Source organism: Salmo salar, chromosome ssa04, assembly GCF_905237065.1.
Source record: "Salmo salar chromosome ssa04, Ssal_v3.1, whole genome shotgun sequence".
Lineage (NCBI taxonomy): Eukaryota > Metazoa > Chordata > Actinopteri > Salmoniformes > Salmonidae > Salmo > Salmo salar.
In genome coordinates, this window is record NC_059445.1 from 29,300,097 (window position 1) to 29,433,353 (window position 133,257).

At 42.7% G+C, this 133,257-nt stretch overlaps 4 protein-coding genes across 17 annotated transcripts in view; 1 reads left to right on the forward strand and 3 right to left on the reverse strand.

Moving 5' to 3' along the window:
- Window positions 1-2,806: 2,806 nt before the first annotated feature.
- LOC106602720 (storkhead-box protein 2) lies at window positions 2,807-66,616 on the reverse strand. 4 transcript variants are annotated; one of them, XM_014195533.2, is made up of 4 exons: window positions 65,519-66,616; window positions 23,766-23,918; window positions 12,809-15,326; window positions 2,807-4,891 (listed from the first exon to the last, which is right to left on the reverse strand). In XM_014195533.2, exons 1-4 carry the CDS (start codon window positions 65,838-65,840, stop codon window positions 4,687-4,689), a joined length of 3,198 nt encoding a protein of 1,065 aa, XP_014051008.1. In that variant the 5' UTR covers window positions 65,841-66,616; the 3' UTR covers window positions 2,807-4,686. The 4 variants fall into 4 exon arrangements, with proteins under 4 accessions (XP_014051008.1, XP_014051009.1, XP_045572744.1 ...); XM_014195534.2 differs by lacking the exon at window positions 65,519-66,616 and adding an exon at window positions 47,138-48,552; XM_045716788.1 differs by lacking the exons at window positions 23,766-23,918; window positions 65,519-66,616 and adding an exon at window positions 15,547-15,635.
- A 31,293-nt stretch (window positions 66,617-97,909) lies between these two features.
- LOC106602719 (pre-mRNA-splicing factor ATP-dependent RNA helicase DHX15) lies at window positions 97,910-113,622 on the reverse strand. 5 transcript variants are annotated; one of them, XM_045716791.1, is made up of 14 exons: window positions 113,604-113,622; window positions 110,195-110,543; window positions 109,277-109,470; window positions 108,518-108,677; window positions 107,253-107,471; window positions 106,844-107,011; window positions 106,512-106,598; window positions 102,534-102,683; window positions 102,131-102,239; window positions 101,712-101,903; window positions 99,896-100,018; window positions 98,906-99,096; window positions 98,602-98,771; window positions 97,910-98,393 (listed from the first exon to the last, which is right to left on the reverse strand). In XM_045716791.1, the coding sequence occupies exons 2-14, from the start codon at window positions 110,411-110,413 to the stop codon at window positions 98,276-98,278; spliced, it is 2,100 nt and encodes a 699-aa protein (XP_045572747.1). In that variant the 5' UTR covers window positions 110,414-110,543; window positions 113,604-113,622; the 3' UTR covers window positions 97,910-98,275. The 5 variants fall into 5 exon arrangements, with proteins under 5 accessions (XP_045572747.1, XP_014051005.1, XP_045572746.1 ...); XM_014195530.2 differs by lacking the exon at window positions 113,604-113,622 and adding an exon at window positions 113,025-113,115; XM_045716790.1 differs by lacking the exon at window positions 113,604-113,622 and adding an exon at window positions 113,083-113,101.
- A 9,981-nt stretch (window positions 113,623-123,603) lies between these two features.
- On the forward strand, window positions 123,604-126,423 carry sod3 (superoxide dismutase 3). Its single transcript, NM_001140762.2, has 2 exons — window positions 123,604-123,698; window positions 125,546-126,423. Exon 2 carries the CDS (start codon window positions 125,568-125,570, stop codon window positions 126,213-126,215), a length of 648 nt encoding a protein of 215 aa, NP_001134234.1. The 5' UTR covers window positions 123,604-123,698; window positions 125,546-125,567; the 3' UTR covers window positions 126,216-126,423.
- A 3,647-nt stretch (window positions 126,424-130,070) lies between these two features.
- Window positions 130,071-133,257, reverse strand: part of LOC106602718 (coiled-coil domain-containing protein 149) — a 43,971-nt gene continuing 40,784 nt past the window's right edge. For 4 of the 7 annotated variants that reach the window (XM_045716794.1, XM_045716792.1, XM_045716793.1 and 1 more), the window contains 2 exons: window positions 132,279-132,506; window positions 130,071-131,987 (listed from right to left, as the gene is read on the reverse strand). In XM_045716794.1, coding sequence (XP_045572750.1) covers window positions 131,917-131,987; window positions 132,279-132,506 — 299 coding nt within the window. In that variant the 3' untranslated portion in view covers window positions 130,071-131,916. Of the gene's footprint in view, window positions 131,993-132,257; window positions 132,507-133,257 lie in introns of all 7 variants that reach the window. The other 3 variants (XM_014195527.2, XM_045716795.1, XM_014195526.2) reach the window with 2 other exon arrangements.

Below are 133,257 nucleotides of genomic sequence, written 5' to 3' on the forward strand. Positions count from 1 at the left end.
CACTGCATTTCAGCCCTGCCACAAAAGGACCAGCTGACATCATGTCAGTGATTCTCTTGTTAACACAAGTGTGAGTGTTGACGAGGACAGGGCTGGAGATCACTCTGTCATGCTGATTGAGTTCAAATAACAGACTGGAAGCTTCAAAAGGAGGGTGGTGCTTGGAATCATTGTTCTTCCTCTGTCAACCATGGTTACCTGCAAGGAAACGTGCCGTCAACATTGCTTTGCACAAAAAGGGCTTCACAGGCAAGGATATTGCTGCCAGTAAGATTGCACCTAAATCAACCATTTATCGGATCATCAAGAACTTCAAGGAGAGCGGTTCAATTGTTGTGAAGAAGGCTTCAGGGCGCCCAAGAAAGTCCAGCAAGTGCCAGGACCGTCTCCTGTGGGATTGGGGCACCACCAGTACAGAGCTTGCTCAGGAATGGCAGCAGGCAGGTGAGTGCGCATCTGCACGCACAGTGAGGCGAAGACTTTTAGAGGATGGCCTGGTGTCAAAAAGGGCAGCAAAGAAGCCACTTCTCTCCAGGAAGAACATCAGGGACAGACCGATATTCTCCAAAAGGTACAGGGATTGGACTGCTGAGGACTGGGGTAAAGTCATTTTCTCTGATGAATCCCCTTTCCGATTGTTTGGGGCATCCGGAAAAAAGATTGTCCGGAGAAGACAAGGTGAGCGCTACCATCAGTCCTGTGTCATGCCAACAGTAAAGCATCCTGAGACCATTCATGTGTGGGGTTGCTTCTCAGCCAAGGGAGTGGGCTCACTCACAATTTTGCCTAATAACACAGCCATGAATAAAGAATGGTACCAACACATCCTCCGAGAGAAACTTCTCCCAACCATCCAGGAACAGTTTGGTGACGGACAATGCCTTTTCCAGCATGAAAAAAGTGGCTCGGGGAACAAAACATTGATATTTTGGGTCCATGGCCAGGAAACTCCCCAGACCTTAATCCCATTGAGAACTTGTGGTCAATCCTCAAGAGGCAGGTGGACAAACAAAAACCCACAAATTCTGACAAACTCCAAGCATTGATTATGCAAGAATGGGCTGCCATCAGTCAGGATGTGGCCCAGAAGTTAATTGACAGCATGCCAGGGTGGATTGCAGAGGTCTTGAAAATGAAGGATCAACACTGCAAATATTGACTCTTTGCATCAACTTCATGTAATTGTCAATAAAAGCCTTTGACACTTATGAAATGCTTGTAATTATACTTCAGTATTCCATAGTAACATCTGACAAAAATATCTAAAGACACTGAAGCAGCAAACTTTGTGGAAATTAATATTTGTGTCATTCTCAAAACTTTTGACCACGACTGTAGCTCTCTAATATGCCTTGGCCAAAAACATAGCTTACCCCAAAATGGAGTACAGTAACATTTCCCGGAACCTTTGTCAATCGGCTATAGTCAAATCACTCGAGGCACACATTCACTGAAAGAAATAACCCAATAATCATGAGGTCCAGGTTCTTCAAACCTAGGTTAAAAATAATTTCAAATAACTTAGTTGTGCTTGATTGAGTTTGCCTGTTGCAAAAGTCCCAAAAGTGCAAACGGCACCCTCCTGGCACACCAGGCAGGCAAACGCAAAACCTCAAAGTATTTGAGAGATTTCAAAATGTATTTAAACCCAGATCTGGTTCTTACTGACTTCAAAGATTTTCAACAATCAAAAAGTATCACTTGTTGATGTTCTCTAGTATAGGCTATTGTAAATGTATTTTCATTGCTAAATGTTTAACTTTGAACATGGCATTGCATTCCCTTCTTTAAAAATAATTTAAATAAAAGGACATACAGTATAATTCTCTCATGAACTTTGGCTAGTATAGCTTATATGCCATGAAATAAATATCTTTAAACAAGTTACCAGGAGTTACACCTTAATGTTTTAGTTAGATAAGATGCCCACTAGACCTTCAGGGCTAATCATCCTAAACTATGTTGGTAACGTTTACACACTGTGGATTTTCTGATGATTGTTGCTCCCCTCACAACATTTATCTGTAAGCAGTTAGAAACAACTTTTACAAACAACCCTCATTATCTATAACTTTCTAAATGTTGCATCCCACCTTTGGTGAGCAAGACTATCAATAAATGAGTATACACTTAAGGAAGACTCCTGTCAATCAAATAGGCTACCAAAAGGCCAGAAATTATTCCCGCACCATCTCTGATAGCAGATATCATGCTAAAGACATGTTAGGAAAACAAAACTAACTACGGCCTCAGCAACTGGCTTGAATAGCAAGCTAGTTTTGTATGGAGGCTGCGAACAAAATCTATGCTTATATTGATTAATCTACATTATCCATTATTTAATCTTTCCCTTTGTCTCCACTCCGACTCACTGTTACTAACTTGATAATAATCTAGGATTTCACAGAATCTTTACTCAAGTGTGATCCTGATCATCCATTGGCCTATAGTTACCAGACATTGATTAGTGATTGACATAGCCTTTGTGATATATGACATTCACGAGCATGTTGATATGTCACTTGTTTTATAATGAACACCACTGTTTGTGTCATGACAAAAATGGAATCTTCTTGCCTTTACAATCATCCCAGCGGGCAAAACCGGTTGTAGTGCCATCAGGTTCACATTTTGTGATGTCATGGTCATATTTTGTTAGGTCATTAGCTAATGACTGTAAAATAATGTTTTTATATATTTTTTAACTACCATAAAAAGATGCCTTTACCTCGTTGTATTCCGGTTATGCAGTCTTTCGCAAGCATCTTGATGTTGTTATGAAAAAGGTATCTTTAACTGGTTGTAGTCAGGTTATATGACATAACTTTAATCACATTTCAACCAACATTTTTGCCCACTGGGAAGAGACTGTTGATAACTTAAAAAAAAGAGTTTCAAAGTAAAAGTGAATACAATTGTACAATTGGATGTGTAATTCATTAATTGATCACTATCATGCAAGATTGATAAACTTACTGTGTTTTATGGGCATCATAAATATATCAATTCCTTCAATAATGCACATTGCAATTCTGCATGTGGGAGGTCATTAACTTAACCCCTAATGTAGCTTTGATGCATGGACTTGTTTCAGGACAATTTACAATAAAGTAAAGTCCTTTCAAACCATTGCCTTTATTTGTCAATCGCGCTATAAAGCAGATATCCAGCGTTACGGATTGAATAGAGCGTTTCATATAGAAATCTTAGGACCTGTACAAGAAAAACTAATTTCCAAACAATATTGTGAATCAAGAGGCAAGACTGCAATAACTCTTCACTATTCTCTTGCAAGGTAGCCATCACTAGTCCGCATGCTCTAATATTTGGAGAGATTTTGCAATTTGCAAGACAATTTAGGTGCTGGTCAATTTCATAAAACACTTCATTTCGGGGAAACACCGCAGACATAAGTTGTATAAATGCCTTGATGGCTCTGGCAATGATAGTGATAAACATGTTAAGGGAAACAAGGTGTTTGTCTGTCCTATACCCCTGGGATATATAGTTACAATTTGCACCCGCTGCAACCATTTATTTTATGGTCTATCTATGCACACTCTGGCAAACATGTTGTGAAAAGGCAAACACATCTGAAACAAACATAAAAGTAAAGTCCTGTCAAACCAATTACAACACTCAGCAAGCCACTAATCAGCGAGGCCAACTCCTCACACACCTCCAACAAGATTACAGACAGAGTGTGTGTGCGTGTGTTCAAGAAAATAAATTCTTATGACCTGAGATTATATGTTGGATAAAGAAATGATTTAAAAAAAAAATAATAATGTAGTCATAAATACCACAGAAAAGGCACATTAGTGCTTCAGGATGGAAACTTAATAATTCAACTAACAATGTAAAACAACTGTTTTCCCTTACTAAATTGTCATTATTTGTTTTAACGATTTCATTTTGGGAATTTAAATATAAAAAAAAGATTTGAGTATACATTATTGTACTTATGAATAAATTATACTGTATCGATAGAACTACAATAGCCTATTTTGCTTTGCGCTTCACAAATCGGAACCTCTGACATTTTGCCTTTCCACCTTCTCATCTCTTATCTCTTCCTTCATTATTTTTAATACTGTGCATCAACATACAAATAAGATAATTCTCCTGATAAATTTTTTCTAATTCTTGATAGAAAACATTTCATTGGACAAGGATGGGAAATAACATGTAAAAGTATAGATTTTCCCAAATGTGACTCCAATCCTAAATGTATCAACATTTCTCTAATACCAACAATGAGGAATCTGGAAATCCGTCCCTCACAAAAAAAAATCAAAGTCGATATAATCCAAATCAAGATAATTCCTGATCGGCTCTCTTGCATTGGGAGACAAAATTAATCTGGTCAGGATAGTTTTTGTTATTTCGCGGTTGTCATTTTGTTTGTTTGTTTTTTGCAGTGAAGTTTTTGAAGCTGTGGGAACAGTCTCTGGAAGCCATGCCTGTGTGGTTAACAGTCCCAGTAGTAGTTGGATTTTCTGGGGGTTGGGTGAGGGAGGGTGGACATGTGTGTGTGGATGGGTGAGGAGAAGGTGGGGGCACAACGAGACCCAACTTCTGCCTTCTCCACCCCCCCCGCCCATTACCCCCAACAGTCCCTACCATAACCTTAATAATCCACCTCCTCCATCTCAGGCCTTGATGTCTGTCTGTCTGTATGTCAGGTCAGACGCTGGTGATGGACGCCAGGCAGGTTGAAGACTTCTGCAGTTTCTCAGGCTGTGCGGTACGGGGGGGTTCAGGAATGGCGCGAAAGCTGAACGGCGGACCGTTGCTGGTGGTGCCCATGTGGCCCGGACTCAATGCTGGATTCTGTCGTCTATTGCTCTCCATGATGCTCGACGTGTTGGAAGCCAGGCTTTCACGTGTCCTGCCACGACAGTAAGAGGGAGACACGTCCGTGCAGTAAAGAGAAGGAGAGGAGAGAAAGAGAATTAGAGGATGGGGACAACAGAGACTTGCAATAGTGGGAAGCAAACTAGCCACTGCCACCAACAGCTTTTCATTTTCAAACCAAAAATTGGATTGTGTAGCTCTATGACTTAGTTGAAAGTTACTTTGGGAGGATTTGGGCATGCAATTTACACCATACAAACTTGGGGACATTGTGTTTTGGTTAGAATAATATTAGCGGTTGGTGGCAAAGGCTAGTTTAAATAAACCAAAGCATAGATTGCAGTCTCTCCTTGTCCAAAGACTTCTTTCAAGGTAATGTGTAAAATTGTAATTTGGCTTTCCCAAACCCCATGTGTCAAACACAAGGCCCACGGGCCGGATCCGGCCTGTGACACATTTCTATCTGGCCTGGGCAATGATTTGGGTTGTCAATTCATTTTGCTGTGAAGCATGCACAGCCAACGTGCTGTGCCCCAAAGGCAGTGCATTGCCACACACTTCTCCTCCCAGACCCACACACACACCTCCTCCCAGACCCACAGACACCCACGAGCCAGCCAGTGCGCTGTATCATATCATCACTAAACATTTGCAGCATCCTCAATTGTTCTCCTTAATGGCACTGATTGAATCTTCTACCGGACCGAAAGTTTAAGCATGTTATAGAAACTACGCTATTGCTGTACTACAGAAAGTGTTGTCAAAAAGTTGCACACGTGAGTATAAATTAGGACACACGCAAGTATGATGAGTCAACAGTTTATGTCAACAGAAATTACAACCTGATACGCTCCCAAATTGTGCTGGTTACAGTTGAAGTCAGAAGTTTACATACACTTAGGTTGGATTCATTAAAAGTCATTTTTCAACCACTCCACAAATGTATTTTTAACAAACTATAGTTTTGGCAAGTTGGTTAGGACATCTACTTTGTACATGACACAAGTCATTTTTCCAACAATTGTTTACAGACAGATTATTTCACTTATAATTCACTGTATCACAATTCCAGTGGGTCTGAAGTTCACATACACTAAGTTCACTGTGCCTTTAAACAGCTTGGAAAATTCCAGAAAATGATGTCATGGCTGTAGAAGCTTCTGATGGGCTAATTGACATAATTTGAGCCAATTGGAGGTGTACCTGTGGATGTATTTCAAGGCCTACCTTCAAACTTAGTGCCTTTTTGCTTGACATCATGGGAAAATCAAAAGAAATCAGCCAAGACCTCAGAAAAAAAATTGTAGACCTCCACAAGTCTGGTTCATCCTTGGGAGGAATTCCCAAACGCCTGAAGGTACCACGTTCATCTGTACAATCAATAGTACGCAAGTATAAACACCAACGGACCACGCAGCCGTCATACCGCTCAGGAAGGAGACGTGTTCTGTCTCCTAGAGATGAACGTACTTGTGCGAAAAGTGCAAATCAATCCCAGATCAACAGCAAAGGACCTTGTAAAGATGCTTGAGGAAACTGGTACAAAAGTATCTATATCCACAGTAAAATGAGTCCTATCTCGACATAACCTGACAGGCCGCTCAGCAAGGAAAATGCCACTGCTCCAAAACTGTCATAAAAAAAGCCAGACTACAGTTTGCAACTGCACATGGGGACAAAGATCGTACTTTTTTAGGAAATGTCCTCTGGTCTGAGGAAACAAAAATTGAACTGTTTGGCCATAATGACCATTATTTTTGGAGGAAAAAGGAGGAGGCTTGCAAGCCAAAGAACACCATCCCAACCGTGAAGCACGGGGGTGGCAGCATCATGTTGTGGGGGTGCTTTGCTGCAGGAGAGACTGGTCCACTTCACAAAATAGATGGCATCATGAGGGAGGAAAATTATGTGGACATCAGTCACGAAGTTAAAGCTTGGTCGCAAATGGGTCTTCCAAATGGACAATGACCCCAAGCATACTTCCAAAGTTGTGGCAAAATGGCTTAAGGACAACAAAGTCAAGGTATTGGAGTGGCCATCACACATCCCTGACCTCAATCCCTTAGAACATTTGTGGGCAGAACTGAAAAAGCATGTGCGAGCAAGGAGGCCTACAAACCTGACTCAGTTACACCAGCTGTGTCAGGAGGAATGGGCCAAAATTCACCCAACTTATGGTGGGAAGCTTGTGGAAGGCTACCCGAAATGTTTGACCGAAGTTCAACAATTTAAAGGCAATGCTACCAAATACTAATTGAGTGCATGTAAACTTCTGACCAACTGGGAATGTGATGAAAGAAATAAAAGTTGAAATAAATCATTCACTCTATTATTATTCTGATTTCACAATCTTAAAATAAAGTGGTGATCTTAACTGACCTAAAACAGGGAATTTTTATTAGGATTAAATGTCAGGAATTGTGAAAAACTGAATTTAAATGTATTTGGCTATGTATGTACATTTCCGACTTCAACTGTCTGTCTATCCCTGTTCTCTCCTCTCTGCACAGGCCATACAAACGCTTCACACCGCGTGGCCGCTGCCACTCTAACCTGGTGGTCCCAGCGCGCACGACCCACGTGGAGTTCCAGGTCTCCGGCAGCCTCTGGAACTGCCGGTCTGCAGCCAACAAGGCTGAGTTCATCTCAACCTATGCTACCCTCCAGTCCCTAGACTTCCTGGCGCTGACGGAAACATGGATTACCACAGATAACACTGCTACTCCTACTGCTCTCTCTTCGTCTGCCCACGTGTTCTCGCATACCCCTAGAGCATCGAGCCAGCGGGGTGGTGGCACTGGAATCCTCATCTCTCCCAAGTGGACATTCTCTCTTTCTCCCCTGACCCATCTGTCTATCTCCTCATTTGAATTCCATGCTGTCACAGTTACCAGCCCTTTCAAGCTTAACATCCTTATCATTTATCGCCCTCCAGGTTCCCTTGGAGAGTTCATCAATGAGCTTGACGCCTTGATAAGTTCCTTTCCTGAGGATGGCTCACCTCTCACAGTTCTGGGTGACTTTAACCTCCCCACGTCTACCTTTGACTCATTCCTCTCTGCCTCCTTCTTTCCACTCCTCTCCTCTTTTGACCTCACCCTCTCACCTTCCCCCCCCTACTCACAAGGCAGGCAATACGCTTGACCTCATCTTTACTAGATGCTGTTCTTCCACTAATCTCATTGCAACTCCCCTCCAAATCTCCGACCACTACCTTGTATCCTTTTCCCTCTTGCTCTCATCCAACACTTCTCACTCTGCCCCTACTCGGATGGTATTGCGCCGTCCCAACCTTCGCTCTCTCTCTCCCGCTACTCTCTCCTCTTCCATCCTATCATCTCTTCCCTCTGCTCAAACCTTCTCCAACCTATCTCCTGATTCTGCCTCCTCAACCCTCCTCTCCTCCCTTTCTGCATCCTTTGATTTTCTCTGTCCCCTATCCTCCAGGCCGGCTCGGTCCTCCCCTCCTGCTCCGTGGCTCGACGACTCACTACGAGCTCACAGAACAAGGCTCCGGGCAGCCGAGCGGAAATGGAGGAAAACTCGCCTCCCCTGCGGACCTGGCATCCTTTCACTCACTCCTCTCTACATTCTCCTCTTCTGTCTCTGCTGCTAAAGCCACTTTCTACCACTCTAAATTCCAAGCATCTGCCTCTAACCCTAGGAAGCTCTTTGCTACCTTCTCCTCCCTCCTGAATCCTCCTCCCCCCCCCCCCTCCTCCCTCTCTGCGGATGACTTCGTCAACCATTTTGAAAAGAAGGTTGACGATATCCGATCCTCGTTTGCTAAGTCAAACGACACCGCTGGTCCTGCTCACACTGCCCTACCCTGTGCTTTGACCTCTTTCTCCCCTCTCTCTCCAGATGAAATCTCGCGTCTTGTGACGGCCGGCCGCCCAACAACCTGCCCACTTGACCCTATCCCCTCCTCTCTTCTCCAGACCATTTCTGGAGACCTTCTCCCCTTCCTCACCTCGCTCATCAACTCATCCTTGACCGCTGGCTACGTCCCTTCCGTCTTCAAGAGAGCGAGAGTTGCACCCCTTCTGAAAAAACCTACACTCGATCCCTCCGATGTCAACAACTACAGACCAGTATCCCTTCTTTCTTTTCTCTCCAAAACTCTTGAACGTGCCGTCCTTGGCCAGCTCTCCTGCTATCTCTCTCAGAATGACCTTCTTGATCCTAATCAGTCAGGTTTCAAGACTGGGCATTCAACTGAGACTGCTCTTCTCTGTGTCACGGAGGCTCTCCGCACTGCTAAAGCTAACTCTCTCTCCTCTGCTCTCATCCTTCTAGACCTATCTGCTGCCTTTGATACTGTGAACCATCAGATCCTCCTCTCCACCCTCTCCGAGTTGGGCATCTCCGGCGCGGCCCACGCTTGGATTGCGTCCTACCTGACAGGTCGCTCCTACCAGGTGGCGTGGCGAGAATCTGTCTCCGCACCATGCGCTCTCACCACTGGTGTCCCCCAGGGCTCTGTTCTAGGCCCTCTCCTATTCTCGCTATACACCAAGTCACTTGGCTCTGTCATATCCTCACATGGTCTCTCCTATCATTGCTACGCAGACGACACACAATTAATCTTCTCCTTTCCCCCTTCTGATAACCAGGCGGCGAATCGCATCTCTGCATGTCTGTCAGACATATCAGTGTGGATGACGGATCACCAGCTCAAGCTGAACCTCGGCAAGACGGAGCTGCTCTTCCTCCCGGGGAAGGACTGCCCGTTCCATGATCTCGCCATCACGGTTGACAACTCCCTTGTGTCCTCCTCCCAGAGTGCTAAGAACCTTGGCGTGATCCTGGACAACACCCTGTCGTTCTCCACTAACATCAAGGCGGTGACCCGATCCTGTAGGTTCATGCTCTACAACATTCGCAGAGTACGACCCTGCCTCACACAGGAAGCGGCGCAGGTCCTAATCCAGGCACTTGTCATCTCCCGTCTGGATTACTGCAACTCGCTGTTGGCTGGGCTCCCTGCCTGTGCCATTAAACCCCTACAACTCATCCAGAACGCCGCAGCCCGTCTGGTGTTCAACCTTCCCAAGTTCTCTCACGTCACCCCGCTCCTCCGCTCTCTCCACTGGCTTCCAGTTGAAGCTCGCATCCGCTACAAGACCATGGTGATTGCCTACGGAGCTGTGAAGGGAACGGCACCTCCATACCTTCAGGCTCTGATCAGGCCCTACACCCAAACAAGGGCACTGCGTTCATCCACCACTGGCCTGCTGGCCCCCTACCTCTGAGGAAGCACAGTTCCCGCTCAGCCCAGTCAAAACTGTTCGCTGCTCTGGCACCCCAATGGTGGAACAAGCTCCCTCACGACGCCAGGACAGCGGAGTCAATCACCACCTTCCGGAGACACCTGAAACCCCACCTCTTTAAGGAATACCTAGGATAGGATAAAGTAATCCTTCTAACCCCCCCCTTAAAAGATTTAGATGCACTATTGTAAAGTGGTTGTTCCACTGGATATCATAAGGTGAATGCACCATTTTGTAAGTCGCTCTGGATAAGAGCGTCTGCTAAATGACTTAAATGTAAATGTAAACTGTAAGCGTTTCCCATTTATAGAGTGCAGTGGAGGAAAAGTGCACAGACACAAGCCACATCATAGCCTACTAAAATGTTGCAGTCTGGCTTCGGTTTTAAAGCTTGACAATGAATAACCAAAAAACGAAACCTGTAACAAAACACCATACAAAGGGTAAACGTAGGCCTATTACGGCAACATTTGAGCAGTAGCCTAGGCTGGCTACTCAACTACAATACATTTCCAGGGCACCATACAGTAGTGGTGTGAAGTACTTAAGTAAAAATACTTTAAAGTCCTACTAATAAAACTTAAATGCATTTAATAAATAAAGATCTTTAGGGTTACGGTATACTTAAATGCATTTAATAAATAAAGATCTTTAGGGTTACGGTATATTTTGGAGTGTTATACATTTTCATAAACAATGTTTAATAAAGATGTTTTTTGGGGTATCTGCACTTTACCATTTAGATTTTTGTCAACTTTTACTTTACTACATTCCTAAATAAAATAATGTACAAAAGTACATTATTTTCTTAACATTATTTACATTATTACAAAAATACATTATTTTCTTTTGGTTAGTCCATACATTTTCCCTGATACCCAAAAGTACTCGTTACATTTAGACAGATTTTTATTCCTTTGCTTCTATTGGTATGTAATTGACATTTAGTGGTAGTTGCAGACGGAAATGCAACTACCACTAAATGTCAATTACATGCCAATAGAAGCAAAGGAATAAAAATCAACAAGAGTAAAACATACGTTTTAAAATGCTGATCAACACTGCTAGTTAGCATTTGTACTGCTAATTAGCATTTTCACCGCAACTAATAGGTCCGGCTTAATTACGATTAGTTCGTGTTCACAAGGTTGACAACAATAGCAAAAAAAAAATCTAAACATCCTTGCAACTGAAGTTTTGGGGTTTATGACAAAGTAAGAAACACTACTAAGCCATTTTATGCGTCCTTCAAAAAAACAGGGACCTTACAGATAATTGTATGTGTGGGGTACATACTGTAGATGAGGTAGTCATTCAAAATTCATACAACTTATTTTGTGACTTGTTAAGCAAATTTTTACTCCTGAACTTATTTAGACTTGCCATACCAAAGGGGTTGAATACTTATTGACTCAAGACATTTCCGCTTTTTTTTTTATTTTTTACTAATTTGTCAAAATGTCAAAAAACAATTCCACTTTGACATTATGGTGTATTGTGTGTAAGCCAGTGACAAAGAAAATCTTAATTTTTACATCTCTGTGTGCTAGCAAGATACCTATAGACCTCCAGTCATTGTGCTAACGCTAGTTAGCTTACTTCATACTGGACTTACAGACATAAACATGGTATCCATGAGTTTATCTGACTCCAGGGAAGTACAGAAAGGGCCTCATTGGCAAAATCTCGAAGTATCACTTTAATACCATTCTAAAGACAGCTGCTCTAAGCAAGTGTGTGTGGTAACATGATGCATGGATAGGATGGCCAAGCCACTGGCATGCTACTACTGTGTACATTGCTTGGAATTGTAATGTCTGTTCTACTAATGCTAATACACTTGGAAAGCGGACACATCACAAACATCAAAATAAAACCTTAGTGGGGCCACCTTATCCCTTTGGGAGGCAGCATTACATTTGCTAGAAAATAGCGGTACCCTACCTGGCTAACTGTAAGTAAGTGAAATGTTTTGCCCCGCAGTTAGCGAAGATAGTTCTCTACAGTTAGTTAGAAACTGCTCCTACACTGTTTTGCTAGATAGGCCATCATTGTAAATAATAATTTGTTCTTAACCGACTTTCCTTAAAGGTTAAATAAATATTTTTTTGTAAGATACCGTAACAATGTTGTGCCAAAAACATACGTATTTATTTGGACAGTGATGCTAAAACTTTTAATTTGTCTCTATCCTCCAGCATTTTGGATTTGAGATCAACAAACTGCATATGCATCCAATACGTTTGTAGAATTGCAAGCTTAATGTAGTCATTGCATGCTATGAATATGGGACCAAATACTAAACTTTTGACAAAAATGAATATAAATGAATTTGTCCAAATGACACCTTTAAACGGAGGGACTAGATACATAAAGTGCATTCATTATCTAAACAGTAAAACAGGCATGAAAATACCCTCAAATAAAGGTGACATTTTGTACTGTCGCCACATATAAAATATTTGATCTCAAATCCAAAATGCTGGTGTAAAGAGCCAAATTAAAATATTTAGTGTCACTGTGCAAATAAATACATAGTGGAGTGTACAAAACATACCTCCAAAAGTTGTCTCCAGTTGTGTTTACATTTTACAGATTGTGATGATATCCACTTTCTATGTGTATTCTTTTGTCATAACCCTCTGGTTGCTGTAGTGGACAGACTAGGTTCAGCTTACCTTGGGGAGTTGAATCCACTGTCTACAGTCACGCTGCTGCTGTCCATGCTATCCAGACGTGCTGAATGCGCTGACTTCTGGCTGCTACTGTTTTCTGTCTCCTTGGGGCTGAGCAGCGTGAGGTTAGTCTCAAACTTGCGCTGCAGATCATGCTCCTTCTCCCGCTCCAGAAGCCACTGCATGGTTCCAACTCCACCCCCACCCTCCCCGTGCCCTTTGCCCTCTGCCACCACTAACTCCTTCCGTGAGGTGTCCACCACCACCTCCTCGTCATCATCCGACACATTGTAGTAGTCAAAGGCGGCCTCGGAGGCTGACGGGACCACTGGCTCGGAGCCCTGGGGGACCAGGGCGGAAGCGGGGGAAGCTGCTGAATTCGAAGGCTGCTGGGCCTCTAGATTGTCAAGGACCTCGGCTGATTTGATGTGTGGGGTCTTTCGCAGGGTGCCCGACTTGGTGTAGGTGCCCTCCACGTAGCCTGCAGTCAATGTGTTGTGTGGAGGCTTGAACAAAGTGTCCTTGCTGAAGATCTCCTTCCTCTTGTCTACCCCGACACCACCGCCTCCCCCTCCAGGGTCTACGTTGTGTTGGTGTTGTGTCAAACGTCCGTTAGGCATGGGCTCGGGGGTCTGGCTTGGTGTTGATCGGTTTGAGCCGTTTTGCCCCTTTGCCAAAGAGTCCTCTTTGTATTCCATCGTGAGGGGAGAGGTAAGGTGAGGGGTGTGGCGATCGGCTGGAGTGCCCTTCCGGATTCCCTCAGACGAGGTTAACGTGTTGTGGTCTGCTTTTGACAGAGGTGAAGGGGCGGTAAGGATTGTTTCGTTTGACGTATTGCACTGGAAGTAGTCGTCCGCCGAGGGCTTGGGCGAGAGTCCCTTCAGATCACTGTAGGCCGGCAAGCTGTCTCTACTCTTATTCCTTTCCAGTGGGCTTCGGATCCTAGACTCGTCCAAGCTCCCCTTCCCTAAGCTCCCCTTCCCTAAGCTCCCCTTCCCTAAGCTTCCCTTCCCTAAGCTCCCCTTCCCTAAGCTCCCCTTCCCTAAGCTCCCCTTCCCTAAGCTCCCCTTCCCCACATCAGGCACACACATTTCAGAATTGAACTTAGCAGCCGAGAACATGATCCTTGAGTAGTGGGACGACTTCTGGGAGGCCCGCAAAGTCCCATCGTCTGTGTAGTAACGACTCCGTTCGTCGGGACTCCGCTCATAGTCCTCTGACATCCCCAAAGAGGAGGAGCCCTTTCCGTCCAAAGGGCTCAAAGCGTTATCCATGGAGCGGGACCTTTCCTTAGCCTGGTCGGGCAGCTCGTCGCGCGACTTCCTTCCTTCTTGAGTGTGACTGTGGCTTCGGTGCACTCTCCCGCTGGAAGTCCCGCGCGAGGGCTCGGGGAAAGGCATCTCTGTCCTCCTTTTCGCCAACTCCCCGGACACGTCCCACTCTGGGGTGATGGGGAAGTGGGACTCTGTGATGTTGGGGTTGCTGTGGACTATGTAAGTCCCACCACTTCTTTTGCGCTCCAAGGTGTACATGGCCTCACGCGGGGAGCGCACCAGTGAGTGGCTGAAGAAGCGGCTGTAATCCCTGTCCACCATGGCCATGTCCAGGTTGGAACTCTCGGAAGGGTCGCCCCGGGAGGCGCGCGTCTTGCTGTGTGAACGGGACTTGCCGTGCGGCACCCGACGGTGACCACGACTCCTCCGGCTGCGTGCACTGTGCTCAGCCGAGCTGCCTGTTTTTCTCCTCTGGGCACGCTCCTCCTCCAGCCTTTTCATCACGGCCGTGTGGCGTGCCACATTCTCCACCGTCAGGTCCGGGTTGATCCGCCGGATGATCTCCATCTCCACAGTGCGGGGGATGGTGATGGCGGGCGCGTCTTCATCGCGGAGGGGCCATTCCTCGGGGGGGAACTGGGCCGAGAACGTGGCCAGCTGCCTCAGCTTGTCCTTCTTGAAGCTCAACCTGAACAGCTTCAGCCCAAACTTCTTTGACTGCTTCTCGGCACTGCTGCCGCCACCACTGCCCTCCTTTTTTTTGGTCAGTGTGTCAGTCTTGTAGGGGAAGGGGGCATTACTCTTGCTCTTGTCCGTCAGAGGATCTTGCAACTGTGACGTTGGCATCTGAACGGGAGCCGGAGGGGGCTGAGGGTAGGAGGGGGGGTCTCCCCGAGGCTCCTTGGGAGACTTCCTCTGGTAAGTGGGGGCTTGAGGGATGGGTGTATCATCGCGGTACGTGTTGTAGGAGTCCCCGTGGTTCTTCTGGTTGGGCCTCTCCCTCACGCAGCCCGGGGTGGAGGGCGTGATGGTGCCCGACTGTGGGGAGGTACACTGCTGCTGCTGTTGTTGTTGCTGCCGGTCGTCCAGGTGGTACCACTTGCTGTTGGATCGAATGAGGTTGGGGGTGATAAAGTAGGTCTGGGGAGTGACAATGAAGTAGCCCTCAGGTGTTGGGTAGATTTTCCTCTCTCGCACCAGCATGTTTAGGGTGTGTCGCAGAATCTCCGAGCTCGGTGTTGGAACACCTGAGGGAAATACAGATGGGGGAAAGACAACAGTTTTACAGTCAGCAGTTCAAAACCAGAGTTCTAGAACTTACATTTTAAGAGTGAAGTATTTTTAGGTGGGACTTGCAAAGCAAAAGTTTTATTATTATTATTATTTAGGTCGCTACTCCTCTTACACCGTTTAAGCTAGAAATGCCGTTCAAACTTTGAGTAGACTGGTCAGGACCAGTGTGCTTACCTACAACTTCTTGATATCTTTTATACTTTAAGTCCTCCAAACACTTTCATGGCATTTCCTCATAATTCTAAAGGCCCCATTGTGACATCATCACTTCCAACATTCCATTCACTGTAAATGCAACAATGTAACTTTTGACCCACATCCTCTACTTTGACCAATTGGCCAACAAGTTAGAGGGTATGACTTCTTTGTCTACTTCCCTGCTATTCTGAAAGCAGATAAGGAATAGCTTCTACCAATCAATAGATAGAGCTGTAACCCATCAACCTCTCTCTCTTTGTAGATGCAGTAAGTAATGTCAGAAGCTAGCAGATTCATTGCTTACCAACAACAGCTGCAAATTCCAATAACAATACATAGCATTTTAAAGTTCACTTTCCTTGCTTTGTCTAACAACACTATCATGAATCTAGCAAATACGTTTTGTGGGTCAGAGTGCAGTATTTACTTAGTTTCAAAGCACAAATGTTTGTTCGCATGTTTCTCATACTGGCTTTAGCCAAGGCAACTGTTGCCTAGCTAAAAACTGCCTTGGACAACAATTGCCAAGTTTACTCTAGATATTTCACCCGATCACTTCTCATTGCACTTCTTTCAGTTTTCAAACACAACAATTGTAGTTTAGACACTGACCACAACCACACAACTATTGACCACAACCACACAACTATTGACCACAACCACACAACTATTGACCACAACCACACAACTACTGACCACAACCACACAACTACTGACCACAACTGCTGACCACAAATCACACAACTTCTGACCACAACTACTGACCAAAACGACTGACTGCAACCAACTACTACTCACAACCCACAACCACAACTGACCACAACCACTACAGACCACAACCACTAGAGACCACAACAACACAGCTACAGACCTCGACTAATGCCCACAACCACTGATCTCAACTAATAACCACAACTACTGACCACGACTCCTGACCACGACTAATGCCCACAACCACTGATCTCAACTAATAACCACAACTACTGACCACAATCACTAAACTACTGACCCAAACAATGACTGACCACAACCACAAAACGACTGACCACAACTACTGACCACAACCACGGACAATAACTACTGAACACAATTAATGCCCAGAACTACTGACCACAACACAACCACAGACCATAACTCCTGACCTCAACTACTGACCACAACCACACAACTACTGACCACAACCACACAACTACTGACCACAACCACACAACTACTGACCATAACGACTGACCATAACCGCACAACTACTGACCACAACCACACAACTACTGACCAAAAGTGTACATTCAGATTAAATTTTTTTAGGCTGCTTGTTTTGTTTTGACTGAACCACACAACTATTGACCACAATCACACTACTGACCAAAACTACTGACCACAACCACACATCTACTGAACCACAACCACAGACCACAACCACAACTACAGACCATAACTCCTGACCACACAAATACTGACCACAACCACAAAACTACTGACCTAAACGAATGACTACAACCACACAACTACTGACCACAACCACACAACTACTGGCCACAACCACTGACCACACAACTACTGAACCAAACAACTAATGACCACAACCACAAAACGACTGACCATAATTACTGAACACAACCACACAAGTACTGACCACAACCACACAACTATTGACCACAACCACACAACTACAGAACAACACAACTACTGACCAAAATTACAGACCACACAACTAGTGACCAAATCTACAGACCACACAACTATTGACCACAACTACTGACCATAACCACACAACTATTGACCACAACACAACTACTGACCAACATTCATATGTTCAGGCTATTCTATCTTTTCATCTACCTACTTTTTCCAACTATAATCAGTCACCATCATTACTACTGAAGACACTACCACTACTATAACGTATTTCAAAACCATACATACTTTAAAACAAGCTAGCACCACACACCACATTTTCTTCAGGAAATGTACTTTTAGCCTAAAGCTAGCTATCAGTAGGTCTACATACAGTTAATTCAGAAAGTATTCAGACCCCTTGACTTCTTCCACATTTTGTTACTTTACAGACTTATTCTAAAATGTATTAAATGTTTTCTTATCAATCGACACACAATATCTCATAATTACAAAGCAAAAAGAGGTTGACATTTTTGCAAATGTACAAATGTAAAAAACATACCTTATTTACATAAGTATTCAGACCCTTTGCTATTAGACTTGAAATTGAGCTCAGGTGCACCCTGTTTCCGTTGATCACCTTTGAGATGTTTCTAGAACTTGATTGGAGTCCACCTGTGGTAAATTCAATTGATTGGACATGATTTGGAAAGGCACACACACCTGTCTATATAAGGTCCCACGGTTGACAGTGCATGTCAGAGAAAAAACCAAGCCATGAGGTAGAAGGAATCATCCGTAGAGCCCCACGAAACAGGATTGTGTCGAGGAACAGATCTGGGGAAGTGTCCCAAAAAATGTCTGCAGCATTGAAGGTTACCAAGAACACAGTGGCCTCCATTCTTAAATGGAAGAAGTTTGGAACCACCAAGACTCTTCTAGAGCTGGCTGCCCGGCCAAACTGAGCAATCGGGGGAGAAGGGCCTTGGTCAGGGAGGTGACCAAGAACCCGATGGTCACTCTAACAGTGCTCCAGTGTTCCTCTGTAGAGATGGGAGAACCTTCCAGAAGGACAACCATCTCTGCAGCACTCCACCAATCAGGCCTTTATGGTAGAGTGGTCAGACGGAAGCCACTCCTCAGTATAAGGCACATGACAGCCTGCTTGGAGTTTTCCAAAAGGCACCTAAAGGACTCTCAGACTATGAGAAACAAGATTCTCTGGTCTGATGAAACCAAGATTGAACTCCTTGGCCTGAATGCCAAGCGTCACACCTGGAGGAAACCTGGCTTCAGATGGTGGCAGCATCATGCTGTGGGGATGTTTTTCAGCGGGAGGGACTGGGAGACTAGTCAGTATCGAGGGAAAGATGAACAGAGCAAAGTAGAGAGAGATCCTTGATGAAAACCTGCTCCAGAACGCTCAGGACCTCAGACTGGGGACAACAGGACAACGATCCGAAGCACACAGTCAAGACAGCACAGGAGTGGCTTCGGGACAAGTCTCTGAATGTCCTTGAGTGGCCCATCCAGAGCCCGGACATGAACCCGATCGAACATCTCTGAACAGACCTGAAAATATCTGTGCAGCGACCCTCCCCATCCAACCTGACAGAGTTTGAGAGGATCTGCAAAGAAGAATTGGAGAAACTCCCCAAATACAGGTGTTCCAAGCTTGTAGCATCATACCTGCAACCGCTGCCAAAGGTGCTTCAACAAAGTACTGAGTAAAAAGGTCTGAATACTTATGTAAATGTGATATTTCCGTTTCTTTACATTTGCAAACATTTCTGAAAACCTGTTTTTGCTTTTTCAGTATGGGTTATTGTGTGTAGATTGCTGAGGGGAAAAAAACAACTTAATCCATTTTAGAATAAGTCAAGAGGTCTGAAAACTTTCCGACTGTATTCTGCACTGTATTCTACATAATTCCTAAAATATTTTTAGAGAGCTATCATCACTAGAGCTGTCATATTTCTCTACCCAAATAATAGCCTACAACTTTCTAATCATTACATCATCATTCAACTCAAATCAAACTCAAATCATTCACACTGAAAGTTTTACTAATGTAAATCGTGCATCTATTTACCTGAAACCCACAGCATGATTGATTCAGAGTTGCTTTGCTTTCCTAAGAGTCTTGTCCACATGATCCTGCTTTTTATTCCCATCTTCTGACAGAAGATCGCTTTGTCCTATGTCTTTCTTATTTTACCCTGCTGGTCATCTATGAACATTTGAAAATCTTGAAGAACAATCTGGCCTTAATGGCCATGTACTCTTATAATCTCCATTTATAATCTCCACAGCAGAAGAGGACTGGGCCACCCCTCAGAGCCTGGTTCCTCACTAGGTTTCTTCCTAGGTTCCTGCCTTTCTTCTACATCTGAATTGCTTGTTTGGGGTTTTAGGCTGGCTTTCTGTATAAGCACTTTGTGAAATATGCTGACGTAAAAAGGGCTATATAAATAAATGTGATTGACTTATTCTTTTAGTTTTCACATGCAACAACTGTAGTTTAGACATCATCTAAATGCCTCACAATCCAAATTAATATGGTTGATATAAACTCCGCAAAAAAAGAAAAACTTCCCATTTTCAGGACCCTGTCTTTCAAAGATAATTCGTAAAAATCCAAATAACTTCACAGATCTTCATTGTAAAGGGTTTAAACACTGTTTCCCATGCTTATTCAATGAACCATAAACAGTTAATGAACATGCACCTGTGGAATGGTCGTTAAGACACTAACAGCTTACAGACGGTAGGCAATTAAGGTCACAGTTATGAAAACTTAGGACACTAAAGAGGCCTTTCTACTGACTCTGAAAACACCAAAAGAAAGATGCCCAGGGTCCCTGCTTATCTGCGTGAACGTCCCTTATGCATGCTGCAAGGAGGCATGAGGACTGCAGATGTGGCCAGGGCAATAAATTGCAATGTCCCTACTGTGAGACACATAAGTCAGCGCTACAGGAAGACAGGACGGACAGCTGATCATCTTCGCAGTGACCACGTATAACAACACCTGCACAGGATCGGTACATCCGAACCTCACACCTGCGGGACAGGTACAGAATGGCAAAAACAACTGCCCGAGTTACACCAGGAAGGCACAATCCCTCCATCAGTGCTCAGACTGTCCACAATAGGCTGAGAGAGGCTGGACTGAGGGCTTGTAGGCCTGTTGTAAGGCAGGTCCTCATCAGACATCACCGGCAACAACGTCTCTTATGGGAACAATCCCACTGTCGCTGGACCAGACAGGACTGGCAAAAAGTGCTCTTCACTGACGAGTCACGGTTGTGTCTCACCAGGGGTGATGGTCGGATTTGCGTTTATCGTCTAAGGAATGAGCGTTACACTGAGGTCTGTACTCTAGAGCGGGATCAATTTGGAGGTGGAGGGTCCGTCATGGTCTGGGGCGGTGTGTCACAGCATCATCAGACTGAGCTTGTCGTCATTGTTGGCAATCTCAACGCTGTGCATTACAGGGAAGACATCCTCCTCCCTCATGTGGTACCCTTCCTGCAGGCTCATCCTGACATGACCCTCCAGCATGACAATGCCACCAGCCATACTGCTCGTTCTGTGCGTGATTTCCTGCAAGACAGGAATGTAAGTGTTCTGCCATGGCCAGCGAAGAGCCCAGATCTCAATCCCATTGAGCACGTCTGGGACCTGTTTGATCGGAGGGTGAGGGCTAGGGCCATTCCCCCCAGAAATGTCTGGGAACTTGCAGGTGCCTTGGTGGAAGAGTGGGGTAACATCTCAAAGCAAGAATTGGCAAATCTGGTGCAGCCCATGAGGAGATGCACTGCAGTACTTAATGCAGCTGGTGGCCGCACCGGATACTGACTGTTACTTTAGAGTTTGACCCCCCCTTTGTTCAGGGACACATTATTCAATTTCTGTTAGTCACATGTCTGTGGAACTTGTTCAGTTTATGTCTCAGTTGTTGAATCTTATGTTCATACAAATATTTACACATGTTAAGTTTGCTGAAAATAAACGCAGTTGACAGTGAGAGGACGTTTCTATTTTTTGCTGAGTTTAGTACTCTGTATGTAACTGCTTTGCTTTAAATAATATAGTTAAACTTTTAAACTTCTACCACAAAAATAATTTTAAAGAGTTAAAGCAAGTCCCACCAATTGTACTTCATGTACCAAAACCATCTAGTTAATCCTATATAAACATTTTTTTTGTTGTTGTATGAATTCAAGTTTAAATTCTCACTTTTTTCCCCCATCCAAAATGTAATCTATCCCTGCCAAGGTTAAACATCTTCCATACATTTTCACAAAAGTCCATATTCAGCAAGAACAGTTAAGATTCTACGGTAGCTTTATTTCTAGTACTTATTATAGTATTTCAGTCCTACAGATGGAAACGGTTGCATAGCACTAATGAACTGAGCCTTGCCTTTATGAGAAGCAATTCCTCTCAGTAAACTGAGTAAGTCAATAAATCTGTAAATAAGATAGGATACAACTCTACAGCAAATTATATAACGATTTATAATTTTTTGAAATAGATTCATCAGATTCATGAATCTGCCTCAGAATAACAGTTCATATTTGAATGCAGTTAGTGTTGCATCCTTCTCCATTATGACTATCGCCTCTTATTGCCTCCCCAATAACTGGTGTCATACAGACTAGAGCCGCCAGACCGAGACAGAGCCAAAGGTTGGCTACTCTGTATCCCTCCTCCATCCACCCCATGTCCTTAGCTAACCCTACAATCACAATCACAAACACAAAAGTAGGCCCCCTGGATAAATCTGTACATAAGCGTTTACTAGTAAGAGTTTACTGTTGCATGACATTACATCACACTTTGTTAATTGCCATACCAACATGATGCAATTAGAGATTAAACTCAGTTTTAAGACATCTACATGGAGGGAAGTGATGCTGAATTTAAAAGAAAGTTGACCTACCTGGAAAGGAGCCATATGGAAAGTGACAGGGTAGTCTTATGTAAGCCCAGTACAGAAAATAAACGAAAGGCTACATTGAACAAAACATTTACTCCAATTACACTGAACCAAAATATAAACGCAACATCTAAAGCTTAGTCCCATGTTTCATGACCTGAAATAAAAGATCCCAGAAATGTTCCATATGCAGAAAAAGCGTATTTCTTCATATTTTGTGCACACATTTGTTTATGTGCCTGTTAGTGAGAATTTCTCCTCTGCCAAGATAATCCATCCACCTGACAGGTGTGGCATATCAAGAAGCTGATTAAACAGCATGATCATTACACAGGTGCACCTTGTGCTGGGGACAATGAAAGGCCACTCTAAAATGTGCAGTTTTGTCAAACAACACAAAGCCACAGATGTCTCAAGCTTTGAGTGTGCAATTGGCAATTGTTGATGTCAACTTTGGGAACAGAGTACCCTGCCAATACCATAACAGGGTTATGGTATGGACAGGCATAAGCTACAGACAACGAACACGATGGCAATTTCAATTCACAGAGATACCGTGACGAGATCCCGAGGCCCATTGTTGTGCCATTCATCCGCCGCCATCACCTCGTGTTTCAGTATGATAATGCGCAGCCCCAAGTCGCAAGGATCTGTACATAATTCCTGGAAATTGAAAATGTCCCAGTTCTTCCATGGCCTGCATACTCACCAGACATGTCACCCATTGAGCATGTTTGAGATGCTCTGGATCGACGTGCACAACAGTTCCCACCAATATCCAGAAACTTTACACAGCCATTGAAGAGGAGTGGGCCACAATCAACAGCCTGATCAACTCTATGTGAAGGAGATGTGTCACACCAGATTATGACTGGTTTTCTGATCCACACCTCTACTTTTTTTTTCTTTAAGGTATCTGTATTCTCAGTCATGTGAAATCCATATTTTAGGGCCTAATTAATTCATTTAAATTAACTGATTTCCTTATATGAACTGTAACTCAGTAAAACCTTTAAAATTGTTGCATGTTGCGTTTATATTTTTGTTCAGCATATAAAACATGCTGCTGCAGTGTGGTATTATGGTCTGTTTTCAGAACCCTGGAATGACTGAAGGGGACAGGGATTTTGAATGCCTTAAACAAACTGCCTCTATATATATATATATATATATATATATATCATCAATATCAATATATATCATCAATGGGCCATGAATGCATACATTACCATAAGAACATTGTGTGTGTGTGTGTGTGTGTGTGTGTGTGTGTGTGTGTGTGTGTGTGTGTGTGTGTGTGTGTGTGTGTGTGTGTGTGTGTGTGTGTTGGGGGTTACAGGGGTTGTGTTAATTAGGGCGCGCAACAGGAAGTGTTTACAAATGTTTCAATGGAAAATGAAAAATAACGTTTCTTATTGGAGAAGGCAAGGTAGTTCCTCCTTATTTCAGTCTGTTTCTTCCATTTTTCATGCCTAATGAACACAGTCTTGGGGTGTATTATAGGCCAACTGTATAGGGTGAAGAAGTTGCACTTAGACATTGTTCTTGGGTTAGTTTTGCATTTCCCCCACTGACTGCAGATACCCACAGTCATTGAGCTAATGCTAGAAATGTCACCCTGTAGCTACTGTACCTGGGAAGCATGTGGCGAGGTGTTCCATCAGGGCCTCCTGGTTGACGGGCTTGCGAGCGGAGTTCATGGCTGAGATAGCCAGACACAGGATCTCCCCCAGTGGGATGAACTGGGACTGGCTGATAGGAGACATGCTGATGGGAGACACATCACCTGCAGTAGGGAGAAATAGACAACAGTCAGCGAATGAACTGTAGGAGAGAAAAGAAGAACCTGGGCCCATATCTATCAAGAGTCTCAGAGTAGGAGTGCTGATCTAGAAATCAGGTCCCTCCTGCCCATAATAATCTTATAATTACTATGATCTAAAGGGCAAAACTGATCCTAGATCAGCACTCCTACATAATACAGCCCCGGGACTCAGTAACTGACCAAATCTGAATGGTATCAAAGCTCAACTGATGATGTGGGCGGTCTGTCCCGTTCCACCAGTTGGCTGTCAACTGATGACTGAGTCTCCTCCCAGAACTAATACTGCTCCATATGGTCATTTTCAAGTCTTGTCAATTAAGTGTTTTATTTCAATTTTTCGGGGGCCCATCCACCCCCATAAACATTGTTTAAACAGCTTTTTCTTTTGTTGTTACATGTACATTCTACATACATGGCAGTTTTTTATTTTGTATTTTTTACAATAGTTACATAGCAGCAATAAAGTAATTGGATATTTTGATATATAATAGTTATGACTAGATGTAATGTATAACATGAGCTTTTAAACCCACCCCACTCTCAGTCCATCCCACCCATCTCTGTAAACCGCCCTTTAATGATTTCCATGTGCCATATATTTTTCAACTGTGCTGTGATGTTTCACATAAATTCTGAACCTGTCAAATCACATAGTATCTACAGATTGAGAAAAAAAAACTATTTTGCAACCTCTATGGCGCCATGTTCAACATTTTGGTCCTCAAGTGAAACTGATATTTTTTCTTTTTACATTTTTTTGTTGCCAATTTTGGTCTTTATTAAAGGGTAAACAAACAAATTCCCTACCTTCTTCCCCTTCCACTTGCCTCCTCCATTTTTGTGGTAATGCTGCAATCAGTTTGTTGTAATTTTGGATAGAATTTGTTAACTGCACATGTGACATAACTCCACCTTTCTTATTCATAATATAATTGACAAGATAATTCACTTTTTATATATAAATATATATTTTTATCTATTAGCATTATTTGAATTTAACAATATTATTTGTTGTAATATTTGTTCTGTCTTTTCTGGAGGATGAAACTGGAATTAGAACCGGCTGTGTATTGCTTGTTTTAGAAAGGGCGGTATTTTGAAAAAGGTTCCATTTTCAATTAACGGAAAGTGAGAGGTTGTAATCTGGATAAAGGTAAAAAGGGGTGAGTCTTTCTTACTAATCTACTGGAGAACTAGTTAAGGTTTAAGTATAACTTCTGTATGACTGATGATTCTAGTGGGAGGTTTAATGCCTTAATATACAGTCCCAGTCAAAAGTTTGGACACACCTTCTCATACAAGGGTTTTTATTTTTACTATTTTCTACATTGTAGAATAATAGTGAAGACATTAAAACTATGAAATAACACATACGGAATCATATAGTAACCAAAAAAGTGTAGAAAAATCTAAATATATTTTAGATTTCAGATTCTTCAAAGTAGCCACCCTTTGCCTTGATGACAGCTTTGCACACTCTTGGCATTCTCTCAACCAGCTTCATGAGGAATGCTTTTCCAAAAGTCTTGAAGGAGTTCACACATATGCTGAGCACTTTTTGGCTGCTTTTCCTTCACTCTGCGGTCCAACTCATCCCAAACCATCTCAATGTGGAGGCCAGGTCATCTGATGCAGCACTCCATCACTCTACTTCTTGGTCAAATAGCCCTTACACAGCCTGGAGGTGTGTTGGATCACTGTCCTGTTGAAAAACAAATTATATTCCCACTAAGCGCAAAACAGATGGGATGGCGTATCGCTGCAGAATTCTGTGGTAACCATGCTGGTTAAGTGTGCCTTGAATTCTAAATAAATCACTGACAGTGTCACCAGCAAAGCACCCCCACACCACCTCCTCCATGCTTCACAGTGGGAACCATACATGCAGAGGTCATCCGTTCGCCTACTCTGCGTCTCGTGTTTATTGGCCCAAGCAAGTCTCTTCTTATTGGTGTCCTTTAGTAGTGCTTTATTTGCAGCAATTCGACCATGAAAGCCTGATTCACGCAGTTGATGTTGAGATGTGTCTGTTACTTGAACTCTGTGAAGCATTTATTTGGGCTGCAATTTCTGAGGCTGGTAACTCTAATGAACTTATCCTCTGCAGCAGAGGTAACTCTGGGTCTTCTTTTCCTGTGGCGGTCCTCATGAGAGCTAGTTTCATCATAGTGCTTTTTGTTTTTTTGCGACTGCACTTGAAGAAACTTTCCGGATTGAATGACCTTCATGTCTTAAAGTAAAGGTGGACTGTTGTTTCTCTTTGCTTATTTTAGATGTTCTTGCCATAATATGGACTTGGTCTTTTACCAAATAGGGCTATCTTCTGTATACCATCACTACCTTGTCACAGCACAACTGATTGGCTCAAACTCATTAAGGAAAGAAATTCCACAAATTAACTGTTAACCAGGCACACCTGTTAATTTAAATGCATTCCAGGTGACTACCTCATTAAGCTGGTTGAGAGAATGCAAAGAGTGTGCAAAGCTGTCATCAAGGCAAAGGGTGGCTACTTTAAAGCATCTCAAATATATTTTGATTTGTTGAACACTTTTTTGGTTACTACATCACCCCATATGAGTTATTTCATAGTTTTGATGTCTTCACTATTATTCTACATTGTAGAAAATAGTAAAAAATTTAAAAACCTTGAATGAGTAGGTGTGTCCAAACTTTTGACTGGTACTGTATATTTAAAAAAATGCCCCTCGAACACATAAGTAAATGGGATATGACTAAATAATTAATCAGGGTGATTTCCCCACAAATAGACAGGTATTTACCTTTCCATAGTAGAAAGATATTTTTTTGCTAACTTTTAGTTGAAATTTGTTGTAGTAAATTCCTTTATTTCTTTAGGGATATGAATACCGGGTATGTCCACTTCACGATCAGACCATTTTACTGGTAAACTACATGGTAAAGTTGTATTTTTTAGCAATCCAATACGTAAAATGGTACAATTATCATAGTTCGGTTGTAATCCAGAGATGTTAGAAAAATGATCTAGATCCTCTATGAGGCTGTGCAGGGATCCAGATTGCAGATGTAAGAGGAAATTTCAGTTGTCAGCGTGAAATGACACCTTTGATTTTAAACTCTGGATTTCTAGCCCCTTGATTTTATTGTTGGATCCGATTTTAATAGCTAACATTTCAATGGCCATGATATAGATATACCGACAGCGGACAACCTTGTTTTACTCCTCTTGACAGTTTAATACTTTGAGAAGTAGACATTATTTATTATTTTACACTTGGGGTAACTATACATAACTTTAACCCAGAGATTCGCCAAAATTAAAATAGTCCAGGCATTTATATATAAATTCTAGTCAAACTTTATCAAAAGCCTTTTCAAAATCTTCTATGATTACCAGACTTGGTTCCCTAGATTTTTCATAGTGTTCTATTGTTTCAATGAATTTTCTTACATTATCTCCAATGTATCGTCCATGTAAAAAAGCTGGGATGATCATGATGACTAACATCCGACAACACCTTTTTAATTCTATGTGCTATGCATTTAGCTAGGATTTCTGAATCACAACACCAGTCTAAGGGGCCTCCAGTTTTTTTAAATGGACAGGATCTTTATACTTACTGTTTCAGTAATAGTGAAATCAAACCTTCTTGCTGCGTACCTGATAGTTTACCATTTAGGAGTGGTTAAACATGCCAATAGTGGATCTTTGAGTAGATAAAAAAAGGTTTCATATACCTCAACTGGTATGCCATCCAGCCCTGGAGTTTTCCCTGGTCTAAAGACTTTAATTGCATCAAGAAGTTCCCACTCTGCAATTTGGACTTCACACAAGTCTTTCTGTACAGCTGTTAATTTTGCACTATTATGAAAAAAATCCTTACAGTTAACTTCAGTTAGTGGAAATGGAGGAGACTGAAAAGAGAAGTACTTTGCTTACGCTTTCAAAATATAATTTAGTGAATCATAGATCATTTGTTTCTGTAAATTATTTTTGGTAGCATTTCTATGTTGAAGATTCTAAAATAATTTGGTGATATTTTATTTATTTTCCATCCAATTCACTTTATTTTTTATAATACATTATACTTGATTGTCCCGGAATAAGATCCTCCATTTCTGTTTGTTTTTCCTCTCATTTATTCTGTGCCTTTATGGTACAGTTTTTATTGCTATCCATCTGTACTGTTATTTCTTCTATTTCCTTTGTTAATATGAACTCCTTTGACCGAAATTGTTTTTGTTTTAAAGATGAGTATTGAATTGCATGACCTCTAAAGGTTCATTTAAAAGTGTCCCATACAATAAGTGTTATACAATTGCCTTCCTCCGAATGTAACTATATAAATGATGCACAAAGGTGATCATCTATAGGGGAGAATGGGGTAAATTGAGCTCTACTCTCCCCTTATATAATATCCCGGCCTTCACTCACCACACATTTAGCCAGATCCCACCATATTAGAAAGCAGAAGCCTTCAGAAACCCAAGCGTGAATACTTTGAGCCCGGTTCTAAGTTAACAAGTTCTCGCAAAGACAAGGGAGGTGTAACCAATCACAATCAAGTTCGGCATTCACAAGTTTTCAAAGCTCCCCACCAGTAATGCACACACATTCTCTCAAGCAGTTGATATGGCAAAGCATCCCATTTGAGCTCTTTTTCCTTGGTTGCTTTTTGGGCATCACCATAATCTCAGATTAAATGTGTCTGACGTCAACTGAGGTTTGCTGTAATGTAAACAAGTACTTGTCTATTGTGGTTCTACTCGTGTCATTCAGATATTATGAAGATTATTTATTTTCGGTCATTGATATCAATCACAAATTAATTGCATCAAATGCCATTTTTCCTGAAGATCTCTAGGGTAAATTGGGTTAATCGATAACAATAGAATATTTTAAAATGCTCATCTGACACTCTTTGAATGTGGTCAAACCAAATCAGACTTGATTTGAAAAAGCAACAACATTAAAACAGACAAAACAAAGGACAGAATTAAGAAAAAAAGAGGGGAAAACAAAGTGAAAAGAGTATAACAAGACAAAATAAGAAAAAAAGTGACATTATACACCTTCTTATACAAAGAGTGTTTGATGTTCATTCTGGGTTTTTGTAACCCTTTGTAACATGCCAGTTTCAAAAGTGGTGTAACACAGACCCATGCACTTGAATGACATGTGGATGAAATATAGAACAATTTTACATTTTAGTCATTTTAGCAGACACTCTTAACCAGAGTGACTTACCGTAGTGAATGCATACATTTCATACATTATATTTCTGTGCTGGCCCCCCGAGGGAATCGAACCCACAACCCTGGCGTTGCAAACACCATGCTCTACCAACTGAGCTACAGGGAAGGCTCTGTTTGATATCTGAGCCTTCCCTGTAGCCCATCAATCTTTGAATGCTTCATGAGCTATGGAAGTTCTGATAGCTAACGCTTCAGGACTCAACCTGGGTGATTATCAGGGAAGGGACTCGCAACAGTTGAGTTCTGTGTGACTCAGTTGGGGCTCAGTTGGTAGAGCATGGTGCTTGCAATGCCAGGATAGTGGGTTCGATTCCTGCTGGAGCCACCCATTCGACAATGTAAGCACGCATGGACGTGAGTCACTTAGGATAAAAGCATCTAATTAACGGCATATTATATATATGTGTGTATATTTATACAAACCAGTCAGTGGAGGCTCCTCAGAGGAGGAAGGGGAGAAAAATGTAAATAGTTAAACACTAAAAAAAGTATCCTTTTTAGATAAAACTATACCAAATCATTTATTAAAAACACACTATTTTGCAATGAAGGTCTACAGTAGCCTCAACAGCACTCTGTAGGGTAGTACCATGGTGTAGCCGGAGGACAGGTAGTTTCCATCCTCCACTTTTACTTATTTAGCTAGCAAATGCAGCAAGCTAGTTTAGCCTACTCAAACGTCCGGTTCAAACTGAGAAGGATGCTATGTTACCTAGCTGGCTATGGCTATTCAACACTGTAACTCTTCCAAGTTAAGGTAACCTTTTAGTTGGATTAATTTATTGCCAACGGGGCCTGCAGGTGTAACTGCTTGCTAACTGTACACTGTACTGCATGATTGTAGCGGGTTTACTAAGGCATCAGTTTTAGTAGCTATGTTGACTTTAAGTTAGCTAATAATGGTGACAACAATGTAGGATGTGGGTAGCAATTAGTGGTTATGCTATGAAGGTTTGGCTTGGAAAGGTTTTTTCACCTGGTGACAGACAGCTGATGTGTTGTGTATTCAAGTCCAGAAGCAAAGGGAAAAGGTGAGAGGAGGTGAGCGCGTAGATGTGAGAAATAATTATCCAATGATCAAAGGGATCATGCTGTTTGTATGTGGCGGCTATGAAAGTGAACTGTGTCTGCGTGTGATCAGCGGCGTATTCACTCCGCCGATTCTGTTAAATTTATTTTTGTTAAACGGAAGCAAACGTAACGAAACGTGGATAAACATAGCTGAATTTGTTCAATAGAAACTCTTGTTTGCAACTGTTGGACTAATGGTTACACCCTAGATCAGCTAGATGCAGGCAAGAGTGTGCGAGGTGCTATTGAATGTGTTGATGTCTGTCACCTTGATTACTAAAATTTCTCTCGACCTGTGCACCTACATTGTAAACTTTCATTCATAGGCTGGGTTGTATCAAACTCATGATGGGTATAGGGAAAATTTGAGTATCATGTAGTAGCCTAAACCTATCAATGTTACATTGAGCTGGGTGAATGGAATATGAATGTCATCCAATGTGCTGTAATAGAAATAAGGCCATGCTCATAAAAAAAATTATCGTCCTCCTTCATCTTAAACTGAACCGACTTCCACTGATACACACTGAGTGTAACCAACTTCATATAGCCACACAGAAGACACAGACATCCACACTTCAGATTGACTTTTTATCTGCAGTAAAATATATCAAACAGTGATGACAGGCATTGACAGTACGGTCACAGCCACATGTTCACTGCTCTCAGAATATCTCTATCAGACTGAATGCACAAAGTGATCGCATAGTATAAATGTGTTGTGTTTAGAAAATAACAAAAATACAGTAAGACATAACTGCAGTAAAAGATATCAAACAGTGATGACAGGCTGGTCACAGCCACATGTTCACTGGTTACGTAGGACACGATATATCTTTTAGATAGGAGCAACAGTAATGATACATGCCCTCAATCTGAAGTGAAATAAATCCATAAATACAGAGCACAAGTACAACCCTTTTTATATAAACCTCTTAAGGTAGTAAGAAAATAAACATTCACTTAATATTTCAATAAATACGTCTTTAATTACCAATAAATCATCTGCTAGGAATAGCTAGCGAGACATTACAGTGCACTGACTGACGGTGCTAGTTAGCTCGTCATTAACATGGCTAGCTCCTGAGTGGCGCAGCAGTCCCGAGTGTGCTCCCGAGTGGCGCCGCGGTCTACGGCACTGCATCTCAGTGCTAGAGGCGTCACTACAGTTCTGGTTCGATTCCAGGCTGTATCACAACCGGCTGTGATTGGGAGTCTCATAGGGCGGCGCACAAATGGCCCAGTGTCGTTAGGGTTTGGCCAGGGTAGGCTGTCATTGTAAATAAGAATTTGTTCTTAACTGACTTGCCTAGTTAAATAAAGGTTAAAAAATATATATATTGCTAAGCCAGCAAACACTTGGTTAACTTGCCGAAATAGGCTTTAAATACATTAACGGCAACATAAATATATGCATAGTCACATTCGCTATTGACCTTGGGATATATGAACCAGTTTTCAAAAGACACTATTGTGTTATACAGTTTTAAACAGTTTTTATGTAGAGCGGGAGACACAAACCTGCTCTCAGAATATCTCTATCAAACTGAAGAGCAGGCAGACCAACTTTCCAAATAGGGGAGAAGCACTCAAAACCCACTAGTTGTTCTTTCAAGGAAAATAATACAAAAAGGTCTGAAGACCCCTAGTGTTGCCCACCTTACTACAGTGGCAGTAAATATTTGTATGAATTCGACAACACATAATAAAAGGAAACTTGATTAATATCACACCTTTTTCTGAAGTGAATGGTTTCACCCACTACTCTGCCGCGAACGGTGGTGTTCTTTAATATTTACATTGCTCGCAGCGCGAGCGAGGTTGATGGAAACTCTACATTTTCACGAGTATACAAAACATTGAGGACACCTGCTCTTTCCATGACATAGACTGACCAGGATAATCCAGTTCAAAGCTATGATCACTTATTGATGTAATTTGTTAAATCCACTTGAGTCAGTGTAGATGAAGGGGAGGAGACAGGTTAAAGAAGGATTAATACGCCTTGAGACAATGGAGACACAGATTGTGTATGTGTGCCATTCAGAGGGTGAATGGGCAAAACAAAAGATTTAAGTACCTTTGAACGGGGTATGGAAGTAGGTGCCAGGCGCACCGGTTTGTGTCGAACTGCAACGCTCTGGGTTTTTCACGCTCAGTTTCCCGTGTGTATCAAGAATGGTCCACCACCAAAAGGACATACAGACAACTTGACAACTACTAGCACAACACGGAGGCATGACTACATGGAACTCTATTCCACATCATGTAACTGATGCAAGAAGTAGAATCCAATTTAAAAACAGATAGAAATACACATTATGGAACAGCAGGTACTGTGAAGAGACACACACACACACACGTACAGACACAGGCGTACGCTCACAAATGCTAGCACATGCACTCTACACACATGTACATTGTAATATTGTTGTATGGTGGTATTATATATTTTGTATTGTAGATATGTAGTGGTGTAATAATGTTTTATTATGTACTGTTTTATATTTTGTTTTATGTGTAAGTGCCTTAATGTGTTTGGACGCCAGGAAGAATAGTTGCTACATTGGTAGCAGCTAATGGGGATCCCTAATAAATACAAATAAATACAACTGTGGGAAGCATTGAAGTCAAAATGGGTCAGCATCCCTGTGGAACGGTTTTGACAATTTGTAGAGTCCATGACCCAACGAATTGAGCCTGTTCTGAGGGCAAAAGGGACGGATGCAACTCAATATTAGGAAGGTGTTCCTAATGTTTGGTATACTCCATGTATAGTCCAACAATAAATACTATTTATCCTTGGTGTCGCACTGTAACGGCTGTCTTTGGAAGAAGAGGACCAAGGTGTGCAGCGTGGAATTTGTTCATCTTTTATTTTGGATGAAAAAGGCACATCACAAAGAAAAAACAAACAGCCAAACAGTCCTGTCTGGTATCCTAACACACTAAACAGAAATTAACTACCCACAAACCCCAAAGGAAAACAGGCTGCCTAAGTATGACTCCCAATCAGCGACAACGATGTACAGCTGTCCCTGATTGAGAGCCATACCAGGCCAAAACAAAGAAATACAAAGCATAGAAAAAAGGACATAGAATGCCCACCCAAATCACACCCTGACCAAACCTAAATAGAGAAATAAAAAAGGCTCTCTCAGGTCAGGGCGTGACAGTACCCCCCCCAAATGTGCGGACTCCGGCCACAAAACCTGAACCTATAGGGGAGGGTCTGGGTGGGCATTCTCCGCGGTGGCGGCTCTGGAGCGGGACGCAGACCCCGCTCCACCACTGGCTCACCCAACTTTGGTGGCGCCTCTAGAGCGGGGTCCCTTGCCGCGGGCCCCGGAGGACCGGCGGGCGACTCTGGCTGCGCCGGAGTCGCAGGATGGGGAGACCCGCTGGAGGCCTGGTCCGCGGGGAGACTTGCAGGAGGCCTGGCTCTGGGCGCAGGCACAGGACTCACCAGGCTGGGGAGACTTGCAGGAGGCCTGGCTCTGGGCGCAGGCACAGGACTCACCAGGCTGGGGAGACATGCAGGAGGCCTGGCTCTGGGCGCAGGCACAGGACTCACCAGGCTGGGGAGACATGCAGGAGGCCTGGCTCTGGGCGCAGGCACAGGACTCACCAGGCTGGGGAGACATGCAGGAGGCCTGACTCTGGGAGCAGGCACAGGACTTACCAGGCTGGGGAGACATGCAGGAGGCCTGGCTCTGGGAGCAGGCACAAGACGTGCAGGGCTGGGGAGGTGCACACGAGGCCTGGTGCGTGGGGCTGGCACAGTCTTACCAGATGGCTAGCACGCACCTCAGGACGAGTATGGAGAGCTGACTCAGGTGACATCAATTCGAGGACACGCACCGTAGGGTGAATGTCGTGCCTCATGCACCAACACAGCAGCTCTCTCATATCTCTCTCCTCCAATCTCCCCATCAACTCCTTCACTGTCTCTGCTTCGCTCACCTCCAACTTCACCCCGACTGGCTCTGGTTCCATCCTCGGCACCGCCGACCTTCCCGTGTGCCCCCCCCCCCAAAAAAAATCTTGGGGCTGCCTCTCCTCCTCTTGCCGTGCCAGCCGATCCTCCCAGAAACACTGTTCTGCCTTCGCTGTCTCTATCTCCACCAGCGGGCGGCGGTATTCTCCAGCCTGTCTCCAGGGTCCCTTTCCGTCCAGTATCTCTTCCCAAGTCCAGGAGTCCTGAACCCTCTGCTCCTCCTTACCATGCTGCTTGGTCCATTGTAGGTGGGTAGTTCTGTAACGGTTGTCTTTGGAAGAAGAGGACCAAGGTGCAGCGTGGAATTTATTCATCTTTTATTTTGGATGAAAAAGGCACTTCACAAAGAAAAAACAAACAACAGCCAAACAGTCCTGTCAGGTATCCTAACACACTAAACAGAAATTAACTACCCACAAACCCCAAAGGAAAACAGGCTGCCTAAGAATGACTCCCAATCAGCGACAACAATGTACAGCTGTCCCTGATTGAGAGCCATACCAGGCCAAAACAAAGAAATACAAAGCGTCGAAAAAAGGACATAGAATGCCCACCCAAATCACACCCTGACCAAACCTAAATAGAGACATAAAAAAGGCTCTCTCAGGTCAGGGCGTGACACGCACATACAGTATCAGCAGCCCAATTATATAGTGGAAATGGACCAAATGCTTGTGGGGCTGTAACCATGTTTCCATCCAACCATTTTTATGCGAGTCAAGTACGTGTTGGAAAAAAAAAGGCCTGGTGGAAACAAGTTGTCTGTAAACTTCCCTAAATGTCAACAAAACAATAAAACATTCAACAGGGAGGAACAATTGTTTTGGTCAGTGAAATAGATCATGCGACAATGGCAGTGGAAAAGCTTTTTTGCGAAATTGTTGATATAATAACTAGAGGTCGGCCGATTATGCTTTTTCAACGCCGATACTGATACTGATTATTGGAGGGCCAAAACCCGCCGATACCGATTAATCGGGCGGTTTTTTACATTTATTTGTAATAATGACAATTACAACAATACTGAATGAACACTTATTTTAACTTAATATAATACATCAATAAAATCAAGTTAGCCTCAAATAAATAATGAAACATGTTCAATTTGGTTTAAATAATGCAAAAACAAAGTGTTGGAGAAGAAAGTAAAAGTGCAATATGTGCCATGTAAGAAAGCTAACGTTGTAGTTCCTTGCTCAGAACATGAGAACATATGAAAACTGGTGGTTCCTTTTAACATGAGTCTTCAATATTCCCAGGTAAGAAGTTTTATGTTGTAGTTATTATAGGAATTATAGGACTATTTCTCTCTATACGATTTGTATTTCATATACCTTTGACTATTGGATGTTCTTATAGGCACTTTAGTAATGCCAGTGTAACAGTATAGCTTCCGTCCCTCTCCTCGCTCCTACTGGGCTCGAACCAGGAACACATTGACAACAGCCACCCTCGAAGCAGCGTTACCCATGCAGAGCAAGGGGAACAACTACTCCAAGTCTCAGAGCGAGTGACGTTTGAAACGCTATTAGCGCGCAACCCGATAACTAGCTAGCCATTTCACATTTCACACCAGCCTAATCTTGGGAGTTGATAGGCTTGAAGTCATAAACAGCGCAATGCTTGAAGCACAGCGAAGAGCTGCTGGCAAAACGCACGAAAGTGCTGTTTGAATGAATGCTTATGAGCCTGCTGCTGCCTACCACTGCTCAGTCAGACTGCTCTATCAAATCATAGACTTAATTATAATATAATAAACACACAGAAATACGAGCCTTAGGTCATTAATATGGTCGAATCAGAAAACTATCATCTCGAAAACAAAACGTTTTTCCTTTCAGTGAAATTCGGAACCGTTCCGTATTTTATCTAACGGGTGGCATCCCTAAGTCTAAATATTCCTGTTACATTGCACAACCTTCAATGTTATGTCATAATTACGTAAAATTCTGGCAAATTAGTTCGCAACGAGCCAGGCAGCCCAAACTGTTGCATATACCCTGACTCTGCGTGCAATGAATGCAAGAGAAGTGACACAATTTCATCTGGTTAATATTGCCTGCTAACCTGGATTTCTTTTAGCTAAATATGCAGGTTTAAAAATATATACTTCTGTGTATTGATTTTAAGAAAGGGATTGATGTTTATGGTTAGGTACAGTCGTGCAACGATTGTGCTTTTTTCGCAAATGCGCTTTTGTTAAATCATCCCCCGTTTGGCGAAGTCGGCTGTCTTTGTTAGGAAGAAATAGTCTTCACAGTTCGCAACGAGCCAGGCGGCCCAAACTGCTGCATATACCCTGACTCTGTTGCAAGAGAAGTGACACATTTTCCCTAGTTAAAAGAAATTCATGTTAGCAGGCAATATTAACTAAATATGCAGGTTTAAAAATATATACTTGTGTATTGATTTTAAGAAAGGTATTGATGTTTATGGTTGGAGCAACGTGTACCAAAGCGATTATATGCAACGAAGGACAGGCTAGATAAACTAGTAATATCATCAACCATGTGTAGTTAACTAGTGATTATGATTGATTGATTGTTTTTTTATAAGATAAGTTTAATGCTAGCTACCAACTTACCTTGGCTTCTTACTGCATTCGCGTAACAGGCAGGCTCCTCGTGGAGTGCAATGTAAAGCAGGTGGTTAGAGCGTTGGACTAGTTAACCGTAAGGTTGCAAGATTGAATCCCCGAGCTGACAAGGTAAAAATCTGTCTTTCTGCCCCTGAACAAGGCAGTTAACCCACCGTTAACTGCCTTGTTAACGGTGGCCGTCATTGAAAATAAGAATGTGTTCTTAACTGACTTGCCTAGGTAAAAAAAGGAAAAAAAGAAAAACGGCCAAGTCGGCGTACAAAAATACCAATTTCCGATTGTTATGAAAACTTGAAATCGGCCCTAATTAATCACCCATTCCGATTAATCAGTTGACCTCTAATAATAACTGTCAAGTAAACTACAGTCATGTGATGCTAAGTGGTCCTCTGACTACTTGGAAAAGAATGCACAGTTTATTAGGCTACAGATTAAATAAATGATGATGAACTTCCCATGGTGGTGAAAGTGCACAGTGATTAGCTTGATGCTCATTTCCAATAAATATGAAGGGTCTTAGTTTGTATGCTTAATTTGTTTTTAGCTGCCAATTGAAAAATCAATATTATGTTGATCTTATCAATAATATCATCATGTACCCTCTGCAATATATCTGTGAGCTGTTGGTAAGAGTGCAAGTGCCAAGACCAGGGTGGGCAAATTTGCCATTTATTGCAAGGCTTTTTGTGGCAAAACCATTGACAGAATAAAACAAAGAAATTATGTTTTTTATTTGATCAATTAAAAGTTATAGGACAAAGTATATAAGTCATTACACACAGCTTGCTATTCGCAACAAGACAGTTTGATGGAAACACACCACTGCTGGTAAATGCACATATATTTTTGTGGATGGAAACCAAGCTATTGATGAAAACTGGTAGAACAAAAATATATTCATATTAGCTACACTTCCATCCACGTACCAAAAAGACCCCACCATGTCGAACGAACAAATTCTGTCGACATTTATACAATTGTACCGGCATTTCCTGTTGTTTTCATCAGCCCATCGTGACTTTTTTCACGTGTCAGGTAATTCATCCACATGAAATGGTTGGATGGAAACCTGGTTATTGAGGCTAACACATGTCCAATGACGAAAACAGGGCAGTTAAGCTTTGCATTCATTCATTTATTCTTGCCGGACAGGACACCAGTGTTACTATTACTCACCTGTCACATTTGACCAAATTTCCTTCATTTTTCTGATGCCATCTACAACTTACAGCTTCTCATAAAAGCAAAGTAACTTAATTTGTACAGTAACACCTGGGTTCTTGCATTGTCATTAAGAACATCAACAATGACAACTCCGCTGCCTGTATACAGTCCATGTTTGAAGAATGCAGAGAAGAGAGAGCTATAAGTGCTTCCATCTCTCAAGTTTCTCTCTGCTACCCTTAATACAATCATCCTGGGGAAATCCTACAGAGGTTAGTCAGTGATGTCAGCATCTGGGATGGCCAGAATGAGGGTGATTATTTTTATCCTCGTTCAGTATATGAATGTGGAGCGAGACAACGAGATGAGTAGCTCAAACTGTCACACGAATCCTTCATTGATATACTGTATATTGAATATTTGAATGAATGTTCGAGTTGCACGTAACTGTAATTAGGATTTGGCCCGAAGTGAGTAACAGAGAGAGAGAGAGAGTACCAGTTCCAGAGGCTTAAGAGGCGTCATCTTAGTGGCTGACTGATTTTCTACAACTCAAACAGCTGACTGGAGGCAGGGAACAAGGGCTTACTCATGCGCAGCCTCCTCCCTCTCCTCTATACGTATTACTACATAGAGGGCTGGCTAACACCGTAGCACTACCGTGGCCTGATTTCTCTACCCACGCCTCAACTGCAGCTGGGGCCCAGGTCCACACGGTCCTAGCCAAGAATTGAGTCAGAAATAACATTTAGCCTTCAGATGCTTTTGGGAAACCAGGCCCAGCTCTACTTCACAAAGACAAACAGACAGTCAAATGTTAGAATGTGTTTGCTAGATTACAAGTACATCTGCTTCTGCAGTGCTTACAGTGCATTCAGAAAATATTCATACCCATTGACTTGTGTTACAGCCTGAATTCAAAATTGATTAAATAGACTTTTTTGAAATGTTTGCATATGTATAAAAAAATATATATACAGAAACATCTCATTTACATGTTATATTCAATACATGTTATATTCACCTTTGGCAGCAATTATAGCTGTGAGTCTTTCTGGGTAAGTCTAAGAGCTTTGCACACCTGGATTGTACAATATATGCAGATTATTATTTACAAAATTCTACAAGATGTGTTAAGTTGGTTGTTGATCATTGCTAGACAGCCATTTTCAAGTCTTGCCATTTAAGTCAAAACTGTAACTAGGCCACTCAGGAACAGTCAATGTCGTCTTAGTAAGCAACTTCAGTGTATATTTGGCCTTGTGTTTTAGGTTATTGTCCTGCTGAAAGGTGAATTTGTCTCCCAGTGTCTGTTGGAAAGCAGAATGAACCAGGTTTTCCTTTAGGATTTTGCCTGTGCTTAGCTCTATTTCCTTTATTTTTATCCTAAAGAACTACCCTAATCCCTGCCGATGACAAGCATACCCATAACATGATGCAGCCACCACCATGCTTGAAAAATGAAGAGTGGTACTCAGTGATGTGTTATGTTAGATTTGCCCCAAACATAACGCTTTGTATTCAGGACATAAAGTTCCTTTCTTAGCAATTGTTTTAGCAGTTTTACTTTAATGCCTTATTGCAAACATGATGCATGTTTTGGATTTTTTTTAAATTCTGTACAGGCTTCCTTCTTTTCACTCTGTCATTTAGGTTAGTATTGTTGTATTGTTGATCCACCCTCAGTTTTCTCCATTAAACTCTGTAACTGTTTTAAAGTCACCATTAGCCTCATCGTGAAATCCCTGAACGGTTTCCTTCCGCTCTGGCAACTGAGTGACTGGGTGTATTGATACACCATCCAAAGTGTAATTAATAATTTCACTATGCTCAAAGGGATATTCAATGTCAGTTTTTTTTACCCATCTACCAACCAACAAGTGCCGTTCTATGTGAGGCGTTGGAAAACCTTCATGGTCTTTGTGGTTGAATCTGTGTTCAAAATTCACTGGTCGACTGAGGGACCTTAATATAATTGTATGTGTGGGGTACAGAGATGAGGTAGTCATTCAAAAGAATCTTGTCAAACACTATTATTGCACACAGAGTAAGTTCATGCAACTTAATGTGACTTGTTAACCTCTTATGGCTAGGGGGCAGTATTTTCACGGCTGGATAAAAAACGTACCCGATTTAATCTGGTTACTAATCCTACCCAGTAACTAGAATATGCATATACTTATTATATATGGATAGAAAACACCCTAAAGTTTCTAAAACTGTTTGAATGGTGTCTGTGAGTATAACAGAACTCAAATGGCAGGTCAAAACCTGAGAGATTCCTTTACAGGAAGTGGCCTGTCTGACCATTTCTGGAACTTCTTTGCCATCTCTATCTTTTACTAAGGATCTCTGCTCTAACGTGACACTTCCTACGTCGTCCATAGGCGCTCAGAGCCCGGGAAAAACCTGAATGTCGTCATCCCAGCCCCAGGCTGAAACACATTATCGCCTTTCTCAAGTGGCCGATCAAGGGACTGTGGGCTTAGGCGCGTGACCTGCCCGCCCCCGTCTTTGTGATTTTTTCCTCTGTTTGCCGAAAAGGAGATTCCCGGTCGGAATATTATCGCTTTTCTACGAGAAAAATGGCATAAAAATTGATTTTAAATAGCGGTTGACATGCTTCGAAGTACGGTAATGGAATATTTAGAATTTTTTTGTCACGAATTGCGCCATGCGCACGACCCTTCTTTACCATTTCGGATAGTGTCTGGAACGCACGAACAAAACGCCGCTATTCTGATATAACGATGGATTATTTTGGACCAAACCAACATTTGTTATTGAAGTAGCAGTCCTGGGAGTGCATTCTGACGAAGACAACAAAGGTAATGAAACTTTTGTAATAGTAAATCGGAGTTTGATCAGGGCTAAACTTGGTCGGTGTCTAAATGGCTAGCCGTGATGGCTGGGCTATCTACTGAGAATATTGCAAAATGTGCTTTCACCGAAAAGCTATTTTAAAATCGGACATATCGAGTGCATAGAGGAGTTCTGTATCTATAATTCTTAAAATAATTGTTATGTTTTTTGTGAACGTTTATCGTGAGTAATTTAGTAAATTCCCCGGAAGTTTGCGGGGGGTATGCTAGTTCTGAACGTCACATGCTAATGTAAAAAGCTGGTTTTTGATATAAATATGAACTTGATTGAACAAAACATGCATGCATTGTATAACATAATGTCCTAGGGTTGTCATCTGATGAAGATCATCAAAGGTTAGTGCTGCATTTAGCTGTGGTTTTGTTTTTTGTGACATTATATGCTAGCTTGAAAAATGGGTGTCTGATTATTTCTGGCTTGGTGTTCTGCTGACATAATCTAATGTTTTGCTTTCGCTGTAAAGCCTTTTTGAAATCGGACAGTGTGGTTAGATAAAGGAGAGTCTTGTCTTTAAAATGCTGTGAAATAGTCATATGTTTGAAAAATTGAAGTTTTTGTATTTTTGAGGAATTTGTCATTCCTATCATTGGATATTGGAGCAGGTGTTCCGCTAGCGGAACGTCTAGATGTAAGAGGTTAACACAGGGGCCCCCCAGGGGAGTGTCCTCAGCCCTCTGCTGTACTCCCTGTTCACCCACAACTGCGTGGCTTTGCACGACACCAACTCCATCATCAAGTTTGCTGATGACACCACGGTTGTAGGCCTGATAGCCAACAACCACAAGTCAGCCTATAAGGAGGTGGTAAGTGAACTGGCATTGTGGTGCCAGGACAACAACCTCTCCCTCAACATCATAAAAAAAGGAGTTGATTGTTGACCTCAGGAAGCAGGGACCATGGGCCGATCCACATCAACGGGACTGTAGTAGATAGAGTCATCAGTTTTAAGTTCCTCTGTGTCCACATCACAGAGGACTTGACATGGACCAACAACACCACCACTCTTGTCAAGAGGGCGCAACAGCGCCTCTACTTCCTAAGGAGGCTGAATAAATTTGGCATGCCACTCCCGGTCTACTACCAATACTACCACTGCACCACCGAGAGCATCCTGAACGGTTGCATCAAGTTCTGGTACGGGAATTGCTTTGTCTATGACTGCAAGGCCCTCCAGCGGGTGGTGAAGATGGCCATGTACATCAATGGGACCGTGCTTCCACCCATCCAGGACATCTACTCGAAGCGGTGCCTGAGAAAGTCCCGCAGCATCAAGGACCCCACACACCCCAGCTACGAGCTGTTCACTCCCTTACCGTCGGGTAAACGGTATCGGAGCATGAGGTCTGACACCAACAAGCTCAGAGACAGTTTCTATCTACAAGCCATCAGACTGCTGAACACTTGAACTGGACTGACCACCTGCACTGACTCGCCGCACCTTAGCACACATGCACTCACCCACCCACCCCCCCACACACACACATTCATGCTATACACACATCACAACTGCTGCTACCAGACTGGTATTATTATTGCTAAATACTGCAAACTTTTAGCACTTGTCCCCTAATCCCCAAAACACGTGTAAATATTGTGCTATAAATTGTGCCTTCCTGTACTATACTTCTACTTAAAATGTTTTCCATTCTCCTGAGCCATTTACTTTACGTTTGTATTCTTATCTTTTATTATTGTTGTTGCATTGATGAGAAAGAACCTGCTAGTAAGCATTCCGTTGGACGGTGTATACCATGTGAATCCTGTACATAAGACTAATTGAGTGTGTGAAAATATCAAGCCAAATGTATTCGCAAATGAAACTCACCAATCCACAAATAATAAATCACTTTCCACAAATGTAAATCACTTTGATCCCATAGAAAATGGGACTAGTATAGTTCTTATTTCCTCTATGATTTTGTGTACTTTTCAAATTCTGAATCAGCTAACAACAATCAGATGATGGGTGGAGAAACCCTGTCAAAGTTATGATTCTCTAAAAATGTAAGTCTTACGAAATTTCTGTGAGTAAAGACTGATTATCATATGTCACTTATTCAAATTCATCCTGTTACATGTCATTAATTATTCAAGTACAATCCAATGAGATTCATAGTTTATCCCTAAAAATGACTTATTTTCGCCTACCTAATTTCTGGTTTGGCTTTCTGTTTCTACAGATCACCCATCTACACCAACCAAGTGAATACAGACTGACGCAGGACGTCCATGGAAATTGATAAATGGTTGAAACTAAGTTGGTCCACCCTGGCCTTTATTGGGCCGTTGATTTTTGGGTTGGCCTTGATTTGGACCAAAAATAGTTATCAATGCTTGGTCCATTTAGTCCCAAATGGACTGGCCTTGATTTGACCCATTGAACATAATTACTGCCAGTTCAGAATCTTTTAAAATGCTAACAGAAGTGCAATAATAAATATTCCATACTTCAATAAAGTTGACATTTTTAAATGTTCACTTACATAGGAAGTCCGGCAGAGTCGTCGTTATAACGTCCGCAAAATATGTACAGTTGAAGTCGGAAGTTTACCAACACTTAGGTTGGCGTCATTAAAACTCGTTTTTCAACCACTCCACAAATATCTTGTTAACAAACTATAGTTTGGCAAGTCGGTTAGGACATCTACTTTGTGCATGACACAAGTAATTTTTCCAACAATTGTTTACAGACAGATTATTTCACTTATAATTCACTGTATCACAATTCGAGTGGGTCAGAAGTTTACATACACTAAGTTCACTGTGCCTTTAAACAGCTTGGAAAATTCCAGAAGATGATGTCATGGCTTTAGAAGCTTCTGATAGGCTAATTGACATCATTTGAGTCAATTGGAGGTGTACCTGTGGATGTATTTCAAGGCCTACCATCAAACTCAGTGCCTCTTCGCTTGACATCATGGGAAAATCAAAAGAAATCAGCCAAGACCTCAGAAAAAAAATTGTTGACCTCCACAAGTCTGGTTCATCCTTGGGAGCAATTTCCAAACGCCTGAAGGTACCACGTTCATCTGTACAAACAATAGTACGCAAGTATAAACACCATGGGACCACGCATGGGGACAAAGATCGTACTTTTGGAGAAATGTCCTCTGGTCTGATGAAACAAAAATAGAACTGTTTGGCCATAATAATAATAATAATAATCGTTATGTTTGGAGGAAAAAGGGAGACGCTTGCAAGCCGAAGAACATCATCCCAACCGTGAAGCACGGGGGTGGCAGCATCATGTTGTGGGGGTGCTTGCTGCAGGAGGGACTGGTGCACTTCACAAAATAGATGGCATCATGAGGATGGCATCATGAGGAGGTCAAATTATGTGGATATATTGAAGCAACATCTCAAGACATCAGTCACGAAGTTAAAGCTTGGTCGCAAATGGGTCTATAAAATGGACAATGACCCCAAGTATACTTCCAAAGTTGTGGCAAAATGGCTTAAGGACAACAACGTCAAGGTATTGGAGTGGCCATCACAAAGCCCTGACCTCAAATCCTATAGAAAATTTGTGGGCAGAACAGAAAGAGCGTGTGCGAGCAAGGAGGCCTACAAACCTGACTCAGTTACACCAGCTCTGTCAGGAGGAATGGGCCAAAATTCACCCAACTTATTGTGGGAAGCTTGTGGAAGGCTACCGGAAATGTTTGACCCAAGTTAAACAATTTAAAGAAAATGCTACCAAATACTAAATGAGTGCATGTAAACTTCTGACCAACTGGGAATGTGATGAAAGAAATAAAATATGAAATTATCTCTACTATTATTCTGACATTTCACATTCTTAAAATAAAGTGGTGATGCTAACTGACCTAAGACAGGGAATTTTTACTAGGATTAAATGTCAGGAATTGTGAAAAACTGAGTTTAAATGTATTTGGCTAAGGTGTATGTAAACTTCCGACTTCAACTGTATTTTAAACTATTTCACATAGAACTGAAAATGAACGTGGCTTAAATGACAGACAAAGACGCCTTTTTATTGTATTGTCAACTATATTTTGCTTAGTGGACAGGAACCACCAGGAACTTGTTTGAATACTTTAGAAATGCATCCTTCCTTCCTTGTTTTCTGGAGATACACACAAATGTAGCTGTAAGCAAGGTACCATCCTATTACTTTCACAGATCCAACCAATTCACGTCTGTGATTACTTCAAGGAAGGTAAGAACGAAGTATTCATATAGGGTACAGTTGTAATCTATCCAGAGCATCCCAAACGTGCTCAATGGGTGACATGTCTGGTGAGTATACTGTACAGACCATGGAAGAAGTGGGACATTTTCAGCTTCCAGGAATTGTGTACAGATCCTTGCAACATGGGGCTGTAAATTATCATGCTGAAACATGAGGTGATGGTGGCGGATGAATGGCACGACAATGGGCCTCAGGATCTCGTTATGGTATCTCTGTGCATTCAAATTGACATCGATAAAATGCAATTGTGTTCATTGTTCATAGTTTATGCCTGCCCATACCATAATCCCACAGCAACACAGGGCACTCTATTCGCAACGCTGACATCAGCGAACTGCTCGCCCACACGATGCCATACATGCTGTCTGCCATCTCCCCAGTACAGTTGAAACCAGGATTCATCCGTGAAGAATACACTTCTCCAGCGTGCCAGTGGCCATCGAAGGTGAGCATTTTCCCACTGAAGTCAGTTACAACGCCAAACTGCAGTTAGGTCAAGACCCTGGTGAGGATGATGAGCATGCAGATGAGCTTCCCTTAGAAATCCCTGCAGAAATTATTTGGTTGTGCAAACCCACAGTTTCATCAGTTGTGCAGGTGAAGAAGCCAGATGTGGAGTTCTTGGGCTGGCATGGTTACATGTGGTCTGCGGTTGTGGGGCTGGTTGGACATACTGCCAAATTCTCTAAAACAACCTTGGATGCAGCTTATGGTAGAGAAATTAGCATTCAATTCTCTGGCAAAAGCTCTGGTGGACATTCATGTACTCAGCATGCCAATTGCATGCTTCCTCAAAACTTGAGACATCTGTGGCATTGTGTTGTGTGACAAAACTGCACATTTATTGTCCCCAGCACAAGGTGCACCTGTGTAACGATCATGCTGTTTAATCAGCTTCTTGATATTCCCCACCTGTCAGGTGGATGGATTATCTTGGCAAAGGAGAAATGGTCACTAACAGGGATGTAAACAAATTTGTGCACAACATATGAAAGAAATAAGCTTTTTGGAACATTTCTGGGATCTTTTATTTAAGCTCATGAAACATGGTAGCAACACTTTACATGTTGCGTTTATATTTTTGTTCAGTATCGGTCGCTGATGTTGGCTAATAAATTAGCTAGCTTGTCAAGCAGTCATGTAGCTAGTTAGTCTGTGATGAAACATCACAACTTAAACAAGTCACACCAATGAAAGTCAAACTCCAAGGTTAGAATGTGTTTATATTTCATGCCCAAAACATCTCTATAATGAATTGTATTGCACAACAATGATTTGGTTTCAAATTATTTTGAGATGACTTCTACATTAAATTTAAAATATGCTAAACGGGGGAGATTTATTTCATCTGAAAATGTTTTTTTTTAGATTGGCTGTTTAAACAAAAGCAACGTGAAATATCCCTTTAAAACATACCATGGTGTCATTAAAAACATAGACCATGAACTACATTATTGATTATACCCCATTTCACAGTCCTATCTGACACTTCACACAACAATACCAGATGGACAAGCATCTCACAGAAATGTGCATGCCATATGGATATGCAGATCACTCACACCTCAACCCATGATTCAAGGGGAAAGAAAAATCTGTGATGGGAGGGTTTCAAAGATTTAGCTCCAACAACATCCCATTGCTTACCATTTCAGCCCTTGGTTGTACTAAAATCCTAATATTACTGTTTTAATTAATAAATAACCAACCGCCATGATGCAATATCCTTGCCTGGGACCATTCAATTCCAATATTGTCTTTACCCTTTTACTATGTCACTTAAACTTTTTTATTTCACAAGCATTACAGAACACAGACACTCACAAACTCAACCCTTTGTCATCACATATTCCATATCCATAGAAACCCAATAGTAGCCTTGGAAAAATGTGATCTTGGAAGAAACCAAAACCTTAATAACCCTCACGTACAATGTCACACATGCTTGCCAACATCTGACAAGATGGTGAATTAGGGATGGTAGTGGTTGTGGTGGGGGGTGCTGTCAGACTCACCTGGCATTTGGTAGCCCCGGGGGGGACCTGGTGAGATGTGGGGTGGAGGAGGGGGAGTGTGGTGGTGTTTCTCCTGGAGACGGAAGTCCTTCTCGCTCCGGGAGCGGGTGCGCTCCGGAAGCCGCTCGGACAGGTCCGAACTGGGCCAGGCCCGCCGCAAATTGGTGCTGCGGGTCTTTTTCATAGTGACCCCAGGGGCAAGCGGCTTGCCACGGGGCTACTACTGTGTTCGGGGGGAGGCCGACCTGAGGCTTAGTGCCTCCCCCACACCAGGCTGCATCACATCCGGCCGTGATTGGGAGTCCCATATGGCGACGCACAACTGGCCCAGCGTCGCCCGGATTTGGCCGGGGTAGGCCGTCATTGTAAATAAGAATTTGTTCTTAACTGACTTGCCTAGTTAAATAAACCTTAAATAAAAAAAATCATCAGGGATGCCCGGTGCAAGGGATCAGGCGAGAGACATGATGGAGGACCAGCGTGCACGCTTGCACACACACACACACACACGCACTTTTTCTCATTCACAGGCAAACTACTACAGCCGCCCCTCAATCCAGACTGCGGTGGATCGGCATCTGCTGCGTTTTCCCAGGCTGATCCATTGCGGCGGAGGCGGTGATGGTTGCGCGAGGCATCACCCTTTTTTTATGTCAGCGATCAGTCCAAACCACCATTTGTAGCATCCCTGTTCGCATGCGTCGGGAGGCACATTACGTAGCCGCTATGCTGCGGGAGGGGAGGGGATGGCAGGGGTAAGGATGAAGGAAATGGGGCATGGGAGGCAAGGAGAGAGGATGGCGAGGAGAGATGGAGGTGTGGGAAAGGAAGGTTGGAAGGGGGTTGGTTCAGGTGAATGGAGTTTTTTTTGGTGGAGGAGGGGGAAGAGAGGGGCAGAGAATCGGCAGCTTAGCTGTCGAGGCTCTTCTCCACAATAGCTCAATTCACCATGGTAGCTATAGGGCTCGCTCGGCCGAGCCCCGGAAAACAAAAGAGCCCCCTCTTTGAGGAAAAAAGGAGAAAGAATAGCGCCCTTTACCCTGACCTCCACAGAAAAACTATAGATTGCAGAGTGTAGCGGAGGCCAAATCCACCGCGCAAGACCCGCTTGTCCTCGACGACACCACACCAAGAAAGGGTGGGGAGAGAAAAAAAAATGGAGCGCATAGAAATAAAACAAATCCCAGAATAGATATCCTCCTCCTCTCTCGTGAAAATCCAATACGAGAATCCAATCCTAAAAGGCTCGTTGGAGCATCCATTCATTCAACCGACAGGGCTGCAGCTAACTCCAGTCAACGGCCAATGTCTTTCAACGCTAACCACCGCAGCTGCCACTGCTCCCAGAACCTCAAGAAAGGGTGTGTGTGTGTGCGTGCCTGCCCACTGTGCGAGATTCTGCGTGAGCATGCGTGTGTCTGTGTCTGGGTGACTGAGACAAGGGGAGGGGTAGGGGAAGCGAGAGAGCGAGGGAGAGAGAGACCGAGGACACAAGTATAGTGGAGAAGAAAGAAAATAACATCCACACACACAAAAATGCAGCAGCCACATGTGTCCTGCAAGCAATTTATTAAGGGACTAATGATGAGAGCCTCTGGCTGAGTGTTTTTTTTAACCAACCCCCTCTCTCTTTCTCTCCATCACTCTCTATCTCTCAGCTGTGCAGTGCCACTGCAGGAAAGGGGGCAGGATAAGCATGATGAGACCATCTCCCTCTCTACCCTCTTGAGACATGTCCCATGCTAATTGGGGAACTGTCCTGCATTACATGCAACAGAACAACCCCCAAAGCTTGGCCCCGCCCCTAGCTTCTGTCCCAGCCTATGAAAGCTCTGCTGTTAGATGAAATGGTTAAAATGATTAGCCCCTCTATATAACCACTGTATAACAATGTTGTATTAAATAATACAACAGAAACACCATCAAGGATTTGCTTCATCAATATTATTTTAATTTAACCTTTATTTAACTAGGCAAGTCAGTTAAGAACAAATTCTTATTTTACAATGCCAGCCTACCCCAGACTACACTGGGCCAATTGTGCACCACCCTATGGGACTCTCAATCACAGCTGGTTGTGATACCGCCTGAAATCAAACCAGGGTCTATAGTGATGCTTCTAGCACTGAGATGCAGTGCCTTAGACCGCTGCGCCACTCGGGAGCCCCTACTTACATTGATTTCACATTTCTTATTTCTATTCAAAACCGCATATAGTTTTACTTGGCTTACAACTGTTAGATGGGCTCCTGAGTGGTGCAGTGGTCTAAGACACTGCATCTCAATGCAAGAGGAGTCACTGCAGTGCCTGGTTCAAATCCCGGCTGCATCACATCTGGCTGTGATTGGGAGTCCCATAGGGCAGTGCACAATTGGCCCAGCGTTGCTGGGGTAGGCCGTCATTGTAAATAACAATTTGTTCTTAACTGACTTTCCTAGTTAAATAAACAAAATGTTTTAAACACAACAGGGATTCTTCCTTCAAATGTCATGCTTAGGACTTCTTTCCCCTATTCCCACTTGTGAGTGACACCACTAAAGACAACTTAAAGGTGTCCCATCACGATCATACCTCATCTACATTTATGTAGCCTACAGAAGCCAATTTCTTTGTATTTAATAAATGTTGTAGTTCAACAACGTTTGGTAGACCAGTCAGTCCTTAGCTCTGAGGGTTTGAGGTTCTACTGTAGCTTAAATAATCATAGACCAAAAGGCAAGGATTTAAAGGTAATACTTGGGGTCGGGAGTTCCCCTGAAGTCTACATGAGTTTTCCAGATGTAATAAAATTTCAGGGAAGATGAGAGGGATTAGAGGCATGATGATATGCAGCTTCCCCCAACCCACACGGACCCCATACACACTCCGGTTGAACAACTGATGTAAAACTTACTTGATGCAAAGCTTTTGATACAACTGATATTGTTGTGATACAATGGAGAGTTTGTCTGCACACAAAATGTTCACACAACAATTGTGCAGTGTCTCCACAACACTTGTGTAATTCGTTTTATGCAGACAAACTCTGTTGTATCACAAAAGTTGTGCCAGATGTGTTGTACATTTAACATTTTAGTCATTTAGCAGACGCTCTTATCCAGAACGACTTACAGTAGTGAATACATACATTTCATTTTCATTTCATGCATTTTATTTTTTATTGTACTGGACACCGTGGGAATCAAACCCACAACCCTGGCGTTGCAAACACCATGCTCTACCAACTGAGCCACAGGGAAGGTGTACAACTTGTACAACTTGAGTATGTACAGAGCCAAAGGTGTTAAATCCTTTTCCCCTCAAAATTGACATTTTTTTGTATTTCAAGGATGTTAATAATTAATACGGGCCATGGCAGAGACAAATTAATGAGATCAGAGAGGCTTCTACACACACACACGCGCGCACACACATACACACACCTAATTAGATTAAACTTTTTGGGGGGCGAATTCAATGTAACGTTGCTATTATCAGGCATCATCCTCCATGAGTCATGGCGTGACCTCTTGACTATTCTTGACTACTTCTGCAACATGATTCCATTTAATCACAGTTGAAAAACCAATATCATGTTATTTATGCAAAAAAATAAAAAATAACAAACTCAAAATTACATGCATGAATTTGGTTTTAACTTTCTAAATGTCAGGGGCACATAAGGCATTCAGACGTTTTTATCTCAATATCAAATCATTTCTGGGTAACAATTAAGTGCCTTACTGTAATATTTTTCCATTAACATTGTCAAAAATAAATTGACAAAAAACACAAAAAAACAATTTCTCAAGCAAGAATTTAGCTTGGACTGTCTAGGAGTGGTCCTTACAGTGAGTGACCTAATTGGAGGGGCTAAATTGGAGGGATATGTAACCTGAAAACTAGCTTTTATTGGCAGATAGGTTTGGAAATATTTTTGTTATTGGTCTATTAACTTACACCGCCTGGTGATGTCACTAGGCAGGCCATAACTCCACCCATGCAAAACCTGTTGTAGATTGTATTTTCAACCAGCAACAATCAGGAAATAACACTGATAAAATGTTCCACACTTGTGCAGTGTTAGTTTCAGGAAAACTGAATTTTGGCTGCATTGGGCCTTTAATGTAGATTCAGCAAGATGACATAACTTTTCCACCATTTTTTTCCTTTCCTTTCTACTATGTTAAATCCCATCTAGGGACCGATGGGATTTAAATTAGTGCAAGTTAAAGCATGATGGTACAATGCATCTGAATGTTAATGATTCAATGTGTTAATGTTTTAATTTTATCTGTCCCTTAACAAAAATATATTGTTATTATTATAAACAACAAGACCATATCTGTCCGAAACAGATATCAACAGTAACCAAATCTGCCAAGCTTGCCGTTTTTGGCTCTTGCCAATTTGCATCCTCCCGCATGTCCACAGCATAGGATACCCTCAAAGGAAAAAAGCTGAATCTTTAGCAACGATGCTTATTCTGTGGGTAAGTAAACTAAACCATATTTAGGCTAGTTATACAGTAGCTAAAAGGCACACTATATATGATATTTATCTTGTGCCCCCAACTATAAACACACTTTTGGATATCAAATCAATTTTTATTTGTCACATGCGCCAAACACAACAGGTGTAGACCTTACAGTAAAATGCTTACTTACAAGCCCTTAACCAACAATGCAGTTTAGAAAAATACCTTAAAAATGTAAGAAATAAAAGTAACAAATAATTAAAGAGCAGCAGTAAAATAACAATAGTGAGGCTATATACATGGGGTACTGGTGCAGAGTCAATGTGCGGGGACACCGGTTAGTCGAGGTAGTATGTACATGTAGGTAGAATTATTAACGTGACTATGCATAGATAATAACAGAGAGTAGCAGCAGTATGTAAGGGGGGGGGGGCAATGGAAATAGTCTTGGGTAGCCATTTGATTAGCTGTTCAGGAGTCTTATGGCTTGAGGGTAGAAGCTGTTTAAGAAGCCTCTTGGACCTAGACTCGGCTCTCCGGTACCGCTTGCCATACGGTAGCAGAGAGAACAGTCTATGACTAGGGTGGCTGGAGACTTTGATCATTTTTAGGGCCTTCCTCTGACACCGCCTGGTATAGAGGTCCTGGATGGCAGGAAACTTGGCCCCAGTGATGTACTGGGCCGTACACACAACCCTCTGTAGTACCTTGTGGTCGGAGGCCGAGCAGTTGCCATACCAGGCAGTGAAGCAACCCATCAGGATGCTTTCGATGGTGCAGCTGTATAACTTTGAGGATCTGAGGACCCATGCCAAATCTTTTTAGTCTCCTGAGAGGGAATAGGCGTTGTCGTGCCCTCTTCACGACTGTCTTGGTGTGTTTGGACCATGTTAGTTTGTTGGTGATGTGGACGCCAAGGAACTTGAAGCTCTCAACCTGCTCCATTACAGCCCCGTCGATGAGAATGGGGGTGTACTCGGCCCTCCTTTACCTGTAGTCCACAATCATTTCCTTTGTCTTGATCACGTTGAGGGAGAGGTTGCTGTCCTTGCACCACACGGCCAGGTCTTTGACCTCCTCCCTATAGGCTGTCTCGTCATTGTCGGTGATCAGGCCTACCACTGTTGTGTCATTGGAAAACTTTGTGAGGGTGTTAGAGGTGTGCCTGGCTGTGCAGTCATGAGTGAGCAGGGAGTACAGGAGGGGATTGAGCACGCACCCCTGAGGGGCTCTGTGTTGAGGATCAGCATGATGGTTGTGTTGTTACCTACCCTTACCACCTGGGGGCGGCCCATCAGGAAGACCAGGATACAATTGTAGCGGGAGGTGTTAGTGATGAGCTTTGAGGGCACTAGGGTGTTGAAAACTGAGCTGTAGTCAATCAATAGCATTCTCACATAGGTGTTCATTTTGTCCAGGTGGGAAAGGGCAGTGTGGAGTGCAATAGAGATTGCATCATCTATGGATCTGTTGGGGCAGTATACACATTGGAGTGGGTCTAGGGCTTCTGGGATAATGGTGTTGATGTGATACATGACCAGCCTTTCAAAGCACGTCATGGCTACAGACATGAGTGCTACGGGTCAGTAGTCATTTCGGCAGGTTACCTTAGTCCCTGTGCCCAAGAACACGATGGTGGTCTGCTTGAAACATGTTGGTATTACAGACTCAGTCAGGGACAGGTTGAAAATGTCAGTGAAGACCCTTGCCAGTTGGTCAGCGCATGCTCGGAGTACACGTCCTGATAATCCGTCTGGCCCTGCGGCCTTGTGAATGTTGACCCGTTTAAAGGTCTTACTCACATCGGCTGCAGAGAGCGTGATCACACAGTCATCCAGAACAGCTGGTGCTCTCACATGCATGTTTCATTGTTACTTGCCTCGAATCCATGGCTTCTGGTTGGGGTATGTACGTACAGTCACTGTGAGGACGATGTCATCAATGCACTTATTGATGAAGCCAGTGACTGATGTGGTGTACTCCTCAATGCCATTGGAATAATCCCGGAACATATTCCAGTCTGTGCTAGCAAAACAGTCTTTTAGCTTAGCATCTGCTTCATCTGACCACTTCTTTATTGACCGAGTCACTGGTGCTTCCTGCTTTAGTTTTTGCAGCAGGAATCAGGAGGATAGAATTATGGTCAGATTTGCCAAATGGAGGGTGAGGGAGAGCATTGTACGCGTCTCTGTGTGTGGAGTAACAGTGGTCGCAAGTTTTTTTTCCTCTGGTTGCACATTTAACATGCTGGTAGAAATTAGGAAAAGCGGATTTAAGTTTCACTGCATTAAAGCCCCCGGCCACTAGGAGCGCCGCCTCTGGATGAGCGTTTTCCTGTTTTCTTATGGCGGTATACAGCTCATTGAGTGTGGTGGTATGTAAGACAGCTAAGTAAAATACATATGAAAACTCACTAGGTAGATAGTGTGGTCTACAGCTTATAATGAGATACTGTACCTCAGGCAAGTAAAAACCTCGAGACTCCCTCACCCTCCATGACTTTATTTTTTACTTAACTTATTTTTCTTAAAACTGCATTGTTGGTTATGGGCGTGTAAGAAAGAAAGGTCTACACCTGTTGTATTCGGCACATGTGACAAATACAATTTGATCCTGTTTTCTGCTAACAAAGCCTGCAGTACCGCGGTCGGCCTTGAACTCCGTGGCTTCAATGAGAGCGGCAGTAGTTCTCTCATGGTATGGCCACACTGAGATGCTGAGCCTGCAAATTCTGATTAAACCAATGTTTTTTAATGTGAGTTGTCTGTTGCCAGATGAAAGTCAACAGAGATGATTGTCCATGAAATAGTCGCACAATATGTTTGCCTTAAAGTATGCAACTGGTCCCCAAAAAGTAGAGATGGACTGACAGACAAAAACGGACAACAATGTACATCATATACAATTTCATCCGTGTTCATGCATCTCAATGTGGTCGTACCTGTAGGCCATCGGCACACTGGGACTTTGTGTCTGACAGTCCGTTGCCAAATAGTTGATTTGAGTTGTACTTTTGATGAACAAAAACGGACAATGATGTACGTCAAATACGATTTTATCCGTGTTCATGCGTTTGAGTGTGGTCATAGCCTTCTCTCAGTAGCTTACTTTGCCCTCTAATGATAGTACATGACTTTACGTGGTTCCTGCCATCACAGCAGACTATAACATGTGGCGACACCATGTCAACAGAAAAAACCCTATGACTGACTGTACAGTATGCCTAAAAGGCACAGCTATTGACACTTTTGTCACACTTTCAAACGTGTTTTGGGTTAGACAAATTGATCAGTCACAGCTTAACATTCCACCTACAATACCAATCAAAAGTTTGGACGCACCTACTCATTCAAGGATTCTTCTTTATTTTTACTAATTTCTACATTGTAGAATAATAGTGAAGACATCAAACTATGAAATAACACACATGGGATCATGTAGTAACCAAAAAAGTGTTAAATCAAAATATATTTTAGATTCTTCAAAGCAGCACACTCTTGGCATTCTCTCAACCAGCTTCACCCAGAATGCTTTTCCAACAGTCTTGAAGGAGTTGTTGTTGACTGCTTTTCCTTCACTCTGCGGTCCAACTCATCCCAAACCATCTCAATTGGGTTGAGGTCGGGTGATTGTGGAGGCCAGGTCATCTGATGCAGCACTTTTTTAAAAACCTTTATTTAACTTGGCAAGTCAGTTAAGAACAAATTCTTATTTACAATGACAGCCTACTCCGGCAAACCCCGACAACACTGGGCCAATTGTATGCTGCCCTATGGGACTCCCAATCACAGCTAGACATGATACAGCCTGGATTCGAACCAGGTACTATAGTGAAGCCTCTTGCACTGAGACGCAGTGCCTTAGATCGCTGCGCCACTCGGGAACCCATCACTCGCCTTCTTGGTCAAATAGCCCTTACACAGCCTGGAGGTGTGTTGGGTCATTGTCCTGTTGAAAAACAAATGATAGTCCACTAAGAGCAAACCAGATGGGATTGCATATCGCTGCAGAATGCTGTGGTAGCCATGGTGGTTAAATGTGCCTTCAATTCAAAATAGATCACAGACATGTCACCAGCAAAACACCCCTACACCATCACACCTTCATGCTTCACGGTGGGAACTGCACATGCAAAGATCATCCGTTCACCTACTCTGCGTCTCACAAAGACACTGCTTTTGGAACCAAAAATCTCACATTTAGACTCATCAAACCAAAGGACAGATTTCCACCAGTCTAATGTCCATTCCTCGTGTTTATTGGCCCAAGCAAGTCTCTTCTTCTTATTGGTGTTCTTTAGTAGTGGTTTCTTTGAAGCAACTAGACCATGAAGGCCTGATTCACGCAGTCTCCTCTGAACAGTTGATGTTGAGATGTGTCCGTTACTTGAACTCTGTGAAGCATTTATTTGGGCTGCAATTTCTGAGGATGGTAACTCTAATGAACTTATCCTCTGCAGCAGAGGTAACTGGGTCTTCCTTTCCTGTGGCGGTCCTCATGAGAGCCAGTTTCATCATAGCGCTTGATGGTTTTTGTGACTGCACTTAAAGAAACTTTCCGGATTGAGTGACCTTTATGTCTTAAAGTAATGGTGGACTGTTGTTTCTCTTTGCTTATTTTAGATGTTCTTGCCATAATATGGACTTGGTCTTTTACCAAATAGGGCTGCTATCTTCTATATACCACCCCTACCTTGTCACAACACAACTGATCAGCTCAAACGCATTAAGAAGGAAGGAAATTCCACAAATTAACTTTTAACAAGGCACACCTGTTAATTGAAATGCATTCCAGGTGACTACCTCATGAAGCTGGTTGAGGGAATGCCAAGAGTGTGCAAAACTGTCATTAAGGCAGTTTAACACTTTTTTGTTACTACATGATTCCGCGTGTGTTATTTCATAGTTTTGATGTCTTCACTATTATTCTACAATGTAGAAAATAGTAAAAAATAAAGAAAAACCCTTGAATGAGTAGGTGTGTCCAAACCTTTGACTGGTACTGTATACTTATTCACACCCAGTTCTTGTAGGAAATGCAAACTTGTAGTATATTTGAGTTTTTAAAAGGCTTTTAAAGTTTTTAATTTCCACTTTGTGACATTTCAGACTTGATTTGCCATAACGAAAAATGTATAAACCCCTACAATAATCCACATAATAATTCACATTTCCTGTTGCTTCAGGATTATTTTCCTGCTTTAGCAAACTGTCTTAAAGTAAGATCCTACATCTGTATGGCCCGCAACAATAAGTTTCCACAAACTGACACTGCGACTGTGCATTGGCCAGAAAGAACTTGGCCAACCACTCCAGAAACTGAGCCTTCCTTAAAGCACGTTTGTTTTTGTTGAAGACCATCAAAGGGCTCTTTTGAGTGTGAACGCAGCCCCCAGCTCACAATGGAGCCCCCAGTCATTGTCTCTCTAGCGTGGCAGCCATTGCTTGCTGCAGAGCCTGCTGACTCATAATTATAAATGGAGGAATGAGGGAGGGATGAAAGAGGAGGTGTGGGAGGGAGGGGGATGGAGGGGACGGTGTAAAATTTGCTGAAGTTCATTCATACCAAAGAGAAAATAGGAGAGGAAGAGAGGAGGAGGAGGGAGACGCAACACACCAGCCATCTTATTTCTCAATCGCGCTGCAACAGCGCTCGTAGCCATGACAACCCAGTCCGATGATCTCATAGCTGCTACCGAGTGCCATCCCTTAAAAGAGCCAAGAGTTGTTGTTGGAGCTATAGACACAGAACAGACTACCGACAAACAGACAGAGCCAGGCACAGGCAGACAGCAGACGCAAGGAAAAGCAATACAAAAGACTGACACTTTGAAGCGGCTGTATGAGAAATGGGCATTGTAGAGTACAACAATGTTCAAATGTATTTATAAAGCCACTTTTACATCAGCCGAAGTCACAAAGTGCTGTACAGAAACCCAGCCTAAAACCCCAAACAGCAAGCAATGCAGATGTCAAAGCACGGTGGCTAAGAAAACCTCCCTAGAAAGGCAGGAACCTAGGAAGAAACCTAGAGAGGAACCAGGCTCGGAGGGGTTGACAGTCCTCTTCTGGCTGTGCCGGGTGGAGATTATAACAGTACATGGCCAAGATGTTCAAACGTTCATAGATGACCAACAGGGTCAAATAATAATAATCACAGTGGTTGTAGAGGGTGCAACAGGTCAGCACCTCAGGAGTAAATGTCAGTTGGCTTTTCATAGCCGATCATTCAGAGTTAGAGACAGCAGGTGTGGTAGAGAGAGCGAATCGAAAACAGCAGGTCCGGGACAAGTTCAGATCAATTCAGTTCCACACCAGTGAGCCAGATATGGGTCAAATACATATCTGCTGTATTTGAATTACATGTAATTACTCATTTGAAACAGCATTTGTTGAGTATTTGGAATGTACTTTCAAACATTATTAAATACATGAAATACATAGTTTGCAAGCATTTGGGATTTCTTTATATTGGTGTGTGTGTGTGTGTGTGTGTGTGTGTGTGTGTGTGTGTGTGTGTGTGTGTGTGTGTGTGTGTGTGTGTGTGTGTGTAAAGCCATAGTCTGTAAAATGTCCAGTAATTTCAATTGAGGAAACACTGTAAACCTCTACAGTTGTTTAAAGAATATGACTTAATAAATTAGTACAGCTCTCTTACCTGGTGATAACCAAAGTTGTTTTTGTTGTCTTATGGCACTTGGACAGTTTGTAAACAGATGATGACTATTAAATTACAACAAAAAGTTATATTTCTATGAACTGTCTGGGGCTCAAGTGGCGCAGCGGTTTAAGGAACAGCATCTCAGAGCTAGAGGCGTCACGACAGACCCTGGTTTGTTCATGGGCTGTATCACAAACGGCTTTGATTGGGAGTCCCATAGGGCAGTGCACAATTGGTCCGGGTTAGGGGAGGGTTTGGCCGGGGTAGGCCGTCATTGTAAAATAAGAATTTGGTCTTAACTGACTTGGCTGGTTAAAAAAACGAATATCATTAAATGAGCACAGATCAGGCACTATTTGCAAGTGAAAATGTAGTGTGATGCATTTGCAATGTTTACATTTTGATTGGTGGTAAGGCCCACTCTTTAATAGTTGGTCCACCTTACATGGTGTGCCTTTAGTATTTGCTCTTAAATGTGCATCTGGTCATGCAGAACTGAAAAGATGGGCCACTGGTCATATCCAACCAGGTGTTGTGCCCCCTGGTGGCTGCTATCCAAACCCAAAGGGGTGTATTCATTAGTGCACACCGTAGCAAAACATTTTGCAACGAAAATGTGTTTCTTAATGGACAAATTCAGCTAGGTCCCTCCCCATTTTGGCTTCCGTTTGGTTCCTAGTGCATATATACATCCCGGGCGGTGTTCAATAGGCACAAAACAAGGGGGGGGGGGGGGTGAAACATGAAGGTACTACCTGAACTTCTCCCATATAAGAAACTCTTGTTGCAGGGCTTTGCCTTAATGAACATGACCCGGGCAGGAATGCCCTTAGTTGAGTCATCCCCTTAGGTGGCGAATCGGAAGTACAGTGTTAGAAGAGGTCTTAAAAGAAACATTGTGCACTGGGCCTTTATTCCTCGCCTTTCTTTTTCTACAGCAATAGAGACCAAAAGCCCACAGCAAGAGGCATGTTAATTAAAAATAAAATCTAAAAATTCACTAACAAGATAGAGTTCTCCTTGGTTAATAAACCAAGTGGACAGACGGTTAAAGATACATGCATGAATAATTATATTATATGCCTAATTACAAATCAGCTCCTAATACTGCTAAACCAATTATGTATAATAAATAGTAACAAGACAAGAAAACTCGCCATTCGGCTGGGGTAATTCATCAATAATTATCTTCAGGTTTTACGCAAGGTGACTGCAGCGACAAAATGCAATACTAGCAATCTCACCCTGCTAAATGAAAAGCCTAAGGGGCCGGTTTCCCAGACAGAGATTCTCCATTCAGAATGCTTTTTAGTCCTGGACTAAACTTAATCTGTCCAGTTGACGAGACACAGATTAAACCTTGTCCTGGACTAAGAAGCATGTACAATGGAGAATTTCTAGACTTCTATGGAACCGGTGTATGGGAAACATGCACTATAGGTCAAAATATGGTCAGCATTAGGCTAGGGACCAACTTCCCGTTTGGGCCAAAATTGAAAAGAGTAAGTACGTGTGTGTGAGAAAACAAATACTATTTATTATGCTTAATTCAATGTGCAACCACATCTGCAGAGCTACTGCTACTTGATATCGGCCAATGAGGTCAGTGCAGCTGCAGTATGAACTTCCCTCTATGGCTTTGTCAATGTAGGCTGCCTGGGCAGGCAACAATTACAATTCAACACATTTTGGTGCCACGACAAGTGCAGAAACTTTTGCCAAAGTTTATATTCCAAACAAACATCCACACAAAAAACGCTTTAAACATGTACTAAAAAACATTTCCAAATGCAGTACTTTTAGTTTTCTGAGTATCCCCATTTGCTGGCATAATCATAGTGAAGGAAGTGTTCTAATGAGGGTAAATACAGAAAACTTTCCATCACACATCAGAGACATCCAGGATGTGGACTATTATTTACAGGTCTGTAATTTTGTATTTCAAATCTACAGTGAACGTTCAAGTAGAAACAGGTTAGGGGATTGAGAAAGCCTTACGAATTAAAAGCATAATTCCAACAGCTTTATTTAAAAATAATTCTCACAGTTTCCACATTGACCTCAGGGGGCAAGCCGACATGTCATGAAGCATAAGGTACTACATCTCTGAGAAACTAAGCCTACTCCAAGATGTCACACATCACTACTGTATAGATCGCTATAGATTTGGTGTGGGCAATTCTGTGGGTGCAGGTTTTTGGTCTACCCTGCAGTAACACACCTGATTCTACAAATCCTCCAATGAATCACTGAATTCCAAGAAGGCTCATCGTCTTCCATTAAAACTTAGATTAGTAGAATCAGGTGCTATTGCTTGGCTGGAGCAAAAGCCTGCCCACACATCGGCCCCTCACAGGGTAAGATTGCCCACACTTTCTCCAAACCTTGTGTTTATTTTCACGTTGTTGTGTCTCAATAGGACACTAGGCTCTAAATAGGAGTTGAGTGCAAGTGTTGGGTCACTCTGAGGAAGACATCAGCTTGACATCAAAATGTATGTCACCTGTAACCTGCTCATCATAACAATGGATTAAAGCAGAGAAAAATGTATTCATCTCTGTCTTTTTTGTTGAGTACTTTCTCCAGATATTTTAGAAACCCATTGTCAACACTAGTGTTCAATTGACTTTAAATGTCTGTTTAAAAACCCAATTTGTTGATATTATTTAAAAAATTGCATGCACAAATAATTTCAAAGTAACTTCAAATTAAGTTATGTGGTTATGAGTGCTGCCCTTGTGAGGTAACTAAGGGACCTGGGAGTGATGTCTACTGTATTTACCACCATGAAAGCCATGATGCATACCCCACAAGACATGCCACCAGAGTTCTCTTCACAATCCCCAAGCCATGACTACATTGAACTCTATTCCACATCTGGTAACTGATGCAAGCAGTAGAATCAGATAGAAATACCAGTGGTGTAAAGTACTTAAGTAAAAAATACTTTAAAGTAATACTTAAGTAGTTTTGGGGGGTATGTGTACTTTACTATTTATATTTTGGACTACTTTTACTTCACTACATTCCATACATTTTCCCTGACACCCAAAAGTACTCGTTACATTTTGAATGTTTAGCAGGACAGAAAAAGGTTCCAATTCACACAATTATCATCTCTACTGCCTCTGATCTGGCGGACACACTAAACACAAATGCTTCATTTATAAATTATGTCTGAGAGTTGGAGTGTGCCACTGGCTTTCCATAAATAAATAAAAAACAAGAAAATGGCACCATCTGGTTTGCTTAATATAAGGAATTTGAAGTGATTTGAGTATAATAAAACTTACGTATAATTAAAACCAAATAGACTTTTACTCAAGAAGTATTTTACTGGGTGACTTTCACTTTTACTTGAGTCATTTTCTACTAAGGTAACTTTATTTTTACTCAAATATGACAATTGCTTACTTTTTCCACCACTGAAAAAATAGACCTTATGGAACAGCGAAGGAACTGTGAAGAGACACACACAAAGGTAAAGACACACGCATACATTGTAATATTGGTGTATGGTGGTATTATACATTTTGTATTGTAGATATGTATGTAGTGGTGTAATAATGTACTGTTTTATCTTTTGTTTTATATGTAATGTAAGTGCTTTAATGTGTTCGCAGCAGCTAATGGGGATCCCTAATAAATATGAATACAAATGATAGAGTAATGAGAAGCAGGCGACAAAAAGCTTGGCATTGTGTGACCCATCCAAAGGTTTTGTTATATTATTGTGACCCACCAAGTAAACACAAATCTGTAGAAAAAGACAGTGCTAAATAAAGTATCCTACTTAAAAAATATATTTCAAAAGTTTTTTCCTCCATCACGACCGCCAAGTAATTAAACATGTTTCTGGCCGGTATCCAGTCTTAAGTTGCAACCATAGAGAGGAATTACTCTCAACGCATCAGTGGGGCCCCGACCCACCACTTGGGAAACACAGTCAGAGTTATTCCTGTCACCCTTTTGGAAATACAGTCAGAGTCATTCCTGTTACCATCTGGGATATACTGCCAGAATAATTTCTGTGACGTCTATCGTTTCCCCCAATTCTCTCTTCCAGGCCCCTCCTCTTCCTTCCATCGGGGAGAGTGATTCAGTGTTTAGCATGGTTCCTTTCCTGAACAGACCCTCTACTTTCCTTCCTGCATGGGACACTTCTCGTAGCCCCTTTGTTAAAAGCCCGCAAATGGAAACAAAGGGCTTTCATTCAATTAAACTAGTAACCAGGTTTCCGGTACAAGTAAAAAAACAGCCTTTTCCGCATAGCGAGAAAAAGCATGTTCCAATCCACTTGCAATAGTTTTATTTTGGTTTCAATGCGAAAACATTGTTTCGTTGAGTACAGGAATGGACATTTTGTTTTGGATGTTGTTTTTGAATTAACCGGTTAGAGTTTAAACGAATAGACCCCACAGTCACAGCTGCTATGGGCTTTCCTGCTGAGGTGGGATGCGCCTTTCCTTCCTCAATTCAATGGGTGTGTGTGGGTTTTAACCTTGAGAAAACCAAGGACAACATTCTTCCACTACCTCTGTCAAATTGGGCCAGATAAATAGTCGGTGAATGAAGGGTACCTACCCACTGGGCACACACTAGTTGAATCAACGTGGTTTCCAAGTCGTTTCAATGAAATAACGTTGAACCAACGTGGAATTGACATCTGTGCCCAGTGGGTATGCACATGGAGCAGCTGCCTCCAATACCCCCCTCGTTACTCAGTGACTACCACAATGACATGATGGGGAAGAAGGGGCTACTGTCAACGGATGCACACACCTAATAGCAAAAAACTTTGCTGCCGGATGCTGCAATTCACAAATCCGATTACATGCAAGAGCTTTGATATTCAAAGAAACACAACATCCCCTTGGGTGGTATTTAGTTGTTCAGTAATCAGTAGCTTACCAATTCCGGACATTGTTCAGGACTGAAGACATCCCAACCCTACAGCAAGTTATAATAAGCCAAATACCATATGACAAACACAATTGTCTGTTGGCATCAAATATACATTTAAAGTTTTGTCTCGTTAAAGCGAAAATGTAAGAACAATAATTTATGTGATTTTCCATCTTCTACAAATGGCAAAGCCCACCCCACATGGCTTGATCAACCTAAGCCCTTTGGTCTTCAGACCTTCAAATGTCGAGTGCATGGACATCTAGCCACATCGCCGGACAATTTATCCTTGATCTGCAGTGAATTATTAATGGCCTATTAGATTTATTTGATGTCTGACATGACTATTGTTCACAATTGCACCTAACAAAAACAGACAAAAACAAAAACAGACTCTGGCAAGTGAGAAAACCCTCGTTAAAGGGATATTTCAGGATTTTGGCAATGATTAAAAATGATCTACTTCCCAAGAGTCTTGTGGATACCATTTTTAAATCTCTGTGCCCAGTATGAAGGAAGTTAGAGGGAGTTTTGCGAGCCAATGCTAACTAGCGTCAGCGCAGTGACTGGAAGTCTGTGGGTATCTACTAGCATGCTGTACGTGTTCAGAATGGAAAGGAACAAGCAGACCTCAGATATACATTATAATATTACATAATGTAATGTAATGTAAATGTAATATACATGTATCCCAAGTAAACAGAAACAACTTTCCTAAACTTCTAGCTAGTCTAAGTAACCATGGCCATCCCACACATCTATGGGAGAGGTTTATGCAGAAGAAAGTACTGACTGTGATACGGATTGCGGGCTGAAGTATAGCCCACCCACACAACATTATCAGAAAATGTCCAACAGAGCCACATACAGAATAGAATGGCCTAACATTGGAATTAGAAATATGTGGAAAATTCTGGAATCTGCCAGTGATTCTAAGCCCCACCTTAGTTTCTCTAGACATGGGAGTATCAGACCAGCTTTCTCCAACCAAACAAACTTAATAGGTTTGACCAACTTGTGACTCTGAACTTTGCTATCCAGAGCCAACCATTGTTTTCAATTTCAAAAGCTCTATTTCCTCACCTTTTAGTCAAGTCAATGTGCATGTGATTATTGACTGTTGTGAATATGAATTCAACTTCCAGCACTCAGTAAGACATGAACCTGATACAGTATGACTGTGTTTTGTCAGATGAAAGATGGGTCAGCAGACAGAGTTTTCCACATATGTTGTATGTTCAGCACTGTGCTGGCCAAGCAAGACTAGTAGCACTAGCAGCTTGCATGAGCATTAATATAGAGCCCTCATTAGATTAGAGACTGTATTCATCTGTGGTTATTTATTAGCTATCAGGGAAACATACCAAATCTTATCAGTGCTGGCTACTTTGGTGGTAGGGTCAAGGAGGGCATGGTACCCCTCTCCATGGACAAATTAGCACAGAATCTCCCCTTGTTAGAAACTTTTTCTCAATAAATATTTGACTGTTTTGCAACTTTCCCATCCTTTTGAAATTGTTGATGTGGCAGAAAGAGAGAGAGAGATAGAGAGATGTTTACATGGTCCTGAACTTGGTCTCTTCACAAAGCAATGGTGTTTCTCAATAGGTATGTGATTTCTTGCTTACAGTACATTTAAAAAAAACACACAAATAGTCTACTCTCCCTGAAAGCAGATTTTGTTAAAACTTTCAAAGCAGTTATGAGTGAGCGACCCTGAAGTTTTCTGCACTAGACAACCACCTCGGTTCAACTTCACATGTCCCCAAACTTCATGGCATACACATACACACACCACTCGCTCTAGCCACACTTGCATCTCTACTGCTCTGATTGTTTACCTGAAAAACAAACAGATCCCACTAATTTCAAGAGAAACTCCAAAGTCCCACACATATTTCCCTTACTAGCAGAACAATGGTGAGGAAAGTGGGAATTAAGGAAACCACAGGAAGGGCTATAAATTAACATGTATTTTTACTCTTCTGCTGGCCTCAGGGTTCTCCCATTACTCCTCCTGGGCGCCATGAGTCTCACACATTCCATTTGATCACAACCCAATGCGCACAGATGTCAATTCGACGCCTATTCTACGTTGGTTCACTGTGATTACATTGAAATTACGTGGTAACAACGTTGATTCAACCAGTGTGTGCCCAGTGGGAAAGGCCTACTGTTATTCATTAAAGTTGCGGCACACTATCCTATTGTGCAGAGTGGACCACCACAGTGTTCAGATGACCTGAAACGTACCTTAGGCTACTCAATAAACAAAACAAACAAGTGACAACAACCTGCCTGGATGGCATTATGATGATAATCACAGATAGCCTATAGGATTGATTGAGTACAGTCTTACCGATGCACTTGATCTCGAAACCTCCGGGCGGTTTGAGGGCCCGCCTCGTCCATCCCGCTCTGAGCACCTCGAGGTGGTGTTCCTTCCCTTGGATCAGCAGGACATCCTCGTCAATCCAGCCTAGGAAAAAAGTCTCCGATATCGCATCGGTCACTTTCTTATTCCAGAAGTGCTGCATGTTGACAGCTTTGAAGTCTGCAAATATCTCGTAGCCCGTGTGATGTTGCTGGAGCTTGTCGGTTATCGCGGGGGACTCCTCGGCGCCAACCCGAGACAGCACTATGGCCAGGGAGTGAGGCGCGATCTGCAGAAACTTATCCATGTCTCAGTGCTTCGCTCTCCGCGACACCATGAATGATACCAACGTCCAATTTCTCAGAGCAGCATGTTTTACAGTATGTTTTATTCCGTACTTTGATATATTTCCAAAAAGAGCACATCTTCTTGATGTTTCAATCTTGATTTAGGCCTATTGAAAACTGTAGGCTACGACACAATAAACCTGACAGCACACATTTGATCTGCATCACGCAAAATGGAAATGTAGGCTATAGCCTATTACTACAATAAATGTTCCCGCTATCTGTATCCAAAAACGAATCTTAACATGTCAAACGTTTTTATCAGGCGACAGTAGCATACCAATTTAACAGACAAATGAACTCTCGAAACCAAGCTTTCACATATAGCCTTTAGAAGAAAATAGGTGAACCGATTATTCCATGGCCCACTTCCCAAGGAAGGCTATCCGTATTACTTTCGCAAACGGTGAGAACCCCTCAGCTGTGTGTGTACGTCGATCGATCAGTGCATAGGGAATATAGCTGCAAGTGCAGGCGATGACATCATCGTTCTGCTGTTCATGACTTCATTTGGTGCGCAAAGGCAGCCTCCCTTTCAATGAGGGCGCACCATGTCTCCGCATTCATCCAAAAAGGAAGAAATAATCCAAACTGGGTTACATTTTCTTCTGTGTGTAAAACGCCTGACATATAGCCTACTGTATACCATTCACAGTCAAACCCTCAGTTCTTTGAGAAGATAGAAGCCTAATCGAAGAGGAACAAGACCACCCAATATTTGACCGTAACTCCACCTACAGCCAACCCTCTGAACATCACGAGCTCCATACCGGGTATTGCAACAGGTGAAAATAAAAATATTTGACAGTCAAATGACAGGCGATGGAACTATAGACTACCTGTGTAGGCAGACTGGTCTCAGACTAGACGTAACATAGTATATGTAAATCCAGGACGGACACTCAAATTAGTATGATATGTTACGTTTCGTATGGTTACATAAAATAGAAGCAACGATTTTTATAACTAACCCAAGAAAGACCAGAGCCTGTCGTTTTCAAATGGGAGTAAATTAATCATAGTGGGCAGAACAAGCAAGAAGGTGGGTACAACCAAAAATGAGCTAGTGAGATCCTATTAATGCATTCTAGCCTTTATTTGCATATTTCTGTTAGGGAACGCCTACTCTGTGAAGTGTGCAATAACACAATTCGTCCTTGCACTCCTAAACAATGCCTTTAGAAACTTTGGCAAAGGGTAAAGTCTACAAAAGGAAAAAACACAGTCCACTCTGTTAATGATTGTAGTTTTGGAAACATTAAATTGTATGAAGATTAAATGTTTCAGCGGTACATTTTTTTGCAGAATGTCAGCCAAAATCCATTTTGCTTCATCTTCTCCCACTGGTTTTCCTCTCATCACCATATTTGGTAGTGAGTGAAAACGGCAACTGGATGCTTCACATTTATACATCTGGTGAAATATCCGTTGTTCTGATGAAGGCATAACTGCCGAAATGCATTAGCCTGTCCAGCTGAAAATAAAAAGATGAAAAGGAGGGGACATGATTGTCCTTGTTTTTTTTGTTTTTTTTAAAGTTTCCAATGTTTCTTGAACTTGGGGTTTCATTGCATGGTTATTGTCATATGGCAGAGCACCCAGCTATTAAAGCGAGAGAGTGCACCTGTTACCCACTCCTAATGTTAGCCACAGCAAATTGGAATTCATAACATAAACGTTTTGCTAATTCATAACATACTGTATTAACTGCAATTCATAACATATGAAATGGATGGACATCCACAAATTAATACGTAAGATATTATACAAAATGGAGTGTCTCAGATTTACATACAGAATAATATGAAATGCTCTGAAACTGTAATGGACACTCAGAGAGAAAGAGGTGTAGATTCACGCACAGAGCGCGGCAGGTGTTTATTTTGCCTTCGCAGAAGGCAGGAAACGTGGTCATAGGCAGGCAATGGTCATACACAGGTAGGCAAACAGGCAGGTGAATCAAAACTAGGACTGAAGGCTATAACAGGTTCTCACAAACGAGCTAGGAAAAGGCTTAGTAGAGTCAAAATGAACAATACCGCCCAAAAGGCACAAACAGAATGAACTGAACTAAAGGAGCTCATGAGACCAGGTGAGTAACTAACACAGGTTAAATAAATGAACAAAAATGAAAGACAGGGCTACGTTCAAGAACACAAAGAAACAGAACAAGGTTGACTAAGAAAATAAACAGAACCTTTCAGTACCCCCCACTCCCCAAGGGAGGCTCCTGACGACCCAACGGCACCAGAGGGTGGAGCGGGCGGGGGAGCAGATGAGGCCGCCTACCTCGGAGGCGAGGTCCGGCAGGCTGGTTCGACAAGGTCGTGGACTGACCCGACATTCTGTGTCGAGGCTGATGTCCAGTGGGTCTGTTCGGGGGGGCGAGGGGGGTGTTACGGTGGAATGCCTGAATCATCTCTGGGTCGAGGATGTCCTGGTCGGGGATGCCCATAACCTTCCCAGTCCACTAGATAGTGGATGCGGCCCCTCAGGCATTTGGAATCAAGGATGGCCTGAATGGCGTAGGCAGGTTCCTCTCCGATGTCCAACGGTGGGGGCGCACTGCGGGTTGAGACTGGAGGATGAAGAGGACTGTAGGTGACCGGTTTTAACAGAGACATGGAAGGATGAGGAGATTTTATACTGACGGGGTAACTGGAGGCGGTACGTGACAGGGTTGATGCGATGGGTTATCTTGAAGGGACCAATGAAGCGAGGACAGAACTTTTTGCAGGGGAGGCGGATGTCTCTGGTAGAGAGCCACACATGCTGTCCGGGGTGAAAGAGTGGCGTAGGTCGGCGGCGTCTGTCAGCAAAGCTTTTCTGGGTATTAGAGGCTTCCTGCAGATGACAGTGAGCGGTCTCCCATACCCACTCACTCCGTCGAAACCAGTCGTCGAAAGCTGGGACAGTACCAGGCTCCGCCTCCCAGGGAAACATGGGGGGTTGGTAAACAAGTACACACTGAAACGGAGTAAGGCGGAGGGATGAATGCATGAGTGAGTTCTGAGCGTATTCGGTCCAGGCCATATACCGACTCCAGTCATGTGGAGAGGCAGAACATTGTTGGCGGAGGTACTTCTCTATTTCTTGGTTCAGGCGTTCCGTCTGCCCGTTGGTCTGGGGATGGTACCCAGAGGAGAGGCTGAGGATGACCCCCAGTCGGTCACAGAAGGCCCACCACACTGGGGCCCACAGTCAGAGACAATGTCCTCCAGAATCCCATACAGACGGAACACACACTCAGCCAATTCCATGGCGTTAGGTAAATGAGGAACCAGACACATTTTTTAAAAACGGTCTACTATGACAAGGATGGTGGCGTTACCAGAGGATTCAGGAAGGTCTGTGATGAAGTCAACAGCTATGTGGGACCAGGGTCTGTGAGGGATTGGCAAAGATTGAATCTTACCGGAAGGGAGATGACGAGGGCTTTTGGTTTGGGCGTAGACTGGACAGGAGAGTACGTAATCCCTTACGTCGGATGCCAGTGAGGACCACCAGAACTTCCGGGCTAGAAGTTCGGTGGTTTGTGTAATGCCCGTCCTGACCCCAAGGATGTGATACCATTGCATCAGTTGGGGTCTAACAGCTGCTGGTACGTAACTCTTCCCAGCTCGTGTCTCAGGAGGAGCCGGGTCTGAAGTTAGGGCTTTTTGTATGGCAGAGTGAACCTCCCACTGTACCGGTCCCATAATGCAAGAGGAAGGAAGAATGGGTGTAGGGTCTGAGTTACTGGTCGGAAGGTCAGACTGGCGGGAGAGAGCATCAGCTTTTACGTTTTTCTTTCCAGGGATGTAAGTAACATGAAAATGGAAGCATTTGGAGAGCCCAGCGGGCTTGACTGGAGTTTAACCTCTTGGCCCCTCTGATATATTCCAGATTACGATGATCTGTTAGGATTAGAAAGGGATGTTGTGCCCCCTCCAACTAGTGGCACCACTCCTCGAGGGCCAGCTTGATGGCGAGGAGTTCTGTTCCCCACATCGTAGTTCCTCTCAGCAGAGGAAAACTTCCTGGAGAAGAAGGCACAGGGATGTGATTTGGGAGGTGTTCCCACCTGCTGAGAGAGTATGGCTCCTACTTCGGAGGCATCCACTGCCAGGTATTCGTAGTGCCCTCGTGCGGTGATAAAGGCCGTCTTCCATTCGTCGCCTTCACGCATACGGACAAGGTTATATGCACTTCGCAGGTCGAGTTTTGTATAGATGTTGGCGCGGCCCACTTGTTCAAGGGTTGCTGGGATCAGAGGGAAACGGTTCTTGACCGTGACGTCATTCAGGGAACGGTAATCAATATATGGACGGAGACCACCGTCTTTTTTTCCAAAGGAGAAGCTGAACGCAGCCAGGGAAGAAGGACGAATGAAACCGTTTGAGTGTTTCATCAATGTAGTTCCAGGTCACCTCTACAGGCCAGCTCCGCCTGAAGCTCCTTGTTGAGTCCTCTTCGGTAGACGGTAAGTAAAGCAGCCTCACTCCATCCACTCCCTGCGGCCATGGTGCGGAACTCGAGGGCATACTCGGCAGAGCGTGGCAGGTGTTTATTTTGCCTTTACAGAAGGCAGGAAACGTGGTCATAGGCAGGCAATGGTCATACACAGGTAGGCAAACAGGCAGGTGAATCAAAACTAGAACTGAAGGCCATAACAGGTCCTCACATACGAGCTAGGAAAAGGCTTTGTAGAGTCAAAACGAACAATAGCTCACAAAGGCACAAACAGAATGAACTGAACTAAATAAGGAGCTGATGAGACCAGGTGAGTAACTAACACAGGTGAAATCAATGAACAAAAGTAAAAGACAGGACTACGGTCAAGAACACAAAGAAACAGGGCTACGTTCAAGAACACAACAAAACAGAACACAAGGTTGACTAAGAAAATAAATACAGAACCTTACAGAAACCTGGTTGGTGTAGTCTATGTAGGCTAGTAATTATGTTTACTTAGTAGGCTAGGCTACTGTAGGCTTATTGCTTGCATAGTTAAGCAGTTTTGTAGGTCTACACAAGTGAACTAAGGAATAGTAGGCATATTCCTCTTGTGGAATTACAAAACACACAACTCCATTATGCAATTAAAAATAAATCACTCAACTGAGCAAATGTATCAATATTAGTAGTGGCAGGCCATAATTAATAGCAATTCCATCTACCTGGTCTAAAGCAAAAAAGGTAAATCTAAAATGCTGAAATATCTGCAGCACTACAGAAATAATGCCTTTATATTTGAGGGAATTGAATTCCTTGAGAGAAAATTTTGAAAAATAGAACATGTTCAAAAATGGTGTTTGAAACAATAGTTACTTATTTACTGTCAGAGTGCCAGGCCAACCCATACACTCTCCATTCAAGCAACTGCTTATTCCTGGTTCACTATTGGTTATTATCCTAGAAATTCTAAACAATATAACAATATTTCACATCATGACCACAGTTAGAAAGAAGTACTTGCTACTGGCATTCAGGTAGAAAGTATTCAAAAAGTATTCAAGGGGTAGGCTTTATTTCAAAGGTTGAGAGTATTTAATACAGTGTTTTACAGACATATTTAAAGAGGGAGAGTCTGTCTGTAATAAATACAATAGCAATATACTGTATAATAACATTTATTTATTTAGGTGAAACTCATAGATGATACAATTGGATTGCATTGCATTTATATAGCACTTTTCACTACGTCCCAAAGCGTTTATCATTGTAAGAGAAGGACTCTCATAGTGTAGCGGTCTAACGGTGGTCTAACGGTCTAAGCCACTGCATCCAGAACACATATACCGCCACTATTTGAGCACACTCTCTCCTCTCTATATCTATCGTTCCAATAAACAAAACAAAGATGTGAGGAGTGGGACTGCCACTACCAAAAAAAAGAAAAAAAGAAGGGGACTCTCATTCAGAGCAGGAATGCCATTGTGTTCTCAACAGGAAATAGAGAATGTCAGTTTTTCAGTGTTTTGTTTGTTTATACTAGTTCTGTGGAACCTGATCGTGTTCCTTTTTAGAGTGCTCCTTTTCTGGGGCCACAACAAAAATATGTACTGTTGGGAAACACTGATGTTTTTTTGCGTTGATGGTCAATAGGTTTGCACCAGATTTTATGTTTAAATCAGACATACTGTAACTAAACATTCGTAACTGTTGTTATTATCTGATCTAACATAATTCATCTAATTGAAAATGTGTGCTGTTTTGAAACAAGATTTAAGGAGGGAATAATGATATACACTTAGTGAACATTAGGATCAAGCTACCTCTGAATAAAGCTCTGGAATGTTTCTCCCTTGACGGACATTTGTTTGACATGCATGAGGAGGCATTGTGAGAGACACACACACACACACACACACACACACACACACACACACACACACACACACACACACACACACACACACACACACACACACACACACACACCTATAGCTAGGTGAGGTCTTGGGTTAGGTATTCTGGTCCTGACTGACTAGGCGCTGTCCATGGCCCTGACTAATTAGGTGCTGTCGTTGGTCTTGACTAGTTAGGCACTGCCCATTGTCCTGACCAGTTAGGTGCTGACTATGGGTCTGACTGGTTAGGTGGTCTTCATGGTCCTGATAGTCTTGTTTGGCTTTCTGGTCGTGCTGCATGAATAGCTTGGCTTTCCACGCCATGACCTATGTCTTTTTCAATATCCAACAAAGGTTACCATACATTACACTGGTGCTCTGCATGGAACTGGGAAGCTATTCTGACTATGCTGACTTGATAATAAACTCAAACACTATTGCTCATTCATTGTCATATACATCCTTTCCTTTCTCCATAAGACCTTTCAGTTCTATTGACGTGGTGCATCTCATACAAATTACATTATACAACATCTTCCTCTAGTGGCCCTTGCATTAGATACACTTTGGAGAAGGAAATACATGTAAGGCTATATCCCTTGCAGCAAAAACATTTAGGGGGAGAGAAACAATTCAGAACTCTACAGATTATGGTTTGGCTCACTCCATCAGACTACAGTTAGATATCAGCCAATCACTCATGACAAGATACTTAGCAGGAAGAGCAATAAACAGTGTTAGTTGGCTCTAAAGCACAAATATGATTTGTAATATATTCTGTCTTGGTCCCTACCATCTGATACAGAGAGAAGAGGGGAGAGAGAGTGACAGAGTAGATTGGGAAACAACACAAACGTGGCAAGACACTGATTCAGATGGATTGGGTTAAATGTCCGTATGAGTTTATCTATGACAATGACTTTGACATGAACTGCCTCACTGAAACATGGCACAGAGAAGGTTACTTTTTTTTACCATGTTAATGAAGCAGCTGTGCCTGGATACAAATGTATTAAAAAAAAGCTGCGCAGCCATGGTCACAGTGTAGGCCTTGTTGTTTTACAAAGAGACTGCTTCATTTTAAACCCACTGGCTGTTGCTGATTTTCAGTCTTTTGAGTGCCGTGCTTTTAAATGTAAACAACCAAATCCCCGAAGACTTTTATCTCTGAGTTTTTCTGAACTAACAACCTCTATATGCCCCACCCTCTCTAACATTGTAATTTTTGTAGACGTTAACATCCATGTTGACTCACCCAAGTGCTCTATGGCTGCTGACTTCCTTAACTTGCTGGACTGTCTAAACCTGCTGAGGAGTATTTCTATTTCTGTCTGTAATAAAGCCCTTTTGTGGGGAAAAAGTCATTCTGATTGGCTGGGCCTGGCTCCCCAGTGGCTGCAACCATGCCCAGTCGTGTGAAATCCATTGATTAGGGCCTAATGAATTTATTTCAATTGACTGATTTCCTTATATGAACTGTAGCTCAGTAAAATCTTTGAAATTGTTGTGTTTACATGTTGTGTTTATATTTTTGTTCTGTATAGATATTTTGAACTTCAATGTTGAAACCGGATAAGAAATTAGACTTTTTGCCATCAACAAAGTCTAGAGCCAGAAGATTATTATACTTTTTTTTATTCCTGCATTGAGTACCTGCTTTGAACACCTGCATTGAAGTGATTCACCTAATATCTCCTGGAAGACTACAAAGAACAACATAGTACAGGATTGGGGGACACACATCTTCCTTCGTAGTTTCAAGAGGATTAAACAAACCATGAGTCAGGAGCTCATAATGGGTTTTATCAATTTGGAATACTACTGAAAAATTCTGAACCTCGAGGACAGACAAGCATTAAGAAATCCACTAATAAGCCAAAAGAGTCCACACAGAACTGTACACTGAGTGTACAAAACATTAAGAACACCTTCCTATTATTGAGTTGCACCCCCCCCCCCTTTCCCTTTGAACCTCCTTAATTTGTCAGGGCACAAGGTGTCAAAAGCGTTCCACAGGGATGCTGGCCCATGTTGACTCTAATGCTTCCCACAGTTGTGTCAAGTTGGCTAGATGTCCTTTGGGTGGTGAACCATTCTTGATATACACGGGAAACTTTTGAGCATGAAAAACCCTGCAGCGTTGCAGTTCTTGACACAAACCAGTGCGCCTGACACCTACTACCATACCCCGTTCAAAGGTACTTATATATTTTGTCTTGCCCATTCTGAATGGCACACGTACACAATCCATACAGATCTTCAAGTGCTAAAGATGGCAGTACTGACTCACTTGCCGCTGTCCAGTGTATCGCCATGGATGTGGGTGCCATACCAGCTGAGTTGCCCCACGCTGATCTACTCCCTGGTTCAAGCACTCTTCCCAAGATGTCACAGCGATATTGGGCTGTAGAGCAGAGCACTCAAAATATATTTTGGTCATTTTGTCATCACTTTTGATACAGTCCCAAAATGTTTTGCATGTCAGCAGTCAAGTTTTCAAGATATTGGACTTTAAAGAAGCAAAGTGTCACTGGCCACATCATCACGATGATGCAAAATGCTCCACTGAGTTAGGTAGGTACTGTAGATCTGGAAAATCTGTGTTTAGTTATTTTGCACCTTACATGTGGAACGATCTCCAGAACTCTCTAAAGTTGGATGTTTTGGTGCCGCTAGGGCAGTTCAAATGGCTGGTTGATGGCTTTTTTACTGAGGAATGTTTGTTTTTCATGATCGTGTTTTGTAAGTTACTTTTCTTAAATTGCATGTTTTTATTGTGTTGGAATTGTAACTACTGTGACTGTTTATGATTGTGTGCAGGACTCCCTTGTACAGGAGGCCTTGGTCTCATTCGGATTTCCCTGTTTGAATAAATTTAAATAAACATCCAGAAGGTTGGCATGACACTCAATGAAAAATGCACCTTTGCACAATCAGAGGTCCTGTTCTTGGGACGCAAAATCAGCACAGCTGGTATAGAGCCGGACCCGGAGAAGATCAGTGCCATCACAAACATGGGCCTTAGGGGGCCTGGCCCACCCTACCATACCTTCTTACCCGTCCAAATAAAATATTTAAACATTGATAATTTATTTGCCTGAAACGCATGCCAACATAAAGACATATCGATCTCACATAAAGCATCCGAGCAAGCGAAACAGCGCCCCTCTGTCATAGTATGTGTAGCCCATGTATCTGATGCTGTCTGGACAAAAAGAGAACGGCATTGTCACGGCTGTTTGAAGGAGCAGACCAAAATGCAGCGTGTTCGTAGTTCCACATATTTATTAAACGTGAAACTGAATGCAATACACTTAATATACAAAAACAACAAACTGTGACGCAGAGCGGAAAACACACTACTCAAAAGATAATAACCCACCAAACCAGAAGCGAAAAACCCCTACTTAAATATGATCTCTAATCAGAGGCAATGTGGATCAGCTGCCTCCAATTAGAGATCAACCCATACAATCCCAACATAGAAATAGAAAAACTAGAACTTAAACATAGAAATAGAAAACATAGAACAACAACCCAAAACAACCCCTGTCACGCCCTGACCACTCTACTATAGAAAATAACAACTTACTATGGTCAGGACGTGACAGGCATGTCATACTCTTTTTGGCCACACAGCATCAGATACATAGGCTCCATATAGTAAGATAGAGGAGAGCTCTTTTGCTTGATTGGATGCTTTCTCCGGTGAGATAACACTTGCGAATTTAACAGAGATGTAGCCGAGTGCTGCCGTAGCCTGGGGGAGCAGCACAGAATACATGGAGCTAGTGGTGTAAAAAGTACCCAATTGTCATACTTGAGTAAAAGGAAAGATACCTTAATAGGAAATGACTCAAGTGAAAGTGACCCATTAAAATACTACTTGAGTAAAAGTCTAAAAGTATTTGGTTTTAAACATACTTCAGTATCAAAAGTAAATGTAATTCCAAAAAAGTAATTTCTAAATATGAATTTTGTATTTATTTGCTACAAAAACCCATGAAAAAGATAGAAAGACAAACTAAATAAATATGTAGGCTTTAGCAGTCTATCGGTAGGTAAATGGTGGTTTCTCTCCCTTGCGGTGGCACAAATTATGAATAAATGTAGGCATGTGTGCAAAGGCGCAGTCAGTCGGAGGCTTGACCATATACCATTTTAGCAACCACTTAAAACTGTATGTTATGGACTTGAGGCTCAAGTACGACGCACTTCAACTCGCCCTACTGTCCAAGTGCCACGAAAAAGACTTAGGAAAATTGCAATTAGCTCAAAACAGGGCAGCACGGCTGGCCCTTGGATGTACACAGAGAGCTAATATTAATAATATGCATGTCAATCTCTCCTGGCTGAAGGAGGAGGAGAGATTGACTTTATCACTACTTTTATTTATGAGAGGTATTGACATGTTGAATGCACCGAGCTGTCTGTCTAATCGACTGGCACACAGCTCGGACACCTATGCATACCCCACAAGACATGTCTCTTCACGGTCCCCAAGTCCAGAACAGACTATGGGAGGCACACAGTACTACATAGAGCCATGACTACATGGAACTCTAACTGACGCAAGAAGTAAAATTAGATTTGGAAAACAGATTTAAAAAACACCTTATGGAACAGGACTGTGAAGCAACACAAACAATGGCACAGACATATGCATACACACACACACACACACACACACACACACACACACACACACACACACACACACACACACACACACACACACACACACACAAACACACACAATAAAATACGCACTATACATACACATGGATTTAGTACTGTAGATATGTGGTAGTGGTGGAGTAGGGGCCCGAGAGCACACAATGTGTTGTGAAATCTGTGAATGTATTGTAATGTTTTTAAAATTGTGTAAACTGCCTTAATTTTGCTGGACCCCAGGAAGAGTAACTGCTGCTTTGGCAAATACAAATTCAAAATGTATTAAATATAATGTTTCTCTCGCCCATTTAAACACAATACCCCATAATGGCATACTGAAAACATGTTTTTAGAAAATGTTGCTAATTTATTGAAAATTAAATACAGAAATATCTAATTTAATGAAGTATTCACACCCCTAAGTCACTTTGTAGAAGCACCTTTGACAGCAATTACAGCTGTGAGTCTTTCTGGGTAAGTCTAAGAGCTTTCCACACCTGGACTGTGCAACATCTTCCCATTATTCTTTTCAAAATTCTTCAAGCTCTGTCAAATTGGTTGTTGATCATTGCTAGACAACCATTTTCAGGTCTTGCCATTGATTTTAAAGTACATTTAAGCCAAAACACTGAGGAACATTCACAGACTTCTTGGTAAGCAACTCCAGTGTTGGCCTTGTGTTTTAAGTTATTGTCCTGCTGAAAAGTGAATTCATCTCCCATAGTGTGGTGAAAAGCAGACTGGTTTTTACCTGTGCTTAGCTCCATTACATGTATTTTTATCCTGAAATACTCCCCAGTCTTTAACTATTGCAAGCACACCCATAACGTGATGCAGCCATGACATTGCTATGGATAGTGGTACTCAGTAATGTGTTGTTTTGGATTTGCCCCAAACATAAACACTTTGTATTCAGGACAAAAAGTGAACTGCTTTGCCACATTTTTGGCAGTATAACTCTAGTGCCTTGTTGCAAACAGGATGCATGTTTTGGAATATTTTTGTTCTGTACAAGCTAGCCTTCTTTTCACTCTGTCAACTAGGTTGTTATTGTTAATGCTGTTGATCCATCCTCACTTTTCTCCTATCACAGCCATTCAACTCTGTAACTGTTTTAAAGTTACCATTGGCCTTTAGAATATGTGGACAAATACAAATACCTAGGTGTCTGGTTAGACTGTAAACTCTCCTTCCAGACTCACATTAAGCATCTCCAATCCAAAATTAAATCTAGAATCGGCTTCCTATTTCGCAACAAAACATTCTTCACTCATGCTGCCAAACATACCCTCGTAAAACGGACTATCCTACCAATCCTTGATTTCGGAGATGTCATTTACAAAATAGCCTCCAACACTCTACTCAGCAAATTGGATGCAGTCTATCACAGTGCCATCTGTTTTGTCACCAAAGCCCCATATACTACCCACCACTGCGACTTGTATGTTCTCGTGGGCTGGCCCTTGCTTCATATTCGTCGCCAAACCCACTAGCTTCAGGTCATCTATAAGTCTTTGCTAGGTAAAGCCCCGCCTTATCTCAGCTCACTGGTCAACATAGCATACCTATAGTACGCGCTCCAGCAGGTATATTTCACTGGTCACCCCCAAAGCCAATTCCTCCTTTGGCCGCCTTTCCTTCCAGTTCTCTGCTGCCAATGACTGGATCAAACTGCAAAAATAACTGAAGCTGGAGACTCATATCAACCTCACTAACTTTAAGCACCAGCTGTCAGAGCAGCTCACAGATGACTGCACCTGTACATAGCCCATATGTAAATAGCCCATCCAACTACCTCATCCCCATACTGTTATTTATTTGATTTATTTTGCTCCTTTGCACCCCAGTATCTCTACTTGCACACTCATCTTCTGCACATCTATCCCTCCAATGTTTAATTGCTATATTGTAATTATTTTCGCCGCTATGGCCTATTTATTGCCTTACCTCCCTTATCTTACCTCATTTGCACACACTGTATATAGACTTTTTCTACTGTATTATTGACTGTATGTTTGTTTATTCCATGTGTAACTCTGTGTTGTTGTTTGTGTCGCACTGCTTTGCTTTGTCTTGGCCAGGTCGCAGTTGTAAATGAGAACTTGTTCTCAACTAGCCTACCTGGTTAAATAAGACAACTGCTGGGACTGCTCCAGCAGAGTTTCTGATAGACCTGTACGGTGTGCAGAGTTTATTGTAACCTCTCCAGCTTGCTGATAATAAAGAGTGATTCATTTTAAGATTGGTTTCAGGTGTCCCTGGTGTTAAATTTCCACCACAATCTGGCGTCACGAACTTGATCAGTGATTCTACTTGTGGAGCATCCCAGTGAAGGTCTGTGAGGGAACACCAGTGATGTTCCCACCCAGACCAGACTTTTACTGTGAGCTGCCCGGAGGAAGATACCTGATCCACGAACCTCTGAGGGACACGTCTACTGAATTTCAGTAAGTCAATTTAAATGAATTTGTATAAAAATAAAATAAAAATCATAAAACCAATAAAATGTAACAATAAGATGTAGAAGAAGGGTACCACTAGTCTTAGAAGAAGGCTAGAACTAGTCTTAAGAGAAGGCTAGAGTGAGGGCAGGAGAGGCCCCACTGATAATTGTTTGTAGGCATTTATATGAGAAGTGTCTACGTGTCTGAGAACCGCTGATAATAGCAAAAGGTGTTATTTTAGGCATTTATGAAAAGTGTCTATGTGGTCGGGAACCACTGAGAATAGCGTAAGGTGCACAAGGTGCTATTCTATGTATGGGAATCAGCAAGACTATAGAGTCTATAGAGACCATAGCATTTATGACTATATAAACTATTGATACTATGGATGCCGAGGGACTGTAGATGCTGAGGGACTATATATGCTGTAGGGACCATAGATGCTATACCGATAGGGACTCTGGATGCTATTGGGACTATAGATGCTCAGGGACTATGGAAACTGTAGAGACTATGGCAACTATGGAGACTATAGAGGAACCGCAGAAGATGCATATGTATGCATAGGAGGTAACGACGAGTGATACGGGAGATTACTGAATGTGTTTGGGAATGTGGGATGATGTGTTAAACTTATTTTCTGAAGAGTTCAACAAAGGGTTTGAGTGCTGGGAACCAAAAGGGCCGTGTAGTGTAATGGGGGGAAAAAACGTAGGGGGGTATTGAACCAAACAGAGGACTGAACAAAATGGATAGATGGTCATTTCCCTGTTGATGGGACACTGAGCACAGAAAGACTGGAGTCTGTGAGAGGCCAACTTGAAAGAAAACACAAGAAGGTTGAAGTGAAGTGGGACGATTTCAGAAAGTGGGAGCGAGAAGCAGAAAATGCAAAATATTAAGCTATAAGAGGACTGATGGTAAAGCAAGTGGAACCAGAGAAGAAAGAGGGGGTTGGGCCTGTGTCATGTGGAGGAGCCATGGGATTAGGAGCTGTTGAAGGGGCTGTGGGTGCTGAGAAAAACAGAGGAGAGGGAGAGTGAAGAAGAGCTATAAGAGCTCAGGAAAGAACTGGAGAAATGTAAGAGAAAAAAGAAAAGTAGAGAAATAAGAAGCAAATTAAGGAGTGCAAGCAGGAGGAATGAAGAAGAAAGTAGCCAAGATGAAGATAAAAGGAGCAGCAGCGAGGACAGCAATGAAGGACAAATGTAACGGCTGTCTTCGTCGTCAGACGAAACAGAGAAGTCATCGTCTGAGAAAGTGGACCAATACGTAGCGGAGTTAGTGTTCATCATTGAAGTTTAATTTATTAAAGAACACTACACAAAACAAAATAAGAAAACTGACAGCCAAACAGTACTGTCAGGTGCAAGACACTAAACAGAAACAATTACCCACAAAACCCCAACGGAAAAACAGCAACAACACTCTACAGCTGTGCCTGATTGGAAGCCACACGGCCAAAATCAACGAAACAAACCAACATAGAAAAATGCACATAGAACGCCCACCCAGTGTAACACCCTGGCCTAACCAAAATAACGAACAAAAAAACCCTCTCTATGGCCAGGGCGTTACAGTACCCCCCCCCACAAAGGTGCGGACTCTGGCCGCAAAACCTGACTCTGAAGGGGAGGGTCCGGGTGGGCCTTCTACGGCAGCGGCTCAGGTGCGGGACGTGGCCTCCGCTCCACCCTCTGCGTCGCCCACTTAGGTAGCGCCCCTGGCCGCGCCGGAGGACTGGTGGGCGACCCTGGCTGCGCCCGGCTGGCGGGCGATTCTGGTTGCGCCCGTCTGGCAGGCGACCCTGACTGCGCCCGGCTGGTGGGCGACCCTGGCTGTACCCGGCTGGCGGACGGCGATGGCTGCGCCCGGCTGGCGGGCGGCGATGGCTACGCCCGGCTGGAGGGCGATTTTGGTTGCGCCCGACTGGCGGGCGACCCTGGCTGCGCCCGTCTGGCGGGCGACCCTGGCTGCGCCCGGCTGGCGGGCGGCTCCGGCTGCGCCCGGCCGGCGGGCAGCGATAGCTGCGCCTGGCTGGCTCTGGCGGCTCCGGACAGGCGGGCGGCTCTGGCGGCTCCGGACAGGCGGCGGCTCTGGCGGCTCCGGACAGGCGGGCGGCTCTGGCGGCTCCGGACAGGCGGGCGGCACTGGCGGCTCCGGACTGGCGGGCGGCTCTGGTGGCTCCGGACTGGCGGGCGGCTCTGGTGGCTCCGGACTGGCGGGCGGCTCTGGGCTCTGGCCCAGGATTCACCAGGCTGGGGAGACATGAAGGAGGCCTGGCTCTGGGCGCAGGCACTGGACTCACCAGGCTGGGGAGACCCACTGGAGACCTGGTCCGTGGAGGCGACACAGGAGAGACCAGGATGGAGAGACCCACTGGAGGCCTGGTCTGTGGAGGCGGCACAGGAGAGACCAGGATGGGGAGACCCACTGGAGGCCTGGTCCGTGGAGGAGGCACAGGCTTAACCAGGATGGAGAGACCCACTGGAGGCCTGGTCCGAGGAGGAGGCAGAGGATAAACCGGGCTGTGGGGGAGCACTGGAGTTCTGGTACGTAGGCTCTTTACCCACACTCCAGGCTGAATGCCCCCTTTGGCCCGGCACGGGCCGAACGCAGGCATTTGGCAAACTGGGCCCTCCCAGCGCTCTGGAGACACAGTGCGCAGAGCCGGTGCAGGATAACCTGGACCGAAAAGGCGCACCGGAGACCAGACGCGCTGAGCTGGCACAACCCGTCCTGGCTCGATGCCTGCACTCACATGGCACTTGCGGGGGGCTGGCCTATAGCGCACCGGGCTATGAACGCATACTGGGGACACCGTGCGCTTTACCGCATAACACGGTGTCTGACCAGTACTGCGCTGCCTCCTGTAAGCTCGGGGAGTTTGCTCAGGTCTACCGCCTGACTCCGCCAATCTCCCCGTGAGCCCCCCCAAAAAATGTTTTGGGGGCTGCCTCTCGTGTCTGTTGCGCTCCCTTTCCTCATACCAGCGCCTCTCAGCTATCGCTGCTTCGATCTCCCACTGCGGGCGGCGATACTCCCCAGCTTGAGCCCATGGTCCCTTTCCGTCCATTAATTCTTCCCATCTCCAGGAATCCTGAATGTTCCTCTCCATCTTCTCCAAAGTCCATGAGTCCATATTACTTTCCTTCTCCTGGTGCCTCTCCTTCCGCCGCTGCTTGGTCCGTTTTTGGTGGGTAATTCTGTAACGGCTGTCTTCGTCGTCAGACGAAACAGAGAAGTCATCGTCTGAGAAAGTGGACCAATACGCAGCGGAGTTAGTGTTCATCATTGAAGTTTAATTTATTAAAGAACACTACACAAAACAAAACAAGAAAACTGACAGCCAAACAGTACTGTCAGGTGCAAGACCCTAAACAGAAACAATTACCCACAAAACTCCAACGGAAAAACAGGCACTTATGTGTGACTCCCAATCAGCAACAACACTCTACAGCTGTGCCTGATTGGAAGCCACACGGCCAAAATCAACGAAACAAACCAACATAGAAAAATGCACATAGAACGCCCACCCAATGTAACACCCTGGCCTAACCAAAATAACAAACAAAAAACCCCTCTCTATGGCCAGGGCGTTACAACAAAGCAGAAAAGACCAGCAGAATGACAGAAAGAAAACCTCCAAAAAGAAGCTTGAGGGAGTGTTTCCAATAATACGCTACCCCAACACCAATGGAGGTGGGATATTGGAAATGGAAAAACCGTGGGATGTTGACAAACTAAAAGGAATAGTGGGCGATGTCAATGACCCAGCAAAGGATGCTGTGAGGTTTGAGGAAGAGGTAAAAGCAATCATCTCCATGTACAACCCCACCACCAGAGAAATAGAAGTGTACCGCCACTGCTTGAAATTTAAATGGGGGGACTATAAACACATGTGGGACCGCAATGTACCAGTTGATGATCGTGGTGACCAGCTGGATGCATTTTTTCCCGCAATAAAGGCTGCTTTCCCCAAACACACAGACTGGCAGAAAATCCATTCCACCAAACAAGGAACTGATGAGAAATTGAGTGACTACATGGAATGAATGGAGACAGTATTCCTCCAACACTCAGGTCTGATGCTTGACCAAGACTCATACAGCAGCTTATTGTGCCATGCTGTGGTGACAGGTATGAGACAAGATCTGAAGACAGCTGTAATTACAACTTTTATTGCATGGGAAACGAAACCACTGTCTGACGTAAAGCCATATATCACCCACAGTTGAAGGAAAATTAAACAAAGGACGGAAAGACACTGAAGAAGGCACAGTTGATGTACTACTCTGGAGGAGGAAGAGGACATTGGGACAATGGTGACTACCGAGGAAACCAAGGAGGTTGAGGTGAGGTAGATGTCGGGGGCCCCTGCTGGAGCTGACGGAGCGAGACTGGAAGTGCTACAACTGTGGGAAGTTAGGGTATTTTTCAAGACATTGCCCTGAAGTGGGCCCTGGAGCTGACGAAGGTAGAGACTGGAGCTGCTACAACTGTGGGAAGGTAGGGCATCTTACAACACACTGCCCAGTAGGAGAAGGCCAAGGAGAGTGGCCGTCCCTACCTGTGGGCGTGCAGGTGAACAACCCATTTGGAAGAGGAGGTGGATGAGGGGGCTGAGGGGGCAGCGGTCTCAGTGTTGAAAATGTCTGACCTGTCTGTCTCTCCCTCCAAAAAAACTATGCACACATTGGGAGTGTCTGGAATTCCATCTGAAGAATGTTAGACTTTTCCCCTGGACGTGGGGAAAGGGCAAATGGAGACACCGATTCCTGTACTCCTCCGCCTGCCAAGTAAATTTATTAGGAAGATATTTGATGTGTAAAATTAATTTATCTGTTGCCTGTACTGAAGAAGGATTGTCATTGGGATTGAGTGAAAATGGAATCTTCCCATACCTGATGAACTGTTACTATGCTTGGGACCTGAATGATCACCATGTTGAGGGACATCTGAGAAAGCAATCCCTCTCTTCCCCGTTCCATGGTAACTGGGAAGTGTCTGAATACCTACATTGTACTGCTGCTGTTCCCTCATGTGAAGATGACACTGAATACCATTAGAGATGGTCAAAACATTAACATGAATGCGGTATACAGAGGAGAAGACTTTGTAGCAGCTGGAGTGTTGTTGACAGATACTCAGATGAGTTTGTATGAAGTCCCTGGCTCTGTTCCCCATTGTAGCTTATCAAAAGCTCCAGGAAAACAATGGAAAGATGTGGGTATTTGGATGAAGAAAGTGATGGAAGTAACTGATTGGGTGGCCTGGGAAGGGTAAGGACAGTGGTCAGCTTCTACAGCAACTTTCTATTCCCCATAATGGGCTACTGCAATGACAACACCAAGAAAATAACAAATTCCCATTGAAACCATGCCTGTGGTATTACAAAATAATTCACACATTGATTGGCTAAAAGATATCCCTGAAGAACTGTGGGCTAAATCAAAGATCGTCATTGGACACATGAAAGGAGCTCCACCAGTTGTGGTAATTCCAAAAAGCACCCACAGACCTTACAAAGCTCAGTAACCTCTTAGCAAGGAAGCCGAAAAGGGTATCATTCTCATTCATAGTGCATTAGTTGAAAGAGGCGCTCTGGTTCCCTCCCTGAATTAGCCTTGTAAAACACCAATTTTACCTGATAGGAAACCATCTGGTGATTATAGTTTTGTGCAAGACCTTAGACTAGTAAACAATGCTGTACATGCTAGAGCAACCCTGGTGCCTTACAATGTTACCATTTTATCCCAGGTGCCTCCAGGTAGTTGTTGTTTATCAGCAATATACTGCTCAAAAAAATAAAGGGAACACTTAAACAACACATCGTAGATCTGAATGAAAGAAATAATCTTATTAAATACTTTTTTGTTTACATAGTTGAATGTGCTGACAACAAAATCCCACAAAAATAATCAATGGAAATCCAATTTATCAACCCATGGAGGTCTGGATTTGGAGTCACACTCAAAATTAAAGTGTAAAACCACACTACAGGCTGATCCAACTTTGATGTAATGTCCTTAAAACAAGTCAAAAATGAGGCTCAGTAGTGTGTGTGGCCTCCACGTGCCTGTATGACCTCCCTACAATGCCTGGGCATGCTCCTGATGAGGTGGCGGATGGTCTCCTGAGGGATCTCCTCCCAGACCTGCACTAAAGCATCCGCCAACTCCTGGACAGTCTGTGGTGCAACGTGGCGTTGGTGGATGGAGCGAGACATGATGTCCCAGATGTGCTCAATTGGATTCAGGTCTGGGGAACGGGCGGGCCAGTCCATAGCATCAATGCCTTCCTCTTGCAGGAACTGCTGACACACTCCAGCCACATGAGGTCTAGCATTGTCTTGCATTAGGAGGAACCCAGGGCCAACCGCACCAGCATATGGTCTCACAAGGGGTCTGAGGATCTCATTTCGGTACCTAATGGCAGTCAGGCTACCTCTGGCGAGCACATGGAGGTCTGTGCGGCCCCCCCAAAGAAATGCCACCCCACACCATGACTGACCCACCGCCAAACCGGTCATGCTGGAGGATGTTGCAGGCAGCAGAACGTTCTCCAGACGTTCTCCAGACTCTATCACGTCTGTCACATGCTCAGTGTGAACCTGCTTTCATCTGTGAAGACCACAGGGCGCCAGTGGCGAATTTGCCAATCTTGGTGTTCTCTGGCAAATGCCAAACGTCCTGCACGGTGTTGGGCTGTAAGCACAACCCCCACCTGTGGACGTCGGGCCCTCATACCACCCTCATGGAGTGTTTCTGACCGTTTGAGCAGACACATGCACATTTTTGGCCTGCTGGAGGTCATTTTGCAGGGCTCTGGCAGTGCTTCTCTTGCTCCTCCTTGCACAAAGGCGGAGGTAGCGGTCCTGCTGCTGGGTTGTTGCCCTCCTACGGCCTCCTCCACGTCTCCTGATGTACTGGCCTGTCTCCTGGTAGCTCCTCCATGCTCTGGACACTACGCTGACAGACACAGCAAACCTTCTTGCCACAGCTCGCATTAATGTGCCATCCTGGATGAGCTGCACTACCTGAGCCACTTGTGTGGGTTGTAGACTCCGTCTCATGCTACCACTAGAGTGAAAGCACCGCCAGCATTCAAAAGTGACCAAAACATCAGCCAGGAAGCATAGGAACTGAGAAGTGGTCTGTGGTCCCCACCTGCAGAACCACTCCTTTATTGGGGGTGTCTTGCTAATTGCCTATAATTTCCACCTGTTGTCTATTCTATTTGCACAACAGCATGTGAAATGTATTGTCAATCAGTGTTGCTTCCTAAGTGGACAGTTTGATTTCACAGAAGTGTGATTGACTTGGAGTTACATTGTGTTGTTTAACCTGTTAGGGCTAGGGGGCAGCATTTGCACGTCTGGATAAAAAAAATGTACCCGATTTAATCTGGTTACTAATCCTACCCAGTAACTAGAATATGCATATACTTATTATATATGGATAGAAAACACTCTAAAGTTTCTAAAATTGTTTGAATGGTGTCTGTGAGTATAACAGAACTCATTTGGCAGGCAAAACCCTGAGACATTTTCTGACAGGAAGTGGATACCTGATGTGTTGTATTACCTTTAAACCTATCCCATTGAAAAACACAGGGGCTGAGGAATATTTTGGCACTTCCTATTGCTTCCACTAGATGTCACCAGCCTTTACAAAGTGTTTTGAGTCTTCTGGAGGGAGATCTGACCGAACAAGAGCCATGGAACGATGATGTCCCATTAGACACCTGGCGCGCGAGTTCATGTTGGGTACCCTCGTTCCAATACGTTATAAAAGAGTATGCATTCGTCCACCTTGAATATTATTCATGTTCTGGTTAAAAAAGGCCCTAATGATTTATGCTATACAACGTTTGACATGTTTGAACGAACGGAAATATATTTTTTCCCCTCGTTCATGACGAGAAGTCCGGCTGGCTTAGATCATGTGCTAACAAGACGGAGATTTTTGGACATAAATGATGAGCTTTTTTGAACAAAACTACATTCGTTATGGACCTGTGATACCTGGAAGTGACATCTGATGAAGAGAATCAAAGGTAATGGATTATTTACATAGTATTTTCGATTTTAGATCTCCCCAACATGACGTCTAGTCTGTATCGCAACGCGTATTTTTCTGGGCGCAGTGCTCAGATTATTGCAAAGTGTGATTTCCCAGTAAGGTTATTTTTAAATCTGGCAAGTTGATTGCGTTCAAGAGATGTAAATCTATAATTCTTTAAATGACAATATAATATTTTACCAATGTTTTCTAATTTTAATTATTTAATTTGTGACGCTGACTTGACTGCCGGTTATTGGAGGGAAACGATTTCCTCAACATCAATGCCATAGTAAAACGCTGTTTTTGGATATAAATATGAACTTGATAGAACTAAAAATGCATGCATTGTCTAACATAATGTCCTAGGAGTGTCATCTGATGGAGATTGTAAAAGGTTAGTGCATCATTTTAGCTGGTTTTATGGTTTTGGTGACCCTGTCTTTGACTTGACAAAACATTACACACAACTCTTGTAAATGTACTGTCCTAACATACTCTAAATTTATGCTTTCGCCGTAAAACCTTTTTGAAATCGTAAAACGTGGTTAGATTAAGGAGATGTTTATCTTTCAAAGGGTGTAAAATAGTTGTATGTTTGAAAAATTTGAATTTTGACATTTATTTGGATTCAAATTTGCCGCTCTTGAAATGCACCTGCTGTTGATGGAGTGCACCACGGGTGGCACGCTAGCGTCCCACCTAGCCCATAGAGGTTAAGTGTTCCCTTTATTTTTTTGAGCAGTGTATATTTAGCTAATGCTTTCTTTTTTGTCCCTGTGGCTGAAGAGTCACAGGACTGGTTCTCGTTTACATTTCTTGGGACTAAATGGAAATGGACGGTGATGCCACAAGGCTATGTGGAATCACCGGAAATCTTTGCACAAGAAATATCAAATCAAATCAAAGTTTATTTGTCACATGCGCCGAATACAACAGGTGTAGACCTTACAGTGAAATGCTTACTTACAGGCTCTAACCAATAGTGCAAAAAGATATTAGGTGAACAAAAGAAATAAAAACAACAGTAAAAAAGACAGGCTATATACAGTAGCGAGGCTATAAAAGTAGCGAGAATACATACAGACACCGGTTAGTCAGGTTGATTGAGGTAGTATATACATGTAGATATGGTTAAAGTGACAATGCATATATGATGAACAGAGAGTAGCAGTAGCGTAAAAGAGGGGTTGGCGGGTGGTGGGTGGGACACAATTCAGATAGCCCGGTTAGCCAATGTGCGGGAGCAGTGGTTGGTCGGCCCAATTGAGGTAGTATGTACATGAGTGTATAGTTATAGTGACTATGCATATATGATCAACAGAGAGTAGCAGCAGCGTAAAAAGAGGGTTTGCGAGGGGGGGAGGGGTTGGGGTGAGCTCACAATGCAAATAGTCCGGGTAGCAATTTGATTACCTGTTCAGGAGTCTTATGGCTTGGGGGTAAAAACTGTTGAGACTTGGCACTCCGGTACCGCTTGCCATGCGGTAGTAGAGAGAACAGTCTATGACTGGGGTGGCGGGGTCTTTGACAATTTTTAGGGCCTTCCTCTGACACCGCCTGGTGTAGAGGTCCTGGATGGCAGGCAGCTTAGCCCCAGCGATGTACTGGGCCGTACGCACTACCCTCTGTAGTGCCTTGCGGTCAGAGGCTGAGCAATTGCCGTAGCAGGCAGTGATGCAACCAGTCAGGATGCTCTCGATGTTGTAGCTGTAGAACCTTTTGAGGATCTCAGGACCCATGCCAAATCTTTTTAGTTTCCTGAGGGGGAAAAGGCTTTGTCGTGCCCTCTTCACGACTGTCTTGGTGTGTTTGGACCATTCTAGTTTGTTGTTGATGTGGACACCAAGGAACTTGAAGCTCTCAACCTGCTCCACTACAGCCCCGTCGATGAGAATGGGGGCGTGCTCGGTCCTCCTTTTCCTGTAGTCCACAATCATCTCCTTAGTCTTGGTTACGTTGAGGGATAGGTTGTTATTCTGTCACCACCTGGCCAGGTCTCTGACCTCCTCCCTATAGGCTGTCTCGTCGTTGTCGGTGATCAGGCCTACCACTGTCTTCTTCAAACCTAATGATGGTGTTGGAGTCGTGCCTGGCTATGCAGTCGTGGGTGAACAGGGAGTACAGGAGGGGACTGAGCACGCACCCCTGGGGAGCTCCAGTGTTGTGGGACAGCGTGGAAGATGTGTTGCTACCTACCCTCACAACCTGGGGGCGGCCCGTCTGGAAGTCCAGGATCCAGTTGCAGAGGGAGGTGTTTAGTCCCAGGATCCTTAGCTAAGTGATGAGCTTTGAGGGTACTAGGGTGTTGAACGCTGAGCTGTAGTCAATGAATAGCATTCTCACACAAGTGTTCCTTTTGTCCAGGTGGGAAAGGGCAGTGTGGAGTGCAATAGAGATTGCATCATCTGTGGATCTGTTTGGGCGGTATGCAAATTGGAGTGGGTCTAGGGTTTCTGGGATTATGGTGTTGATGTGAGCCATTACCAACCTTTCAAAGCACTTCATGGCTACGTGAGTGAGTGCTACGGGTCTGTAGTCATTTAGGCAGGTTGCCTTTGTGTTCTTGTGCACAGGCACTATGGTGGTCTGCTTGAAACATGTTGGTCTCAAAACCTAGGGGGTTTTGTTTCTCCGGGAGGGAGTACTTTGGTTCAGTATGTTGACGATTTGTTGTTTTTCTCAAAATCAGAGGAGGTATGGCACGAGGACACTAGAGCATTGTTGATTTTTTTGGGCAGAAAATGGTCATAAAGCTCTGTTAAATATTTGGGTCATGACATTACTTCTGGGGCTCGCGTCCTCTCCAAAGATAGATTAGAGGCAATTAAAAATGTGCCTAAACCTGTTAGCAAGCAGCACAATGTATTTGTTGGGTGTGGCTGGTTACTGTCAACCATGGTTGAAAGTGTCACACCCTGATCTGTTTCACCTGTCTTTGTGATTGTCTCCACCACCTTCCAGGTGTCACCCATCTTCCCCATTATTCCCAGTGTATTTATTCCTGTGTTTTCTGTTTGTCTGTTGCCAGTTCGTCTTGTCTTGTCAAGCTTATCAGCGTGTTTTTTCCGAGCTTCTGGTCCTAGTCCTGGTCCTGGTCCTGGTCCTGGTCCTTGCTTGCCCTGAGACTAAGCCCGCCTGCCTGACCATTCAGCCTGCCCTGACCTCGAGCCTGCCTGCCGCCCTGTACTGTTTGGAACTCTGACCTGGTTTATGAACTTTTGCCTGTCCTCAACCTGACTCTTGCCTGCCCCTTAAATATCAGAGACTCGAACCATCTGCCTCCTGTGTCTGCATCTGGGTCTCGCCCTGTGTCGTTATAATACGACCTGGCCATGACTGACCCAGCAGACTCAGACCAGCTCCACAAAACTGTCTCTCTGCATAGAGCCACCGTTGGAAGACATAAGGAGCTACTCCAGAATCTTATGGAAGGGCTCCATTCGCTGGCGGAACGCCACGACCAGGGCTTCAAGACGTTAATGGAGCAATTCCGTGGATTGTCTCACAGGCAGCATACCACAACAGAGACCTCCAAGTCACTCAGTAATTCCTCTACCAGTGGTGGGTTGGTACAGCCAACCCCGGCTCTCCGAGGACCCCACTTATCTCCTCCAGAGCGATATTTCTTTCTCAGTGCTCCCTCGTTTTTGAGATGCAACTGTCTTCGTTCCCTTCGGATCGCTCGAAGATAGAGTATCTGATTATGCTAATGTCTGGAAGGGTGCTCTCCTGGGCGACGGCAGTTTGGGAGCAACAATCCGCCATTTGTCGTCATCTGAAAGTTTTCATGACGGAGGGGAGGATATCTCCAATATCCGGGAGAGAGGCGACCCAAAAACTACTTGGATTACGTCAAGACTCCCGTAGTGTGGCAGACTACGCAGTTGGCCACCGAGAGTGTCTGGAATCCGGAGTCCCTATTTGATACTTTCCTTCACTGACTGTCGGAGGAGATAAAAGACGATCTCGCAGCTCGGGAGTTACCTTTGGACCTCGATCACCTCATTGCCCTAACCACTAGGATTGATGGGCGTCTACAGGAGTGAGAGGAGGTCGGGTTTCGTTCAGACTCATTCATCTGCTGCAGCCTGCTCACCTCCAAAGAAGTCCGGAAGTCCCTGATGTCTGCATATCCGAGAGGAGCTGAAGCCACCGAGCTCCCTCGGGAATCAACGGCGAGGGGTGACTCATTTACTCTGGAGCCTATGCAACTAGGCAGAGCTAGATTATCGCCTAAGGAACGTTCACGAAGGCTGAGCTCCAACTGTTGTCTGTATTGTGGTGCTGCGGGGCATTACATAGACACCTGCCCAGTCAAAAGACCAGGCTCATCAGTAGGAACGAGTACGCTGGTGGGCCAGACTGGGAAGTTTCTAACTCCCATTACTCGTACTCCCTTTTTTTCTGCTGTGGGGTGACCGGTCTAATTCTCTCCGGGTGCTCATCGACTCTGGGGCAGATGAAAGTTTTATGGACGCTACCCTGGTATCCGAGCTAGATATCTCCACACAACTCCTCTCCATTCCCATAGACGCCAGAGCATTGGACGGCTGCTCCATTGGCAGGGGCACGCACAGCACAGTTCCCATTAACTTGCGGGTATCAGGCAATCACAGTGAGTCCATAAAGCTTCTCCTCATCGAATCTCCCCATGTCCCTGTTGTTTTGGGATTCTCATTGCTCCAGAAGCATAACCCTGTTATTGACTGGACCACGGTTTCAATCCTGGGTTGGAGCCCGTTTTACCACTCACATTGCCTTAACCTGTTAGGGCTAGGGGGCAGTATTGACACAGCCGGATAAAAAACGTACCCAATTTTAATCTGGTTACTACTCCTGCCCAGTAACTAGAATATGCATATAATTATTGGCTTTGGATAGAAAACACCCTAAGGTTTCTAAAACTGTTTGAATGGTGTATGTGAGTATAACAGAACTCATATGGCAGGCCAAAACCTGAGAAGATTTCATGCAGGAAGTGGCCTGTCTGAGAAGTAGTGTTTCATCTTGGCTCTTTTTATTGAAGACTGAGGATCTTTGCAATAACGTGACACTTCCTACGGCTCCCATAGGCTCTCAGAGCCCGGGAAAAAGCTGAACGATATCGAGGCAGGCTCTGGCTGAAACACTTTATCGCTTTTGGCAAGTGGCCGCTCAGAGTACTATGGGCTTAGGCGCGTGCCAGAGTCGACCGAATGCTTTCTTTTCTTTTGTCTGTTTACCTAAACGCAGATTCCCGGTCGGAATATTATCGCTTTTTTATGAGAAAAATGGCATAAAAATTGATTTTAAACAGCGGTTGACATGCTTCGAAGTACGGTAATGGAATATTTAGAATTTTTTTGTCACGAATTGCGCCATGCTCGCCACCCTTATTTACCCTTTCGGATAGTGTCTTGAACGCACGAACAAAACACCGCTGTTTGGATATAACGATGGATTATTTTGGACCAAACCAACATTTGTTATTGAAGTAGAAGTCCTGGGAGTGCATTCTGACGAATAATAACATTAAATAATAACATAATAACATTTTTCTTATAGTAAATCTGACTTTGATGAGTGCTAAACTTGTTGGGTGTCTAAATAGCTAGCCCTGTGATGCCGGGCTATCTACTGAGAATATTGCAAAATGTGCTTTCACCGAAAAGCTATTTTCAATTCGGACATATCGAGTGCATAGAGGAGTTCTGTATCTATAATTCTTAAAATAATTGTTATGCTTTTTGTGAACGTTTATCGTGAGTAATTTAGTAAATTCACCGGCAGTGTTCGGTGGGAATGCTAGTCACATGCTAGTCACATGCTAATGTAAAAAGCTGGTTTTTGATATAAATATGAACTTGATTGAACAAAACATGCATGTATTGTATAACATAATGTCCTAGGGTTGTCATCTGATGAAGATCATCAAAGGTTAGTGCTACATTTAGCTGTGGTTTGGGTTTATGTGACATTATATGCTAGCTTGAAAAATGGGTGTCTGATTATTTCTGGCTGGGTACTCTGCTGACATAATCTAATGTTTTGCTTTTGTTGTAAAGCCTTTTTGAAATCGGACAGTGTGGTTAGATTAACGAGAGTCTTATCTTTAAAATGGTGTAAAATAGTCATATTTTTGAAAAATTGAAGGTTTTGCATTTCTAAGGTATTTGAATAACGCGCCACGGGATTACACTGGCTGTTGAGTAGGTGGGACGCAAGCGTCCCACCTAGCCCATAGAGGTTAAGGAGGTGCAGCCTCACCTGGAACATCCTCCTCCAGGTTTAAGTACTGACTCAGATTTCTCTTCCATTCCCTCAGAGTACCATAACCTGGAGGTTTTCAGCAAGGCTCGTGCTTCCTCCGCATCGTCCTTATGACTGCACTATTGACTTCCTCCCGGGCACCACACTGCCTCGAGGTCGGCTATATTCCCTGTCTGGTCCTGAGACCAAGGCCATGGAGGAGTACAATGAGGACTCTCTGTCTTCCGGGAGCATTCACTGTTCTGCCTCCCCTGCAGGTGCAGGGTTCTTCTTTGTGGAGAAGAAAGACAAGACCCTGTGTCCATGTATCGATTACCGGGGCCTCAATGACATCACGGTTAAGAATCGTTACCCCCTGCCACTTTCCCCTCATTTCATTGGTCCTTTCCCCATCTCTAGAGTCCTTAGTCCCACTGCTGTTCATCTGCTGTTACCCCGTACCCTCCGTATACACCCTATTTTTCATGTGTCCAGGATTAAGCTCTTGTCTCACAGCCCTTTGTCTTCTGTTTCCAGAATGGATAGATTTGCCCAGGCAGGAGAAACTGCATCAATATGATCCACCTCCTGCCTAAGTACTGACCACTTGTCCAGCACCAGAAGCCCAAAACCATCATGGTACAGAAATGGTCACAGGACAGCTGTGAAACTTTGAGGGGATGCTTTGAGTGTACTGAGTGGAATACATTCATTGATGCCTCTGGTGGTGACATAAACCTTCTATCCAACAGTATCGCTGACTATATCAACTTCTGTGTGGATAATGTTGTTCCACAGAGCTGTGAAGTGCTTCCCCAATAACAAACCATGGATTACAAGAGACATTAAGAACACACTCAATATGAAAAAACAAGCATTCCTGATGGGTGACATAGTCAGGGTGAATGTGATACAGAAGGAATTAGAACAATTGATCTGGGCTGGGAAGAGGGACTTCAAGTGCAAGATTGAGCAACAGTTTGCTCGCAACAACATCCGGTAGGTGTGGAAGGGGATGCAGCTCATGACTGGATACGTTGGGCGTTCAGCTGAGGGAACTGTGGAGGCACCAGCTAATGAGCTCAACCAGTTCTTTGCACGCTTTGATAACTGCGATTTCTCCACAGAAAGACAAAAGGGTCTATGGAGAGGTTACAACAGCAGTCCTGCTATTACTCGAACTGTTGACCAGGTAAGGAAACAGTTAAAACTGACAAATGCCAGGAAGGCTGCAGGACCGGATGAAGTCAGACCCCAGGTGCTCAAGGACTGTGCTGAATAGCTGAATAGGATCCTGCACTTTATCTTCATGCAGTCACTGTCTACCTCTAGTGTACCTACAGTGGTCTAAGGCACTGCATCTCAGTGCTAGAGGCGTCACTACAGACCCTGGTTCGATTCCAGGCTGTATCACAACCGGCTGTGATTGGGAGTCCCATTGGGCGGCGCACAATTGGCCCAGCGTCGTCTGAGTTAGGGTTTGGCTGGGGTAGGCCGTCATTGTAAATAAGAATTTGTTCTTAACTGACTTGCCTAGTTAAAGAAAGGTTAAATAAAAGACTACAGAACCACTCGTTCTCAGACACGATCATCACTAACACAGGTGCCCCACAGGGGACGTCACCATTCCTCTTCACTCGCTACACAGCAGACTGCCTCCATGGTTTTTAAAAAGGCTCAGCAAAGGCTATTGTTTTTAAGGAAGCTCAGATCCTTTGACGTCTGCTCAAAAATGGTCCAAATGTTTTTTATGTTGTGGCTAGTGTCCTGTTTTACAGTGTAATCTGTTGGGGGGGGACATCACTAGGGAGGAAGCAAACAGGCTAAACAAAATCATCAAGAAGGCTGGATCAATCATCGGCACCAACCAGGACAAACTAGAGCCCATGCTGGATAAATGGATCCTCAAAAAGCTTAGAAGTATAGAGGCCAACACTAGCCACAGTACCTGCCTGGAACATTGCAATGCGATGGCAGACAGATTTATTTTACCCAGGGCAAAAACAGAAAGTTTCTGCAGATCCTTCTTACCATATGCCATGAGACTTTTGAACACAAACACTTCTTTTTTTTTTAATATCCATTGATGATGTGCTACTTTTAATATCTGTGTGTCCTTGTGTTTTTATGGTATATTTACTGGTAATGTAAGTATTGGCTGGTACAATCAGATTTCCCCTCTGGGGGATTAATAAAGTACAATTTTATCAGCTGCTGAAGCCCTATTGGATTCATCAAAGTGACTTCCACTGTAATGGACCTTCTCATGATAGTACAACGTATCGTAATCCCAGAAACTTTACAACCGGAAATGCTAGACAGAGTGCATGAGGGACACATGGCCATTGAAATAGGTAGCGGCATATGTGTTTTATTGGAAAAATGACTTATCTGCTAGTGGACAACTTATTTGTATTGCTCTTAAATCTTTTTAATGAATTTTAATCTTATTAACACTTTGTTCTAGCTAGCTATTTGTGTAGGTAGCTATCATCAAGATACATTGAAATAGCAAAGACACCCATAACCACATCAGTTGGAGTTATCAATGGATTACAGTACATTTGTGCCAGTGGTCGCTGAGGTCCTGGTTAAAGATAACGCTTCCCAGTTCTCCACAAGCTCCTTTTCTGCTTTTTCAGCACAATATGACTTCATACGTGACCAATAACCAATACCACGCACAAAGCAACTGTGAGTCTGAGAGAGCTGTGAAAACAGTCAAGGGACTGTTGAAAAAGAACAAGGATCCGTACAGGGCTGTTAGCTTACAGGGTCACACCACTGCATGGGCCATTGCCTGCCAAGCTCCTTATGGGCAGGAGGCTGCGTTCCCCATTGCCTGTCTCGCCAGCTCAGCTCAAACCCCAATAGCCTAACAGGAAGGCATTCCCTGAGGGACAAACAGCTGAAACAAACACAAACTGTAGACTTTAATCAGAGACACTGGGCTGTGAGAAGGTCAACGTGTGTGGATTACAACCTCAAAGACACCAGCAACAGGATTGCGGAAAGCAGATGCACCACACTTAAATGTGGTGGACACAGGCTCAGAGAAGGAACAAGACACCTCAGAGCACTTCCAGATCCAGCCACAGACAACGCACAAAGAGGGGGATGGAGAGAGAATCCTCAGAGCCACAAGCTCGCCCAAAAATACTATATTACGTGAATAGAATATACTGTTGGGGGGACCTATACCCAGCAAAAAGAGAGACTATCCAAGAGTTCAGACTGTAATTTCATGCTTTCATACAGTTTCTGGATGTGAAGTAGCATTGTTAAAGAATACTTGTTCTCAAATTGCATTGAAGTTATTTTTCAATGTTAGGAATGTTGACTTCTTGTACATAAGAAGGGAAGATGTAGTAAGATGTTCCTTGTGGGCATCCATAGTTACGTATAACATGCACAGACTAAACTAAGTAAACATGCCGAAGCTGGAACCTCGTCATGACCTTTTCTATCAATTTATTTATCAATGTACGAGCTTGGGATTCAAAGGTCATTGATATGTTCAGCAATGCAAATGTAAGGTATACTCAGGGGTGAAAGTAAGATGGTATGGTCCGGTGTCCCGGCAAAATAAATAGTGGGGGTACGCCATACCAGTAAAACACATGCCTAGCACAATAATTAAAACTGTCGAGAAAACTGTAGGCAATTGCACCATTATTTAACATTACCACATGTCAGCTGCATAAACATGAGCAAATTGACTTCAAAATGTGCAGTATACTCTCCAAATTGCATCGTGGTTCAACAAGAACACTAAAATGTTATCAAGGCGGAGATATGTGGCCCAGACAGAAGTGCAGACAGAGAAGCGCACATACAGCACTGGATGCATCAATTCAGGCTATAAGTGTAGTGTGCCTAATGACAATCGCTGAACGTCATTACACGTTTTGGTTTTTTAACAGATGTTGCTTTCCATTCATCAAATTGCAGGTGCACTGTTTGGATGCTGGAATTTAATGAGGTGAAATATGCCCCGGTAGTCAACAGGAGAGCGTTTTGAAGATCAGATGAAAACATAAGTAGTTGTATTACCTTTTAATGTGGTATAAACACATGATCAGAGTTATGACAAATCTTTATAGGCCTACTTGGCCCACGGAGATCACTAAATGAATAGGGATTTTATATGTAATTATATGATTAGACCCATAACATTTTTTTGTAGTAATTCCCATACCAGTAAGAATTTAAATCCACTTTCACCCCTGGGTATACAGGTTAATAATTTACAGTTAAACATTTTAGACATTCAAAGACCATGAGCTATTATTCATTGTTTTATTCAAGTCGAAGCTCCTTTATTGAAGAAACAAGGACAACCTAGGCAAGTACACTTTCTCAGGGTTCACAATTTCCTAGAGGAACATCAACAATATCCACATGAATGCTCATGCTTAACATGTTAATTGTATTCCTTTTCGAAAATCTCTAATCAGAATAGCCTAATATTCACCATTGAGATCAATTTCATAAATGCTTACAGTTATACACGTTGCTATTGAATGGACAGAAAAACCACAAACAAAAAAGTTATAAAAATCATATCTTGAATCGAGAGAAACATTAAGATTGAAGATAGGATACAACTTTAAAGTATGAATTGTGCCAAGCTCTTTCCAGTCGCTGTTAATCAGTACTGGGAATACTCCTTGGTCTGGAGTTTGGCAACAATTCGCTCCAACTGCCTCTTGGCTTCACACTGTGGGAAGTTGCCCATTTCGTAGTACTGAGGAGCAACCTTCACCAGCCTGGGGAGATGAGATCAATTAAAGCAAAGTTGTAGAATATAATCAAAATATCCAATAAAAGCATTACCTGTAAACGAGTAAGTCATAAGAGATAACATTTCAAAACAAATGTGACGCTTATCAAAAACCCTTGTTATTTACAGTGTATTCGCTAATCGTTTTATTTGTGTGGACATTTCTGAGTTATACTTCATGACCACAAACGTACCATTCCGGTTTGATATCCGAGCAGGTGCGAATGTAGTTCTTGGTGGTGAGGACAAACTCATTGTAGAGCACCCACTCTGGCTTGTGGTCCAGGACGGTAGACGGGTGTAGCTGGACCACCTGGTTGTCCTTGACTGTGAGATAATGGCCCGTGCGCTCCAAATGAGCCACCTAAGCAAACAAGAAAACATTTCAGAAAATGCACACAATGCGAGATAAATCATATTTGTTCACTTAACTCAATTTCAATTCATGCAATTCAGAGTTAATTGAAATGGAACTTTCCCTGCTGTGCACCGACTGACCTGCATGAAAAAGCCTGTGACGAGCGCTCGGCGGATGTTGATGTAGTAGTCTCTGCTGGTGAATTCGGTGCTGCGCCGGGGCAGGTTGAAGCGGTCCATGATCCGGGACAGCTGCGAGCGCACGTTGTCGGCCGACATCAGCGAACGGTAGTTCACAAAGTTGTCGTAGCACCACTGTGTAGACTCGTGGTCTGAGAAACGACAACAAAGATCAACCTCCAAGTTACAGGCAACGGCAAGTCAAATAAGCATCATGTTTCAAAGTAAGTTACATTACACTTAAAAACCAGTCTTCAAAAGTTAATCTTCTGTTGAAATAAGTCCATGGCCATGTCCGATTACCCATACTTGCGTTCTACATAGTAGGCATTTTAGGTATGCGAAAACTGAAAGTTTTATAGTAAAATAAATGTAAAAATCAAGTATGCTTTAAATGCAGAATGTTTGTTATACTCATTTTGGCTTCTTTTCTAGTAGAATTTGCTGCACGCTTTTGAGGAAGAGAATCGTCTTTCCAGACTCACATGTGTTTGACAACAGCTGATTATCAGCTGATGAGATAAGGGGACACGCTGTACCCAAATGAACGAATTGCGGGAATTGCTCATCAGATGGTGCATTCTCAGGATGGGTGACATTTGTTGCTTACTGCATTTGGTTTTTTACTAAACAGTACATTCTAAATAGTATGTAGTAATAAATTAAGTACACAGCATGTTGTTTTAGTAAGAAGTAGGCAAGACAGATTTCAGACATGGCCCATGTATCAGGCCATCAATTTATAGATCCAAATATCCCATGTTAATTCCAGATGTGGTGCTTATCTTTAGTCTTTCATTAATCAAGGTTGGTCTACACAACCGATGGCATAGGATGTGGACTCACTTTTGAGGTCTGAAACATCTGATTAACGTTGATTTTGGAGTCTAATCTGTCCCTTTAATTAATTTTACCCTATCAAAATAAGATGTTTGTGGTGGCCATGTTTACTTTGTTTGAAGGCGTGGTAGACATTGAGGAGCGTCAGGTGGTCTCCGTCGATGTGGGCGAACCGCATCTTGGACTCGTCCGCCGCCTTCTTAGCCTCGGTGGGGCGGACGAAACACTGCGGGACTAGACAAGGTTGGTATGGGCCCCAACACAGACGCCCATAGGGATGAGTCAAGCATTCACAGAACAGAGGAACAAGGCCTATTGTAGCTAGAAAACTTGACAGAGAGCATAGGGGGGCAGGGCAGGACCAAGTGGTGTGTTTATGAGGGGGGGCTCTTCCGACTGCATGATGACTGGCTACTAGCTTGTCAAGGGAGTCAACACCTAACCACATCTGCAAAACAAAGAGGTTTCACACACCTGCAGAGCGTTAAAAGAGCATTGAACTTGAGAACAGTGTATATATGTATAACATTCAAGAGAATCCAAGTCCATTTCACATTCAAGTCAATGGCCTTGACGTTATAAAAGGGAAATAGATGTCCTTATACGATGTCACTACTGACATACGGCTTTGTATGGAAGAACATCAATATGTCCAAATTGGGCGTTTTTGCAACACCACCAATCATTACGTTCATGTTCCGCCTGTAAGCCTAATTTTGCTTTACTCATACATGTTTAAATGAATATTCGACATTCAAGGTAGTCATTTTACAGTCGCAGACCAAATTCAACATGAATTTCAGGAAACGTTACAAGAATCAAAAAATGTATGGCCTTTGTACTGAACTGGAATTTCTATGAATCTCCTGAATTGACCACAACCAAATCACAAATGTGTATGAGTAAAACACGAGGGAAATGCCAATTTGAAATACTGTGAAAAGTCCAAACACTGAACATTCTATATGATAAAATCAGAAATCTATCTTGCCATACTGAATGCAAATAGTTTCCCCCCGGTAGTAAAACCAAAACGGGCCAAGAAAGCTTAAATATAACCTAAATCAACCACCCACATGCAGATAACAAATAATCCTGTAAAATGTGTAAATCTCACTTAAAACAAAAATAAAGATCAGGTCTTGATGAGAAATAAATTTGACGAGTAAGACCATGACAACATCTTGACGATAAAAAAAAATCAACAATTCTTGCCATGGTATCTTGTACTGCCGGTGCAACTGGGCCAATAACACATCAAGAGACACCATTAAAGCAGCCATAGACAAACCACTAAACAAATGCAGAGGCAATGTTTTAGACTTATCTGAGAACACAACATTGAGATGCCTGCCCTGCCCAATTGCACTGATGATAAACACTCCCATATTTCAAGCAGCTGGAAGAAACATGGTCAACTTTTCAATTTGATACAGAATACAATTGGCTTTCAGTTTACTTTTCCATCAACCATCACCTTAAATTGCTAATTATCAATCAAGTATCTAACCAGTAAGCAATCCAAATCCTTTGTGTAGATAAAAAAAAAGTGTATTTTTCCATGGGGCCTTCTACAGCGGAAGTTTCCCACAATTGGCTTTTTGTTATCTCACATTTTGATTTGAGGAATACTTACCAAATATTGTTAACTCGATCCCTCCATATAAATCTAATACTTTCTAGCATCTTTGCTAACTAGATCTGCAAGCCCCCTTAACTGTGGGCCACCTCCTTACTTTTCCAAAATATTAATTAACTCTTCCAGGAATTAACAAATAGCATTAACAAAGCACTGAGGAGACAATCAATTTAGAGATCTCCATCTTGCATTAAATTGGAACCCACAGGGTTGAGAGGGTGCCAACTGGTGCCAAGGGTGGGCACTGGGCGACTTTGGATGTCAGCCATCCTGGCCCTGGGCCATTACCTGACAGCATGGCGGTGATGGAGAGGATCTCGTTGGAGCAGTTGAACTCGCAGCTGGCGATCACCATCTTGGCCAGCTGTGGGTCCAACGGGAACTCTGCCATCATGGAGCCCAGCTCTGTCAGGTCGCCGTCGTCGTTGAGCGCCGCCAGGTAGTTGAGCAGCTCCAGTGCCCGCATCAGGGTCTCCGGGGCTTGAGAGCGCAAGTGATCAGTACAGCATAGAACATGTTTGATCTCTTTGTCATTTTTACTTTTCTGTCTGTCAAAGAATCAATCAACAAATTATATTTTATGATAAAATGGTTGGTCAAGAGGTATATCAAGAAAAAGGGCTGCCAGTCAGTTTCAAATGAAACAGTTTCAAACTAAAGTAGCACTTCCAACAGGCAAGTATTCCAGCAAAACCTTGGCTCCTCACCTGGTGGGTCCATGAAGTCAAAGTGCACCAGGTCATCGATACCCAGCTTCTTCAACTGCAACACGACAGAACCCAAGTTGGACCGGAGAATCTCAGGATACGTGTTGTCCTGTAGTGGAAAGGAAAATAGTCAGATCAGTAGAACATGAAGCCATTCTACTGGTATCATATAATCCGTTGTGTAACAAGGTCGGCTAATTCTGCCAAATCATGTGTTTAACAAGAGCTGAACGTAATGGCCGAAACAGGCTTCTGTAAAATACCACATGAGATCCGTTAGACTATAAACATTTCCTTAATAAATTAATTGTCCTCAACATTATCCATAAGATAACAATTTTATTCAATATTTCATTAGACCGTATACTTTGCCCCAACACTTCTACAATCCAGGGCAGTTCACCTGCATCTCGGTCTTGTAGGCTTTCTCAGTGTAGAGGCGGAAAGTCTTCCCTGGCCGTGTCCTGCCGGCACGGCCCGCCCTCTGCTGTGCTGAGGCTTTGCTGATCGCCGTGACCAGGAGAGACTCCACTCTGATACGAGGGTTGTACACCTGTGGGTTACAGGTGTAGACAACATTCTTACTCAAGTCTTATTTTATAAAAAAATGCTGGATGCTGATTCCACGTTGGGTAATGTTAACTCAAAATGACACCACGACCAGGTTCCAGTTTAACAATGTTTACTTCACCGTATGACCACAGTACATAGTCACCATCACACTCAAGTCAGGTCCATCTCCAGTGAGACTACTGTGCAGGCATACTAACAACAGAGTGATAGCACCGTAATAACAGAAATATAGGGATCCTTAAAACATGAACTTAACAGTTAAGTCCACAGTGAATGACATGGACAGCACTTCTAGAGATAATCTTAAATCAAACATTCATTACTTAAACTGTACCACAGATGTACAGGTGAAAATCATTATCACTTCATCTGTAGGTACAGTTGGAGGGATTTGGAAATGGGGCGAAGGGGAATCCATTACACAAGTGTTAGTCTGCAACGGCAGAGAGGTGGATGAGTAACGGGAGTGTTTCTGGTTCAAATCCCAGGTAAAATAAACAGGTAATAAGGGGACAAATGTATGTTCTCAAAAATGTACTGTCGCTAGGTTTCATACAATTGGCGACAGATAAGCACATTTTCCCACCAGAGGGGCGTTTCCGTCAAACTGACTTGTTGAGGATAAACGGCTGTGTGTAATGACGTAGTGAACATTAAAAATAATTTTACGGTTAAAATTCCCCATGTACCGAATTAAATAATCTAAGTTAAATGGGTTTCCATTGCATTTTCAACTCCACCGATGATTTTGTCCCAAAAACTGTTGCGATAATATAGCAAACTTGCCCAATATCTTTTTGCCGCATGCTCTACAGACAGTTTGCTGATAAAGTGGACAGGGTAGGTTATATGATAAAAGCCAGATCCTTTTTAATTGATAATTGGCAGCCAAGCAAACCGGTCATCATGTCACCAGCATCATTCAAATGATCCCCTACCATCGATATTTAGTGGAAATTTGCATGAAGCTCATCACAGTGCACTTAACCACCAAGTAAAGACATAAGCTATAAAGTTCATCATAACTTATTCCATCTGCCTATAAACTCTGCACGCTTTTTCGAGTCGTGGTGGTAGTACAACAAAACATATCACATGACTAAGTTCACTTAGAAACTACATTGGCACAATCTCATTCCAAAATCATGGGCATTGATATGGAGTTGGTCCCCCCTTTGCTGCTATAACAGCTTCCACTCTTCTGGGAAGGCTTTCCACTAGATGTTGGAACATTGCTGCGGAGACTTGCTTCCATTCAGCCACAAGAGCATTAGTGAGGTAGGGCACTGATGTTGGGCGATTAGGCCTGGCTCGCAGTCTGCGTTCCAATTCATCCCAAAGCTGTCCGATGGGGTTGAGGTCAGGGCTCTGTGCAGGCCAGTCAAGTTCTTCCACACCGATTGACAAACCATTTCTGTATGTACCTCGCTTTGTACACGGGGCATTGTTATGTGGAAACAGGAAAGGGCCTTCACCAAACTGTTGCCAGAAAGATGGAAGAACAGAATCATCTAGAATGTCATTGTATGCTGTAGCGTTAATATTTCCCTTCACTGGAAATAAGGGGCCTAGCCCGAACCATTAAAAATAGCACCAGACCATTATTCCTCCTCCACCAAACTTTACAGTTGGCACTACACAGTCAGGCAGGTAGCGTTCTCCTGGCATATGCCAAACCAAGATTTGTCTGTCGGACTGCCAGATCATGATTCATCACTCCAGAGAACTTGTTTCCACTGCTACAGAGTCCAAATGGCGGTGAGCTTTACACCACTCCAGCCAACGCTTGGCATTGCGCATGGTGATTTTAGGCTTGTGTGCGGCTGCTCGGCCATGGAAACCCATTTAATGAAGCTCACGACAAACAGTTCTTATGTCGAAATTGTTTCCAGCGGCAGTTTGGAACTCAGTAGTAAGTGTTGCAACCAAGAACAGACCATTTTCCCACGCTACAGCCCTCAGCAGTGTGTGTGGCCTACAACTTAGCGGCTGAGCCGTTGTTCCTAGACTTTTCCACTTCATAATAAATAACAGCACTTACAGTTGACCGGGGCAGCTCTAGCAGGACTGACTTGTTGGAAAGGTGGCATCTTATTACAGTGCCACGTTGAAAGACAGTGAGCTCTTCAGTACGGGCCATTTTACTGCCAATGTTTGTCTTTGGGATTTGCATGACTGTGTGCTCGATTTTATACACGGGTGTGGCTGAAATAGATGAATCCACTAAGGGGTGTCCATATACACTTCATGGCCAAAAGTATGATGGTTTTTAAATCAATATTTGCACATAAAAGCATTTCTACCACAATTGTCGCAAAATCTATTTCACAGACAACAACAAAAAGATCCTATCTTGTCTTTCGTATTTTGTTTTGTCGACATTGGGAAACTTTACTGATAACATTGTTTTTATAATGCCTGTCAGGAGTTGTTTTATGCGTCAGGTAATTCATCCGCTTGAAATGGTTGGATGGAAACCTGGTTAACCTGTCAAGGTATAGGGGGCAGTATTTTCGATTTCGGATGAAAAGCGTGCCCAGAGTAAACGGCCTAATACTCGGGCCCAGAGTCAAATATTTGCATATTATTAGTAGATTTGGATAGAAAACACTGAAGTTTCTAAAACTGTTTGAATGATGTCTGTGAGTATAACAGAACTCATATGGCAGGCAAAAACCTGAGAAAAATCCAACCAGGAAGAATGGAAATCTGAGAATTGTAGTTCTTTTGAATCCCTATCGAAACTAGTGTCTGTGGGGTCACGTTGCACTTCCTAAGGCTTCCATTGGCTGTCAACAGCCTTCAGAAAGTTTTTCCATCATTCTCCTGTAACCGGGCAGAGAATAGGAGCTCAGTCAATGATTATTTCGAACAAAAATAACATTTCATGTGGAAGTAGCAGTCCTCGGAGTGCATTCTGACGAAGATCAGCAAAGGTAAGAGAATATTTATAATACTAATTCAGAGTTTTGTTGATGCCAGAACTTGGTGGGTAGCTGTATAGCTTGCTTCGATGGCTGAGCTATGTACTCAGAATATTGAACAATGTGCTTTCTCCGAAAAGTTATTTTGAAATCTGACAAAGCGTTTGCGTCAAGGAGTAGTGTATCTATAAATCTTTCAATAACTGTTGTAAATTTTATCAACGTTTATGATGAGTATTTTTGTAAATTGATGTGCACATTCACCGGAGGTTTTGGTGGGAATAGATTTTCTGAACATCACGTGCCAATGTAAAATGCTGTTTTTTGGATATGAATATGAACTTTATCAAACAAAACATACATGTATTGTACAACATGAAGTCCTATGAGTGCCATCTGATGAAGATCAAAGGTTAGTGAATATTTTAGCTGTACTTTTGGTTTTTGTGATGCATGTCCTCACTTGGAAAACGGCTGTGGATTTTCTTGTGAAGTTTATGTCCTAACATAATCTAATGTTATGCTTTCGCCGTAAAGCCTTTTTGAAATTGGACAATGTGGTTAGATTAACGAGAGTCTTATCTTTAAAATGGTGTAAAATAGTTGATTGTTTGAGAAAATGAAATTATGAGATTTTTGCTGTTTTGTATTTTGCGCCATGCTATTTCACTGGCTGTTGAATAGTGTGGGACGTTCACGTCCCACCTAGCCCAGAGAAGTTAATGAACTATTATTACATTGTGCTCAGATTGTGGACTACAGACAGTTCAAGTGTCCCTGTTATTGAAAAAAGTACAAGTTCGTAGTACTAGTGCCAGGTATTCCCTCTGGGTTTTAAATGAGAGGTAAGGTAAAAAATTAGAGGGAGAGGAGTAGCAGCCTACCTTTTGCTTGGCAAAACCGGGATCGATCACAAACACCACTCCGTCGATGGTAAGGGATGTCTCAGCAATATTTGTCGAAACCACAACCTAGGGAACAGGTATTGGGTTTAGCACTTACATCATAAGCCATTGTAAATATTTGGTGATAAACAAGCACCAATGTATGAAACCTGGGTTGTATTCAGTAGGGCACCACATAGCAAAACATTTTGAAATGGAAAATTAAAATCTGATTGTACAAGTTCAGGAAGTACCTTCACATTTCACTCAGTTCCAAAATGTTTTCTTCCTACTGAACACAACCCTGTTTTTGCAGTGTTCTGCTGGTCTACCTTTCTTCCTATCGCACCGCTGGGCTTCCTGGGGGGTGCGGCCTCAAAGATTCTTTGTTGCTGCTGGGGAGGCAGTGTGGAATATAGTGGAATGACTTTGATGTCTCCGACTTCAGGTCCCAAGTCGTCGATCTCCCGTTTGATCCGTTTACATGCCTCGTCAATTTCCTGATAGACAGTTCAGAGACAGGCAATATTCATGTTGAGCAGCAGACAGGTATCCTGAAAGTTAAACCACCCCCTACAATTCAACTTATATTCAGGCGACAACCTTGGTGTTGTCAATATCACTCTTCAACACTGAACTGAACCATCTTGACTGCATACGAGAAGGGCTGGAGGTATATCTCTTGAACAGCGAACCAACTCAAACTATCTGGAATGCATTTGAGAAGGGGTGGAAGTATACCTCTTGTCCAGTGAGGAACAGCAAACAGTCCCCCTCCTCTTCCTCACACATGTGGATCTGAACGACCGTGCGGATGGCGGCTTCCAGGTAGTCCCGCTCCGGCTCTGGGGTGTAGAAAATCTCCACGGGGTGTGTGCGTCCGGGAATGGTCAGCAGCGGACAGCTGTCAAAGTACACTTGGAACTTCCCGGCGTCTAACGTGGCACTCATCACAATCACCTGTGGGCAAAGAACATATTCCTGTTAATGCTTTGTGGTTGTTAAAGATTGTTGCAATGCCACTTTTAGTGTACAATAGTGAAATCCTGACTATGGGACCCAAAGAGGGAAACATCTACGTTTGAATAGGGATCTAGAATGGGCGAGCAAATAACTAGGCTAAATTACATTGGGACTAAGGTAAGTCAAAAGCAATCCAAAAACATAACCCTTAAAGAGCGAATGCCTTTCTTAAAAAGCAAGGAAATCCCTTTGAAAACGGCCTATGTGGCATCGATATGAGTCAGAAAGAGTTATTCTCGTGTCGTCTAAAACAGTTTGGATAATCAGTGCGTCACAATGGATCAATTAAGGTTGGGTTTTGATTTGACAATGTCCATTTTCCCACTATCATGGGAGTGAACAGCTGTGGTGATTGCAAATACTGCACAAACAACTTACACGTAAAATTGCGCAACTAAAACATCCTCTGCAAAAATGTCTTAACAGATTTCTTGAGTTACCGTATCTTACAATCATTCTGGAGATTTTGCGGAAGTGAAATAGGCTTCCGTGTCTACAGTGTCTCATGGGCGACAAACTAACCAAATGTAGAATCTGTCAGGAAACACACCAAGACAGAAAACTCATTTATCTAATAAGCAACAGAAAAACGTGCCAATTGGCATGTTCAGAGGCTATTTTGGCCTTTTGTAGAGGCATGGGGAATGGGCTAAGCCAGGGGTTGTTTTGGGACTTGAAAATAATTTCAACGGTAAAGCAAAATGTACAATTCATATGTGATTTTTTTTCTTCATGCGACTCATTCAGTTATGGTCAATGCCATTTTAACTCCATCCACAAACAAGCTAATTTAAATTAAACTAATGAATCAAATTTATCTCCAGAATTGACTAAATGCAACAACAACAAAAAGATACCAACCCTCATTTGTCTTTCCTTGATTCCTCGCCTCTTTCTCAAAACACAAAGGAGAATATCCAAAATCAAGGAAATGAGAAATCGAGGAAAGACTTGAGATTCCCCCCTGGACTCGGAGGCTGTACCTTGAGGTCTGACCTCTGTCGGACCACCTCCTTCAGTACTCCCATTAGGATGTCCGTGGCCAGCGTTCTCTCGTGGGCCTCATCCAGGATGATCACGCCATACCGCTCCAGCAAGGGGTCGTTCATGGCTTCCCGAAGCAACATACCGTCTGTCATATACCTTAAAGGGGAAAGCACACACGATTTAAAACATAGCAGATGCTGACCTACTGATGGCTTGAACTCCAAAATGTGTTCATTGATCTTATGCCTCTTCAAAATGAATAAATATAAACAACCTTTGCTCTCTTTTAGTGTGCAGCTGCAACACTATACCAAATACTTGTTGACCACAATAGTCTAAAATAACTCAATTCTTATTCATTAAGCATGTCCAAAGTATTTTGACTGAAGCTGTGTGTGTTGAATTGAATTAATGTGACCCCAAATTCTTGGATCATGTATTCTGGGGGTATTCAAATTACAGTTCTGAAGGGCCAAAATGCTTAGTTTTTTTGGTTTTACCCATGTTGTGTTCAGTAGGCAGAAAACAGAAGAAAACTTTTAAAAACTGAGTGAAACAGAGGTACCATCTGAACTTATGCAATAACAAATGATCATTTTCTAATTTCGTTGCATAACATCTTGCAGCGCTTTGCTATGTGCGTGCCCTAATAATTATGATCCTGGTAGTATGCAAGAATGAAAACCGGAAGTGTTTAGGCCTGGAATTGAATAACTCTGATGTAGCCTCTACTATCCAGACAAGAAGTCGCTTACTTCAGTATGGTCTTGGCAGAGCTGCAGTCCTCGAATCGTATGGAGTAGCCCACCTCCTGGCCCAGCATGACATCCATCTCGTCGGCCACCCTCTGGGCCACACTCATGGCTGCCACCCTTCTGGGCTGGGTACAGGCCACCGCCTTCTTGGGGCCACCCAAGCCCTTCACCATGTCCACACACCATTGGGGGATCTGAGGAGGGAAAAGGGAGGGCATGTTATGGATGTGTCTGTCTAACTGAAACAACAAACATATTTCAAAGTGCATTGGTTTGGAGGGGAGGGAGACAATTGACTGGAATGCCTAATTACAAACGGCCCTTATACTCTACCTCTTCTGTGTTTGCATATCTGAGGGAACAGAGTAGGTGTAAACAACACAGTGATGTAACCACTTGGCCGTCAATGGCATGTGTGTGTGTGTGTGTGTGTGGGGGGGGGGTGAAAGGTGTACAGTAAGCAATATCACCCATCTGATTCCATCAGAAACACAAACACAGAGGGAACCGGAGATCAAACTAAAAAAGTAAATCCAAACTGCTTCTTCTGTTACAAGCGTGAAGTTTTACCAATGCAAAAATGCAAATGAAGCACCTCTGCAAAGTAGAAACAGAAGAATTTAAGCCAGAGATTAACATTAAGGGTTTCCCTATTTCCCGGGGAAAGTGACCTGAGCAGTCAGGCAAGTTGCCCCATTGGGCAGGGGAGATATATATATATATATTTTTTTTTACAGATAACCAAAATGCAAAGAATTCTAGTAGTTTGGTCTTTCTGGTTCCTCCAGTGGGTAGGTGAAAATAAGTGATCATAATCTTTCGGCCAACCCAAAAAAATACTCCTGACTTGCCCAATGCGAAGAGCCGTTTAGACCTTAATGTCAATCCCTGTTTAAGGACTATTGAACAGAACTGCACCTGTGTGGTTTTCCCGGAGCCCGTCTCTCCGACAAGCACAAAGCTCTGGTGGCGTGCCAGGATGTCATTGAAGCGCTCCTTGTACTCCCACACAGGCAGCTGCAGCCTCTTCTTCAAGATCTCATAGTAGCGTGGCGTGTGGGGCAGGTTTGTGAATGGGTTGATCTGCTGCTGCATGGCTGTCTGCTTGAGAGGAAGCATGCCTCCCCCGGCCATCATGGTGTTGGGGGGCACGACAGAGGGCTTCACGTCCCTATCTCGGTCCCGGTCCCGATCTCTGTCGCGGTCCCTGTCCCTCTCCCTGTCTTTAGAGCGCTCGTCACGGTCCCTGTCGCGATCTCTGTCTTTCCTGAAAAATAGAAGAATATACATAAGTCAACCCACGATAGTATATTACTTGAAATAGAGTACACTTTAATGTAGTGGGACATTTACAAAATGTGCATAGTGTGTTTATAAAAACTCAATGACAAAAACAAATTCAGTTATATATTCTTATATTTGGGGTTATGTCAATAAGAATTATTACTCAATAATCAGTGTATTTATATTATTCATTGACCATTCTACAGCAGGAAATTTTTTACAGATGGCCCATTCATGGAATCCAAATATGCACGTTTTTCACCTGGTCCCCAAAAGACTATTGTATGTAGATTAAATCAGATTATGCGCTAATGCTAATGCAAGTTGGATGCAATATTAGAATACGCAAGTGTTGGTTATTTGGCTATCTTGCAGCTGAGAGGCTAGTTCCTGAACTTGAGAAATAGCCAATTAATTGCCAAACAAACCCCAACTCCATGGTTAAAGGATTACATTTATCGTCAATTGCCCACAAGGCCCAACCAAAACTCAACCCCTCTGAATCAGAGAAGTGCATGGGGCTGCCACATTGGGCACCTGTGGGTGATTAACTGCCTTGCTCAAAGGCAGATTTTTCACCTTGTCGGCTCAGGGATTAGAACTGGCAACCTTTCGGTTACCTGCCACCCAACTCGTGTACATAACAGAGTTGAGCGAAGACGTGGGCGGACTGGAGCTCCGATGTCACAGAAAATGACAACGTGTCGCATAATTGCGGGCTACTTTTTGGGGTGCCGTAGTTTTTTTTAAATAAAAAACTCAATTGTATGTGACGTCGGAGCTCCAGTCCACCCAACTCCGTTGATGTAAAGACATCGTGGAATTGAGTTAACATTATGGCTAGCCAGTTTACTCTGTGTAACGTTAGCGCTAGGCCGCAGAACATCAACACGTGCCTTGTCAACATGACTACACAAGCGTCACAGGCTGATTAACACAGGAAACTCGCGGATATGTAGCTAATCGTGTATCATCTCTACAAAGTACCCAGTTTATAAATGATAACTAGTAAGGCGCAATATTTGCCGGTTGGTACCTAGCTAAACAAAGCAAGCTAGCCGTTCGCTAGCAACAACTTGCTACCCGAAAGACAGTAGATGCATGAAACGAGAAGCTTACCCATCAGATCTCTTTTTATTTGAGTAGTCGTCGCCTAAATCTAAACGGTGTCTTTTAGACATGATGAATAAACACAGATGTAAAATAACAGCGTATATTTAGCTAGTTTCCTTACAACCGGCTCGTTACAGTGATCCGCGCGAGGAAGCAAATTCGGGTAACCCGGAAGCAGTTTGTTTTAGCTCGTTGGTTGTGGTCCTGCAGAGGGTAAAACCACAGACTAAAACAATGACACAGATATTTCACTGGATTAACAATGTGAAGCATCCGCTTGGCGTTTCCACTCGCTAGTGGGCAGTGGGAGGAGATGGATTTTGGCAGATATTCTGCAAATTTTCTTATCGATGAAACATTTGATCTCAATAAAGTTTTCTGTTCACAAAACTGGAATCTGTTATGAACATGGTAGACTAAGTATTGTAGACTTTGCCCTTTGCAAACGTTTTTTTTTTAAATCGCGTTGTTTAGAAGGTGCGCAAAGACGAATTGAGTTCTTGCACACGTTCACTTCACAGAATTGGTGTTCCCTAACGGAAATATGCAGATTATGATAGAACACGCCAATAGGATCTCGCTAGCTCGTGCTTGAATCTGCCCACCTCCTTGCTTGTTCTGCCAACTATTGGTAATTTGTTCCCCATTGGAAACGAGGGGCGATGGTCTATATTGGTTTAGTTATAAAACATCTTCGGTAAAACAGTAACAAATGTGTTGCTCACTGCTGCCATCCTCTGTATCATTGCGCCATAACAGTTGTTACACGGTCAGACAGACTCCTTCATATAGTAATGAAACAGCAAGCAGGGAGCAGGTCTCGAACCCTCGACCTTCAAGCCCGAAGTCCGGCGCGCTATCGACTGTGCCGCAAAAGCATGCTCGAGCGGCAGAGTCGATTTCCACGCTTATAAACCCAGGGTCGTTACACTACTCCCTCCTTTCAAAGAGCGCGTCCTCGCGCTAGCTTGCGACCAACGTCTTACAGGAACGCGCTCACCGGCCAAGCACACGCACTGTCGTGGATGCAACGTCCGATCACTTCCGACACCAATGTAATGAAACAGCAAGCAGGGAGCAGGTCTCGAATCCTCGACCTTCAAGCCCCAAGTCCGGCGCGCTATCGACTGTGCCGCAAAAGCATGCTCGAGCGGCAGAGTCGATTTCCGCGCTTATAAACCCAGGGTCGTTACACTATGTTTCAGCACAGTTGAATAGCCACTAGGTCACTATATTTAGCGAGTATTCAGACCCCTCTAGCGACACATTTTCAAAAAAGCGACTAGCGACAAATCTAGTGACTTTTTCTGGTGTTATTGGAGACTGACGTGAAAGCACGTATCGTTCTTACTCTTCTCAATGAGCAGCGGGTGCTGCTGTGGGCCCTACCCCAGTCCCAAAGCACTCACAGGCGGCCCAGTCCTCGCGCTGCAGTCAGAGCAGATGTTCACCCCTCCTCATCCAGACTGCAAATGAATCCAGCATGTGGGGAGCTGCTGTTGGCTGATGCAGCCCTGGTTTACATAATTTTGTTTTACCTGAATTAGGGCCAGACTAGTTACCATAATTTTCTCACATTGCCATTGCCAGTTTTTCTATTGTCTCTTTTTGGTCCATTTTTAGATTGTTAATGTAGATTGTATACAAAAACAAATGTTATGGTTAAACATTTTCATGTTTTACTGTGACTTGTTGTAGGCTCCTAAGTGGACCATAAAGTTAAAAACTAAACCAAATTAAGAAAACTAAACTAAAAAAAACTAAATAAAAAACTAACTAACTCCGCCAGTGTGTCACTTTTGGGTCACTTTTGCCGGTCCCAAGCACCGATAAAGCAGGAGGGTTGGAATTTTGACATAAAAAAAAACAAGAATTGACAGAAGAAAGTTCATTTGTACTTCTAAACATATTTAGGGTGTTTTTTACTCACTTTTTGTCTCTCCCACGACGTTATTCCTTTCTCCTACAGCGTCCTTCACAATTACATGCACATTGCCAATTATGCAAATTAGTTGATGACGTCATTTAGCGACTTTTAGGACAATCAATAGCTACTTTCCTTACTGAGGAGATGGCAACACTGATTTGGATGCGTGCACTGAGAAAATGGTCTACATTATCGTAAGATCTGCAGGTTTTACGTTCTGTCTCTAGGACTAGGCTACTTGTTTTCAGAATATTGAATATTCTTTGTGACAAGAAATTGTAGATCACATCACACAGCCTATTAGAAAATTACAAATACACTTTAACTTTGTTAAAGCAAAGCCCCTGAACTCTCGTGTATTTTCTGCACTATATGTGACCCTTTTACAACATACAGAAGAGAGCTGGTTATCAAGGGTCAAAGTATTGACACGTTTTCTTAATTCAGAGACAAGCTTAAAGTTTTCTTTCCTGACCATCATTTTCACTTGTCTGACCTCTTGTATGATGATGAATTTCCCACAGGACTGGTCTATCTGGGTGATGTTTTTTCTTTCCTGAATGATCTGAATCTAGGATTACAGGGACTCTCCGCAACTATATTCAATGTGCAGGACAAAATTCAGGCTATGATTAAGAAGTTGGAGCTCTTCTCTGTCTGCATTAACAAGGACAACACACAGGTCTTTAAATCATTGTATGATTTTTTGTGTGCAAATGAATTCAAGCTTACGGACAATGTCAAATGTGATATTGTGAAGCACCTGAGTGACTTGGGTGCGCAATTATACAGGTACTTTCCCGAAACGGATGACACAAACAACTGGATTCGTTATCCCTTCATGCCCTGCCTCCAGTCCACTTACCGATATCTGAACAAGAGAGAATTGAAATTGCATCAAGCAGTTTTATGAACATTTAATTTAAATCAGAAGCCACTGCCAGATTTCTGGATTGGGCTGCACTCAGAGTATCCTGCCTTGGCAATGCAAGGTGTTAAGACCCTTTGCAACCATGTACCTATGTGAGAGTGGATTCTCGGCCCTCACTAGCATGACAAATAAATACAGGCAGAGACTGCGTGGGAAAATGATTTAAGACTGAGACTCTCTCCAATACAACCCAACATTGCAGAGTTATGTGCATGCTTTCAAGCACACCCTTCTCATTAACCTGTGATGAGTTATTCACAATTTTCGATGAACAAATAAGGTTTTATATGTAAGATGTTTAAATAAGGAGCAAAATTATTGATTATTATTATATTATTATTTGTGCCATGGTCCTATAAGAGCTCTTTGTCACTTCCCACGAGCTGGGTTGTGACAAAAACGTACACTCATTCTTATGTTTAATAAATGTATCGTATAGTGTGTGTGTGGCAGGCTTACAATGATGGCAAAAACAACATTTGAGAGTACGCTGACCGTGGTGCTAGAGGGGGTACGCAGCTGGAGGTTGAATGTTTGAAGGGGTACGGGACTATAAAAAGTTTGGGAACCACTGCCCTACTGGAAGGGGTGAAGCAGAGAGGAAGAGGCGAAGCGAGAGATAACATCTCAGCAAAATCTGTCCAAAATAAGCCCAATACGTTTCTCTTGATTTATTTTGGACCTAAACTTGTTACCTGCCTTTCCCGCCTTTGGGACAACGGTCGGTTGCTATACCACTAAAACAAGCCCATTGACTCCCATTGTTAGGGCATCTCCTCATTATACACAAATCTCTGGCTGAACGAACCAGAGGTTTCATTTCCGGATTTTAGAACAAACTGGCATGCTCTATAAGCAATGGGGACACATTGGGTGTTTCTCAATATGCATTATACCGTGCTCCACACTCTCATGCTCCGAGTGTGTTCTCCGACCACGTTCTCTTGAGTACTTTCTTGTGACAACGAGAGTGTGGAGAATGCATAAAACAATACATTTGATATGCACTCGCACTCACACTCGCAACCCCCCCCTCCACTTCACCTCCCCATTCACTGAACCTTCTTCCAGCTGTCTTAAAATATAGTTCAATTTCTTTTTGCAAGGTACGAAGATGTGATGTTTTGTTTGTAAATTTACATTTGTGAATATTACATTTGGCCAAAAGAATAATGAAATGAATTACATAAAATTGTTTCAACTTATTTCTATCATAAGTAAAGGATCCAAGCAGTACATCTCTGCATAATAGTGTAAAATCTTCATAAATGTGTTCAGTTATAAATCTACTGATATCTTGCCACAGATTCCTAACATGAATACAATGCCAAAAAATATATGTTTCTGGGTGGTAATTTTTATTTTTATCACTTCATATAGTGGTTGGCAGGATAATATGTATTAATACTTTTTAAAGAAACTTCCTTAATTTTGTTAATAAGTACAGTTGAAGTCGGAAGTTTACATACAGCTTAGCCAAATACATTTTAACTCAGTTTTTCACAATTCCTGACATTTAATCCTAGTAAAAATTCCCTGTCTTAGGTCAGTTAGGATCACCACTTTATTTTAAGAATGTGAAATGTCAGAATAATAGTAGAGAGAATGATTTATTTCAGCTTTTATTTCTTTCATCGCATTCGCAGTGGGTCAGAAGTTTACATACAGTCAATTAGTATTTGGTAGAATTGCCTTTAAATTGTTTCACTTAGGTCAAAGTTTTGGGTAGCCTTCCACAAGCTTCCCACAATAAGTTGGGTGAATTTTGGCCCATTCCCCCTTTCAGTTCTGCCCACACATTTTCTATAGGATTGAAGTCAGGGCTTTGTGTTGGCCACTCCAATACCTTGACATTGTTGTCCTTAAGCCATTTTGCCACAAGTTTGGTAGTATGCTTGGGGTCATTGTCCATTTGGAAGACTCATTTGCAACCAAGCTATAACTTCCTGACTGATGTCTTGAGATGTTGCTTCAATATATCCACATAATTTCCCTCCCTCATGATGCCATCTATTTTGTGATGTGCACCAGTCCCTCCTGCTATAAGCACCCCCACAACATGATGCTGCCACCCCTGTGCATCACGGTTGGGATGGTGTTCTTTGGCTTGCAAGCCTCCCCCTTTTACCTCCAAACATAACGATGGTCATTATGGCCAAACAGTTCTATTTTTGTTTCATCAGACCAGAGGACATTTCTTCAAAAAGTACAATCTTTGTCTCCATGTGCAGTTGCAAACCGTAGTCCTTAGTAACGGTTATGCCAAAATATGTAAGTTCTTCTTTCACTGGAATACCATAACATGAGGGTGTCACACAATCTTTGACAGCCATGAGTTCACATTTATTAATGTTAAGACATAGAATCCTTTTCCAAAGCATCTGGTCTATCACATTGCTCGATATGGGGATCTGACTAGCATCTTTCAGAAAATAGTCAGCCAACTGGCTTATAATAATTTCTTTACCAGCTATGGAAATACCTTGTACAGGACTATTATTTAAAGAATGTAAGAATTTGGATGATTTATAAAACAGATACGGTGAGATAACCTTGCCTAATTCCTCTAACTCAAATCTAGGTGAAGTGCCATGTGTCAGTTTATTAGAGCTGTTACCATTCGTATAGAGAGTCTTAACAGCCTTACAGAAAACATCACGAATGCCAAATTTCTCAAGGGAATGGAAGAGGAACGGATGCTCCAATGTGTCAAAAGCTTTAGAAAAATCTAAAAATGATATGAAGTTATCCTTGGTTATTAGGTCTGAGTAGTCAAGTATGTCTAATACTAGTCTGATATTGTTAGAAATACAGTACAAGTCAAAAGTTTGGACACACCTTCTCATTCAAGGGTTTTTCTTTATTTTTACTATTTTCAACATTGTAGAACAATAGTGAAGACGTCAAAACTATAAAATAACGAATATGGAATCATGTAGTAAACAAAAAAGTGTTCACTTCTTAAGGACAGACGTTCCGCTAGCGGAACGCCTCACCAATATCCAATGATAGAGCGTGGCGCGAAATACAAATACCTTAAAATGCTATAACTTCCATTTCTCAAACATATGAATATTTTACACCATTTTAAAGACGAGACTCTCGTTAATCTAACCACATTGTCCGATTTCAAAAAGGCTTTACAGCGAAAGCAAAACATTAGATTATGTCAGGAGAGTACCCTGCCAAAAATAATCACACAGCCATTTTCAAAGCAAGCATATATGTCACAAAAACCAAAAACACAGCTAAATGCAGCACTAACCTTTGATGATCTTCATCAGATGACAATCCTAAAACATTATGTTATACAATACATGCATGTTTTGTTCAATCAAGTTCATATTTATATCAAAAACCAGCTTTTTACATTAACATGTGATGTTCAGAACTAGCATACTCACCGCAAACTTCCGGTGAATTTACTAAATTACTCACGATAAACGTTCACAAAATACATAACAATTATTTTAAGAATTATGGATACAGAACTCCTTTATGCAATCGCGGTGTCAGATTTTAAAATAGCTTTTCGGTGAATGCACATTTTGCAATATTCTGAGTAGATAGCTCGGCCATCACAGGCTAGCTAATTTGACACCCACCAAGTTTGGTGCTCACTAAACTCAGATTTACTATTAGAAAGATTGGATTACCTTTGCTGTTCTTCATCAGAATGCACTCCCAGGACTTCTACTTCAACAACAAATGCTGTTTTGGTTCCAAATAATCCATAGTTATATTGAAATAGCTCCGTTTTGTTCGTGCGTTCAGGTCACTATCCGAAGGGTGACGCGCGAGTGAATTTCGTGACAAAAAAATTCAAAATATTCCATTACCGTACTTCGAAGCATGTCAAATGCTGTTTAAAATCAATTTTTATGCTATTTTTCTTGTAAAATAGTGATAATATTCCAACCGGGCGACGTTGTATTCATTCAAAGGTTGAAAGAAAAAAATTAGAATTCTCATGAACGCGCATCTCCAGTGTCACTGTTCCCAGGCTGACCACTAACAAAACCTCCTGCTGTTCTTCGCCCAGAGACAGCAGACACCTCATTCCACTTTCTGGCGCCTTCTGAGAGCCAATGGAAGCCTTAGAAAATGTCACGTTACAGCACAGATGCTGTATTTTCGATAGAGATGCAACAGAAGGAAAAAAAACTTTCAGACAGGGCACTTCCTGTATGGAATCTTCTCAGTTTTTGGCCTGCCATATGAGTTCTGTTATACTCACACACACCATTCAAACATTTTTATAAACTTTAGAGTGTTTTCTATCCAAATCTACTAATTCTATGCACATTCTAGTTTCTGGGCAGGAGTAGTAACCAGATTAAATCGGGTACGTTTTTTATCCGGCCGTGAAAATACGGCCCCCTATACCATAACAGGTTTTAAACAAATCAAAATAAATTTTAGATTCTTCAAAGTATTCACCCTTTGCCTTGATGACAGCTTTGCACACTCTTGGCATTCTCTCAACTAGCTTCATGAGAAATGCTTTTCCAACAGTCTTGAAAGAGTTCCCACATATGCTGAGCACTTGTTGGCTGCTTTTCCTTCACTCTGCGGTCCAACTCATCCCAAACCAGCTCAATTCGGTTGAGGTCGGTTGATTGTGGAGGCCAGGTCATCTGATGCAGCACTCCACCATTCTCGTTCTTGGTCAAATAGCCCTTACACAGTCTGGAGGTGTGTTGGGTCATTGTCCTGTTGAAAAACAAATGATAGTCCCACTAACTGCAAACCAAATGGGATGGCGTATCACTGCAGAATGAAGCTCCATGCTTCACGGTGGAAACCACACATGCGGTGGTCATCCGTTCACTTACTCTGCGACTCACAAAGACACGGCAGTTAGAAGCAAAAATCTCACATTTGGACTCATCAGACCAAAGGACAGATTTCCACCGGTTTAATGTCCATTGTTTCTTGGCCCAAGAAAGTCTCTCATTATTCGTGTCCTTTATTAGTGGTTTCTTCACAGCAATTCGACCATAAAGGCTTGATTCACAGTCTCCTCTGAACAGTTGATGTTGAGTTGTGTCTGTTACTTGAACTCTGTGAAGCATTTATTTGGCCTGCAATCTGAGGTGCAGTTAACTCTAATGAACTTATCCTCAACAGCAGAGGTAACTCTGGGTCTTCCTTTCCTGTGGTGGTCTTCATGAGAGGCAGTTTCATCATAGCGCTTGATGGTTTTTGTGGCTGCACTTCAAGAAACTTTAAAAGTTCTTGAAATTTTCTGGATTGGCTGACCTTCATGTCTTAAAGTAACGATGGACTGTCTTTTCTTTTTGCTTATTTGAGGACTTGGTATTTTACCAAATAGGGCTATCTTCTGTATACCACCCCTACCATGTCACAACACAACTGATTGGCTCAAACGCATTAAGGAAAGAAATTCCACAAATTAACTTTTAACAAGGCTCACCTGTTAATTGAAATGCATTCCAGGTGACTACCTCATGAAGCTGGTTGAGAGAATGCCAAGAGTGTGCGCAAAGCTATCATCAAGGCAAAGGGCGGCTACATGATTTATAAAATATATTTTGATTTGTTTTCATGTGTTATTTCATAGTGTTGATGTCTTCACTATTATTCTACAATGTAGAAAATAGTACAAATAAAGAAAAACCCTTGAATGAATAGGTGTTCTAAAACTTTTGACCGGTAGTGTATAAATATAAACGATAACCGTTTTAGATGTTTTTTTAGATTTGTGTGTATTGTTGAGAAATTGTTAGATATTACTAGTTAGATATTACTGCACTGTTGGAGCTAGAAACAAAAGCATTTCGCTACACTCACAATAACATCTGCTTTGATATGTACACTTGTGTTCCCCATGTACTTTTTGTATTGATTTGTTGTTAATAACAAAACAACTATAAAACTTGTCCAGCTATGGCAATGGCAACAAAAGGCTTAACAAGATATACACAAAGCAAATGTTTTGATACATAATTATCAGCTAGATATGTGAATCGTAATAATCTAGCTAGTCAGCTCGTTAAATGGCCAAACATGACCTACAACTAATATTATGTGGGGCGGCAGGTAGCCTAGTGGTTAGAGCGTTGGGCCAGTAACCGAAAGGTTGCTAGATTGAATCCCCGAGCTGACAAGGTAAAAATCTGTCGTTCTGCCCCTGAACAAGACAGTTAACCAACCCACGGTTCCTAGGCCGTCATTGTAAATAAGAATTTGTTCTTAACTGACTTGCCTAGTTAAATAAAGGTAAAAATATGCAAGGTAGATGTCCATTTTTTCATTTCCTGGCTAGCTAGTCAGTTAACCCTATTGACTTACTATGGACTTACAATACCCATTCACTGAACCGTCTTCCAGCCAGGACAACAATGTCAATAGAGAAGAATATATACACAAAGCAACCATTTTACTTCATAACTATCAGCTAGCTGTGAAAATGTGAATCATGATAATGTAGCTAACCAGATAGTTTAACAGGCAAAAATGACAAACAAATATTATGCAAGATAGATGTCAATTCTTCATGGATAACTTGCTAACAATTTTTCATGGCTATCTGGCTGGCTAGCAAACAGTAGTAGTAGCTGGGCTTGCTATCTACGGTACATAGCCAGGTAAACATGCCAAAATTAACACAGCATGTATTTATTAACATATCAAGATAACATATTGCAGTCAGGCAACCATACTGTATGAGATGTGAATAGGCAGCATGTCATTCTGAAGTCAGTGTATTTTCTCTCAAATAATGTCCGCCATTGAATTCAATACATTTTTGCATCCATTTTTTTGTGGTTGCGTCATATTTCTTTGCTTAACTTCCATTGAAGCTTGCATCGATACATTCTTCAAAATATGTTCAAACGGAGTACGCATTCGAGAAGTGCTCTCCGTGCTCCGTTTCGCATATTTTGATTTGGACTCATACTCCAGCCTCCCTGCTCCAATTTGCATGCTCGGAGCATGAGCAGTTCGAGTCTTCCAATAATCATTGACTTATCAGTTGTTAGTTTAATATTACATTTTACAATTAAGGTATAGACACATATAACGCCTCAAAGTAGCATGGATTTTGAGAAACACCCATTGTGCTTTCAAGACAACTGGGAACTCTAAAAAAACTAGGTCAAATCATGACGTCAGTGATCTTCAGGTCGAAAGTCGGAGCTCTAGAAAGTTTCCGACTTGGAATTAAAATAAAATAAAATGTTATTCTTCACATGCTTCGTAAACAATAGGTGTATACTAACAGTGAAATGCTTCCTTACGAGCCCTTCCCAACAATGCAGCAAAAGAAAATATAGAAATAATAGAAAAGTAAAACACTTATTAATAAAAGTAATAGATATATAATGAGTAACATTAACTTGGCTATATAGAAGGGGTGCCAGTACCGAGTCGATGTGCAGGGGTACGTCCGATGTCCACCAGATGTCCACTCGCTTTTCAACTAGTTAAAAATGAGCTAGTTGGAGTCTGTGTGTGTACTTCCATTTGTACCACCACATGGTAAAGCAAAGCAAGAGTTGAAAATATTGAACACATGCGGTACACAGAACGCACCGCAGCCGAGTGCGGCATCCCCAACATTGCGTTGCTGACTGCTCCATTGACAACGAATGACCTCTGCCAGAAAGCAAAGAGTTTGATGCATCAGGTGCAGAGGAGGCTGGTGGGAGGAGCTATAGGAAGACAGGCTCATTGTAATGGCTGGAATGCAATTAATGGAACGGTATCAAACACATAAAACATATGGAAACCACACGTTTGACTCCATTCCATTAATTCCATTCCAGCCATTACAATGAGCCAGTCCTCCTATAGCTCCTCCCACCAGCCTCCACTGATCTGGTGGACATGCATCTTGTGGACATACCAAGCCCAACTACAATAATGGATGTTACTGTTTAATTAGGGAGCCACAAAGATGAAGTAGCCTAAACAAATGTAATCTCGGAATTCACGTTGTTTGCTAATAATGCAGCCACAGAATTTAAAGAAGCTAAAACAAATGATTTTGTATTAATATTTTGCATTGTTAAAAGTTGAGAGATACTGTTTCATTCACGCAAAGTAATGAGAATGGATGTGTGAGTATGCCCAATGCCTCCAGGATAAATTATGGTAAAGTTGGCCTCATGTATAGGCCCTTGGACAAATCAATAAAATCAAAGACATCCAAAATCCATCAGATTAAGAGTTTTAATGAAGCCAGCAAGGCAAATAATTAATCTCAGTGATTGACAGTATACAGGTATTATTGCATGTTGACTAACCAATTGCAGTGAAATGAGATTAAATCTAGTCATGATCAATTTCATATATTTCATTCAGCTAAAGTAGATTGGCTTGATAGCAGAATTGACTTTGTTGGTTGGCTAGAAAGCAAAACTTTACACATCGTTAACTTTTGGGAAAACTGGTCCAGCTAGCTATTGTTAGTTCAAATAAAGCAAAATAATGTACTAATATGAAAGTTCAATTGTGAACTATAAAGTATAAACCCACCAGAGCTTAATTTATGAAGGTCCCAGGCGGAGGGTTCTCGCTTGAACGTGGACGAGCATCTGGAAAGCCCATGCACTTTGAAACCGACGCCCACAGTGACGTAAAGCACCGCCCCCGAGCGAAATGACCTGGAAAGAATGTGTCCCTTCTCACCCCCGCTCCACCCACCACCTACGCCCTCTGGTTACACAAGGAGAGGATTTTATTAATGCGTTCGTTTAGGAACCGGCTTCCACCCTGGCGTGAGCCAGGTGACAAATCGTCTCAAAACAAAAGTGACGTAGTAATGAGTAGGATTCTGTGTTTTCACATGCAGAAGTGATTGCTTTTGATAAAAAATACTTTATCTGAATTCCCAATGAAAATTATTTGGAAAATTCGAACATATACTTGTATTTAACGGAAAATAGATGCATGTTTCTGAACTACACATCATGCTGCCGTGTTTACAACATGACCGAGCGGTGCAGATTACTTTTTCTATTTGAGATTATTAGAATGGCGCTCCACCCTCACTACTTTTACCCGTTCATGTCATGGACCATAGCCCGGTGCACTTAATCGAACACCCTCAAGATTGACGGGCTCTATCTCTGCAAAATTCGTGACAACCTCGATGGTTTATTCCGACAATTGTCAAGAATTGTGATTTCGCCAGACAGGTAGGCTACAGAGATCACGAACATGGGTATCAATTTATATTGTAGAAAATTGCTTTCCAAATCCGAATTACGTTTGACTTCAAAGACCGTAAACGACTGAGGAATGTGTGTTCATTTGGGTGTGTTTTCCTCAATTATTACTACAAACTATAGTGGTGGTGGAAAAACGGCACAATAGTCATGCATGAGTTTAATTAAAGATACCATAATAGAAAATACCTAGAAAAGTGAAAGTAACCCAGTAAAATACGATTTCAGTTCAAGTCTAAAAGTATTTGGTTTTAAATATACTTAAAAACCTTTTTTTCAATTTTCAGCTAAAATGACATACCCAAATCTAACTGCCTGTAGCTCAAGCCTTGAATCAAGGATATGCATATTCTTGGTACCGGATATGCATATTCTTGGTACCATTTGAAAGGAAACACTTAATTAAGTTTGTGAAAATGTGAAAGGAATGTAGGCGAATATAACACAATAGAGCTGGTAAAAGATAATACGAAAAAAAAAACCGTTCTTTTGTATTTCTTTTATACGGTCATCTTTGAAATGCAAGAGAAATGCCAAAATGTATTATTCTAATCCAGGTGCAATTTAGATTTTGGCCACTAGATAGCAGCAGTGTATGTGCAACGTTTTAGACTGATTCAATGAACCATTGCATTTCTGTTCAATTAATTTATCAAGACTGCCCAAATGTGCCTAATTTGTTTATTAATAACTTTTCATGTTCAAAATTGTGCACTCTCCTCAAACAATTGCATGGTATTATTTCACTGTAATAGCTACTGTAAATTGGACAGTACAGTTAGATTAACAAGAATTTAAGCTTTCTGCCAATATCAGATGTCTATGTCCTGGGGAATTTTCTTGTTACTTACAACCTCATGCTAATCGCATTAGCTTACGTTAGCTTAACTGTCCCGTGGACGGGACACCGATCCCAAAGAAGTTTTACGTATAAAAAAATCAAATTGCTAAAATATACTTTAGTATCAAAAGTAAAAGTATAAATAACTTCAAATTCTTTATATTAAGCAAAACACACAACCATTTTTTTTTTTTTTACGGATAGCCAAGCACTCAAAAACTCAGACATCTTTACAAATGAAACATTTGTGTTTAGCGGACGCCAGATCAGAAGCAGTAGGGATGACAAGGGATGTTCTCTTGAAAGTGTGTGAATTTAACAATTTTTCTGTCTCGCTAAGCATTCAACATGTAATGACTACTTTTGGGTGTCAGGGAAAATGTATGGAGTAAAAAGTACATTATTTTCTTGAGGAATGTAGTGAAGTAAAACTAAAAGTTGTCAAGTAGTAAAGTACAGATACCCCCCAAAACGACTTAAGTAGTACTTAAGTACTTTACACCACTGCCTATAGTGTTTAAACCTATTCGTATTAGAGAAGTAGGCTAAACAGAAATTGTAGTATCAGCTAAATAAAGCATGTAGTGTAGTATAGAAATGTACCCTCCCCACGTCCCTGTAATACCAGCCTGGCAGGTAAACCTGGCTTTTCAATAGCCTTTTCTAAATATTATAAATGTAAATATGACAGGGCATATCTTTCAAAAATATCTATAAGGTTAGGTAGGCAATGTTTAGCCTACTACAAGTCTATAGTGTTAGGCAAATATTAGAAATGTATAAAGACGTGTACTTAAATAGTATAGAATAATTTAACGTACTTAAATCCCAACTTTGACCTAAAGGCTTCATCCTCCCAATTTAAATCAGTTTATATTTATGTGCATTAGTTAGGCTACAGGTTAGTTTAATGATAAAACATGGTTGCCCTGTGGACACTATGAGATCCTGATTGTGTATTTTGTTTTTCTTCTAGGTTACACAAAATAGCTAGGACCATGCCTTTATTTCATCCAATACTTCTGTTGGTTCTGGTAAGCTTCCAAGCCTGCTCCTTTACACAGAGCCAGGAGGCTGCCTCCAACATGGCCCCACCAGAGGCCACAGAGTATAACAGAACTGTCTATGCAGCCTGCAAAATGAGACCCAGCACCAAACTAGGCGAAGGTCTACCTAACGTGTATGGACAGGTGCTGTTCAAGCAGGAATACCCTGAGGGAAGCCTCAAAGTCCTCTTTCTTCTCCATGGTTTCCCAAGTCACAGTGATCATCAGCCAAAAGCCATCCACATCCACCAGTACGGGGATTTCAGCGAGGGCTGCGATTCCACAGGCGGCCATTACAACCCTTACAGGGTCCCCCATCCCAGCCACCCGGGGGACTTTGGGAACTTTGTGGCCCACCAGGGGAGGGTTCACAAGTTGACTGAATCAAAGGCCACTCTGTTCGGGCGGCTGTCGGTGCTTGGGCGGGCAGTGGTGGTCCATGAGAAGGCAGACGACCTAGGGCAAGGCGGGGATACGGGGAGCCTGCTACATGGTAATGCTGGGCGGAGGCTGGCGTGCTGCACCATCGGGATGAGCAGTCCCAAACTGTGGGATAAGCACCATCATCGACAGCAGAGAAGAAGGGGATGGGAATCGTAGTTTATTCTTCTCTTTTCTTTCTGCGCTCACCACCTTTCATCGCAGGACAACTTAAGTTCATTGCTTTAATTCTATCCAGACCTAAATTACAAAAATGTTTCCTTCTCTTTTAAAGTCATGTTTATCTTTTATTTTAAGGGATAGGACAAGTTTACCATAGCTGATAGCAATTCATGTATCTTGTATTAAACTTTGAAAGACCTTTTATTGAAATTCCAAGTGTGCTTCGTTAATAATTTCTGAGAAATGTCTTTCCATTACATTTCATTGTACTTTTACCGGTATATCAAAATAGATATTTCAAATGAATACTCTTATACTAGCTAGAAGATACCGATCAACGCAATCATGTTTACATTAAGACACCGTGGTGATGGCGCAAGATATGGGTCGGAAAACATACCTCAATCCAGGGATGGGATATGCCATTGTACTCCAAATGTTACCTTTATCCATACTGCTCGATTGAGAAGATTGAAATAGTGCTAGTTTTTCCAGGAAAACCGCCCTTTTTGTTCTCACGCTAGCATTAGCCACATTAGCAATTACAGAATGGCATGTTGTGTTGAACAACAAAGCAGCTGATTGGCTGACACTACCATTTCAAAATTGCTGCATTGGCTAATGAAAACTAGCAGTATTTCAATCATTTCGATGAAGCAATTTAACCCAGGATTCAACAAAAAAGACAATATAGGCCTGGGGTTTCAAGCTTTGGTTGATTTCAAATTTAGTTCCAGTTTGTTGACAAGTTAATAATTGATACGTTGGATTCAACCAAAAATCAAAGTTAAAGAATATAGGACAGATGGAACTTTCCAAGCAGTAGATACATCTTTTTCAAATGTTTATATTTGGTTGTGTTGACAACCAAACACAATATCACTTTTATAATACAGTAAATAGCCAAATAAATTGTTGACAAATTGTTGGATTCATGTCGTCAACTCAACCAACAATCCACCAGTGGCACTGATGGAACTATCCATGCAGAGATACTAGCCAAGCAGTGTGCTTTTTGATGGTTGAAAGTAGTGATAACACATTGGAAATTCAACAAACTTCTGGCTGTCTTTTTGAGTGGGCGAATAATAGGTTGTAATCTCATTGATCAATGCCTAAACCAAATATTACCTGATTGTCCACGTTGAAATGATGTGGTGTGCCCAGTGGGAAGGGAATATGCCCAAAATGGCATGGTACAGTATATTGCACCTAGGTAAATCAATTTAAATTCTATCACTTTTTTTGACAGCACCCCTCTTTATTGGAATGAAACCTTCCATACATATTTGCCCAATGTAAAAGTGCTCCAAAGTGACTTTTTGTACCTGAATGCTAAAACATTCAAGAGATAAAGGTCCTCAAAGTTGATCCATTTGGCATACCCCACCATACCATGAGACATCCAGGTCTTCATCACTGGAAAAGATAAATGGTTGAGATTGACATAATTTAAAAGCTTACAAACAGGGTTGTCAAACAATTTTATAATATAAAAGTATTTTTTTAAATAAAAATTGTCCCTTTTTAACCATTAACGTCAATTATCTAAAAAAGCATGAACACCGATTTTTTTCACGTTGTAGCTTAGACCCTATTTTACATTTACAGCAGACACTCTTATCCAGAGCTACTTACAGTAGTGAACGCATACATTTTAATTTTTTCTCCGTACTGGTCCCCCGTGGGAAACGAACCCACAACCCTGGCGTTGCAAACACCATGCTCTACCAACTGAGCCACACGGGACCATGCCTGCCATTAGTTGAGACACAACATGCTCTTGAATACAGGTTGATATAGATACTTTTGTACCCATTTCCTCCAGCATCTTCACAAGGCCCTTTGCTATTGTTCTGGGATTGATTTGCACTTTTCGCACCAAAGTACATTCATCTCTAGGAGACAGAACGCGTCTCCTTCCTGAGTGGTATGACGGCTGCGTGGTCCCGTGGTGTTTATACTTGCTTACTATTGTTTGTACAGATGAATGTGGTACCTTCAGGAGTTTGGAAAGAGCTCCCAAGGATGAACCAGACTTGTGGAGGTCTACCATTTTCTTATGAGATTTTGGCACTGAGTTTGAAGGTAGGCCTTGAAATACATCCACAGGTATGCCTCCAATTGCCTCAAATGATGTCAACTAGCCTATTTTTATTTCTGATAGGCTAAAGCCATGACATAATATCCGGAATTTTCAAAGCTGTTGAAAGGCACAGTCAACTTACTGTATGTAAACTTCTGACCCACTGGAATTGTGATACAGTGATGATTAAATGGAGCTGTAAACAATTGTTGGAAACATGACTTGTGTCATGCACAAAGTAGATGTCCTAACCAACTTGCCAAAACTATAGTTAAAGACCTGATTGGTGGAGTGCTGCAGAGATGGTTGTCCTTCTGTAAGGTTCTCCCATCTCCACAGAAGAACTCTGGAGCTCTGTCAGAGTGACCATCAGGTTCTTGGTCACCTCCCTGACCAAGGCCCTTCTCCCCCGATTGCTCAGTTGGCTGAGCTGCCAGCTCTAGGAAGAGTCTTGGTGATTCCAATCTTCTTCCATTTAAGAATGATGAAGGCCATTGTGTTCTTGGGGACCCTTAATGCTGCAGAAATGTTTTGGTACCCTTCCCCAGATCTGTGCCTCAACACAATCCTGTCTGGGACAATTCCGTCGAGCTCATGGCTTGGTTTTTGCTCTGACATGCGCTGTCAACTGTGGAACCTTATACAGACAGGTGTATGCCTTTCCAAATCAAGTCCAATCAATTTACCACAGATGGACTCCAATCATGTTTGAGATGTTTCTACAACTTGAGCAATGGAAACAGGATGCACCTGAGCTTAATTGAGTCTCATAGCAAAAGGTCTGAATACTTATGTAAATAAAGTATATATATATATATATATATATAAAAAAAAAAAAGTTTATACATTTTATTTATTTATATATTTTTTCTTTTAAGCTTTGTCACTATGGGGTAGTGTGTGTCGATTTTGTATTTATTTAATCCACTTTAGAATGAGGCTGTAATGTAACAAAATGTGGAAAGAGTGAAGTCTGAATACCTTCCGAATGCACGGTACATATAAAGTGTGTCAAATTTGATGGAGTTGGAGACGTGTGGCCACGCAGTCATGGGTGAACAGGGAGTATAGGAGGCTGAGCACACCCCCTTGTGGGGCCTTCGGTGTTGAGGATCAGCGTGGCGGAGGTGTTGTTGCCTACCTTCACTTGGGGTCAGCCTGTCAGGAAGTCCAGGACCCAGTTGCACAGGGAGGGTTTCAGACCCAGGACCCTGAGCTTAGAGGGCACTATGGTATTGAAGGCTGAGCTGTTGTCGATGAACAGCATTCTTATATAGGTATTTCTCTTGTCCAGTTGGGGTAGGGCAGTGTGCAGTGCCATAGCAATTGCGTCGTCCATGGATCTGTTGGGGCGGTATGTGAATTGTAGTGGGTCTAAGTTGTCAGCTAATGTGGAGGTGATATGGTCCTTAACTAGCTTCTCAAAGCACTTCATGATGACAGTAGTGAGTGCTACAGAGCGATAGTCATTTAGTCATCTTCACTTTCTTGGGTACAGGAACAATGTTGGACATCTTGAAGCAAGTGGGGACAACAGACTGGGATATGAATAGATTGAATACCGGTATGTCGGTAAACACTCCAGCCATCTGGTCTGCACAGGCTCTGAGGACAGGGCTTGGGATGCAAGGCTGCCGGCCCAGATGGCAAGTGTTAACACACTTAAATGAAATAACACCTATCCTGTATTCAAGAGCTATTGTCTGAACACTAAAACCTCAGATGATGTGAAATCCTTTTTACTGGTTTTAGATAATTGACATTAGTTTTAAAAATGAATTTCTTTATTAAGTTGTTTTGCACTCCAATAAATAAGAAAATAAGTTGACAACACTGTTTGTAAGCTTTTAAATTATTTCAAACTCAGCTTTTTATCTTTTCCAGTGATGAAGACATGAATGTCTCATGGTATGGTGGGGTATGCAAAATAGGTCAACTTTGAGCACCTTTATCTCCTGATTGTTTTGGCCTTCAGGTCCAAAAAGTCACTTTCTGACCACTTCTTCCAAGGGCAAACATGTATGGAAAGTTTTGTTTAAATGAAAAGGGATGCTGTCAAAAAGTGATTGAATTCAAATGGATTTACCTGCAACTCATTACATGTTTCAATACTCTTAAAGCCCAATGCAGTCAAAATGCAATTTTACCTGTTTTCTTTATATCGCATTGTACAACAGCTGATGAAATGAACACTGTAAAAGTGTGAAAACATTTGATCAGTGTTATTTCCTGATATAATGTATTTTCAACCAGCAACTACACAGGACCTTATAAATCAGCAGGTTTGCATGGGCGGGAGTTTCGGCTTTCCATGGTGATGTCACCATGCTGTAAATTGGTTAATAGACCAAAGCGTTACAAACATCACTGCCAATAACAGCTAGATTTCAGTTTTCCCCTCCCCACTCACACCACTCCCAGACAGTCCTAGCAAAATGCTTGCTTGAGAAATCATTTTTTGCAACAAAAAAAATCATTATTTTGACATTTTAATGGAAATCTATTATAGTAAGGTAATTGTTTTCCAGAAATAATTTGATAAAACTACTGCATTGGGCCTTTAAATAACTATTCCTCTCCCCTCCAACAACTGATGGAAAGAGCTGTGTGGGTGCAATCCATAAGATTTCAGAGTGACACTATTAGAAATGTTATCAATAGAACTCGGAGGTGCATTGAAAAAGAGTGCTGGTACTCACTTTAATTTGCGTTAACTAGACAAGGTTTGCATTTTAGAGATGGTATTCTATAAGAGTTGCCAGTACTCAAGCAGTAGAACATATAAGCTAGTAGGTTCTCTGTATTGGTCAGTCCAGGCCAGCTTCAACCACTGAATAGAAGGGTTCAATTCCACGTTAGAGCAACAGTAGCAGAGTAATATCGCTTTCAGAAATGTTGGGAGCTTGGAATCACCAGTAAGCAGTACGACATCTTACAGAATGCACCCCCAGGAGTATCGAAACCCATTCTATTAGTGTCAATCTAGGCATGGTTTTGGCTGAAGTAGCTGTCATTCTTCACTGTTTTCCCATCCTGGTCTGAACATTCAGCATTTGAGTGACTAATGTTCAAGGGAAGGATTTCTGACTCCTTATTCGTTAAGCACTCGACCCTCACATCTTCTGAATGTTCTGCCTTGTGGTGTGATTGGTTATTCTCCCCGTGGGTGGGACTTGTTTGAATAGGAGAGCTGCAGGTTGAGGATGGAAGATTAGTGTCTTCTGTCATAGAGCCCTCTGCCATGTCAATCTCCTCAGACCCCACCCTTAAGATGTCGTCATCTGACCAACTCGCCTCTCTCTGGGTGGGTTTTTTGTCCTTTAGAGGCTCTGATAGGTGGCATATGTCTTACAGGGCAGGAGATGTCCAAGTCTGGCCCTGAGGAAGGGGATGGAGTCCCGCCTACAGTCTCGTCTAATTGGTACCTTGGAAGCACCGTGACCTCATTTGCACTTTGTGATTGGTCGACAGTCTGACATTCATCCAGGTTTATTGTCTCTGCTTGAGAACAGTCAGTGACTTCCTCAGCAGTTTTGCATGTCTAGTTTTGCTTGGATGTATCCAGGCTGGCTGGTGACACTGGCTCCTTGGTGCTCATCTCTGTATCCCCCGTCACACTGGGTAACAAGCCCACATCTTGGGACGGGGGGGGATCTGCCTGTCATTGGCTACCTTGTCATCCTCTGCTCTACGGTCAAAAGAATTGAGAATGTTATGGTATAATTGAAATGTAGCAGCATTAGTAACATTGATTTCAACACCCAGAACCAAATTGGCAGCAATGAGAATGGTGTAGTCATCTGCTGTAATACAAATTAACGATATAATACATAAGAGCAAGTGAAAGATACATTCCTCTATAGAATGCGTGAGAATTGGAATGTAAGCTATTTAATAAAGTTGCTATTTATACAGTTAGCCCCACAAAATTACATAGAACGTAGAATATTTACCTATGTAATTATCTAATTTACCTATGGTAGACTGCACAGTGGAAGGTACTTCCTGCTCAGTAGGGGGTACTTTGTGGTCAGTGGGAGGTACTTCCTGCTCATGGGGGGTTACTTCGTGCTCAGTAGGGGGTACTTCATGATCAGTAGGGGGTACTTCCTGTTCATTGGATGGTACTTCCTTCTCCTCAGAGCTTGTCACAGTGGAGCTAGGCTGCAGAGTTTCATTCAGGATGATGGCATCTCTCCCTCCTATCACAAAACAAGCCAAATAATATTACAAGCACTATTTTGTTTCCCCTTTTTTGTGATATCCAAATTGGTAGTTACAGTCTTGTCCCGTTGCTGCAACTCTCGCACAGCAGAGGCGAAGGTCGAGAGCCATGCGTCCTCCGAAGCACGACCCCGCCAAGCCGCACTGCTTCTTGACACACTGCTTGCTTAACACGGAAGCCAGCCGCACCAATGTGTCGGAGGAAACACCGTACTCCTGGCGACCATGTCAGCGTGCACAGGAGTCAATGGGACAAGGACATACCGGCCGGCCAAACCCTCCCCTAACCCGGACGACGTGCACCTCCCCTAACCCGGCCAATTGTGCACCGTCTCACAGGTCTCCCGGTCACTAGCACCGCGATGCAGTGCCTTAAGACCACTGCGCCACTTGGGAGGGCCAGATTACACTTTTGATATAAATTACACTTTTGATATAATAATGTCCTAATGCCTGTACAGTGTTAACAAAACCATGATACATCAATTGTCACACATTTCTACTAGATCACGTCATGACAACTGTATTGACAAAAACATACTCCCAACCTACCCTGCACATAAAAGCCAAGATCTTTACTTATAATGAATTTACAATACAAAGAACTGGCATGCATTTAATAGATTATTTTGACAACCAAGGCATCTCAGTGTTATGTGTGACTGGGCAGAGCATCCCTTATTTTTGGATACATAATACTGTAGAAGGGACAGGGTAAATATAGGGTGT

What these genes read in the sequence shown, in the direction of transcription:
- LOC106602719 (XM_014195529.2), bottom strand. Translation starts at nt 111,741, where the DNA reads ATGTCTAAAAGACACCGTTTAGATTTAGGCGACGACTACTCAAATAAA. An exon ending in AATAAAAAGAGATCTGATGG is followed by an intron (nt 110,544 to 111,679) that starts GTAAGCTTCTCG and finishes TCTATTTTTCAG; the next exon opens with GAAAGACAGAGATCGCGACA. An exon ending in GCTCCGGGAAAACCACACAG is followed by an intron (nt 109,471 to 110,194) that starts GTGCAGTTCTGT and finishes TTCCCTCCTCAG; the next exon opens with ATCCCCCAATGGTGTGTGGA.
- sod3 (NM_001140762.2), top strand. Translation starts at nt 125,568, where the DNA reads ATGCCTTTATTTCATCCAATACTTCTGTTGGTTCTGGTAAGCTTCCAA.
- LOC106602720 (XM_014195533.2), bottom strand. Translation starts at nt 65,840, where the DNA reads ATGGATAAGTTTCTGCAGATCGCGCCTCACTCCCTGGCCATAGTGCTG. An exon ending in CCTCGCCACATGCTTCCCAG is followed by an intron (nt 15,327 to 23,765) that starts GTACAGTAGCTA and finishes TATTTCCCTCAG; the next exon opens with GTGTTCCAACACCGAGCTCG. An exon ending in AGTGGATTCAACTCCCCAAG is followed by an intron (nt 4,892 to 12,808) that starts GTAAGCTGAACC and finishes CTGTCGTGGCAG; the next exon opens with GACACGTGAAAGCCTGGCTT.